The sequence below is a fragment of the Cupressus sempervirens genome, chromosome 5, assembly GCF_028749045.1.
Source record: "Cupressus sempervirens isolate cs-2001-9-10 chromosome 5, ASM2874904v1, whole genome shotgun sequence".
In the NCBI taxonomy this organism is placed as follows: Eukaryota; Viridiplantae; Streptophyta; class Pinopsida; order Cupressales; family Cupressaceae; genus Cupressus; species Cupressus sempervirens.
In genome coordinates this window covers 697,618,812-697,762,990 of record NC_143122.1, presented here as the reverse complement: position 1 = coordinate 697,762,990, position 144,179 = coordinate 697,618,812, and the positions used below count along the sequence as shown (strand labels likewise).

The window sequence follows — 144,179 nt, the reverse complement described above, 5'->3', positions numbered from 1 at the left end:
GGCATTCTGTCTTATCTCCTTCATCCATTGATGTGTAGTGCAAGAACTATTTTCCTCTCATTAGTGTATTGTGGGTATCTGCAATCTTGCATGAATGTATCTCTTTTGGCCTATGAATGATATATAAGTGAATCTCATTTTCCTTGCATCATTTATCTGGGTTTTTGATCTACATGTGGTTGTTAGATTAAAATAAATTTGGATGTGTATATCTTTTGGTGTCATGATTTTTCAATAGTGCATGTATAGGTAGAGATTGGTTTGAACACTTTATTTTGGTGCACCACTCCTTAGGTTAGAATAAGTAGATTTTCTTTGTTGTATCTCCTTCTCCCTTTTCCTCTCCAAGTGTAGTTAGGTGCATCCAAATAGCAAAGGAAATCAGCCTTCTCTAGAGATTCAACATTAGAGCACAAGTCCCAAACTTGGAGGCCATTTTCATGTTTCACAAGGTTGTCCTTAGGTAAAAACTTTGGACAAGGGTGCAAACTTTTGTGACAATAATTTTTGGCACACCCGGTGGGACAAAGATTTTAGCCTCATAAGTCCATTTGTTAGTCAATTGTAGTCTTCATGCATTGAGAATTTTGGTGTTATTCTCAGTGAAATCATCCTTTGGAGGCATTCAATAAAACACCATGGTGACTCTAGTGTGAATCTACTAGTTTCAAATAGACCTAGTGCTGGTATGTAAAGATCATTCTTGATCTTTTTGTGATTTTCAATTTTTTCTATGAAATTGAAGATTTTATGAAACTCTAACAATGGACCCATTGTATAGAAATAGCTACTATTCCCCCCCATATCATGGCAATACTATTCCTCAACCCTCATATTGCTAGTTTCAATCTCAACCCCAAATTGTTTATAGTCCTTTTGCTCAAAATTATTATTCTTCTCCTACCCCTGTTCCACCAGTCCCAACATCCTCGTATAAAGAGCTTTAAAAGAGGTGATGTTGGAGGCCTAAAGATAGATGGACTACCTACAATGGGAATTCCAGGAGAGGAGTGATAGGATGGATGCAAGGAGTGAGAAAATGGATGCATGTAATAAGAAAGTGGATGAAATCCATGAGCAAGTGTTAGACCTTGATAGGTGTCTTAATGATATTGCAAAGTAGCAGGAGATTGAAAGACAATAGGAGGAGATGGCATACTAGGCCTATCTCCAGAAAAAAAAAAAAAAGAGAGGAAGAAAAAGATACATTTTGAGGAGAATCTTGCAAGGCAAGTTGCTACAGTAAGAGAGGAGGAAGTGAGGCTACAGGTGGTTCATTTTCAAACCAAGGAAGTAGAGGCAACCCCTTCTCCAAAATATGTCATCCCTGTTAGATTGTGGCGACTAATCAAAAAAGTACTGTACATACTTCATATATTCTTTGGGGCTTAGGGCATCACCCAAAAAAAAATTGGGCCCTATTTTTTTGAGATTTTGGGCTGAAATGTAATTATTAATTATAACCCTAAAGTAGTTTAATACTTGTATAAAAGAGCTTAGGGTTAGGGATTATTTCATAAGGTGATGCAAAAATTGGTTCTTGTGGTGGTATTGAACTGTAAAGGATTATAGATTATAATCAGGTTTGGATCATAAAAATATTGGACTTGTTGTTTGGTGGGCATAGCCCAAGGATTGGGTGAACCACATTAAATCTTGGTGTCTTGTGTTTTTTTTTTGTGATCTATTATTTTCTAATATTGTTTATATTTGCATGTAATTTTTATTTTTGTCTATGATTTATTCCTAACAAGTGGTATCAGAGTGAGGTTTTTTTTATTAGTTATCCTCTATAGAAAAGTCTCATGGTTGAGTGGAGTCTCACGATTGAGTGGGAGAAATGGCAGATGAGGGTAAGCTGAGGATTGATAGGCTTAATGGGAAGAACTTTCAATTATGGAAGATGCAAATGGAAGACTATCTTTATCAGAAGAATTTATGGAATCTGTTGGAAGGCAAAGCCAAGAATCAGGGATGTATGTCAAATGACAAATGGGATCTTTTAGATAGAAAGGCACTTGGAAGCATTCAATTATGCTTGGCACCATCAGTGGCATTTAATATTACAAAAGTGATGACAACAAAAGAGTTGATGAAAACACTAGCGACACTGTATGAAAAGCCCTTCGCTTCGAACAAGGTATTTCTCATGAAGTATTTATTTAATATGAAAATGGCAGAAGGTGGATCTATTACAAATCACTTAAATGAGTTTAACACTATTAATAGTTAGTTATCTTCTATGGGTATCAGTTTTGATGAATAAATTAGGGCTCTCTTGATTTTTTGTTCTTTGCCTTAAAGTTGGAATGGCTTGGTAATGGCTATGAATAATTTTGTTTCTAGATCTAGTACCTTAAAATATGATGATGTGATCAGTGTTATTTTGAGTGAGTGTAAGAAACGATAAGCTAGAGCAAGGAAAGAAAACAATCAAAGTAAGTTAAGAGCAAGGAAAGAAAACAATCAAAGTAAGTTAAGTGTAAAATAATGTTACCATGAGATAAGAAAAATCTAAGAGCATACACCAATATAGTTCAACAATGGAGACAAGGATTTGAAAGGGGAAAGCAAAGAAAACCACTTGTGAGTATTATGAATGAAGAAAAATGCCTAGAGAAGAGAGAGAGAGAAAGTGGTGGAGCAAAATAGCTCAATACAATAACATCAAAATGATGTGTAGAGAAGAAAGAGAAAGGAGCATCTCTTTTAAAGAGATGAGAAGGAGTTGCGTGTGTTCGCATGTGTAACTCCCATTTCTATGAATGCCACATTCATAATAGGTGTGTGCAAAGTGTCAAGATCCTCTTAAGGAGGATAAACTAAATTCCTTAATAAAGGAATTATAAAAATGAGTTGTCCTCACATGTGGACTAAAGGACAAGTAAATGGCATGTCCTCTATATGTGTAGAATAGGACAAACTATATTTAGGGATCCTTGGGATATCCTAATTAAATACATCCAAGGGAAGATTAATATTTCTAACACCCCCGCTTAATCTTTACTTGGGGAGCTTACATCAAAGGGTTGTAAGCCAAAATTTTTACAATGTAATTAAAATATCTCTTTAAAAAGTGGTTTAGTCAAAATATCAACCACTTGATGTTCACCCTTACAATAAAGGAGGGTAACTTTCTTGTCTTCAACATGTTCTTGAATGAAGTGATGTTGAAGAGAAATATGTTTGGTCCTTGCATGAAAAACCAAATTCTTCATCGAGGCAATGGCACTTTGATTGTCACAATGTATAGGGGTAGGTGCTTGTTGAGGTAGACCCAAATCTGCAAGAAGTCTTCTAATCCATAAGGCTTCCTTAGCTGCATTAGTACAATCTTTGTATTCAGCTTCAGTTGAGCAAAGAGAAATAGAGTGTTCTTTTTTACTTTTCCAAGAAATTGCACCTGAACCAACAAAGAAATAATAGCCACAAGTGGATTTCCCATTATTGGGATCTCCACCTAGATCAGAATCAGTATAGCCTTGTAAAAAAAATGCAAAATTGGCATCATAAAATAATGCCATATTAATAGTTCCTTTAATGTACCTTAAGATTCTTTTAGCAACTTTAAAATGATTTTGTTAAGGTTTAGACATAAATCTAGAAACTAAACCAACATTATAAGCAATATCAGGTCTAGTAAGAGTTAAATAATTTAAACTTCCTACCAGTTGCCTATACAAAGTTTCATCAACAAAAGGAGTATTCATATCAACCATTAATTTAGTTCCTAATTCACATGGAACTGAAACATGGTTAGAATCATTCATCTTAAATTTTTCTAAAAGGTCATGAGCATACTTTCTTTGAGAAAGAAATATACCCTTAGAAGTTTGCCAAATTTTCATACCTAAGAAGTAATGTAAAATACCTAAATCAGTCATCTGGAATTTCTATTTAAGTTGAAACTTAATATCAGAAATCAAAGCATCTGAACTCAAAGTGAGAATTAGATCATCCACATAAATAATATTAATGATAATATCATCTTGATTGTGTTTAATATATAAGTTAGGATCATTCTTACTTCTAGAAAAACCTTGAGAAATAAAGAATGAATCAATTTTAGAATACCATTCTCTAGGTGATTGTTTGAGACCATAAATAGATTTTTTTAATTTGCAAACCAGATTTTCATTACCTTTCTTAACAAATCCAGGGGGTTGAGCCATATTTATTTCTTCATGTAAATCACCATTTAAGAAGGCACTTTTAACATCCATTTGGTGAATGGGCCAATTCATTTTAGAGGCTAAAGCAAAAACTAATTTGATTATAGGCATTTTAGCAACAGGGGCAAAAGTTTCATTATAATCTAATCCTTCAATTTGAGAAAAACCTCTAGCAACTAATCTAGCTTTAAATTTACTAATTTCATTATTGGCATTCAATTTCATTTTGTATAACCATTTACATGAAACTATATTCTTACCATGAGATAAATTGACTAAGTCCAAGTTTGATTAGCAATTAAAGAGTCATATTCCTCTTTCATGGCCTTTTGCCAATGAGGTTGAGAGTTAGCTTGATCAAAAGACTTAGGATCATTAGAATTCATAATAGTAGTCATCAAAGCATAATTGAAATAATTAATCCTTCTAGCTTTAATTCCAGTGAATCTAGTAATGTAGTCATCACTTTCATTAATTAAGCATTGAGCCCATTTAGTCTTACATTTAGAAGTAATAGAATCATCACTAGGGGAAGAATCATTATCAATAAAAGCATCATTAGTAGCTATTTGAATATCATTACTAGTAGAAGCAAAAATAATAGGTGGAGCTTGAGTTGTAGGGTTAAGAGGAGGAGTAGGGTTAAGAGAAGGAGGTTGGTCCTCCACTAGCACAATTTTAGTGCCACTAAATTCTACATCATGTGTAGTAGAATAGTCATGGACACCATTTTTTGCAATGCAAACATCTCTTGCAACTTGAACTTTGTTAGTAGTAGAATCATAAACACAATAACCCTTAGTGTTTTCATCATAATCAACAAAAATATAAGGAGAAGACTTAGCATCTAATTTATGCCTTTTCTGTTTAGGAGTATGAACATAAGCAACAGATCCAAAAATCCACAAATGATGTAAATCAGGTTTCCTACCAAACCAAGCCTCTTTTGGAGTAATATCCTTGAGAGCTTTGGTATGAGTCCTATTAAGAAGATAAATTGCACAAAACATGGCTTCAGCCCAAAATTTATAATACAAATCCTTAGCATGTAACATGCACCTAGCCATTTCAACAATGGTCTGATGTTTTCTTTTGGCCACAACATTTTGTTGTGGTGTATAAGGAATAGTAATCTCGTGTTTAATTCCACATGATTTCAAATAAGAGTGAAAAGCATTATTCATATATTCCTTGCCATTATCAGTTCTGAGAATTTTAAGTTTAAAACCAGATTTTCTTTCAACATATAATTGAAATTCAATGAATATATCATGAACTTGATCTTTGCTATGCAAAAAATAGATCCAAGTTCATCTAGAAAAATCATCAACAAAGGTAAGTGCATACCGAGAACCTTGGATGGAGTTATTCTCCATGGGGCCCAAAAGGTCACTATGGACAAGATACAACTTATGAGTTGCCCACCATGATTTACCACTTGGAAAGGGCTCCCTATGCATCTTACCACTCATACAACCAGTGCAATAAATCTTAGAAGGAATAATGTGAGGCAAACCATCAACCATATTTCTCTTTTGCATTAAAGTAATATAATCCGAATTTAAATGGCCAAGTCTTTCATGCCATATATTGAAATCAATAGAAGTATGTAAAGAATATCATTAACTAGAAAATTCATGGAATTTAAATAAATTTTCATTATCCATTTTAGCATGAGCAATCACTTGTTTAGTTTCAGGATCAATCACATAACACATATCTTTATAGAATTCAACTTTATAGCCTTGACATAACTTTGCAACAAAAAGTAGATTAGTTTTCAGGTCAAGTACATATAGAACATCATGCAGTTTACCATTAGGAATAGTTACATCAGCTAAACCTTCAACTTTACAAGTCTAATTATTAGCTAATTAAATAGGAATATTAGCAATATCAGTTTGAAGAGAATCAAAAATTTCCTTATGAGAAGTGACATGCTGCGATGCACCACTATCAACAATCCATTCTAAAGGTCTACAAACATTATAGCTACAAGTAAAAGCATGATGAGAATTAGAACCATTAGAGTTACCTTTTTAATGATTTTATTTTTGATGATGGTTGCTGTTGTTCATAGGTTTTTTATCATTTTTCTTTTTAAAATAGTTATTGACAACATGACCATCTTTGCCACAATAAGAACAATGAGGTTTGGAATTTGAATGATTCCTTTGATTATTATTATTATTATTATTACGATTGTGATTATGATGATTGTTATGGTTATTATTATTATTGTTATATTTGGCATTAGATTTATTATTAGAATTATTATTATAGTGATTGTGATTATTATGATGATTATTATTATTATTTGAACAAAAGTTATTACTATTTGAATTCTAAGACATAAATGCATGTTCAGTTGATTTAAGAGTACCAAACTGAATTAGCTTAGCTTCTTCCTCTCGTAATAGATTTTGAAAAATAACATAAGTTAATTGAGCAGTTAAAATAGGAATAGCAAGTTGTGCATGAATATTAGTTATAAACTATTGAAAATGTCTAGGAAGACACTTTTTAAGAATAATATGAATTAAACAAATGTCATCTAACTGAACACCTAAACCAACAAGATGACTTTTGATAGAATCATATTTTAATAAAAATTCATCCATGGTCTTAAAATATGTATACCTAAGATATTCAAGTTGATCTTGCAACTGTATTTTGCAAGATTCATCTGCACTGTCATACTGGGTTTGCTAAATTATCCAAGCTTCATGAGCTTTGGAACAATTTACAATTAAAACATATAAATTTGGAATAATAGAAATACCAATTAAACCTAAAGCTTCTTCATTTTTAAGTTTCCAAGTATCTTTTTCATCTTGGGTAGCTATTGAACCAGGTCCAACAGAAGGATCAGTGGCTATCTCTAACATGTGTTTAAAACAAAAAATGAACGAAATATGTGTTTTCCAGGAGTGATAATTAGAACTATTAAGTTTTATTTCTGGGATTAAGGTTGACATCTTTATGGAAAAAAAAAATTCCCCCCCTAATAGAAATATGACTTAAAAGTTAATGTAAATTAAAGAAACTTGCTAAGGAAACCATGAATAAGTTTCTAAAAGATGAAACTTGACAGAAAAGAAATTCGATAGAGGAAAAAAAATGACAAATAGAGTGGAACAGATGAAAACAAAATGATACAACCCTACAAGAAAATGTTAGAATAATGATTAATTTGTAATGAAAAAGGAATAATGCAGAGGCATTTTAGAATGATTAAATGATGATTGTGTTAAAAAGGAATTAATGACAGACGAATCCTACTAGCTATAATTATGATTCCTAATGATTCGGAATGATTAAAAACAATTTATAAGGGGTCAAGATTTGAAGTTCTAAATTAATTTTATAACTATATATATGACCACAATAATAAATGATAAATGATAAAAGACAATCCAAAAAACAATTAATAAAGCTTTATAACTATAACTTTTTAAAAAATGTATAAGATATAAAATAAACCTAAAAGTTAGAATAGATGATATGAGGCATGATGAAATGAAAAAACAAACCAAAAAAAAAAATTGGCAACAAGCCGCAAGCAAGGGCACGGCTCATAGAAAAATGAGTGAATGAGGGTTGAGCATAGACATTAGGAGGAAGAGGTCAATAAAGGGCATGCCTCAACTCAGTAGAAGCAAGCTGATCAAATATGTATATATTGGAAGCGAAGGAGGTGGATTGAGAAGGTTTAGAGTAGCAACGAAGGAGGAGGCAGGCAATGAAAGAAGGTTAGGTTGCAGCTTAAAAGAAAGCAATTTTGGCTACAGGTTAAAACTGGAGCTCACATGCGAGTTAGAGCAGCCCTGAACTAAATCAAGGAGCGCAAAGGCCAGCAAAGAATGATCTGAAATCAATGTAAAAAAAATAATGCATGGCAAGGAAGAGCATGACTCGAGCAACAGCAGAAAGAAGAAAGAGCAGACACACAGAGATAATGATCAAAGAAATCTGAGAACAACAATTAAAAGAAAATAGAGTAAAATAGAAGGCTTGGAAATCAAGAATGGGTTTTAGAAAGCCGAGTTGGGAAAAGGAAAAAAATAAGAATGAATAAGGAAATGACTATAAAAAAGGACAAGAAATTAATGGGAAAGATTAGTTTAGGTTTAGAAAGGATAAAAAATACAAAGAGATACTAAAAATGAATATTATTAAATATTTTTGAATATTATTAAAATTGAATATTTAATATATCCAAAAGAGTTATACATTAGAAAATGTTTTAAATTTCAAAAAAAAATATAAATAGGTTTTAACTAATCTAGTGTATGTAGGATTAAAAAAATCACACTTAGGGTTATAGAAGTGTTGTAACAATAATATTAGCGAAATATTTTTTTTTGATTTTAAATATTTAATAATAATAAAATGCTATTGAAATAAGTGATAATAAATGCTACTTGTTTTGGTGGCATGCCTTCCAAAACAAGAGCAAAATTATAAATTAAAAAAATTGTAATTTTTGATAGGAAAACCCTTTGGCAACAAGCCTTCCAAAGAGGGTTAGAAAATAATGGTTAAAAGATAATAAATTAAAAAACAAACACCTACACACACAAGATGTTAAGATGAGCTAAAAACCACAACACAAACTTCTTCTCTCAATAATGTCTCCAAATAAGGTGTGCTCCAATGAATGGCGACCTTCAATACAAAAACTTAAAATGATGATTCGTGACAAAGCTTTGATACCATGTAAGAAATGATAAGATAGAGCAAGGAAAGAAAAAAATCCAAGTTAAGTGTGAAATAATGTTACCATGAGATAAGAAAAATCCAAGAGCATACACCAAGATAGTTCAACAATGGAGACAAGGATTTGAAAGGGAAAAGCAAAGAAAACCCCTTGTGAATATTATGAATGAAGGCAAATGCATAGAGAGAGAGAGAGAGAGGTGGAGAAAAATAGTTGAATACAATAACATCAAAATGATGTGTAGAGAAGAAAGAGAAAGGAGCATCTCTTTTAAAGAGATGAGAAAGGAGTTGCATGTGTTCGCATGTGTAACTCTCATTTCTATGAATGCCACATTCATAATAGGTGTGTACAAAGTGTCAAGATCCTCTTAAGGAGGATAAACTAAATTTCTTAATAAATAAATTATAAAAATGAGTTGTCCTCACATGTGGAGTAAATGACAAGTAAAAGGCATGTCCTCTACATGTGTACAATAGGAAAAAATATATTTAGGGATCCTTGGAATATCCCAATTAAATACATCCAAGTGAAGATTAATATTTCTAAAAGTGAGAAAACTCGTAGGAAAACCCCAAGTGGATCTACATCAGGAAGTGCTTTGAATGTACAAAGTTGAGGTAGAACAACTAAAAGAGGAAATAATTCTAGAAATCATGGAAAATCAAGAGGAAAGTCAAAGGGGAGGAGGTCTCAATTGAGAGGACCAAACGACTGCTAGTATTTTGGGAAACTAGGGCATAAAAAGAAAGATTATTGGAATCGAAAGAAAAATGAAGGAGATAAACCAAATGGAGACAAGGAGGCAAATGTGGTAAGTAACAAATCTAAAGAGGATGATTTTCTCCTATCTTTAGAAAGTGTTGATGATTCATGTGTTTTAGATTTTGGTGCTTCATTTCATGCCACACCTCATAGAGGATATTTCATTGATTATGTCCAAGGTGATTTTGGGCTTGTTTATTTGGGGGATAATGAACCCTATCAGATTGTTAGAAAAGAAAAAATTAAGATTAAGTTGCAAAATGGGAATCATTGACTACTACATGAGGTAAGACATGTTTCAAGGCTGAGTAGGAATTTAATTTCAGCAAGGCAATTTTGTGATGAGGGTTGTGTAGTCACTTTTAATGATAAAAATTGGAAGGTTTCAAAAGGTCCCCTTGTAGTAGAAAAAGGTGTGAAAGTAGGCACCCTATATCTTTGTATAGGTCATATTGTTCCTTCTACTTTAATTATTTCAGAGAAAAATGAATGTTCAAGAATAGTTGTTGCTGTTGAGCACGGAGAACAATTAGCTGCTATAAATTTTGATACAGCATTGTGGTACAATAGACTTGGGCACATGAGTGAGAAAGGTATGAAAGTATTTCATTCAAAAAAAAATTTACTAGGTCTAAAATGTGTTAATATGAATTTTTTTGAAAGTTGTGTGTATAAAAAATAAAAGAGAGTGAGTTTTGTAAAAACTGGGAAGGAAAGCAAAAAGGAGAAATTAGAGCTTGTGCATACCGATGTATGGGGACCAGCTCAGGTATCTTCCCTTGGAGGCTCTCATTATTATGTTACATTTATTGATGATACAACTAGAAATGTATGGATTTATTTCTTTAGACAAAAATCTGATGTATTTTCAAATTTTAAAAAAATGGAAATGCTTGGTTGAAAATGAGACTCGTAAAAAATTAAAATGTCTCAGATCTGATAATGGTTGTGAGTATTGCAATCATGAATTCGAAGTTTATTGCTCCACTAATGGTATTCATAGAGAGAAAATTGTTCCAAGGACTCCATAGGAAAATGGAGTGGTTGAATGCATGAACAAGACTATAATGGAGTGTTCAAGGAGCATGAGGTTGCATGATGGGTTAACCTTATACATGTGGGTAGAGGCTGTCAATACTTTTATATATTTGATTAATAGAGGTCCCTCTACTCTTTTGGGTCGCAGTACTCTAGAGGAAGCATGGACTAGTAAGAAGGTGAGTTATTCTTTTCTCAAAACATTTGGTTGTGAAGCATTTGCTCACATAGATTCTGAAACTAGAACCAAGCTAGAAGCTAAGTCAAAGAAATGTGTATTTGTTGGATATGGCATTAATGAATTTGATTATAGGCTTTGGGATTTTGAAAATCATAAAATTGTAAGAAGTAGGGATGTCATATTCAATGAAAAAGTGTTGTACAAAGATCTGTTGCAGCAACATGAGAAGAAGAAAAATGATTATGTAGTGCTAGATGATACTCCAAAATATGATGTTCCAGCCATTTCTCATGATGTGCAACAACAGCAACAACAAATACCACACACACCAATGAATGTTAGATGGTAAACAAGAAAAATTAGACCTCCAAAAAGATTTTCTCTCTTTCTATTCTATTTTATTAACAAATATTGGTGAACCTAAATATTATGATGAAGTTGTGCAGGTGGATACTAAGATTCGGTGGGAGTCTGCAATGAAAGAACAAATGGACTCTTTGTTGAAAAATAAGACTTGGGATCTATGCAAAAAAAATTCCAGTAAAAAGGTTTTACATAATAAGTGGGTTTACAGGTTGAAAGAAGAGGAAGGAGGTAAGAAAAGATTTAAAACTAGGTTAGTAGTAAAAGGATTTACACAGAAAAAAAAAATCAATTTTGATGAGATATTTTCTCCTGTTGTTAAGATGACTTCTATCCATACTATTTTAAGTATTGTGGCTACTAAAGATTTGCATTTAGAGTAGCTTGATGTTAAAATAATCTTTTTTCATGGTGATTTGGATATAGAGATATATATGGCTCAGCCATAGGGATTTGAGGTCAAAGGTAAGGAGAACTTAGTGTGCAAATTGAAGAACAGTTTATATGGCTTGAAGCAAGCACCTCAGCAATGGTATCTAAAATTTGATAGTTTTATGCATGAGCATGGATACAATAGGTGTCATTCATATCATTTTTTTTACTTTAAAAGGTTGGATGATGATAGCTACATTATTTTATGTTTGTATGTTGATGATATGCTTGTAAATGGGTCTAACATGGATCATATTAAGGGGCTAAAACACTAGTTAGCACATGCATTTGCTATGAAGGATTTGGGGGCAGAAAAAAAAACTTTGGTATGAAGATTTTTAGAGATAGGAAGAATAAAAAAATTTGTGCTATCTCAGACTAATTATGTTGAGAAGGTGTTGTAACATTTCTCTATGGAGAATGTTAAAGCTGTCAACACACCTTTACCTAGTCATTTGAAGTTGACTAAGGAGATGTGTCCCAAGACACAAGAAGAGGAGGATAAGATGTCCAAGGTACCCTATTCTTTAGCTGTAAGAAGTTTGATGTATGCTATGGTATATACTAGGCCAGATATTGCACATACAGTGAGAGTCATTAGCAGGTATATGAGTCATCCAAGAATTGAGCATTGGAATGCAATCAAATGGATTCTCAAATATTTGAGAGGAACATCCAATAAGTGCTTACACTTTGGAGGCTCTACAAATGATTTACAGGGCTATGTTGACTCAAATTTGGCAGGGGATATTGATACTAGGCAAAGTACTACAAGTTATTTCTTTACTGGTTATGGGGTAACCGTGAGCGAGGTTTCTAGGTTACAAAAGGTTAATGCTTTATCCACTACAGAGGCAAAGTATGTACCTACTACAAAGGCAGCCAAGGAGATGATGTGGCTTCAGTTGTTCTTGGAAGAATTGGAACATCCTTAGTAGGATAATTATTTGTTTATAGATAGTCACAGTGTCATTCATCTTGCAAAGAATTCAGCTCTACATTCAAAGACCAAACACATACAATTGCAATACCATTTCATTCGGTCAATTTTGGAGGATGGACAGTTAGAGTTGGACAAGATACATACAGATGAAAATCCAGCAAATATGTTTACAAAGGTAGTAACAAGAGAGAAGTTGAACTCCTCTTCAGCTTCGGTTGGTCTTATAGACTAAACATGAATAAAAGAATAGCAAAGTCTAGGGTGGTTTGATCCAATGGGAGCCTCATGGAGTAGCAGCATAGCTATAGGATCAGTCTCCAAGTGGGAGATTTTTGTCTAGTGTGTAGTCTGATCAGTCCCTAAGTGGGAGATTGTTAGATTGTGGTGATTAATCAAAAAAGTATAAAAGAGCTTAGGGTTAGGGATTATTTCATAAGGTGATGCAAAAATTGGTTCTGATGGCGGTATTGAGTTGTAAGGGATTACAAATTATAATCAGGTTGTAATGGACTTGTTGTTTAGTGGATGTAGCCTAGGGATTGGGTGAACCATGTTAAATCTTGGTGTCTTGTGTTCTTTTTTGTGTAATCTATTATTTATTGATATTGTTTATATTTGCATGTAATTTTTATTTATGTCTATGGTTTATTCCTAACAATCCCAAGCTTTAAGAAGCCCCCCCCCCCCCCCCCCCCCGCCATCACAAGAGCCTCCTATTGTAACCTCTCCACCCCTTGTAAGAGAGAATTGGACTAGTCATGAACCCCCTGGACCTATCATTGTTTCCCTATTTTCGAGTGGACCAGTTCCATGGACTCTTGATGGCCCAAACATGGAGTTTTGGGAAGTGAAACAAAGCCCACGAAACCACCAGGGGAGGAGTTACAACCTACTGAGGAGGCAAAGGAGGAAGTTGTTGAGAAAAAGGAAGAGGATCCAGTCATCTTATTTGATGAGCTTCCCTCTTTTGTTGAGGAAGAAGAAGAAGAAAAAAGTATTCCTTCTTTTGAGGAACAAGTCATGGTTTTTGAGCCTTTACCAGAAGATGAGGATCTACTGCTGGAGGAGGAGGAAGATCATTTGTTGTAGCAAACAGTCCTCCATGATGTGGAGGATGGAGAAGAGAGCCTCAAGGATAGCTTTATCCTTGAGGAGGAACATGTTGATATGCATGAGGTTGCCCCTCAACATATGCATTTAATTGCAACAAAGCAAGAGGATTCTAATGAAGAGACTTTTTGGGATGAGCTGGAGATGTTTTGTTCATCCTTAGACATGGAACAGTCTACTCCTTTATCAGATAATCATGAGTTACAATAGTAGCAAGTGGAGAGTCACACCATACCAGTAGCTCCAAAGGAAGTGGTTCATGAGCAGCATGAACAAGAGGTGGAGATTTTTTATTCATAGGAAGAGGAGGTGCCACTTCCAAACCAACAAGATACCATCATTGCAGAGCATAATGATGAGGTCAAGGCTGATTGCCCAAACCCTAAGCCATCAAGAGGATGCCATATCAGGCATCTAGCTTTGCAACAAATCAGCATGTTGCCCTCAGTCATGCTCATTCTAGAGTACAAGGAAGAAGATCACAAAGAGGAGAAAGTATGTTTCTCTCCACAAGGTAATACCCCAATGTTGCAGAGGTTCATTGTTTTCAACATTGGGAGGAAGGTATTCCATACAGTAGTATATTTTTTATGCTTGCTACTATCTTCAACTGCACACATGCATGGAAGGGAGAATCAACTTGTGAGGAAGGGCAGCTACTTTAACAAGCCAGTCAATGGCTATGTTTAAATTTTGTATTGTGAATTCTCGTACATAGTAGAGTTGTTTTTGTTTTCAATTATTTCCTATTTTCCAAGAAGTGCATGAGCACATTTGCTCCTTTTTCCATTGTTGTTTTGAGCTTTCTGAAGCTCCCTAGAGTTTTTGTTCCTTGCTAGTTGTAGATTTTTTTTGTTGGTCATAGGTGGGATAACGTCTCATTTCTTTTGGTGACTCTATGCCCAATGGATTGCTTAAGGCCAATGGTCTATGCTTAGCAGGAATGTATCCCCTCTGATTTGCCAAGAATGTTGGCCATTTTTTCACCCTATTCAGCCCATTATTGATAAACAATTTGAGAGATCTTCAATGGGTTGGATTCTTTTGATGTACATTAACACACTTCTCAGTCGAGTTAACATCTCATGTTAATGTGGTTCGTTCATATGCTGAGCTAGCACAATTCCTTCATGTGTCGAGTTGTGGGTTAACATCGTGTGTTAATATGATTTCTTCATGTGTCAAGTTGGCTCACTTTTCCTTCATGAGTTGAGTTGCAGTTTAACATGCATTTTCACGTCGAGTTAACATTCTGCGTAAACCATTTTTGGATTGAACGGTGGTCATATTTTCACATTGCTTCCCTTTGCTCTTGCAAAGATATGATGGCCATTGGATCTGGAAGCATCTTTTTTATATTATGAGTGCATCTCAGTCGTCTATGGTTATGAAGGAAGATCGTGATCTATGGTTGTCGCTATGTCACTATGCAAAGTTGCAAGGTGATTATTTCATGCAACATAGCGAGCATTTTCCATGTGACAGGTGGGTTCAATATCTTTGTCTTGTTGGGACACTTTTGATCTAATGGTTCTCAAGTTTTTACATCCTTCCTTGGCCCTCTTATGAAAATGTGATGGCTGTCAAATTTAGATGCAATTTTTGGAGATTCCTTGCTTCATCTTAGTCATCTGTGTGGTTAGGTAAAGAATTTTGATTGAGGGCTATGTTTTGATCAGCGTTGAAGATATTTTTTGCAGCATCTAAGCCATCCATATTTATATGAAGATCCACTTCAACAGTTCACATCATTTTTTGGGCAATTCAATTCATTCCACGCAAGTCAACTCTATATTTTCGCAGCAAGTTAATGTGTGTGTTATACCATCCTGCATTTTCTTTGACAACATTGTAGATTTATTTGTAGCAGTCATGGAAAATTGAAAGGATTGTTTCTCCAATGTAAACTAGCATTTTGGGGATTGTTCCATGTCATAAATGCATCTCCATGCTTCTTTATTGCTTTTAATGGTCAAATCTTTTGGATTTGATTTTCTTACAGTTGGATGCATTGATTTTGGTTTCCTCTTGCCACTATTGCATCTGGAGTTGTTCCATGATCAGATTTCTTTCAGATTTGTAGGATTGTCCTCCACAATCTTAATTGAAAGTGGTTGAATTCAGTTTAGGGTAGAAAACATCTTAGTTATGCTTGATCTATAAAGGCAGATTTTGAAAATTTTAAAAAGGTCGACTTTTCTCTATTTTCTCTAGCATTGCTCTGGCTTGCTACTGTAAATTCCCTTTGCCTCTAAATTGTATCTCATTTTTCCTTATCTCCTTCAGCTATTGATGTGTAGTGCAAGAACTATTTGCCTCTCATTGGTGTATTGTGGATATCTACAATCTTGCATGATTGTATCTCTTTTGGCCTATGAATGATATATAAGTGAATCTCATTTTCCTTACATAATTTATCTAGGTTTCTGATTTGCATGTGGTTGTTAGATTAAAACAAGTCTGGATGTATATATCTTTTGGTGTCATGATGGTTCAATAGTGCATGTATGGGCAGAGATTTGTTTGAACACTCTATTTTGGTGCACCATCTCTTAGGTTAGAATAGGTAGATTTTCTTTCTTGCATCTCCTTCTCCCTTTTCCTCTCCAAGTGTAGTTAGGTGCATCCAAATAGTAAAGGAAACCGGCCTTCTCTAGAGATTCAACCTTAGAGTGCAAGTCCCACACTTGGAGATTGTTTCCATGTTTCACAAGGTTGTCCTTAGGAAAAAACTTTGGACAAGGGTGTGAACTTTTGTGACAATATATACCAGGACCAAAAAGGAAGAAATGAGAAAAATAAAGGAGGATACTATAGGGAGAGATGAAAAAAGATAAGGGGAGACAAAAAAAAAAGGTGGAGAATGGAACCCAGGTGAGATGCCCTATTGGAATTAAATGCAACAAAATAGAGAAGAATGGTAAAGGATATGAGAAGGCACAAAATTGTATTTTTAACTAAGTTCAAACATCGTTGAGGATTCTACTGGTATCATTGAAGGAGTGTCAAAGCAAGAATGAAGAATAAATCAAGAATTATCATAATTTTTATGGTCACCTCCAAAGTGGGAGATTCTTGGTCCCACAAGTCTCAATGGAAACTAGTGATACTAACGCTTAGCACACCAAATTATTTTCATTGATTGGAAATCGGTAAAGAAGAAGAAGGTATACTATTTTACAACCACCAGTAGACATGTACACCAGTCAGATAAAGTATGTAGATGAGGATAAGGCAAGGCAGAAAGTCATAGTTAGCATGATGAGACGCCATCAATGTGATATGATAGAAAAGACATAAACATGATTAAATTTTAGACAAAATGTTAGAAGGAAGGAAGGAAAGAGAAGTTATATCTAGGCCTAGCATGAGACTGGAAGGGCTCCTAGGGTAAGCCCTATGAAATACATGTCATGAGTTTCCCATGGATAGCTCATACATGCAATTCAAATTTTGAATGCACTATATTTAGGTGGGATGTATTAGGTTTTCAACACCCAAAGTAGAGAAGATACATATATAGCCTGAAAACATTAACATTTAGGAGGGAGTGAACATAAGATATATATGAGAGAAGTAGAAAGAGATTGCATTGAAAGAAGTGTTGTGAAGAAATAGAATGAAAGGGTACACAAAGCCAATATAGATTGGTGCACTATTGATAGGACAAAGTAGAAAAGGAAAGAGGTGAGAGGTGATACAATGATATCAATGTAAGTGCCAACATAGTGAGAGGAGATCAAGTTATCCTCATGATATACACTATAGATCTACAAGGAAAGGCATGTCATATATTTTAGCTCGGCCTTTGATTTCTCTCTCACCATTTTAATCATTTTCAAGATCATAGTTGGGCATGCTTTGGTAATCCTCTAAAAAGGTACCTCCTAGAAGGAGTGTTTAAATCCTATAATAGTGTATCTTTGACAAGCTCACATTATCATAATAGGTTGAAAACTTCATAGTGGGATGTGTTCTCAGAAGGAACAGTTGTATCCTTTAATTGGAAAACCTTTTATCTACAGTAAAAGGCTACTTGGTATATTTTCTACACCATGGTTTTCATCCTCTCATCGAGGGTTTCCATGTAAAAATATGTGTCACTTCATGTATGATTTTTTGTGTGATATTATATGCTTTGACCTAGTTTTATTTATCATTTCAATATCGATCAAGTGGTTATTGTGTAGTTGTGTTGCAAGAATAGTATTTTTATTAATCCACCCCCACCCTCCAACCCTCCCCCCACCTCTTAGTATCATTTCAGACCAACAATTAGTTGGGAGTTAGAAAATTTCAAATTATGTGGAGACAAAGTATGTGTTCCCTCCAAATGTCTTGTAGGCAGGCGATGGGATTGAAGCATATAAGGAAAATGAGAAGACAAGGTATTCTATTACTACTTCTTTATCTAAATCAAAAAACAAAACAAAAATCTTGAAGACTTCTTATAAGATATAGGAAAATATGAAAGAGGTCTATGTAGGAAATGAAAAATTAAAATTATCGAGGAAGTTGAATGCTAAGAGACATTATGAGAATCTTAAAATGGAACAAGGTGAAGTTTTCAAGAGTTAATTCTAGAGGGTTGAGTATGTATTTAATGAAATCAAGGATCAAAGTGGCAATATAATTGATGGAGATGTTATGCATGAGATCTCGATGGTGTTATCTATTAGCTACATTGATAAGGTTTTTGCTTTTGAAGAAGTGTATGATGTGTAGATATTTACCAAAGAATAGTTTTTGGTATTTTTTTAGCTTTTGAGCTAAGAAAAATTGGCACTAACAATATAAAGTATGAGACACTAGTCAAAGAAACAAAGTTGGAAGATTTATCGGATGATGATGAAGATGAAGAAGAACTTTAAGCTAATTTTATTATAAGATTGAGGAAAGGTACCAAAAAATAGAAAGATATTTTACAACCAAAATTCTTTAGGTGTGGTAGGGTTTGACATTTGGCTACTAGATGTCTGGAGAAGGGTCCTTGATAAAAATTTAAAATAGTGAATAAAAAGGATTATTATGTGAATGAGATTGATAGTATTTTAGATGATGAGTGAGATAGTGCAAAATTTCTAATTTGTGCTGGAGAAGATGAGGAAGACACTAAATGTGGGATCAATATTTTTTATATTTTTTCAAAGGTTGATTGTGTGAAAACTGTTTTATATGTTAGGAGGAATAAGAATGAATTATTTATTGATGGTGGTTTCTCTCATAATATTACTATATATGGAAGAAAAATTATTACATTTGAAAATATAATGGTGGTCTGCTAGATTTTATGATGATAAAGAAACTTTTATTATTGGCACAAGCTCAAATAATTTTGATGGAAATAATTTCACTGACAATGTTTACTTTGTAAAGGGTTTGTGTTATAATATATTGAGAATTGGAAAGATGTGTGAGAATGCTCATTATGTTATTTTCATGAATGAAGGGTGTGGGATCGAGAAGAGATCTAGTGAGTTGATTTCATTTAGTAGGTGGAAACGAAAAATAATGTAGCAGTTAGAAGGAGCTACTAAAGGATTGTTGATATCCTAGATGTATGATAGTTGTCTTTGGCATAGAAGGGTCTATCATATTAACTTTGATAATTTGATGAGGATCAATTCTTCATAAGTTGTTGGAGATATATTGTGACTATGTAACTAGACAATACTATTTTCAAATTATGCGAAGAAGGAAATAAGAGGAAAGAAACTCTCAAGCAAAAATATAATTCATCTACCACAAATGGGAATCACCTAGTAGATAATTCATGAAGTATAGTAAAAATAGGAAACACCTGGTATCCAATATACTTTTAATAAATACTGTCACAATTTCCACCTTTATGGTCATGTAGTACAAGAGGGTGGATCTCATCTCAATGAGAAAATATTTGATGGGCATTGTTACATTTGTAAAAAGTATGGACACAAGGATAAATACTATAAAACCAAGGCGAGATCAAAATAGTCATACCCAAAGTTAGTAATTCCGACTAGGAGGGATATATTTACTACATAGGTATGCTCAACCTATGGAAATAATGGACATTATACAACATATTACAAGTTAATAATGGATCAGAGAAACAAAAATTGTCCCTAGAGAGGTATAGGTATGACTTATTACAAATGTAAATGTAATGAGATTGGTCATCTTAACAGAGGTAGCAAAATGAGAAATTAGTCCAATAACCAATACCATGATAGAAAATGGAAGAGAAATATTGTGAACATAGAATAAGACAAAAAGAACTTCTACAATATTTGGATGAATAAAATTTATGAGGTAGTAGAGGCCAAGCCCATTGAGGATGTGAGGTCATCTCTCAGTGGTGAGACTCCTAAGTCAAACTAAAATATTTTAGCTTAAGGGGTTGTGTGTGAAAGGAAAATCCTAAATTGGTCCCCTAATCTAAACTAGTAAGTCACATTATGTGATGTATTTGTTCGCAAAGTGAAAGGTAACCAAAAAAATGTGTTGCACTTGTAGTGAGGATAGAGTATAGTAAGAATGTGATTATTGATTAATGGGTCATAAACATTAATTATAGGTAAAGTGGTAGGTAAATATTAGCTTGCCATTGAAATGTTAATTTTTCCCTAATATTACTTCTTTTAAATTATAAATATGTTATCAAATAAGCATTTACCACTTCGCTATTTCAGAATCTTAAGCCTTCAAACTTGCAAAAACCTAGATTAATGTGTGAGAACTATTTATCAGTTTTGTGAGAACTAAATATTGTGTTGAATGAGAAAAAAAGGTTGTCTTGAATAGTGAATTTATAACTAAAGTCAAACAAAGTGAAATTTATCCACCACCAACTAAAAAAATTCCACTGATCTTATGCTTGGATATTATTGAGATCTTTGTGGTCGTTCTTTATTTTCTTACATGACTAGTTTTTCTTCATCTTGTGTTTCTTCAATTCTATGGACTTGGCTCATTTTTATACACTTGTGTCCTTGTTCCCATGGTTCATTTCATCTAAAACATATGACTTTCTTCATTTTTTTATCTGTCCCTTGACATCAATGTCTTGTATGTCATTATTCTTTGGAAAAATAACATTTTCTTCCCTTATCATCCCTCCTTGATTCCTCACAGATGTTGTGTCTTATTCAAAATATTATTTTCCTTTAGGTAATTTAATTCAAACTTCTTGGCCTTTCTAATGGTTTCCTCCAAGTTTTAGGGCTCAATTTGTTTTACTGAGCTCTTAGTGAAGTCTGTTAGTCCCTCTATAAATATAGAAGTGAGCATTTTATGAGAAAGATCAAGAATCATAACTAATAATGATAGGAACTTGTGGGAAAATTCATCCATGGATCTCATTTTTTTGAGGTGTATTAACTCTTGGAAATATCGTTCAAAATATTTATCATCAAATATATAAATAATCCTTTGTGTGAATTCTTTATAAGTGGTGATAATTTTATGGCCTTGATTTTTGTGACCATAATGCCACCACTCATGGGTTGTCCCTATGAAATGGAGTTTAGAAAAATTGATGGCACTTTCTTCAATCATGGGGCTAAAATATAGGTATATTCCCAATGTTTGAACTCATGACTAGATAGTTTCTTTCCCTAATCCATCAAAGCATAGTAGCATTAACTTTATAATCAATGTTTTGAGATATTTATTTACATATCTTGCTTTTCACTTTCCAATAGTTGTTTTCATAGTATTATTTAAAGGGAATAAAATTTCTAATTTCTAGGTCTATCCTTATCTACATTTGTGTAATTTCTTCCATATTGTTCATGGTTGGTTCTCCTTCCTCTATACTTGGTTCTTATCTTGGAAGGAATGGAGGAAAGGTGTCTCAGTGAAAGGATTCCTATGTTGAATGTTCATTTTCATAATGAACATCCCTCTCTATATTTAGATTGGTTCTTTTTTTATGACTATTTTCATGTACCGTGTCATGTGTGCTCTCGAACATTTTATTAGTTTTCTCCATGAAGCTGTTTAATTCTTGTAGTAGTTATTTTGTCATAGTTCTCTGATCTATTGATGGGTTTGGGTGAGCCAAAATTCATAATATGGCATGATTATGCTCTGATACCACTATAACTACCTTTGATAAGGTGACTTAAATTACTAGGGAAATAACTATAATTTCTCCCACTTACTATGTTTAAAACCTACACTTTAACTAAATATTGGATATTAGCCTCTTACTAAGATTCAATCCACAATATCTATGGAATCTTATATGGCTAAAAGATTAATATTTTGATATGACTATATTGTCCCTTTTTGAGATCACCTTATGGTAAAGGATTTATTGTTTCACTTTCTTTCTTATACTCTATAATAACACTATGTGATTTCCATCCTTTATATTTCTCTATTATGAGGAATACCAAGGTGCCTTATATTCTCTCATGAATGTTCTCTATCATATAAATATATCCTAGGTTTCCTTAATATTTCATACCTTTTTTTAATCACTTTAAATGTATCTTTCAAATATTAATTATGTGGTCTCACATACCATAAATATTAATGGTACAAATCACCTTATTATATAAATTACCTTCTTTTATAATTTACATTGCATATTCCTCATACTTCACTCCTTACATGTTTCTCTCCTTATATGACCTTCTCTTGTTATTTAGAGAGAGAGAGAGAGAGAGAGAGAGAGATAATATGTTTAACTATTTCTAAAGCATATATTATTGATTATATACTAAATAATATTATAATTATGATGAAGGGTTCTTCCCTTAATCACACAATCACATAATAGAAATAGAGAAATAGCGGAGAGTTGCAAGAATAGAAAGTTGGACTCTTATTATCTCCAAACATATACAATTCCAAATTTTAGAATTAGAACATGTGAAGCTACATAGGTGTTTTTATTATAATATTTTGTAATCAAGAGTCACCACCAACAACCCATAACTACTTTAGATAACCCTATGAGCCTTTTTTATTTAGAAAATTTTACGTCACCTAAGAAGGGTCTAGAAATTTATCCCTAACCCTTGAGGTCAACTAACCCTAAATTATTTTAATTTCAATGTTTTATTACATTAGAGTAAGCCCAAATGATTTCATTTTTATATTTTCAAATACCCTAACTTCTAGAAACCATAACTTTTAATTGTAGTTTTGATTATGATGATCACTTTTCAGAGACAACACCTCCTGAAATACAACACGCTTACCACATAAGCATTGTCAATTGGGGTTTGACCCTTTTTGAAGCCTATATGGCCTTCAAAATTGAGATCAAAGGTTTGTACCAAAAATTCTTAATAACTTTACCAATATAGATGGTATTGCAAAGAAACTCAAATTGAAGGCTGATATATCTAAGATGAACCTCCACCGGTGAAACCATAATGTTTTGAGCTCAAATAGCCAACTTACTAAAAATAGTAAGTATCAAAAAATAGAAAATAAACACTAAAATAACCTTATTGAAAAAGGAAAAAAATAGAAATATTTTTGGGTGATGCAAGATTGCCCTTACACTCAGGATGCTCCTACATCAAACACCCAGGGTAATTAATAAATGACCTTGTCACGTCTTAGGTGCTCAAAGGAAAAAAAAAAAAATTTTAAAATAAAAAAAAGTTAACCTCCTCATTTTTCGACCATGATGAATCCTCAATAGTTCATCCTTTCCATATGACCAAATATTCTTCATATTTCATGTTTCATGTGCTTCTAAGAACATGACTATCAAGTATATCTTTAATCTCCATTGTAGCTAAAGAGTTTCTTGAATACTCCATTGTGTTTTTGTGACCTCATATTTAACACTTCCTTCATGATACTCTATTAGATCTAAAATGTTAAATACTAGTGATATATTAAGTTTACTATGAAACTCTACTTCATAGGCATTTCCTAAATCGTGCTTCTTTAGTATTTTGCATGGTTTGAACTTCTTCATCTTCAACTTATTATATGTTCCTATTGGAAATTGATCCTTTCTCAAATGAACCATTACTTCATCTTCAATCCAAAAGTTTGTATGCCTCATTTTCTCATCTATCTTAACCTTGTATTGTGTTTTCATTTTAGTGATATTCTTCCTCACCTCATTGTGAATGTTCTTCAAATGCTTTGTAAAATCTTCACTTTCAACACTACTTGTCTCCTCTTTGTCCAAATTCCTTAATTCAAAAGAATTTCTTTGACTACTTCCATATACTATCTAGAATAGTGATTTATCAGTGATCCTATTTATAGAATTATTATATAAAATTAAGCATGTGGTAAAATAAAGTCTCATCCCTTTGGTCTATCTCCAACCAAGTATCTCAGAAAAAATTTCAAACTATTACTCACTAATTTTCTGTGTCCGTCATTTTTTGGATGATGCGATGAACCAAACTTCAAATATGTCTTTAACTTCTTCCATAATGTACACCAAAAGTACCCTACAAACTTGATCTCTCAATCTAAAAGTATGCTCTTTGGTAGACCATGTAGTCTCACCACTTCTCTAAAAAATAAATCTTCCACATGAAAAACATCATTAGACTTCTTGCATGGAATGAAATGTGTCATCTTTTAAAATTGATCAACCACCACCAAAATTGAATCATGCCCTCGTTGAGTCCTTAGTATGCCAAGAACAAAGTCCATACTGATATCCACCAATGACTTCTCTAGTACAGGTAATGGCTGATATAACCTTATATTTTGTGTTTTTCCCTTTTCAAGCTAACATGCTCAACAAATATATGACATCTCACTACAACTGTGGCTAGTAATATTTTTCACTAACTTGAGAAGAGATTTTATCTCGACAAAAATGTCTCGTCAAACCTTCACTATGCTTCTCCTTGATGAGATTATCCCTCGTAGAACTCCTTGGAATGTATAATTTATTTCCTCTTAATATCATATCATCCTAGATGATGAAATTTGACCACTTGGTTTTATCTAGAATAACAATTTTTGTACAAGCTCTCCAAGCTTTACCAAAATCAATATCCTTTAGGTATAAACTCTTGAATTCCTTGAACCCAACTACCTCAATCTACATCTATGTCAGAAAAAATTGTCTCTTCCTAAGATTGTTAGATTTCCCACTTATGTGTTTTAAAAAAAAATTATAACTATGCAAAAAATCAACCTATTTCAAATGTCTCTGATTTAACTTTCCTTGACTATTCAAATATTGCAAAGCCTAATTATCAATATATAAAAAACACTCCTTAAGAAGAAGATAACTTCTCCACTTCTTCAATGTCTAAATTATAATATAAAATTATTTATCGTAAAAAGAATATTTTCTGTTGGCATCATTTAAATTCTCATTAAAGCAAGAAATAATTCTACCTTCTTGGAAAAATAGCTCATAAAGAATTTCCACTAGTATCATCATCTAATTGAAACACCTTGTTAAAATGTGGATGTGCTAAAATAGGTTTTATATTAAAAAAATTGTTTCAACAATTCAAAACTTGTATCCACTCTTGTAGTCCACTTAAACTCCTTATCACCTCTCATTGTTTCAGTTAAGGGTCTATGTACACTACTAAAACTCTTTAAAAAAATTGTAAAATCTATCCAAACCATGAAAAGACCTTAGCTCAGTAACACTTATTGGAGTATGTCATTCAAAGATAGCCTTCACCTTCTCTAGGTACATTTTTAGACCTTCAACTAAAACTAAAAATCCCACATATACTAACTCCTTCATAAAACTACACTTTTTCAAATTAATCAGCAATTTCTCTTCCCTTAACTTCTCAAAAAACCTACAAATATGTATTATATTATCCTTCTTGTTGAAGATCAAAATATCATTTAGGTAAATAATGATAAACTTGTGCATGTTGGAATTCTTTAGAATAACTGAGGTGGGCGGGGGTGAATCAGTTATCCAAGGTCCAGATGTATAAATAAAAATTTTCATAGCTTAGTAAACCTATAAAACATTTATCATCATGCATGCATCCATAAGATTATGCAATCACTTAAAAAATTGTAGGCTACTATCAAATCAATTTGCAGAAATGTAAACATGAAACATAATAGATTCAGCAACATAGTTGAGACAATGATTTACGTGGAAACCCAATTTGGAAAAAACCACCAGTAACATGCTACTCTTTTTCACTCTTCTGAAGTGATGCCCTTTGAAAGGCCAACCCTATTAAAGGTTACAATAAATATTGTTAAATGTGACCCTGATAAAGGATTTCAATCACCCTATTAGGAGTGAGCCTTGATATAGGACTTTAGACCATTCAATTGGAATGTCACTTGGTTAAAGGATTTACAAATGACTATCAGGTCAAACTTAATTCAAAGGATTTACCCTAGACTATTAAAATTATTAGCAAGTAACAATAAGGCTTGACCTAATAACAAATTATAACTCCATTTGCAAATTACAAATCATTTTTTCAGTCCTCCATTATGCTTGGCTTTCACACATTTTAGTTCTGATAGCTTGTTCACCCTTCAAGCATTCATACCCTTAAGCCTTCTTGCTTAACATGCCAGTGTAGATTCTTCACTTAGGTCACTTGATGAAGCAATACCCCTTGGTTCCTTGTCTTCCTTAGGTTCTTGCACATGACAACCCTTGCTTCAGACTAGCCACCCCTATAAATAGAGAAATAAGATCTTTTTTCGTTCATTCTCCATCATCCAATTTAGGGTTAGGATAGATAACATAAGATTCAATTAATATACCCCTAATTCCATATCACTTCTAGAAACTTCTCCTTCAATCGTCTTTGAATTCAGCTCAAAATGGTTTACCATGAATTCTGTGTTACCAGCTTATCAATCTTATCTTCCACTTGGTTCACTTAATTCAAGAAAATAAACTTGTCACCTTAGATCCATCGAATTCACAATCTTTCTAATAATGTTGGCACTCGGCATTAACATGCTTATTATGCTCAGCACATACTGTGTTGCTCAGCATCCACTAACAAACTAAAGCTTACTGGTGCTCGGCACCAACTAAACTTTACTTAGCATCCACTATTTTGCTCGACATCCACCAAAAAGAACTTTTAGTTGGCTCCAACTAATTTTCTACTTGGCTTGCACTGAATTTTCTTGATACCTACTATCCATTTAGTCAAGCTTGGCAGAGACACTTACTTTAACTTGTTCTTCTGAACTTGATTAGTGTAGCCAACCTTTGCAACCTTAAGTAGAATATCAATGCACTATGATATCACTATCTTAGTTGATTCTTATACTACTTTGTATATCATAACTCAACATTTCCTCTAGGTGCTTTTGTTAAATCTTTTTGATCAAATCCTCTTCATCAATCAAACAAGTGATAGTACTCAAATCATATAAGTAGTTGTCTTACCAACAAAAAAAAAGTTTGACATCAGTGATAAAACAATGATTGAAACACATTTATCATACTTGTATCAATATGTTTTCAATAATCTCCCTCTTTTAATAGTGCAAAATTTCTTTGAGTACCCCATTCATGAGTTTCATGAATGTGCTTGGTGTGTTGATTAGCCAAAAAAGCATGACTAAACACTCATACAAATCTTCCTTGGTCTTGAAGGAAGTCTTCCACTCATTTCCTTCTCTAATATAGATCTGGAAATATCCACTCTTCATATTCATCTTTTCAGAATATGTAACTCCACTCAAATAGTCCATAATATCATCCATCCTTGGTAAGGGAAAACTATACTTGGTTTTAATTTTGTTGATGGTTTTTCTCCATTCTTCTTTGGAGATAATACTAGTACAATAGATTGACTTAGACTTTCTCAAATCAATCCTTTATGTAACAACTCTTGTACTTGTTTCTTCAACTCTTCACTTTCTACTAGTGTCATTTTTTGTGCTACCTTATTTGACAAACTAGCTCCTAGACTCAAATTCATCTAATGACTGATCTTTCTCATTGGTAGTAATTCATCATGTACATTATCAAATAGGATATCCTGAAACTAATCCAAAAAATATACAACATTGGTAGGTACATCTTCTACTTCTTTTTTGGAATTAAATCAAAACACTTATATTCATGTATCATACCCTCTAGAAAAAAATTCCATCAACTAAACATATTCTGGAATTGCCACATACATTTTCTTCTATGTCCTTCAATGGCCTTTTCTTATGTCTCACTTTGCCCTTTGTCAGGGAATAGGTATTTGCACAATCATCATGTATAACATGCCTACCAAACTTTCACAACCTTCCTAGCAACATATGAAATACATTCATGGGCATGATGTCACATAGTACCTCATCATAGTAGCTCTCAATCTTGAACTTTACCAGGTACTTCTCATTCACCATGACCTTGTGGTCATCCTGCACCCATAGAATTTGGTATGGATGTGAGTGTGTCTCTCTTTATCTTTAATTTTGTGATTGTCTCCCCTAATACAAAAAATTAAATGCTCACAATATTGATAATCACATCACAACACTTATCTTGACTTTTGCGCGTGGTATGGAATAAGCTCCTCCTTTGTTTAAGTTCATCCTCATTGCTCAACAAGACTCTTCTATTAACTAAGAATTCTCCTCTTTTAGAATCTTCAAAATGTGATGACTTGGCATCTTCATCTACATGTCCAACTCTTGGTTGGCCTTCAATTTTCCTATGTATCCTTCCTTGATGTTTAGAACACTTAGAAGCTCTGTGACCTTCTTCTCTGGAGTGAAAAAATCATCCACAAAAGCCTCATCTTCTTGGTATTTTTCCTCTTCCTCTTCCTCTCGGATCCTTATTATTATAATCATGGAAATTATTGAGATTATTTTTCCTTTGATTCTAACTATTGTTGACCTCATCCTTCTTTTTCTAAGCTTCATTTCCACTGAATATTTCACCACAACCTCTTCTACTTTGCCTCTTTAAAACTTCTTGTTTAACTTTTCCTCTACTCTTAGGGAAAATAGGTATGACTCTTGAATACTAATCATTCTAACCAAACTCAACTCCTCCTGAATACTCGGCCTTTACCCATTAAGGTAATGGGAAACTATAACCGTGTTAGCTTTTGTGTGGCATGTTTTGATGAGGACTTGATAAAAATCTTTTGTATACTCTTGAATAGGTCTTCCTCCTTGCTTCAACCCTTGCATTTTCTTCAACAAATCAAGCACATAAGTGATGGGAATGAATTGTCACTTCAATTTATCCAACATCTGATCCCATCTTGTAATTTTCTCCTTTTCTCTTCTATTTCTCTCCAATTAAATCTCCTACCGCCAAATTTTTGCATGACCCTTTTTTCTAGCCTTCATAAACTTGGCCTATTAGGATCTTCAATATCTTCATACTTAAAATATTATTCTAATTCATGGATCTAGTTGACCAATTCCTTTAGTGTTTTGGTGTTTGGGTAAACTTTAGAAGTAAGAAATCTCAAGTTCCAACCCACCCACCCCCATCGTAGTGTTTCTCGATTGAGGGACCACCATGTTCGTGCTCATGGCACCATGTGTGGGGATCATCCTCTGCTAATAAAGTGCACAAAACATCTAAAGCTCATACATGCCCAAGAATACAAGCCCAATGAAACTAAGGTCCATCACCAACATTGGCCTCTGGTGTTTTTGGTGTTTGGCTAAACTTTAGAAGTAAGAAGTATCGAGTTCCAACCCCCCCCCCCCCCATCATGGTGTTTCTAAGTTGAGGGATCGCCAGGTTCCTACCCATGGCCCCATGTGTGGTGGTCATCCTTCATTAATAAAGTGCACAAAACATCTAAAGCTCATACATGCCTGGGAATACAAACCCAACGAAACTAAGATCCATCACCAACACCGGCCTCTGGTGTTTTGGTGTTTGGCTAAACTTTAGAAGTAAGAATTCTTGAGTTCCAACCCTCCCCCCCCCCAATCGTGGTGTTTCCCAGTTGAGGGACCACTAAGTTTGTGCCTGTGGCCTCATGTGTGGGGGTCATCCTCTATTGATAAAGTGCGCAAAACATCTAAAGCTCATACATGCCTAGGAATACAAGCCCAATGAAACTAAGGTCCATCACCAACACTAGCCTCTAGTGTTTTGGTGTTTGGCTAAACTTTAGATGTAAGAAATCTTGAGTTCAAGTTCAAGTTCCAAGTTAATATTTCCCAAAAATATGAGGACTTCAATATTAGGTCTCTTCCCAATCTTGGAAATGGCCCTAAAAAACCTTTCTTCCTCACGTTTCTTCATTGCTTCTACTCCTTCCCATTCAAAAAAATCTCTTCTTAAAATTCATCCTTGCTTTCATCTCTTACCTTAATATTCATTCATCCTTGCATCTCCTCTTGAAATGATTGCACTTTTTCTGGAGGAATTTAAAACCCTTAGGTGTAAAACCTCCATTTCTTCTTCCATGTTCCCTCTGTGGAGGCATTGTTTTTCTTATCTCTCAAACCAACAACCATGATCCTAGTGAAAACTACCTCACAGTCATTGATCTCTCTACACACTCAAGAAATCTTGCTCTGATAACACTTGATGAAGGGTTCTCCCCTTAATCACACAAACACATAACAAAAACAAATAAATTAACAACAAGTTACAAGAATAGAAAGTTGTCTTCATATTATCTCCAAAAGTATAGAATTACAAATTTCAAAATTAAAACATATGAAGTTCCATGGGCATTTTTCTTACAATATTTTGTAATCCAAATCCACCACCAATAACCTACAACTGTCATAGACAACCCTATGGGTCTTCTTTGTATAGGTAATTTTCCACTGCCCAAGAAGGTTCTAGAAATTTAGCCATAACCTTTGAGTTCAACCAACCACATTATTTTATTTTTCATGTTTTATTACATTAGAGTTGTCTCGAATAATTTCATTTTTAAATATTTTTAGGTACCCCAACTTCTAAAGCCATAACTTTTTAACCATAGGTCTCATTCACTATGATAACCACTTTTAGCAAAATGACAACTCATGAACTACAATGCCTTAACTGCATAAGCATCATCACTCAGGATTCAACCTCATTTATGAGCCTCTAAAGACTTCAAAATTGAGTTCAAATATTTTCTACCAAAAATTCTTAATAACTTCACCAATATATAGGGCATTGCAATGAAACTCAACTAGGAAGTTCGTATATCTAAGATGAAGCTCCACCTATGAAACTATAACATTCTGAGTTCAAATGACCAAGTGAATAAAAATAGTAAGTTTCCACAAATAGAAAATCAACACTCAAACACCCTTATTAAAAAAGACAAAAGAAAATAATTTTGGGTGATGCAAGATTGTCCCAACACCATGCTCCTGCATCAAATTATATTTAATTCAATTACTAATGGATTTGTTTTTCATAGTGCTAAATACTAGTGTGTTTATTAATTAGTATATACTATTGATTATATTATAATTATATTTGATTCAATTACTAATTAATTAATTTATCACTAGTATTTTATTATTGTTGTTTATAATATCATTATTATTATTATTTTATTGTTAATTTTTCTTTTTAGAAGAGGGAGATTACCAGTATTATCCCATGTTTGTATTGTGCTCTATGGTTATTTTGACCTGATGCATGCTTTGATTGATTTTACATGTTTATTTGTGTATTGGGATGCTTTGATGACAATAAACTATTTTGATTACCAATATCATAGCTACTAGATGTTAGATGTTGTTACTATTTAGTTTGATCATATTTGCATGATAATGCTAGTGATGTGACATGATGCTTTATGATGATACATGGTTTCTTTTTTATTTGGACATGGAATATTATTTGTGTTATTAGATGGATGTTTTTAGATTTATTTCTAATATACTTTTATGTCGTGGATATTCATCTTATACCTTCAGTACATATATTCTCAAATGATGAAATGATTTTTTAAATGATTTAATTTAATTATCTATCATGTGATTATATGTTGTAATGTACCAATGCTATGAATGGATTTCACATTGGTGCTAGTACGAAGTGGGAGCATAGTCATAGTCACTTCCTTATAAGGTCTACACAATGTATCATTCTCCTTCATGTGAATATGTCTCTTTATGTGCTTCGACTATTTATATATTGAACATCTTAACTTGATGTTTGATGTTCAATGAATAAGTACCAAGTCCATTCAATCCAAGATCTGAGTGTGTACCTATATTTCTAGCATTGGCACTAGAAGATAGTGGCCTTGACCATTCATATTGAGCCAATGTCTTCTATGTGTTAGTGACATATCTATATAATTGTTTTGATTAAGTAAAAACAAGTTTTAAAGGACCCAAAACCTTTACATCAACAGAGTTCTAGAGATAAACATGAGAGAAGAACAAAAAAGAAAAGTATCCAAAAACAACATGAGATAGACCTAAAAAAATAAACAAGTGTTCATACAAGACAGAGCTAGAAAAGACAGCAAAAGAACAACAAAGGAACAGCAACTAACCAACTAAGAAGTATTTATCAGGTCAACAACCTGATCCACCAGAGTGTGCATGGTTTCAGTAGCAGCCTTCATCTTGTCTTTGTTACTAGTTTCCTCAATCTTCTTCGAGTGGGCCCAGGTATGTTTACTTGGTCCCTAAGTATCAACCCTCGGAGGGGAATCCTGGCCCTTAACAGCCTCATTTTTCTTCAAGAAATTACTCACATTGTCCACCAATTGTTTAACCTATTTATCCATATTACCCATCCTAGTTTCAAGTTTGGACACCTTCCCCTGAATGCTGCTAATATCCTTATCCATGATCCTTTGTTTAGCTTCCATCACTGGAATCTTATGCATGAGATTTTTCACTTCTTCAGCATTCCCTATGATCTCTAAAAGCTTATCAATGTGTTGTCCTAAAGTTCTTTCCCCTCTGGACGTTTTACTAAGTTGTTCCATTTCCTTACTCAGCAACAAAATTTTATGCTTGAGGATACCCATCTCCTCCTGAATAGAGCCAGGGTTTCCGAATATGCCCTTAGAAGACCCTTGCCCACCTTCAGCTTTATCACCCAAATCTGACATGGACCCCTATTCACTGTCATCTCCATAGTCAAATTCCCCACTCTTCTTAGTATCATACTTATCCTTCTATCACTGCAGGGAATTTATTTTCCTCTCCAACCGTTGAGCCAGAGGCTCATCATCAGAAGGAGGAGAGACTTTCTCATCTTGACATCCTTTACCCTTTCCTTTGCTTCCACTCCTCTTTTTGTAATGATCTTTGACAATTTCCTCCACAAAATCACTTTCTCAGTCCCGATCAGAATCTTCCTCCTCAACATTCTTTTTCTTCTTTTTTGAGCTGCCACCTGAGCCTTTTTTTGAACTAACCAGACCCCCATCAGCTTCATCTTGCATCTCAAAGTCATAGCCCTTATCTTGAATACTCACTTTCGTATCCTAATCAGCCCCTTTCAAGGTTCTGGGTTTTGAAAAAAAATTGGATTTCAGCAAGTTCATAATCAAAACCATGAGACCCTCATGGCAGACATGCTCACCAATCGGGTCTTTCTGGATGGCCTGGGTAGATATAGTAAGAGATTGCAAAAGATAGAAAGGAAAATTTACCCTAACATCATGTCAGAAATGGTTTTCCAACATAAAGTGGTATCCATACAATTTTGTAAATCTTCCATCCAGAGTCAAGTATTCCATAATCACAAAGAGCACAAAACGCCAAGGATGAGAAACAGAGGTCGGGTTATAATATGAGTTACCTATTTTAACTAGATAATTTCTCTCATGTTCTGTCTCCACAAAGTCATCAATCGCCTTATCCGAGAGCTTCCTCTCTCTATAAAAATTTATCCCGTCCATATCCAGCCCTATAACCTCTGCAATGACCTCTTTCGTGACATCCATCTACTGGTTCCCGACCAACATCGAGCCATCCTTCCACGATTTAACAAACTAGTGTGTAATTGCAGGGTTATTTCCTCTGAGTCTCTCCATATAACCAGTAAAATTGTCGTGCCTAAAAAGTCCCACACCTTTGACTTATTCTTCCACTCCACGTAGCTAGGTTGTTCCACATGTTTCCTCTTTCCCCCCATAATCTCTGTGTCTAATACACTGGTTTGCTTGCTATGAAAACCCCAGATCACTCTGTGAACACCACTACCAAAATGAGGAGAGGAAGAAATAACCCAGAATCTGTGCAAACTGCCCACATTCCTAAAAATTGTAACCCACCTCACTCCAAAGGAGTTAATCTCATAATTCACTGACAATATCATATTAAAGGATTTTTGCTAAGATCTCCATTTATCATGCTTAACATGATTGTAGCCATCTGGAGGTAATGTATCATATGACTCCCATATGATTTTATGATCATTACAACATGCCACCTTCAAAGCCCAATCGGCTAAACCATTGGCTTCCCTATAGTTATGGGATATTATGCAATTTTGGAATGAATTAATAATGTTAAAAACCTTAGATATAATATTGCTAATAGTCCATGAAGGTGGATTGATTTTATTTAAATAATTAATGATGTTGAGGGAATCACCTTCAATCCATATATTCTTCAAATTCAAACATTTGGCGTAAATAAGACCATGAAGAGTAGCAGAGGCTTCAACAACATGATTAGTTTGGCTCCCTAATGGTATGGTCATACCACCAAAAAAGTCACCATTAGAATTTTGAATCACAACTCCACATCCAGCAGTGCTTGGGTTCCCTTTCAAGGCCCCATCAAAGTTAATCTTAAACCAATTTACCAGAGGACAATCCCATCTTGCATTATCCCTTGGGTTAGGATCCTTTGTATTCATATTCAAACTCCTTATATTCCAAGTATTAAGCACCCCAACTTCCCACTCATTACAAGCTTTTTGTCCAGTACCACAAATTTTAATGTTTTCAATCAAAAGGACCTTGACTTTATGGAAAATTTGAGCAGGATTGGATTCTACCCCTCTAAAGATCTTTTCATTACGTTCCTTCCATATGCCCCAGCATAGTTAAGGAAGAATAAAATCCCACAATTTGATAATCAAAGAATTCTTGGAAGGAGCCTTCCAACTAGAAAAGAATAGTTGGATGGTAGCATGGGAAACCCAATCCACATTCATTAAACTCCAAATTTTATCCCAAACCTTCTTTGTAAAGGGGTAATGTAGCATAATATGATCCATCGATTCCCCGTCATTCTTGCAGAGAACACATCGATTAACAATGATGAAACCACTCTTCTTAAGATTGTCAAGAGTTAATATTTTATTTTGCAGAAGAATCCAAAAGAAGATATTGACTTTGGGAGTCATACCTTTCACCCAAGCCTTAGCCCAGCAAGGTTCATCATGATCCTCAAAAGAATTAGTGAAGGCTAAAGCAATAGAGTACATACCACTGGGATTGGTTGTTTAAATCAAAGCATCCTCTTCATGGTTCAAACAGCAAGCATTCAAGCATTTAACAAGCTCTACCAAATTTAGGTCCACCCTAAGAAGATTCACCCACAAATCATCCTTCCAATAATCACTAACCAAAGTACCAAACTAATTCTTGCACTGCTCCATATACCCATTCCACCTTGGGTCATCACAAATGGGGTGATCCAAGATCCATATATCTTCCCAAAAAAGGACTCTCGTTCCATTTCCGACCTTCCATTTTACCCCTCTCCTTAAGATATGTTTAAATTTTTGAGCATTCTTCCAGATCACTAGGGAACCCCCTTGATCAACATCAAAATAAAGGAAATGTTGAAAATCAAAGTGATCTCTATTATATTTATCAGCCTAGATATTCCTCCATTCCCCCTCTTCCTTGTGCCATCTCCAAAGTAGTTTAGCTAGTAAGAGTTCATTCGTAGTAGAAATCCTTCGCAGACCAAGCCCACCCTTCCCCCTGGGAATACATACATTCTCCCAAGCAATAAGAGGAAGTCTCTTTTTAGTCTCCATACCAGTCCACAAGAAATTCTTCTGTATTTTCTCAATAGCAAGTGCAAACTTTCTTAGAATTTTAAAAACACTCAAAGCATAAAGCGGGACACTTTGAAGGATATATTTCAAAACAATAACCTTCCCAGCCTAACTGAGGAGAGATCCCTTCCAACCAACAAGTTTCAAGTGTATTTTATCTATCAAAGAAATCCAAAAGCTGTTAGGAGGGGTTAATCCCAGTGGTAACCCCAAATAGGTTCCTGGAAAAGAGCCACTCTCACAACCAATAACCCTTTTAATCTTTAACATTGATAAAGTAAATCACACTTTTACTCCAATTAATGGTTTGACCAGTGGCTTCACCATAATCAATCAATGCCTTCTTAATGTTCCTAACATTTCTCACCAAAGCCTCCCCCATGACAATAGAGTCATCCATAAATTGTTGGTGCAAGCACACGAGAGCATAGGAAGAAGGGTTGAGACCCACAAAATCTCTTGTCATCACCATATTATTCACAAATCTTCCCAAGCATTCAACCAAGATAATAAAAAGAATCAGAGAGATTGGGTCTCCCTGTCTTAGGCCCCTTGAAGCCTTAAAGACAGAGGTAGGGGAACCATTAACAAGCACCAAGAAAGAAGCTGAAGAAATTAACATAAATATAAGGTCCTTGAATCTTTTATCAAAGCCAAACACTTCCAACCCCCTTAGAAGGAAGTTCCAATCCACTCTGTCATAGGCTTTAGAAAGATCAAGCTTGAGAAGAAACCCTTCCTTCTTAGACACCACAACAGAATGAATATTTTCATGAACAAATATGATGGAGTCCAAGATCTGTCTACCTAGAACAAAACCATTTTGCTACCTACAAATAATAGTTGAAAGAAGGGAAAGAATTCTAAGAGTAAGAACTTTAGAAATGATCTTATAAAAAGAATTACACAAACTGATAGGCCTAAATTGATCCATGCTATCAGGGCCCGGCTTCTTAGGAATAAGGGAAATAAAGGTCCCATTTAATTCTTTGAGAAGGTTTCTAGTACCAAAAAATTCCTTCACACCATTACAAACATCAGCCCCAATGATATTCCAATATTTATGAAAGAACAGAAGAGGAAACCCATCAGGACCAGGGGCTTTATCACCCTCGCAAGAGAAAACAACCTTAGAAATATCATCCACAGAAGGAATGGAGGTAAGGGATAAATTTTGGGCCTCAAAGATGCAAGGAGGAATGCCCTCCAAGAACATTTGTTTCTTGTCTAAATTCAAATCTGGGTCACGTTGCAGCAAGCTACCAAAGAACACCACAGCCTCCCTTTTAAAAATCTCTTGATTATCAATCAAACCTTCCTCCATGTTGAGTTTGGAAATTCTGTTAGCCACCCTATGTTTCATGGTAGTCAGATGAGAGAACTTGGTGTTCCTATCTCCTTCATTTAGAAAGACCTTCTGGGAGCATTGTCTCCAAAACATTTCCTCCTTAGTAATAAGATCATGAAGTTCAACCAGTTTGTTACTCTCCTCTTCCCTAGAGACCATCTCATAACCATCAACCTAAATCCTGTCTTGAATGTCTTTAAGCTCCTCCACAATCTTGTTTTTGTTCTCAAAAATGTTGCCAAAGGTATTTTTATTCCAAATTTTTATATTCTTCTTGACATTTTTCAGTTTAGCAGCCACTCTAAACATAGCTATACCCCCAACTCTGATGTTCCACCACTCCTTTATGAGACTTTCCAAATTTGGATGAAGAGTCCACATTTTTTCAAATCTGAAAGGAAAATTCTTATGAAAGTTAATTTTGTCAGCAGCAAAGAAGATAGGGTAGTGATCCGATCCCACTCAAACTTGAGAATTGAGTGAACATTTATAATTCAAAATCCACTCATTACTAATAAGAGCATGGTCCAACCTTACTTGAATAAGATCCTTACCAGCTCTTCTATTTGTCCAAGTATACTCAATCCCATTTAAATCAAGATCATGGAGAAGATGAATATCAATAAAGTTCATAAGATCTAATTTATTATCCAAGTTGGTCAGATTGCCTCCCCATTTTTCAGATTCCTCCAGAGGGGTATTGAAGTCCCCTATAACTGACCAATTATCCTCAACAAAAGCCTTCCTCTGATTTGAAATTTCCTCCCACCAGGGATAACTTTAAGGAACCCCCCCCCCCCCCCCCCCAAAAAAATAATAATAATAATAAAATTGTGGTGAATCACATGTCATTTGAGTGAAAAAAATTAATAGTGTTGGCAAATTATGCGTCAATCGATGGATATTTGGTGGCAAATTTTTTAATAGTTTAGACAATTTTTATAAAATAATGGCAATTATAATTTTTGTTTTTAATAAAATTATTAATATTGATGGCGAATTATGTTTTGAAATGTAATTATGTTAAATGTATTATTTGAGAACTCAGACCGTCTGATGATCCAAGATCAATGGCTAAGGTTTAATTTTGGCCAACGTTTCTTGAAGGAAGAAGAATTGTTGAGGTAGTCACTAGAATGTTGACATGTATCAAGGTAAGTTGTACTTGTCTTTGGAGTACAGTGTCACTCATAAATAAAAAAATTCACATAGAAAAATGGGAATTTGGCGAATGATGATCGTTGAAAGAGACACTCAATTAATTTCGTGGCGAATAAGAGTAAACATTAAAGAGAAATATGGGCAAACAACCCGACTACCAAACTGAAATTATGTAATAATAGTGGCGAACGTTCCGACCACTATATGAGTATTTTATAAAATCTGCGTGAACCGGTCAACTAGTATATGATGTTTTTTTAGCCAATTTCTATAGCCCAATCGGGACATATTAGCCAATTGGCGAATAATAGCCACTAAACAAATCCCTACCTCCCACAAAGCCTTCCTCCCCCATTTGGTATTGGGGGCATAAATATTAGTAAAGACCGAACTAAAATTGTCTTTTGTATTAACAAAATGAACATTCATCATATTTCTGCTCTGATACAAAAGTTCCCCCTGAATCCATTTGTTAGTCCAAAAAACTGCCATACCACCTAAAGCTCCTTCAAGATCACTACCAATAATCTTTCCTCCCTTAAAAATAGAAAGGCATTCCACCTTATCCTTTAACATCTTAGTTTCTTGAATAACAAAAATGTTTGTCCTATTATCCTTAATCATATTTTTCAAAATATCATGTTTATGAGGGTTATTTAACCCTCAAATATTCCATGAAATAATCTTCATAAGTTAATGAAATGTTTAGATTCAAGGATGGTCCTCTAACTACCATTAGCAATGCCTAGTTAGCCTCAATTGTTCTTTTGTGCACATTGGAGGGTCTTCCAACTGAAGATGGAGGAGATCTAAAAGAAGCTCGACCATTCTTGGACAAAGAACCATGATTACCCTTAACAGGTTTAGAAACCCCATTTTTGGAATCAACTTTGGATCCCTTCTTGTTATTTTTCAAAGGAGCAGAGCCCTCATCTTTTTTATTACCTTTCCTCCTACCTTTAGACTATTTCCCAGCTATAGTTTAGTTAGCCTTAGTACTTTCCTCTGCCCAAACTGCTTCCTCAACATGAGATAGAGTGAGAATGTCATCAACCACACCACTCACAAAGCTACCTTCCTTTGACATGGGAATGGATTTTGGAACCAAAGGCAAAGGCAAATCCATCACCTTTTGAGGTTCAGCTTCACTAGAAGCCCTTCCCTCCTTTGATATGGTCATTGTATCTTCCTAATTGCTCTGCACGCTGTCAACGACAAGATTCTCCAAAAGGACTTGTGTAGGGGTGGGTTCACCATACTCCCTCACCAATGGTGAAACAACAGAGGTGGGAACACTAGTCTCCTTCTCCAAATGTGAAACTACACCAAGATCAGAAGCACTAGAATCCACCACCCGGATGCTACTCACCATATTACCTTCAGAGCACTTAGAATGGTCCTTTGGGGGAGCAGACACAACTGCATCCGCCCCCACCCCCTTAGAGGGATCTTTCTTCACCCATACTTTCTTAGTCTTCTTAGTCTTTCCTTTCAAAGAAGGACATTTATTAGCCCAATGACCAACTTTCTTGTAATGAAAGCATGCGAAAGGGATAGATTCAAACTCAATCCTTTGGTCCCAAACACCAAGTTTAGATTTCAAAGAGATAGATTTAGGAAGATCCACACCATGGCAAACCCCAACACAAAATCTAGCATAGTTCAGTCTCCTCCTAGAAACAGTCACAGGATCTAAAGAGAGAAGTTCCCTAAAAGTATTAGCAATGCCTTTGAACACATCTTCCACTCAAAACTCAAGAGGGAGGCCATGCAGGTTCACCCAAACAGGGGCTTGAATAGTAGTTTCATCCAAAGAGTAAAGGTTGGGTGTCCATTTATGCAGCAATAGGGTATGTCTCCCCATAACCCAAGGGCTGCTACAAAGGATATCCCATTTATCCTCCTCACAAGAGAAACAGAGGGAAATACAACCCTTTGCCATAGCTGAAATGTCAACTTGTCCCTTCAAACCCCAATTTTTTCGGACAAAAGCTCGCACATCTTCAATATTGGGTCTGGCTCCAATAAAACGCCCAACCAAAGTAGTGTCCATACATGAAATATTTTATCAATGATCTGATCAGGGATTTCGATTGAGAACTTACCTCTATCCTTCGTCGAGATATCTTTAACCGGCGAGAAAGCAAACTTTCCAGTTGGTCGTACCCCAAACAGATTGGACCATTTTTTAATTTGCTTGGGCCCCCCTCCCAAGTCCTCCAAAAACTTGCCATCATCAGCATCCCCAGATTTGACATGGGAATCCCCAAAGCTCTCGCTAGGTACAGAGGAATTTGAATTCTGAATCCCGCCCGAACTCTCCCTACTCCCACTCCATTATTAACCATAATAGGTAAATCAAGATTAATAATCCATTATGTGATTAGACCAATGAGTGTGTTTGTGCATGTAGAATTTTGCAGTTGTCACAGAAAATGTTAATTGAAATATTGATTTAATTGATTTGAGGAAAAGTTTCCATTTGGTTTAATTTATCTTAATTATCAACTAATTTATCTTAGTTGAATTTATATTTCCTAGAATTGTCTAATTTATTTCGGTAAAGGGGCCAATTAAATTATTAAGTGATTTATTTATCAAATTTATAAGTCACTTTAATAAAAGTGTTTATATTGGCAAAAGTGATTTTTATTACTCACTTCTCACTTTTCATTTCATGATTTTGGAGAATTCTCTCTAAACCCCTCTTTGGTCTTTTGAGATATTTGTTCACTGTCAAAATTTGGCTCAGCAGATCATCACGAGGAAATGCCCATTGGATTCATAGCGGGAGTTCTTGGTTGCATTTCTTGATTGTGATAAAATTGTGAGGTAGGGATTTCTCGTTTATTTCAAATTAGTGCATTTAATTTCTTTTTTTATTGTCAAATGGTTGGAGGTTAATAAGTTGTGTTCCTCTTTGTTTACATGCTTTAATTCTATCATATTAATCAGGTATGAGTATTTTATGGTTTGTTCTAATTTAATTTGAAATTTTTGATATAGTTGTGAAGTTGTATTTTGTGTGTGATCTTGTATCTTAAATTTTATTTCAATTTTATAATTTTGACCTCCTACTAGAAGTGGATTTTTATTTCATCAAATTTTGATATGTTTGGTTTTTTGGTGTTTTTTCTCTTTGCCTCATTTTGTGTGTCACCCATATTTTGTTGGGATTTTGTGCCATATATTTGGGTTATGAAATTGGATTATAATCCATATTTCCAATCCTTCCATAATTGTACTTTGTGGACTTTGAGATTCATGTCAAATTTGTACTTTCGCCTAAATGATTGGGTGAGTGAATTATTTGTACTTGATTCTTTATTGCATTTCTCAAATCCAACCCTTGCATTTCTTTTATCTTGATTATTTCATGAATTTGGTTATTCCCACCCATGATGATTTATATGGGTATGAAGGGAACTTGCAAGACCCAAACTCCCAAATTTAGGTCAGATGAGTATTTCTTAAGTTGGGGGTTGGGTTGGGAACTTGCATTGCCTTCGAGCACTCGTCATGTGATGAGCATGTTAATGTAGGATAGAGATGTGGAATGGATTCTCATGATTCTTGACCCAAATGTAGATGAAAAGGTAATGTGGTAGATTCTAAACAAGTGATAAATGTTGGACATACTAGTCTCATTCCAATGAAGTTCAATGGCTGGTGATGCTAACACTTAGCACACCAATATATTGTCACTGATTGGAAACCAGTGAAAAAAGAAAGTGGGGATATCATGTCTAATGACCACTAACAAACTCTTACACTGGTCATATCAAGAAAGCATTAAGGTCGGGTCGTTACAAGAAAACTAGTGAAGTGGATAATCATACAGAATGAGAACGATGAGTCACCATTGATGTGACATAGAAGAGGAATGCAAATGTTGCATCTTGATATTGATAGTGTAGGTAGTTTTGAGCTTACATAGAAGGTCAAAGGACTAATGATACATAGGGTGAATGGAAGACCTCACAATCTAGACACTTACTCATAGGTGGCATGGGTATTCTTGGACTAGCTTTGGTATGTGATTCAAAATTTGAATGCATTGACTTTGAAATACTTCATTTTGATAGTTTTTTCTCAAGAGAAAAGAGAAAGAAAGCGGAGTAGAACATGTTTGTAGAGAAAAGAGCCAAAGTGCAACAAACTAGTAACTATAGACAAAGTTGAGCAGGAGAGAGGGAAATGTGATACCACAATGATCACAAAGCAAGCCAAGATGGAGAGGGAAATGTGATACCACAATGATCACAAAGAAAGCCAAGATGGAGAGGGAAGAACAAGGTATCTCCGCGATATACTTAGGATATCTACAAGGAAAAGTGTGCCACTTATTTAGATCAACAATTTTGATTTCTCTCTTACCATTGAAACCATTTTGTAAGCTCTTGACTGGGCATGCTTCACTAGTAGGAATATTCCAATTCTTCCAACCAAGTACCTCCTAGGAGTTGTAAATTCATTAAAAAGGTATCTTTGAAAATAATTTTGTAATCCTAATAGGTAACTACCATTCGTAACTGGGTGTGTTCCTAGAAAGAATAATTGTAGCCTCTAACTAGGAAACCTATTATACACAATAAAAAGCAAGTGGGTATATTACTCCCACCATGGTTTACATCCTCTCATTAAGAGTTTCCACATACAAAAATCCATGTGTCATTGATGTATGCATTTTTATGTGAGATTTTATGCTTTAATCTTACTACTTTTATTAATGTTATATTGGTAAAGCAACCGGTATTTAGAATATCTAGTGTGATATCTCAATAGACCGGTTGGAAAGTTTGTACAATACCCCTTGTCCAAGCAAGATCCGTCTACATAGGTAGATGAAGCACTAGTAGATAACACTCCCATTGGAGGTGACACAAATAAAGAATTAGAATAGGTGGTTACTTAAGATGAGGGATCTTGATAGGTTGTAACCCAACAAATGGGTAGTCAAATACTAGTAGCAAATACAACCCCAACAACAAAGAAAATAAAAATAGAAAATGACAATGTACTAGATATCCTGACCTCTCATGGAGATAATGTCTTTACAAATGAAAAAAATCCAAGAAAAGGACATGACTCAAACAAAACACAATACACCTATACAAGAGGAAAGACAACAAGAGTTTAGCAATGACCCACAAGTAAAACAAGTCACACAGGATAAGTCTAAAATTAGTATAAGTTCAACTCAAGAACCCATGATCATAATGCAATCTAGATCCAAAAAAGAGGAAACTTGGATTGGATAAGGATGAAACATAAAAAGAGATGAAAAAAAGGAGGAAAGGGTGAATATTTCCATCCTCATCCTCATCATCTTCAAGCTTTGAGGATGAAGGAGCATTATTTGGGAAAGATGTAGAAGAAGTTGTAGACAGGGAACTTGACCACTACTATGAGTTGGTTAGCGTACTCACAATATTAAGGCAATCCAACAAGAGGCAAAATTGAGCTTGGACACTGATAAAATCAAGAGATGTAATCATGGGACTAACCATTGATGTGTGGTATGGCATACGCACATATCACATAAGCCAATTGGAATGATTAATTGAGATTGTAAATGTTGATAAGGGTACATGTGATAGCATAGCAGGAAAATAGAAGAAAAAGAACACAAACCTAATCAAGAAACGTGGAAAGGATCTTATAGAAGCAAATGACACTCAAGTGGAACTACTAAGAGGTATTTCATTCATTTTACAAAAAGTGTTGGATCCCCAAAGCTACATGGAAATTTTGAAGAACACATTGAATAAATATCATGAGCTAAAAGAGACACAAAAATCTTTTGATATTGTGACAAGTTCTACAACAAAGTACACTGGCTAGATATAGGAAAAGATGCATTTGATCAATAGGATTAAAGAAACAAGACAAATGCACTTCCATACTCTTAGAATTGCATTGGTCCCTATCCCTCTAGGTACAAATTATCCAAGAGCATGTAAAAGAAGCTGAGGTACTAATAACCACCATCCCCATGGATACATTAGATAGATGGAGACCAAACTTGCAAAGATAATGAGCATGACACTTGCTTTCAGAAAACTCCACATCTTACGGAAAGCACAACAAGATAGTGTTAAAGCCCAATACCCAAACATACTATGACCCTTTGTTATTGATGAAAAAAAATGGCGAGATAAAGATAGAGGTAAAGGGGGAGATAAAATGAAAAGAGATATGAAAAAATAAAGAAAAGGGGTGAGCAAGATAAAAAAGGGGGAAATGACTAGAACAGAGGAGCAAATTGCAAGGAGAGATGAAAAGAGACATGGTGAGATGAAAAAGAAAGGTGGAGAACACAACCCCAAGGGGAGATGCCACATGAGACTTAAAGTAAAAAAGATAGAGAAGAATGGATAATGAGATGAGAAGGCTCAAAATTACTTTTTCAATTAAGTTCGTACACTAGTGAAGATTCTATCGATATCATTGAAGGAGTGTCAAAGCAAGGATGGAGAATAAATCAAGGATTATCATAAGTTTTACCATCAATGTCAAAGGTGGAGATTTTTGCTCCCACAAGTCCCAATGTAATTAAGAAATGTAACAAGTGGTTCTAACACTTAGCATGCCAAAGTGTTTTCATCGATAAGAAATCGGTAAAGGAGAAGAAAGTATACCATCTCACATCAAATGGTAGGCATCTACATCAATCAGATCAAGTATGTAGATGATGATAAGGCAAAAGTCACATTCAACATGATGAGTAACCATTGATGTGACACGAGAGAGAAGACATGGTTTACAACACAATGTGATTGAAGTTCAGACAAAATGGCAGAAAGAAGGAAGGAAAGAGAGGTTATACCTAGGCCTAGTACAAGACTAGTAGGGTTGCTAGTTTTGGCCCTATGAGGTAGGTGTCACGGGTTTCCCATTGATAGCTCATACATGAAATTCAAGTTTTAAATGATTCATATTTGGGTGGGATGTTATAGGGTTTTGACACCTAGAGGAGTGAAGATGCATGTAAAGCTTGAAAACATTAACATTTAGGAGGGAGTGAACATAAGATATATCTAAGAGAAACAGAAAGATATTGGATTGATAAAAGTGTTGTGTAGAAATAGAATGAAAGGGTATAGCAAGCCAATATAGGTTGGTGCACTATAAACAGGACAAAGAAGAGAAGGAAAGAGGTGAGAGGTGATACATTGATATCAATGTAAATGCCAACATAGTGAGAGGAGATCAAATTATCCTCATGATATACACTAGAGATCTACAAGGCAAGGTGTGCCATATATTTTAGATCATCCTTTGATTTCTCTCTCGCCATTGTAATCATTTGTAAGCTCGTAATTAGGCATGCTTCACTAGCAAGTATATTGTAAATCCTCTAACAAGGTACCACCCAAAAGAAGTGTATAAATCCTCTATTTGGGTAGCTTTAATAAGCTCATGTTATCCTTATAGGTTGTAAAATTCGCAATGGGATGTGTTCTCACAAGAAATAGTTGTAGCTTTTAACTAGGCAACCTTTTATCTGCAGTAAAAGGCTAGTGGGTATATTATCTCGATTATTGTTTTCATCCTCTCATTGAGTGTTTCCTCATAAAAATTATGAGTCGCTTGATGTATTATTTGTGTGTGAGATTATATGTGTTTACCTTGCTCCATTTATCATTTCAATACCAATCCAAAGAAGGGTCCTCGACAAAAGTTTAAAAGATGGAATAAAAAAGATTATTATGTGAATGAGAATGCTAGTATTTTAGATGATGAGTTAGATTGTGCAGAAAATCTATTTTGTGTTGAAGAAGATGATGAAGACACTAAATTTGAGATTGACGTTTTATATATATTTGCTAAGGTTGATGATATGAAAACTATTTTATATGTTAGGAGGAATAAAAAATGAATTCTTCGTTGATAGTGCTTTCTCTCATCATATTACTGGAGATGGGAGAAAATCTATTACACTTGAAAAATATAATGGTGGTCTTGCTAGATTTGATTTTGATAAAGCAACTTCTATTGTTGGCACAGGATCAATTGCTTTTGATGAAAATAATTTCACTAATAGTGTTTGCTTTGTAAAGGGTTTGTATTATAATTAGTTGGGAATAGGATAGATGTGTGAGAATGGTTATGATGTTATTTTCATGAATGAAGGGTGTGAGTTCTAGTGAGTTGATTGCATTCAATAAGACGAAAGGAAAAAGCATGTAGCTGTTAGAAGGATATACTAAACTATTATTGATATCCTAAATTTATGATAGTTGTCTTTGGCATAGAAGGATCTATCATATTACCTTTGAAAATTCGGTGAGTATCAATTCTTCACAAGTTGTTGCTGATATATTGAGACTATGCAACTAGACAATACCATATTTGCAAATGATGTCAAGAGGGAAATAAGAAGAAACTTTCAAGGAAAAGGATAATTCATCTACCACAAATGGGCATCACCTCGTAGATAATTTATGATTTATAGCACAAATAGGCATCACCTAGTATCCAATATACTTGTAATGGATACTATCACAATTGCTACCATTATAGTAATGCAGCACAAGACTATGTATCTCATCTCAATGAGAAAAGATTTGATGGACATTTTTACTTTTGTAAAAAGCATGGACACAAGGTTGAAGACTATAGAACCAAGGCAAGATCAAAATAGAATAATATTGGATATTCTACAGCATATTGTAAGTTAAGAATGGGTCAGAGAAAGAACACTTGACCCTAGAGAGGTATAGGTATGACTTGTTACAAATGTAAATGTAACAAGATTGGCCATCTTGCCAGAGATTGCAGAATGAGAAATCGGTCCAATAACCAATACCTTGATAATAAAAAATGGAAGAGAAAAATTGTGAACACGGAAGAAGCCAAAAAGGACTTCTACAAGACTTGGATGAAGAAAAGTGATGAGGAAATAGAGGCCAAGCCCGTTGAGCCTATGAAATCATCAGTCAGTGGTGAGACTCCTAAGTCAGACTAGTCTATTTTAGCTTAAGGGGTTGTGTGTGAACGGAAAATCTTAAATTGGTCCCCTAGTCTAAATCTATAAGTCACGGTATGTGATGTGAATGTTGGCAAAGTGAATGTTAACTAGAAAATTGTGTTGCATCTATAGTGAGGAGTATAGTCAGCATGTGATCATTGTTTAAAGGGTCGTGAACATTAATTACAGGTAAAGTGGTAGGTAAATCTTTTTGTTTTTCATTGTAACATTAACATTGCCCTAACATTACTTCTTTTAAGTTATGACTAGGCTATCAAATAATCATCTACCACTTTGCGATTTCAAAGTCTTGAGCCTTCAAACTTGCAAAACCCTAGATTATTGTGTGAGGATTATTTGTGAATTTTTTGAGAAATGAATATTGTGTTAAGTGAGCAAAAAAGGTATCTTGAACAGTGAACTTGTAAGTAAAGCTTAACCAAGTGAAACTTTATCCACCACCAACCAAAAATTGAGATGGACAAAGAAATCAACAAGGTTGTGTTGGTCAATGTAAAAATAACTGAGCATCCATGGTATAAAATTCTTTCATTGAAGGCAGATGAAAGGGACATGGAAAGAGCATTATAATCATTGTCAGTTGATGTTCTCTTTATAGAAAAAGTAAGTGCATTTCTAGGAGTCAAAATTCAAGAACTTGGTGACAAGAGCATTTGTAAACAACATGAAACATTTTATGAGAATAGGGTTTTGAAAGAAGAGCATGGTCATTTGGAAAAGACTACATTGTTTCATGTTGGAGATATTCCCAACTTCTTCCATGATGATTGGGTTAGGTTTGTGCTAAGAACGGTGCATGACCAGTATATGTGGTTTGGCAAACCCTATAAAATCATGAAGGATATGATCTGAAGGGTGACAAGTTTCAGTGGCACTAGGGTGGAGCTTACCACCATAACAATCCTAGTTCCAAAGGCGACAAAGCTAACTGGAGGCCATGTTGATGAGCGTTCTATCACAGCTAATGTCATCTCCAATTCAAAGATGAAATTTACATCAATGGTGATCACTTACGGAATCTACTACTCAAGCAGAAAAATTAATGTACTGATTCGTGCAGCATATGGTTCTTACCAGATCATTCATGATCATGCCTCACTTGACCTAAGTGGATGGCTTCATAGTCAACTTGGACAAGATTTGGAGGAACTAAAGTAAGAACATTTTAATATTTGAAGCCATACTTGTAAGCATGTTCTTTTATTTTAGAAGAACATTTATAGGGTATCGACCCTTCAAACGGCAAAAAGGGACACCTATCACAGCTTAGATTGGCAAGTTGTATAGGAAACTGAGAGAACAAGGAAATGTCATCCTATGGTCATATTTTAAGAAATTCCAGTAAGATATGCACTAAAGGGAGAGAATTTTGTTTAGCCCAGTTGAAGAACACAAGAATGAATTGTACTATCTGGCTAGCATAGACTATTGTATGATACAAGTTGTTGAACCATGTACTCATTGGTTAATGGCATTTCAATTTGAGTTGATAGAGGAAGTGGCAAGGCAACAAATTGAAATACTATTGGTCATGCCAGTGGACCCCGAATTGCCTAAGTTTAGCACAAGCATGGTGATAAAGAGTGTGCTTCTCAAACAAAAGAAGGATACAGCATCAACCAAGAAAAAGATAAGAAAGACAAATAAGAAACAAACAACTGAAGCAGAAGAGATTGAAGAAATGGATATTGAGGAAGAACTGGAGCTCACCAGTGGAGCCCCATCAAGCCCTCAATCATAGATGGACATGGAAGCAAAACTTAATTATAATCAAGAAGCATCATGTGAGAGAGAAGAGACTACAAGGGGTACTAGAAAGGAGGAGGCAAGCACAGCCTAGTCAGTTAAGCTTGAAACTTACAAGAGGAAGAAGAGCGAAAAAGATAAGAGAAAGGAGAAATTACCATCAACGGTCCTCGAAGAAAAAGAGTCATCTGAGTTGGAAACAGATGTCAAAGTGGAAAAGATGGTGAAGAGAGGTAAGAAAAAATAAGAAAAAATCCAATCCTCTCTCATTTGATGACATTGTAGCCGATATTGTACATAATGGTAGTTACAAGACATGAGAAATAGATTCTCTAAGTTCAATGATACAAATAGGAATAAGGTTGTAAGTGTTGTACTGCTAAGTATGAGGACATTCAGTTGAAGGCCAGGAGACATAAAAGGCAAAGTGTCAAAGGAGTTGGGAGATGCAGTGACCAAGAAATAGCATGCTGGAATCCTTAGGTTTAAAGGGATACTAGACGATGGACTTGTGCAAGTAGGCCAAAATATGTGCCCTTAGAAAGAAAGGCATTAGTTGATGCCTATAAACAAGATTTTGAAAAGCAAGAAAATGTAGCACTAGTGACTACAAGAAGAGAGGAAGCAATTGAAAAGCCTATGAAGTATTTGAATATAGTCATTGAACACTTGGAACAATTTAGTATGAAGAAGAAACCAAGGCAAAAAAAATTTAATATACAAATTCAAAATGTAAAGATATAAAGGCAATTGGAAGCAAGGCCAAAGAAGACAAAGCCAATTGGATCTAGTAAAATTGAAGAAGAGGGATTGGTAAGAGATCTACCATAAATACATGTTAACCCTTCAACATCAATAAGAAGAGAAGCTCACACAAGTCCACAATGTGAGAGAATCCCTTAGAGAGAAGAGTCGCCAATGATGATCAATCCACCAGAGGGAGAAAACAAGGAAAAAATAATGGAAATGACTAAGGAAAAGTCACTTGTAAAGGTCACAACTCCAATTAAGGAATCTTCACTAGTTAGATCAATATCAGCAATAAGGGTAGACTCCCCAGGGAGAATAAGCTCACCCATCCAGGAGACTCAGCAAGAATAAGTGAACACTATTGAGAACGCAGAAGCAGTTAAGGAAAAGCTTTTGGAAGAGACAAAATAGGAGAAGGCACCCAAGGTATAAGAGGTGAAAACAGAGAAAGTATTTGAGCTTGGAAAGAAGAATGGAGCCTCTCAAAAATTGGTTGCACAAGAGAAAGAGATAGCTTAACAAGAAGTACCAGTTAGTGTTGCCACACCAGTCATAGAGGGTGCTCAAAGTCCAAATGCCCCCTTGCCACCAAAAAATAAAATTCCTAAGGCAAGAACAAAGGAGAAAGGAAATACTCCTGAAAAGCCTAAAACTAGGTCAAAACAAACATCACCAGAAAAGGAGAAGAGACCCAAAAATAAGGAAACACAAAAGAGAGATAGTACATCTAAAAGGGGAAAAATCTCTAATAAAGAGGAAACTCGCACAGAGGAGAAGGCACCAGAACATGAAGGGATAAAGAACAAGAAAAAGATCAGCCACCTGCAAGAGAAGAGACACCAAATAAGTCTTAAGGTGTCTGAAAGCATATCAAAATGACAAACAAGTATAAAGAAAACTAAGTCCTCAAAGAGGAATCTCAGTCTAGAGGAAGAAGAAGAAGAACATGGAAAGAAGAAGAAGGGTTGATACTCATCACCCTCATCATCGTCATCATCTTCTAGTTCAGAAGATGAAGAACTATTTGAGAATGATACTAAAACAAAAACAAAAAAGAAATCACTTGATGAAGTGATTGAAGAAATGAAGCCAAACTTAAGGACATAAGCCTTCTAGAAATAAAATAATATTCAAGGTCGACAGAGAAGCACGAGAAGCTTAAGGCAACTAGCAAAAGACAACAAAGAGCTATAACACTCAGTGAAAACTAGATTCTTGGTTGTGAATTTAGCTACAGATGTCTAGCATGACGCCAATACTAACTTGATAAGTCAATTAAATCAAATAGCTGACAACATTTTAGGAAAGGTGGATGACATTGAAAAGGTAGTGGTCTATAAACTGGAAGGAAAACAAATGGAGAAGATAGTGAACCTCCTTGAGTAGAGAAAGGTATCATTAGTGGAGGCCAAAAATGCAATGATAGAAGTTCTAAATGAAATCACACCATTGCGGCAAAAAGTGTCCAATCCATTTTCATTGATGCCTAACCTAGTTAAATAAGATATATTGGTTTGGATTGGTAACCCTCAAAAGATCTTGAGGTCAACTCACATCATATAGTTTTGTGTGAACAATGCCTTCCATCACTTCAAGACTAGTAGAACTTGCTTGATAGTGTTGCTCCCAAAATGCACAATGATCTAAACAACATGTGTACCATTGACTATCAAAATATGGGTGTTTTTGTGATTCATTCATAAGTTCATGTTTGAAAGAAGAGCAATTCATCTATAATCATCTTCTTTACTATGAAATCTCAATTAAAATAGCTTCTCTTCTAAACAAGCTAGATTTGTTTTAGTCCAACCCTAACAACTTGAATTTTGTCCATCCATACCAACTTGAATTAACAAGGGTACAACTAAACTAAAGCACTCCCTAGTTGGAGTCATATTTGAAATTTTTTGACAACCACCCACAATGGTGTGTTTGGCTCAAATGCAATCATTCAAAACGCATATGTAAAGTCACTCTTTAGGAAAAAAAGTTATTAAATTCATGACATCATTTGTTTCTTTCTAAAATCATCTCTTGATTGTAAAGGCTCTCACGATTCTCCTCTATGGCTTGATATTTTACAAATCTCAAAGCTTTCAACTCCTACCCTTGTAAATGGGGCAATCAAAAAGTTTTTTAAAGTATTGCTAAAGTTAATTAATTTTCATAGTATTGCTAAAGTTAATTGAGCATGGTTGATCCAAGGAATTCTAGCACACTCTCCTTCAAAATTGATGTTATATGGTCGACAATTCTAATAAGGGAAAAGCGATTAAGACAGTAAATGACATCTTCTTTGAGTTTACAAGAAGCACTAAAAGGTATCTCAATCGCTATTGTTGGTTTAGCTAAGGTTTATTTAAGCCATCTTCGGGAGAAGAAAATATAGCAATAAGAAAAACCCCTTTGCACAAGTGAAGAGCTAAATATTACCAAAAATTATGGATCGCCAAGAACAAGTTACCCAACAATGCAAATTTGGAATAGAGGGGAAAACACCTGCTAATCTATAGAGAAGCACATGATAATAGGTTGATCTTTCACCTTTGGAGGAATAATGATAGTCAATTTGGTAGCATTGGCAAAACTCTTTCTGTCAATAGGAACAGAGTTTGGTGGGGATAGGGACCGCATCCTTGAAAGCCCCAAGGACAGAGACACCTCTACCACCAGTTCCAAGCATGGAAGTATCAACCTCCAACCCAAATTGAGAAGTAGTAGAAGAGTTTTTTCTAGCCCACCAAGAAGAGTGGGAGCAAGAGGGGACCTAAGCCCAAGGGCATCACTCAAAACAGGGAGCTTTGGTACCCCATAAGGAGTAGAAATCTCCATAGCACCCATGGAAGAAAGTGTAACCCATGTACTACACACACTAGGTTAGATTCAAAGCAACCTAATACAATCTAACTCCAATGATGACCCTAGAACCAACAACAAAAGGAGTCATTGGGTGAGTGGAAGAGTCTCAAGCAAATGGCATTTTGAATGTTTCTCAAGATGAAGAATGTTTATATGGAGAAAATACAAAATATTCTCTAATTACTTATCAAAATAATGGACTCTAGTTGCGAAGGAAAATTAATTGATTCCAATGTTGGTACAAAAAAAGTGCACAATCAAATCCATAAACAAGATGGATTGTGGGAAAATGAGATCTTTTATCTCCATTGATTGATATAGTTACCTCCACACAACTTCTAAAGGATGTGGTGTTCATGGTTAGGAAGAGACCATGAACTCAAGTGTTCGATTATGAGGGCCTCCCCTTTTATGCTAATGTTGCTTCTCTATTGGGCATATGGTTACAAACTACTCTCTTCTATGCCAAAAAGGTGTTGCTACTTGGGGGAATGATGCTAATGAGAATCATTTGACCATTTGTGCTCTAATTTTCTCTTTGATTCTTCTTCTAGGGACTTTTCATGAGATAAGATGTTGATGAAGATAAACCCTACTAAAAATTTATGTGATACCCTATTGCGAATTGGGGTCAAATTTTTGATGTTACTCTGGGTCGCACTCCTACGACTACTCTAGGTGTTATCCCTACTACTACAAGCATAGCCCACTTTTTCCATGAGGACCAATCTTCTCTACTTTTGCTTCTAGTCTACTTCAAGATTGTGTTGCTAGTACTCAACTTCTGCAACACTTTTGTCATTGTTTTGTCAACTTCCCTAGCGGAGTTTCCTTTGCTGGGGATCCTAAGGATAGCATTGTTGTACAATTGCTCGACAATGTAAGAATAATTGTTCTTCAAACTCTCAATTCTCTTCTCTTACAATGAGTCCCTCCTTCTGAAGGCTTCTAGGCCTTGTGCTATGTTTTATGTCTTTTTTTCTTAGATAACATCTGTTGTGTTGTCTAAGCGTCATTGATGGCCTATAATTTCACCTTTGCGCCATAATTGCGTAAGAGTCAACCTCCTTGTTAGGTTTCTTTAATTATCAAAAATACTCTTCCTATCGTAAATGTGAGCACCACGGATTTTGCTACCCCATTACTTTTGTATAGTCATAGAAGTATGGGTTTAGGGAATACATTTAGTGGAAGAACTCACTTAATCGATATATCGTTCACACCTCGATGGGGCCAACCCACTTCAAACCATGGGAATTGGCGTTTAATGAGGCATTCCTTGTTGCTCGACCTTTCTCTTAGACGTCATCTTTGTAGTCAAAATAATGAATGACCTGTTTTTATTAGGATGCAAATTGACCTTCCACTATTCACCCTACTATAGGGTCATCTCACATTATCATTTGTACACTATATATGTGATCCCTAATGGAGCCACGTTGAAACTACTAAAAACAAATTTGGGTGTACATAATTTGAAAAATACGAGTCCCTCAAGCCAAAACTTCAATAATGGTTGATTTTATTAAGAGGTAGCAACCTAGATTTAGTAAGAACATAAGCGGACTCTGAAACTGCAATCCTCCAAGGATAAAGAATATTTATTTATGAGAGTTCAAGGAAGCATGCTTAAAGCAGATGTCCACGTCTAGGAGCAACATGATGAGGTGGTGGGTAGGGAGTTTCAGGTTCATCTCAATCAAGGACGAACATAAATACCCACTTATTATTAGTATTTGGCAATGTGGTGTATGTGTGTATTTTGTGTGTCAAGAGGGCATACTAAAAGCAAATGTACATGTCTGTGAGCAGCACGATGAGGGGGTGGGTCAGGGGTTTCAGGTTGATCTCTATCAAGCAAGTACATAAAACTAATGGATCATTGTAAGAATTTGGTGATAAACATACATAGATCACAACTCATCTTATATAATGGATGCCTGGAGATTTTGAATTTGTAATTATGGTGTTCCCTGTGCTAAACAATATTCTTCCTGAGCCAACAATCCAAGTGACTTCCACAGAGGGCGTGGCAGCGGTTCTAGGCTAGTCAAATAGTTGATTTAGGATTTTGCAAGCTGCCAATAGTTTTAATACATACTCTTTTTGCTGTGAGCAATTCTTAAAGCTCTTGTAGGTTTAGTTGGACTTTGTCATACCTTGCCAGCTTTTGTAGACCCTAGGCTTTCCTGCTCCTAGTGTATTTGCATTTAAGACATTAAAGGGTGGAGGCCCATATAGAACCCTCAATTTACCTATTAAAAAATCATAATCGTCACATTGGAAAGGAAGATTAAAATTTGAACCTCTTTGAGTTGGGAGAAAAAAAATTAAGGGGGTACCACTCTGCTGCCATTGACAAAATCACCAAATCAAGACGTGTGCCTCAAATAATTCCACCCATTCTCTGCTGCAAATTATGTAATCATTCATAATGATCAAACCACCACATTTGCAATACCAAAATGAATGATAATAATTTAATTGACATCAAAAATATATCTGGAGTGATTTGTTAATGGGTTTCACATGTACCACAATGTTCACTTAGTATATGCAGTCACGTGTACTTAGCAACATTGTCGGTTTGTCTTATCAGGCAGAAAATATTCCTTCCAAATCTTGCCCTTTGTTGTACAATTCTCAAGTAAGGGTTTCTACTGAAATATGATCGTGCTATGGAAATCCATATCTAGCACCATTTCCCTTCAAGCGGATGCTGGGATGTAAATATCTAGCCTCTTATCACGTCTCCATAAATACTGAACTTATGTCACAACTCTGCTCAACAAATATCTAGTCAATTGTTATAAATACAACTGCAGGTTTTTTCCCTCTCTCCTTTCTCAGTAGGTTAACTTGTGCACCAGCTACATGACTTCACGATCCAGACTATTTGTTTTCATTGTTCACTGTCAAACACACATTTAATTTAAACTATTACAGAGGTTTCAGTGTTTGTCACATCTAAATGTTATTTTCTAAATAATCTAAAATGCTTCCAGCATGACACAAGATATTGAGCAACCATGACAGCCAAGATTTCCCTGAAAGCGTAGAAATGCCTGGATGTAGAAACGCTTTTGCCATGTTACTGCATTCATTTCCATTTGTTAGAAACTTAGAACTAACAAAAAACAACATCTATGACATAACCATCCAATAGTTTCCACTGATAATATTCCTAGGATGAGTGTGCAATCAACTTTCAACATTGATATCTCCATTTTCCTCTTTATTTTGAATAGATCCATCTCTTTCATCAGTATCTTGAGGTAAGACTGGAATAGATTCAACAAAAGTTGATGCTGAACTATTTTTCTTTGTAGTGATGGAATAGTTTCCTTCAATTTGCCTTTGCCACATGTAGCTTGCTGCTTCAAGCCATTGCGGATGAACCAAATAACGTTTATTCTGCACTGCCCAACGTGCTTTATCAGTTCCTAGGTCTAGAGCAACAACATGTGTTACAGATTCATCTAATGTTGTAGTACATGTTGCTCCTAATTCTTCTGCCAAACGCCAAAGATGATGCTTCTCAGCAGGGTAAGCTGTTGGAAAGATCCGACTGAACACAATTTTACAACTTTCCAATATTTTCAAGCGTACAGCTCTCAAAACCTGCACAAAACCAAACAACAATCACGAAGGCATGTATAAAATTAAACTATGTCATTCACTAAATATTTATCACTATCAAATATTAATTTCATGGCAGTACCACCTATGTACCAATGTGATTTTGAGCAAATTAACATCAATATGATTATATCACAACTTTCAATAGCTGCATGTAATGGTAAATGTAATACATCTCTATACCTGCCTTACATCTCTGCCTTCAAATCCAGAATGAGCAGCAAGTCCATCATTAAGCTGGAGAAATAAAGCCCAATTAAAAGTGGAGGAAAAGAGAGAAAGCCAGAATAGAACTGCCATAAATAATCTCTGCTATATCTCAGAGTTTAAACCTTGTTAGAAATCTACTTTTTTATAGAGGGTGATTATCATCATTTCAGCCCCATATTAAAAAATGCCAAGGGGTGTTTTCTGTGCTTTGTGCATGCCCTTGCCTTGTGAGCATTATCAGCATACATAAGGGAAATGCCATTAGATGACTACTCATTGAAGCTGATCACCGTAGAACTGGCTTAAATTTACAACAGACAACTCCTAGTAAGTTTTCAGGGTCTTCCCTTACCAGGTTTATTTTAAAGGATATTCCTGCACAGTAAATATGCATATGAAATAAACTAATGAAAATCACCAACACATTATTTAAATGTGTCAGGAATGCTGTATCTGACCTTATTGAAAAACATTTGATGCACAGAACGGAGTACACGCAACATGCTTGCAAGAGCGCCCTCTGTCTGTGTCTCATCCCTCATTAAATGTGTCAAAGAGGGGCTCTGTAGGTTAAATTGCCGGCAACTTGAGCTGAAGAAATGGTATCTCTCCATCACTATAAGATTTGATCTATGCTTTGGCCATACCTGCAATTGTTTGGCCATAAACATTAATGTGCAAGGTATATAGTAATCATTCACATGTTAAAGCAGTTGGTGTCAAAATAATTCAAGGACTGGACCAAGAAGGCTAATAGTGATATTCATGAGTGAGTCTAGGATTGTCCAGATTCCTGTTCACATTTCCAGTAATTGAAAACTCACTTGCTCTGTGTCATCAAGAATCACAACTGCAGATTCTGCTCCCAGTACGACATCCAGGTCTTTCTGATGTCTACGTGTACTATCACCCTGTGAGATGACCCTAGTTCCAAAAAGTTTTCCTGTGGGATCAAGAAGCCTTGCCATTTTCAAAGCATAAGCTCGCTCTCCCATTGTATAGACATACATTTCATACATCTTACTTGCCTCCTCCAAAAACTCATGAACAAAGGGCCTAAGTTTTGTCCACATTTGCAATGAAATTAATCTGTACAAGCTCCTTCCAGATTCCCCAATTTCTATCCATTAGAAGGCAAAGGAATAATGAGATCAGTGTTCCAGAAAAGAAAATGCATAAATTGGAAATTGTTGAAAGTAAAGAATCTACATTGCTCTCCTTATTCACAAGAACTTTAAGTTTAAACAATTGAGAATAGAACAGAAAATTTTGAATAAACCTATGCCCTTACTGCCCCTGAACTTTGTTTCCAAAGAGATTGCAACCACAATGAGAGGTGATGAAAAAGACATTGTAGTGGTAGAGCATGAAGAAGATGTTGCAGCAGCTGAGATTACAGAGGTAATTCCTGTTTTTTTCTAAGTTTATAAACTAGTGAAGACTACAACTGGGCTAGTTGCAGATGTGCATTAGAAACAGGGCAAGTGGATATTCCAGGTTGGTGTCAAATGGTTGGGTGTTTGCCTATGAACGCAGTAGATAATACTGCCAGTGAGATTTGGTTGAGGTGGTCAGTTGATGGTTGGTTGTAACCCATGAAGTTGGAGAGGACTGAAGGGTGTCTTTGGCGGAAAAGGACAGTCTATGGTGTACAGAAATCCATGAGGGGGAAGAGAATAAGAGGATGCACTTGGTAGAGAAGGTCGGCAAGTGTCCCAGCTAAGTGCTGGAAGAGGCAGAGGAAAAAGCCTTCTGTCTACATTAGTGATGGAGTTCACTGCAGGTAGTTTACAACCTGGAAGGGTAGTTCAACTACCCATCTCCATTTTGTGAGTTCAACTCACTAAATATTTCCTACCTGGCATGTCTGATGCAGAAGCATCCCAGTTGCATGGGCAATTGGCATCAACCAAAAATAATTGTGTTCTTTGTCTTCTTGTTTTGACTTGCTTTGGTTCTATGATCTTGGCTTCTTTCATTCAGCTTGCTGAAGCTCCACTATGACAATTGAAGGTGTTAAAGGGAAAGTTCAAACTATGGATAAGAATTATAACAAATGTCTTGAGTTTTGTCATCTTATTGGGCAATTGCAAGGTGTAAAGCTAAATTCTGCAACTTTGCCAGCATTCCCACAGTCCAAGTACGAAATATGGACATCCATCAATCAGAAGAGATTGATCAACTTGTGCAAATGTGAAAGTATTGGACACATGGACTGTTTATGTCATCCCTTGGAATGTAATGACTGTAGCACAAAAGAGAATTTGTTTGAAATCCTTAGAAACTGCCCAGAAAATGCAACAGGCAGGTGTTAAAAGCCATCCAGCTTAGTGCTCCAAAAAAACACAGTGAATGAAAGAACAGGCATTTTCTTGGTTTTCCTAGAAACCGATTCCAGCGGTGACTAAAGAAAGGGGGCTAAGTAGGAGAAGCTGAGGGGATTGGGTAGAAATAGAAACAGGCAAAAAGAAGTTGCAGACTGCATATGGGAAGAAACAGAGGTGTAGGAGAAAGAGGGGAGTGCTAGAGGCCAGGAGTAGAATGAAGAAATGAGGTAGTCATTAGATTAGAAGAGAATACAGATGTAACTGCAAGAGGGATGCCATTGACAGACCAAGTCTGTAAACATGTGTTTGCAGATTTCGTAATGTCATGTCCCTTGATTGAAAATCTAATGGCAGTGATTCATATTTTCATTTATGACTAAGAATTTACATGTCATAAATCAATACTAATTATTGAAGGAGAAGCAAGTATTGACAGGGACAAAAGAATCAAATTCCTCGGCTGTAAAACCATAGTATGATTGGCGACAATGATATAAACTTACTAGTTGATATTTAGCAATATCAAAATCCATTAAATAGCTGCACATAAAGGATCAAACACAATCTCTCACACTGCTATTTTATAGAGAATAAAGGACAAGCCTCTCAGGTGTTAGTAATAGCAACCTGGATACTTATATATCAGAGCGAAATGTTTCAAGCATTCAACTGTTATGGAAGTAATCATCATCGACAAATAGCATTGAGTATCATAATAACACGAATACAGACCAATGAATATTGTAATAACATGAATACAAAGGATGTCGATGATATATCTGTCACTATGATACCTTACATCAAACCAAAGACTAGTGTATGATTAACAATGAGGATTGATGAGTAAGAATTCATATTAAACAAACAGCAATCTACAAGCATATTTATTAGGCGATCAGAGAGTGCCTAATAATAATTGATATTATGGACATCAATTAGGATTGAGATACGGCATGTGTTAAGAGATACCAAAGGCAAAGATCTGAATAGAGGAATAATAACTCTCACGGAGATTATTGGAATAACAATTTCCCAGGTCATCAACTATGATTTGCATTACTATCGACTTGACTAAATCAATAATTGGTGATGAATGATTAAACAATAGTTATGTGGTAGCACCTTCACAAGTAAACTAAAAGGCATTTGCGATTATAAGAGAACCAATTTGTATTAGTTACGAACAGGGTGCTTTTTAGTGGTGAATATTTGGTATTTTTGTGAATTTTAAAAATATTTTGCTAGTAATTTGGCTAATGATTTAAGATTTAATGCAACCTAAATCGCCACTTTTTTATTAAATTTAGTTCTAAAATATTTTAAATCGCTCAATAATTTATTTTATTAAAAAAATTGAACTCAAAGATTCGCTACAATATTCAATGCATGATTAGATTTGATTCACCTAAATATTATATATTATCAAAGAAATTAAAATTAATTCACCAATAATTATCATGATTATTAGTTGCCTTAGGGATATATCACCAATTTATTTAGTTTTCACTACTGACTTAAAATGTAATGCAACAATCCTCATAATTTCCATGAGATAAAACATGTTCAATTTCGAGTTGTAATATTCCATGATGATAAGTGAACTTTCTATTATTATTGAGATTCACCAATATTTTCTACTAAAAAATTATGATTCCAAAATAATCTCCAATATAAACAATATTTAAAATTAAAAAATTGAGAGATTCACCAAAAAAATAATTTGGTTTTTCAAAATAATGAAAAATTTACCAATAATTTATATCTTTTTTTAGAGGGGGGTTTCTTAAAGTTTACCCTGGTTACGAAAAGGAACAATTAGGATAGGACACATCTCTTGGATGCAACCGTTGAAGTTCTCCAAGGTATATATTGAGCATCGATATCCTTCCCTCAATCAATAAGGAAGATAGTAAAAGCATTGATAAGAGAAAGGCTTACTTCAATGCTGTCTTATATCCAGTAATCCACATTTATACATCTAGGTAAATATATTCAGACACATCTGGTATAAGGAATTCCTTATTTGGATAAAACACTGAGTTTATCCATGTCTCTAGGGATGCAGGTTAATTTGCAATAACTGCTCACATCTCATACAGCAATATGCTTCAAAGTTAAATATATCATTGGTTATAGTTATAGCACAAATGAATAAATTGATAGTTACATATGATTTAGTTAATGAGTGATTCAGATAAGTAGTATAACAAAATATTATATATTGTTTAATCTCTGTCATAACCCATGATGGGAGAAATGATGATTTCAATTAGGCAAAATAGTGATGAGGTCACTTCTTAAGCACCCCACTCCATGCAGTGACTGAGGACTCCCATGGGGCCACAGAGGACATGGTTGACTGCCTTTGGTTTAGGAAGGGTAGACTTTTGGGACAACCTATTGTGAAAACCCTCAAAAAGTGGACCTTCAATCAGTAAAGACAAGTTAAGGGTGGCTAGATGGAGGGAAATGACAATAGGACTCCACAATAGATAGCCTACCTCATATGCATGGCAAGGGCCAGATGAAGTCAAGGGGGGAAAATGTATCCACTCTTGGGCCTAGAGTAGGAGGTTTCTAGGACACCTCATTGAACCCTCTTAGGTTGAATCGCATTTAAGATAACTCTAGCATTCTTTTGATCCAATTTACATTTCTTTATATGATTATAAATCTTAGTTACCCGGGTTCGCTGTTTTGGCCCAAGAACCCTGCTTGGGTTCAAACTAGTTCGAAATACGGGTCCGGTTCGACCCAAGTTCTATCAAGGTTCGAATTCCCCTAGGCTGGTTTGAACCTGCAATCCAAAATTCGAACTAAGGCTGCCCAGATCGAATTTGGGACGAATTTGGGCGAATTTTATATTTTTTGAGTTCCGGTTACCCTAAAACGTGAATGCAAGTAGGTTATTTTGGCTTCTAACATCATTTGTGGTGTGCAAATAGGTGATTTTGTGAGCAAATAGTGATTGAGAAAAAGAAGTTTGTGCAAGGTGGAGTTTACATCATATGATTTTATGATACTCTATGCTTCTAAGCTTCATAAATATGTATATATAATTTTTTATAATTTTTACATGTTTTTGTACGAACAAACCCAAAACCCTTTCCAAAATTTTGTCGTACCGGCAAACCGGTTCTTTGAACCCATATTTCGAATCGAACTCGAACCGGTAACTAAGTTATAAATGAATACTAACAATATTACACAACTCAAATTATGGATTACACAATTCAAGGAAATCTATACATGGTAAACCCTAACCCTAATCTTGTGCAATTGTAGTTTTAGGGCAAAGTTCTAGCTCAAATTAGAAGGGGGACATTACACATAAGAATGCAATTTGATAATATTGGTTGAATGCAGAAAGTTTCTGCATGTGTTTTCTCTTTTTTTTGTTTTTAGTGTTTGCAAACAAGAGGTGAGTATGCTATGATTTGCATCACCTAGTCACCTATTCACCCAAAAGCACCATTGACAAAGCCCCTTCAAACCCTCCCACAACACAACAAGAAACTAATGCTAAAATTGATCAAATAAAATTTTTAACCTCAACATGTCCCAGAAAACGACATCTGCCAATTGCTGCAACTTTAGAACAAATTGTGAATCACATTCAAACTCTTAGTGACTAACATGATTCTTCCACCAATGGTGTAAGCCAAAAAAAAAGAGATAAAATGTTGATAGTATTTCATATGGTGACTCTAAAAAGTTGAATACTAGCCCAAAATTTTGTTCATCTTGTGAATAGGAAACCAATTGACCCACACAAATCCAAATTTTCCATCAAATGGTGTAGTAGCTTGGGAATTTTTCAAACTTTAGCGATCAGCAGTAGATTTTTTGCCAAACCACTGCAGAACAACCTCAATGATTGTATTTCTTATACAAACCATATACAAAGCACATGTTAACCACTATGCTTTCAGTTTCAGGGTATAGGTAGTACAATGCCTCAAAATGGACCTGGGGAACAACAATCTACGCAAGGCCCTTTCATTACTCCCCAATGCCTCTTTGCCCACACCCACCCACCCAATAACAGGGGCTCACCTCCAATGTGATATAGCAAAACCTATCAGTGATGGTGGACTCTTGCACAGCTGCAGATAACACAGCTCCTAGGTTGCAGAAAACTCAGTAACTTGGAACTAAAAATTAAAATCTATTAAACAAATTTGTTTTGTAAAATTCAATAACAAAATGTATTGAATTAAAATTGACATCCTGAAAGAGAAAATACATTATGGCAAAAATAACATGTGAAAAACACATTTAACTGGCATTTTACCTGCATGGACATTAATGCCCATGGTTTTTTGTGTCTATAAAAATGCAAGTTAAACTTGTGAGTACTCACCCAGCAAAAGAAATAGAGAGTACTCAGCAACTCGGGGAGTGCTCTAAGAATTTGTAAAATATGGTACTAACTATATGGTACAAAAAAAGTCTACACATTTGTTATTCTCCTTTATTTTATGTTCTTTATTCATTCTATGTGAATATCAATGCTAATTTTCCATACAAGAGATTCACAGCATTCCTGGACACATCCTTTTTCATCTTATTTCAGACAAAGACCTGATTCTCTCGTCTCATCAAACGATCGTGAGCCAAACAATTAACCATCAGTAATGATATGAGCCAATTGAATTGAATCTTCATCAGTTGATAGCAACAAGCATTGATTTATCTATATGGTTTTCATGTTCTAGAAATGTTTTTACATTGTTAACCCCGTAGATAATCATCTTAGGCCAAATCTACATCACAGGATTCTCAGCATCTAGAAGATGGCTCATACATGGTATATTTTATTCTATAGACGTTAAAATATATCTCTTTAGTAGTGTATATTGTTTACTTATCATTTTGATGATTTCAAGTATTGATAAAGCATACTGTTTGCACACCTTAAAAAGAACATTGATAAAGCATTCACCAGACATATCAAGTATACTTTATCTCTTTATGGTATATTTTATCACAAAGAACATTGATAAGAGATTTCAAGTATGCATATCATAACATCGATAAAGCATTCGCCAAACATTTTAAAGCTTACTACATAGCATTAGACTTGAACTGAGAATTCACATGTGAATCAATAAACAAATTTAAAAAATTCAAATGCTTCCATTGTCAATCTATGACATACATTTATCAAAAATGCCCAAAGGCTCCATGTTTCAAACATGAAATGACATAAAATGTAAATACTAATCTACTAAATAGTAGACATAGAGTCCAACTCCATGATCAATCATCCATAATAATCATAATGTCACAATAAAGCTAAATATATGGCTGTCCATAAACAACGCATGGTAGGCCTAGGAATCTAAATCAAAATTAGAACTAGAATCAAAGTCACTCCTAGGATGAGGGTCTTCCTAAGACCATGGAACCACCTCCAAAGCAACTTTAGAGTTGACATCCCAGCATAAGGCTTGAATCTAGCGATGCTTAGTAATTTGTCGATCATGTAGCTGCAATGCATTGTGAACAGCCATTAACTTCTCTGATCATCTGGAGATAAGGTTGTTGCACGACTGATTGGATAAAGCTATATGTGGACTAATTCCTCTTTGCAACAGAGGAAATGACAACCTACTATAGACGACAAACAGCAAGTTCTCTTACTTGCAGTGCATACTACCATGCTATCTCCACCATCCAGCAAGGTCCTTTTGAGCTCATGTAGCTCTATCCATCCCTGCCTTTGGTCTTCCAAAGATTGGACTACGAAGATCAGTAAAGGGCCTTAAAGAAGTCGTCTTTCACCTAAGTTGAACACAAAAAAAATATCTTCACCTCGGTTGAACACAAAAATAAATAAAAATAAATAAATAACTTTTCAAATAATGAAGAGATAAGAGACCTACTTTGCTCTTTAAATTTTTAATTAAAAACTTGAAAATCGCCACTTTATTACTAGAAGGGACCACTCTCCTGGGTCTCGATGCATAACATTTGGGATTGAAAGCATAGTTTGCCATATAGAGCGGGGTGTCCATAATATTCCATCGTCACGTCACAATGGGCCTAAATGCTCTTCATAAAATCTCAAAGTAGGGCCCTACTATGAATAGCTTTCTTGATCTACCCAAACATGCTATCTAAGGTCTCATAAATCTCTCCTAAGTAAGGAGAGTCAATATCAACATATCTAATCACCAGCACAATAGGCTCAATGAAGGAGTATTTGCAAGCGCAAACAAGTTACAATTTAGAAACATCTTAAATCTTAAATAATAAAATCAGCAAATGCTAAAATCAGATATAATTTTATAAAATTGGCAATACCGATTTTTCTTTGCTTCACACTTCTTCACTCTGATGTGTTTGCCTCATGCCATCTATCCCACTATGCATTGACAACCATGGATTGTGGATGCATCTAGACCTCAAGCATCCTCTCCAACAATATATATTATAAAGTAGTTAACAAATCTAGACTCCATGGGCTCGACGAATTGCTTATTCAAAAATGATGTAAACAATGCAAGAGAAATGTTATGGTCGCAAATAAACATTTGCACATCTCTAGCCTTTGAAACTTGCCTTCATCCAATCAATTTTTCCAATTTCCTTCAAGGTATGCACGTAACAAGGGGTCCAAAAAATGTGCTTATAAGCACACTCCACCATAAATCCAACTAACTTACACATGCGAGCTAAATCAATGACTATTTGCACAACATTAGAGGATCCAAACTCTTCTATAGCATCTCTCAAAATCTGAAATTTAAAGGTTGCATCATTCTTTTCCCCTCAACAATCTATTGCACTAACAAAGCAAAAGCATATTGTGCTAGTGACAATAAGATTGATGAGCAATTGATGTTTGATATTGGTCCACCCATTCATGATGATAAAGCAGACATCCCTCAACAATGTATGTCTCATATCCTCTATCAAAATACTCGCTTTGGAGTACTCTACCAAAGTGGTGTATAATTTGATTTCTCTAGGTGGAATAAATAAGGAACCAACAATGCAAATATCTTTGCAAATTTGTTTTAAATGGGATGAGCATTTAACATGGAATGTTATAGCATGACTAAAAAGAAATCTAGCAATACATGATTTAGCCACTTCTCGTGCTTGCAAATTATAATTTTCGGCAACATTACTTCATCTCTTAGTCTTATTTCCCTTTCCTTTACTAGAAGAGGGAGTGGCACTTTCTTCCCTTTAAGAATGACCATCCATGCATCTTGTAGTCATTGACATACTAACTTGCACATTCTCTATTGAAGTCCCTTTACTTAACGCCTCCCCCTCTATATACAATCTAGTTGCCTCAATTTTTTGCATTTTTGTTATTTTCTTGCAACCTTTCACCCCTTGACCACTTTCCCACAAAAGATCCCAAAATAGACTCTGGTATAGCTGCCCTTATATTGTTTGTTTCACAAATGCCACTCCCATACTCTACTACCCCCAGATTTTTCTCTTATCTTTATAAATTCTAGTAGCAAATTGTAGGAGAGGCCTCTTGGAGTTGAATAGACCTTTGCAATGACTTTAAGAGCTTTGAAAGAACACTCAAATGGTTAGAGGTTGATGCCCATCCTACATTCACATTACTTGAAGACACCCCAATGCCTGCTATACTACAAGACCTACTTCTATGAGATGTTTCTTGCACTTGAACTTCCATGCTATCACTACTCCCCTCACTCCCACTATTGCTCGTGATTTTATTCTTTTTAGAATGTCATATATAGAGATGCAAGTTGAAGAATAGAAATAATAAGCTTGCAATGTCCTGCCTAATACCAAGTGTTTAAGTCTTTAAAAAATCTAAAAACAAGTAGCTGAAAACAAATGAAATGAAAAATATACTTCTCATGAAGAAGATTGATGTCAAAACCTCCTCTTGCATATGTTGGTCAATCCATCACAAACTTCTCCTTCTTCACAAGCTGCTCTTCTTTTTCTTAGCAAATGCATGAAGTGAACTCTCATTTTAATGTCTTCAATTGTTTTATCTTCTAAAATTGGTTTTGAATTTTTTAATAACATCTATTAAGCACATAGGATCGACTAAAGCAAGCAAAGAATTAAAAAATTTATTTTTATTTTTCATGTCTCACTTTTATTGCTAAGTCATCGGGTATGGAAATTCATCCGAGGATGGTTGAGGAACAGCTAGATTGTCCCCAATATGGATTTTTGTACCTGCATGCCCAGCAAAACAAATGATTGTTTCGGGGACTGTTTCCAAAATTTTCTAGAATGTGCATCAGATGGGGGATGGAAAAATGAAGTCCTTACATCCACACACTGTACCGGGGTGAGAGTGGGGCAACAATGCCAAAGGACACATCCCCATGGAGCATCGAGTTTCATTACAGCAATTTCACAAATTACCAATAGTTTGCACATATATACAAATGGATAACTAATCTAACATACAAGAAATCGGCAATAACAATAATATATGAACACATTTAAAACTAAAACTGCCTTTTTCTATGACCTTATAAAATTATATATCACAAAAACTCATTTGTACATAGTGTAAAAACCAAAAGGCATTAAAAGTTTCTCTTAAATTTCTCCAAGTTTAACGCATTTTGGAAAAGTTTCCCCTATTATAAGCTTCCTTGTGTAACTGACTTGCAACTACCTAGTAACTACCTCAATTACCTTTCTAAAGTAAAATAAATAAAATTAATGAACCTTGTATGGTTATGTTTTGCATAATGTTTTTAGAAATAAGGTCTATTTCTAACCTTTCTTTAAATTAAGCCAAATAAGTCACTCACAAAAAGGTAACTAGCAACCTGTAAAACTTTTTTTAATTTTTAGTACAATATCACATTAAACTTAGCAATTTGCAAGGTATGAGATGTGTTGCAACTGTAACTTATATATGAAAATACTATTGTCAATAGCACTAATATACTAACAACGTTTAGTCATGTCTTATCACCAGAGTTATGAACACAACCATGTCTTGAACTAAGATTACTAATAACACTTGCCATAATGCTATTTTGCTATTACACCTTATACTTTCATTATAGGCTTTAGCAAATTCAGATCTTCTTTTTTCATCCCTTTGCTTAAGGCAGTATGAAGTGCAAGCAAGAATAATGGTACATTGGAGTCTGCACCATAATATGATCCATTCATAAATAGAGCCCTCACGTCAACATGTAGGTGGCTCGCCAGCACAACATTGCCCTTCAAGTTGTGGAGCAACATGAGCCCTTATGATTCTTTATTAGATCTAACTGAACTTGTAACTTAAGATCCATTCACTTGTCTTAATATTTTTCTTGATAAGGTAATTGTTTCAAGAATAAAATTCTTCTAGAAAAGTGTTGTGATTCTCAAGTTTCAAGATAGTTAGCACATTCACATTATGGTACACCACTAATCATCCAAAGCACATGCATAAAATTCTCAACACTATCACCAAATGTTTATCACTTGTACATATTGGTCTCTTGGTCTTGGCTCTTGTGATGCTTCATTACTACTAAATGCTTATGTTCCCACCAATATTCACTTAGGTGACATGTCACGCTCCCAAATTAGTAAAGCATAGTGTCTACATATTTTCCCTTCTATTTTAGTTTGACCATTGTCCACCATCCTCTTGATATTCCTCTTGTTGTATTGCCATTCAATCTCTCATGACATGCTTAACTATTACCCTTCGTGACATATCTACTACAAGTGAGGACTTCCTATTGGTTCACATGTGCACTTGAGATAACTAGGATATGATTGGCAATGCACATGGCCCAATTGTGTTATGTCACATGGCATCTATCTGACATTGGTAGTAAAACTTGTTGGGCTGCAATTGGTACTCTCGAATTTTGTTAAGAAACATTTGGAATGGCAATCTATTCACCCCCATCAAACATCACATCTCAACCTACTACTATCTTTTCATTGAGATGAGACATTGACCTTGTAATCCTTGGTGAATTCACTATATCCCAACCTTCAAGCTTAAGGCCTCAAGTTTGTCCTCTTCTTCTTTACACACAAACATAGACACTATGAAAACTTTCTCTAGTATCTTACCCTTTAACACCCTATAAAGACACCTATTTAGAGTGTATGCAACACATGGGTTAATCTAGGTTATGAATCATGGCCTTTGTTGCTTCTATGATGGATGTGTTCTTTGCAACCCAATTCTACTAACATTTCTAAAGACATGGTCAACTCCCTCCTAGTTCCCACATCTCTACAAGAATCGAAGGTCCTTAAAGGTACATTCATCCCCATTTTCAAACATCAAAACCTTAATAATCTTTTTAGGTTAGTTCCTCACAAGAGTTCTTTGGAGCTTTCCAAAGACCTCGCCTTTGGTCTTCTTACTCTCAATTTTGTGAACCCCCTTTCAATTATTCGATACCTTGTGATTGTTTTTGTAATTGAACAAGCTAAGTTGGAGGTTCTTCATCCTTTTTGAATGATTTGGAGCTTGATGAGCTCACATCAACTTCTTATCTATCTAGGGATTTTGATTCAGCTTTCCCAAGCATAGAAAGAAATTAAATAACATCTTCCTATTTAGGTTGATCTGACGGCAATGTAACAGAAGAAGGCAATGTTAACTAGCGTAAAAATGTCGCAATTCATAAACCATGAAAAAAAGACATAGTTATCCTTATCAGATTTTTGGAGCCAAATCAAAAAAAAACTCAACAACTGATGGAATGGTTCTCACAACCCTATTGGCATTGAAAAGGGTTGTCACAACTTTGTTGGCACCCAATATACCTTTCATCATAGTCCTAAAGTTCAATCAAATCAAAGACCGTGTGAAAAATATTAACTCATTAAAAGTGTTGTGAACATCAGCAATTAAAGTTGATTAAGTCATTGAAAGGCCAAAGACTCGAAAGCAAATTGCTATCACAAAGATGCTAATAAATAGGTATTAAAAAGCATCTTAGATGGTCATCACAACATTATTGATAGCTGATCTTGTTTCCAAAACTACATCAACAACCAACATGTTTTCAATTTGCAAATATTGATCAAAGGGCCAAACATAAAAAGATTCCTCTACTATAGTTCTTCATTTTGATATGAGATAGTTTCCGAAACCCTTAAAATTTTAAATGAGCTTAAATAAAAAATCTAATAGATATTCATAAAACCAATGGATATTTGGAGAAGTTCCCATGACTTCTACAAGTTTGATCTCACTATTCGCATTTCAAGCACCTTGAATCCACAAAACACAATCATCTTTCCCAAATTAAACATTACCACTATGTAATAAGTAATCTTTAATTCTCTTGTATCACTAATAACCCAAATTAGTTTTCCCAGAAAATTGAATTTCTAAAAAGTCCTAAATCTTTATGCACTTCACGATAATTCTACAACTACATTTTTTATACAAAACAAAACTTCACTTGAATTTAGTCAACTTGAACTCCAAGCTAAAAAAAATTTGAATCCTCCCAAATGAAATGTGAATATCAAGATTACATGTTTTCATAAGAGACAAATCTTTAACAAGTTAAAAATACCAAATAAAGTCATGGGAATCTAGATTACTTTTTGGGCAAAATGTGTCATGTCCCTTCTTAGTTGCATCAAACAAAACTTAAATTAATAAATGGCAATTTTTTTACGCCACATTAAATATACTAATTGTTAAATCTTTAAACATAAAATATAAATAAAATAATAGCACTAAATATAAAGTATAATTATAATTTAATTCCGCCATCTATGTATTGGCCCTATGAACCTAGCTTGCAAGATAATATAAAAAGTTGATGCATGTGTCATTTTTGGGGTATCTAGAGGTATTGAGATGATTTTGGAATTATTTTTCTAGGCATGATTGTTAGGATGCAAACCCTAGCATGAGATGAGTGACTGATTCATGAGAGGTTGTTATTTGTGCTTCAAATATCAGAAGTTGCTTGATGATGTTAATTCTGTAACTCCGGTAATCATGACTGATCTGAACTACAGATCGTACAGACTGTAATGCATGAATATCCTTAATAGGATTTGCCTCTTTGATAACCTTAGATGATTAACCTTAGCGGCGACTTCCTTAGGAGCATTTAATAGTGTTCTTTTGCATAGTTGTTGTTAGTATAATTACTAACTAATTTAAATTATGATTTCTAGGAGACGTCGATCTTGGAAAGTAATCAATAGTTTATACATCACGGCCGACCTAGAAAGAGTCATGTCCTTTGTAGGGACATGCCTCTGGGTGCAATATAAGTATGAGGTAAGAATGAGGTTAGAGAGCACACAAGATACAATTAAGTCTGCTCCTCTACATTACTTCCTTATGTGATTTATTTCAGGGATAAGAACGTTTCCAGAATAGTTATTATATTATAAGTAACACTTCCATAAAGGTCTGATATATTCAAGACCATCTTCAGCAGTCCAGAAAGGCATTATATCAGTTTAGTTGTTCTGAATTTTCAGAAACTTTATAGATGAAACTGTTGAGTGCACTACCACGAGGCCACCTACCGAACAACACACTTCATGGAGGAGCAATCCAGCCAATAAATCAACAAAAAGCTCTCCTTCTCAAGCATTCACAATAGTCCATTCAATGGGTACAAAGACAAGAACAACAAATAAGTAAACAAAGTATACCCAATAAAAACAACAAATTCAAAAGGCACTAGTGGTTGTGGCAATCTTGAACCATTAAAAAAATGGATACGCAAAGGCCAACAGCTTCAACCATGCAAAGCATTAAACTAGTGTCACCTTAACAGGTGTTTTTCATTTCATGAGAATTAACTTCTTTGTTACCCAAATTGGGTTTTCCAAATAAATCATGGAGTGGTTTGTATCAATTGATGACAATTAGCTCTAGCATGGGAGGATGTACCACATCAACTTTAACAATTTGGTTAGGATAAGTTCATCTCACATTGTTAGAGATTTACCAAGGCTGGTCAAACTAGACAATGTGATATGCAAAACATGTCAAGAAGGAAAACAGAGGAGAAACTTCCAAAGCAAAAGATCATTTGTCTACAAGTTTACTGGAACTTGTGCTCACTGACATTTGTGGTCCTACTAGAACAAGAGGTTTTCAAGGTGAGAGATTCTTTATACTATTTATTGATGATTATTCAATATATATTTGGGTTGCATTTCTAAGAACAAAATCAAAAGCAATTGAGAAATTCAAGACTTTCAAGGCTAGAGTACAAAATGAATGTGGTAAAAGGATTAAGTGTTTGAGATCTGATAGAGGTGGGGAGTTTACTTCTAATGAATTTGTATGATACAATGAGAATCTTGCAATCAGAAGACAATTGTCAACAACTAGAACACCACAACACAATGGTGTTGTGGAAAGAATGAATAGAACACTTTAGGAGGCATCAAGGACTATGATCAAGGAAGCAATTCTACTAGCAATTTACTAGAAAGAAGCTATGCACACTATGTACACACTGACAAAAGTTTTCTACCGAAAAGGTATTACAAAAATTCATACGACCTTTGGCATGGAAGAGCACCTATTGTGAAATACTTCAAAATATTTGGAAGCAAATGATATATTTGAAGAGATGAAGACAATTTGGTCGACTTTGATAATAGATGATTAAGGAATAATTCTGGGATGCTCTATCGGAAGCAAAACTTATTGGTGTTATAAAAAAGGCTAAATAAAGTTGTGGAAAGTGTGAATGTGAGGGATGATGAAGACTTTCATGAACACTAGGAAAGTCCGTTGATTATGAGATGGATACAGATAAAAAGAAAGAAGGTAGAAGAAGAAGAAGAATCAAAACCGACACCTACATCTACTAGCAAGACTCCAAGATATGTACAAAGAGATCACTCTAAGAATCAGTTTATTGATGAAAAGAACAGAGCAGTTATAACCAAGAGTGAAGTGGCACACAAAAAAAGCTTTATTATGTCTACTATCAGAAGTTGAAACTAAAACCACGACAGAAGGCTTGTCATGATTAAAGTTGGATTAAAGCAATGAGAGAAGAATTAAATCAGATTGAGAAGAACCAGACCTAGGAGCTTGTTCCCAGACCGAAAAGGAAAAATGTGATTGGTTAAAAAAGGATAAATAAAAACAAGTTGGATGATAATGGAAGGGTTGTAAGGAATAAGGCTAGATTAATATGCAAAAATTAAAGGAATTAAATTTGATGAAACATATGCACCCATTGCTCAGATGAAGGCCATTAGGATGTTCTTGGCATTTGCATCTTTCAAAGAAATCAAGGTTTATCAGATATATGTCAAGTCAAGAGTTTCTAAATGGAGAACAAAAGGAAGAAATATACATTGCGAAACCGGAGGGTTTCAGATCAAAGAGAAATCCCAATGCAATTTGCAGATTGAAGAAGGAACTTTATGGATTCAAACAGGCACCTAGAGCCTTATACGATAAGTTGAATAAATAATTTGATCAATCAAGGATTCATGAAAGGATGGACAAACAGTAATTTTTACTTCAACAAAAATTCTGACAAAAATCATTTTGTTGTGGTATATGTGGAATATGTTATCTTTGGAGGCAAAAGATTACATGTGCAAAAAAATTGTTCAAGCAATGTACAAGGAGTTTGAGATGTCAATGATCAGCGAGTCGAATTTCTTTCTTAGATTGCAGGTGAGTCGGAACAGTAAAGGCATTTTAATATCTCAATACAAGAATGTGAAGGAATTATTGAAAAAGTTTGGGTTAGAAAACTTCAAGTCAATAAGCACTCCCATTGTTACCAGTTGCAACTTGACTAAGGAGGATGATTCACCGAAAGTGGATGCAAGTAAATATAGATTAATGGTTGGAGGTATGTTGTACGTGCCACCCTCTAGACCTGATATTATGTATTCAGTATGTTTGGCAGCTAGATTTCGACAAGAACCAAAAGAATCACATGTTATGGATATGTAGAGGATTTTCACGTACTTGAAAGGAACAAAAGATTATGATTTATGGTATCCAAGAGGATCAGATTTCTCATTGACAGCATACACAGATGCTAATAGGGCAAGCTGCTTCGATAACCTAAGGAATACCAGTGAAGGAGCCTTCTTTCTTGGCTCTGGGTTAGTTGTTTGGTCAAAATAAAAGCAGGATTCTGTAACACTTTCGAATGTTAAACCAGAATATAATGCAGCATCCTCATGTTGTTCACAAATATTATAGATGAAGCTTTGAAGAATATAGGAATTAGTTTCTCTGAACAAGTTCCTATCTTATGTGATAATAATTATGCTATTAGAATGTCAAAGAATCTAGTAATGTATTGCAGAACAAAAACATATTGAAATCCAGTTTCACTTTGTCAGAGAGAGGGTTTAGGCACCTGACGTTAAACTGGAGTATGTACCCACAAGAGCAGATAGCAGACATATTCACAAAGCCTTTGTTGAAAGATACTTTTGAGTATCTCAAATGGAAGCTGGGCATTATGCATTCACTAAAATGCACTTGTGTGTACATTGGTAGAGTGGTTTACATATCTATATTTTTCTAGATTGGTGCTTGCAGGCTTCCTCTCAGAGGGAGCAGCGTTTGCTTCCAAGGCCTTTGTCGTTGTTATGAAAGAGGGAAGAGTTCTTAGAGCCGGTTTTCTATGCCTTGTTATTGATGAGTGTTGCCAACAAAAGGGGAGATTGTTAGAATATGAGGGTGATGGTTGTCATTGATGACATCTTTTCTCAGCATCAGTTGTTTCAGTAGCTGTGTACTGACAGGATTGGAGCATCGGTCGATTGCATATTGATTGTTGCACACTAATAACCTGTGTATCGGATGTTGTTAGTTGTATCTTGAATGCTACCATTTCATGCCTCAGTGGTAGACCTTCTTGGCACCGGTTGATCTACTTGGTGTGCAACATTTGAATGGATCATGGTTTTTGGGTCGATGTTTTTTGTAGTGTGTTTTTTTATGTTTCGGTCCTAGTAGCTCTTCAAAACATTTTCATCATAACCATTGGCACTGGAGCTTGTGATGTTGTAGTGCATTGGATTGCTAGAGGAGCATTGTATTGGACAAGGTGGTTCATGTCTCATTCTCATAGTAGAATGCTTTTGTGTGACCTATTTCAAATCTGTTCTAGCCAACAAGTTTGAGTACATCCAGTGTTAAAAAAAGTATTATCTCAACTGGATGGGTGTCTGTGAGAGTTATATGTGATCATGTGATTTGCTTGTATGCAAGCCATATGTGATGCAAGTGTGAACTTACTCAGATGGTTGATTGAGGAAGTGCAGACAATAGTAAACTGTGTTACAGAGGTTCGGTGACTATATTCTGTGGTGGTTCTACTTTCATTTTCATATATTGGCTATAAGCCCACTCAAAGTGAGCCTTTACTGTATTTATATGGCCTAGCCACCCTCATAATCAAACCTACCAGGAGTACACCTTGTTGTAGTGAGCATTTCCGGCAATTAGCTCTTGTTGTAAAAATTGCCTTAACAGGTGTTTTCAATTCATGAGAATTAGCTTCTCTATGGATTTCCCCAGATTTGGTTTTCCACGTAAATTCCAGTGTTGTTTGTATCAATGTTTTTGTGCTTTCATGCTTATCTTTGTTATGGTGATTAACTGAGCTTTAAATGACAAGTGAAAAAATTTAATAAGTGTGTGGAAATAACTCTGTTATTCAGCCTGTTCAACAGATAAAACTCTACAGCCCGTAGTTGCTCTTTCATATGGCTCCCGTAGTGCTACAATGGTTAACGTGAATAAGGACTTAGGAAACCATTAAGAAAATCAGCAAATATGAAGCATATAGCAGAGCAGCTGAATCATGAATAGAACAAATAACTTTGGATGGGGTGGAACTTACAGAAGAGGTCAGAAGCATGCTTGAGAAAGTTAAGAATGGAGAAGAAGAAATAGTTGTGAACATTTATTATTATCTCCAAACAGGTTTTGGCTAGTATTGAGAAGGCTCATCCTCAAACAAACAATAACAAAATTCAAAAGATCAAACAGAACTTGTGAACAAATAAAGTCTGTGATGCATAAAAACTTTTTAAGGCCATAAATTTCGATACTTTGAGAGAATATAGGTTATAGACATATATGTTGTCAAGAAAATTTTTTTTTACATTGTCATTAATGAGTTAGCTAATGAGCAAGTTGTGAGTTTAAAATCTATGAAGAAATTCAGGGGCATTTCTTCCTTGCTCACTAGCTATTTCAAAGAATGCCTAGTTCTTTTAAACAACTTGAAGTTGTTGTCGAGGGTTTCATTTCATAGAAAATTTGTTTGGTTAACACTGTTATATCAAGGAGCCAGCTCCATAGCCTTGGTGACCACACAAGTTAGACTGTACAAGGTGAATTCTTCTCCATGGCAATTCCAATCTTCAACATCACAGGGTTTCAAAGGAGCATATTTTAGGAGGAGACAGCTCTTTATCACAGCATAATGAAGTTGTTTTCCTCTCTCTTCACTCAATATGCTTTTTATTCATTACTACTTTTCCAGCTTTATAACTTAAGCTGTTTTTAATACTTTAAAAAGTAAAGTTTATTTTATAACTCAAAAAAGGTATAGTTTATTATTGTTTTAGTTAAATTAAGATAATTAAGAATAAGTAGTTAGTTGTTATAAGCAATGTTACCTGGGGATGCGTCCTCAGTATATTTTCAGCCATCCTCATCCTAGAAACGTCTTGAAGACTTGGGGACACCTAGGGGACTTTGGGACTTTGACTTTTAGCACAAATTAGACTTTGACTCTCAAAGTAACACAAATTTGGCATATGAATTCTGTAGATTCTTATATTTTAAGGTTCTATTATGCATAAGTACATGTTTTATCCATGCTTTCATATAAATATTTTATATTTCTCTATACATGTTAATTTTCCTGTTGATATATAGCTGTCCCCATTTGTTCCCCCCGTCCCCAAAATCGGCAAAAAAATTTGCCGTCCTAGAAACCCATCCCGCTGTCCCCTGTCATCCCCGTCCGGCAAAACTTAGGGGACCATAGGTTATAAGGGAAAAGTCTACAAATACAAGGCTAATTTGTAAAGAATTGGAGAGATTGCATAGAGGCTTAAGACACTATGAACTCATAGCATTATAGAACTTTCTCACTGGGGTTTCTTTATGTTCATTTTTCTTATGTTATATTTGCAGCATCTTTCAAATGTCATCTCACTTGCAGATATTGCTATCAAACTTAATTTCTTTATGCAATATTGGATGAGAGAAGTGGTTGCTTTTCAAACTTGAGTTAAAGATTTCTGCCCGGAACATTTATTTTCTCAAGCCAGGCAATATTCTTTCGTCTCTGCTTTAGTGCACACCTTTTTCTGGATCTATACAAACTCATTGTAATAGGTACAAAACGTTGTGTTTGTGGCCTCATTTAAAATTTACATCCCATCCCCTGAGAAACATGACTCAATCTTTCATAGTAGCCCAACTAGGATTTCTAACACTTTGGTTCAAGTCCTTTACCTTACATGCTTTTGTTCAAGTCATTTTACCTTACATGCTTTAAGTTTAAACTATGTTACCAAATTCTTCCCTCACAAACCCATCTGGTTCTTGCAAAAGGCTGGTCCTTGCCATATTCTTGCAAAAGTCTGTCCAAATTCTGTCAGATGAACCTGACACGAAGATTGTCATTTTTTTGGCCAATTTGCAAAATCTGCAGCAGGACCCAGGCCAAATTTGGCAAAAAAATGATTTTCTTACTTTATAAAAGCCCCTTTTGGTCTATTTTAGTCAATCCAACCCTCCAACCCTATTATAGACCACTAAAAAGTCCACAAAATTAAAACATAAGTCATCTGGACTAAATCATTAAATATATATGGTGGTGTATTTGGTATGCTGCTTTACTGTTAGCATAGGGGTATATGAACTTGCTGCTGCATATCATCTCTCTCTCTCTCTCTCTCTCTCTCTCTCTCTCTCTCTCTCTCTCTCTCTCTATATATATATATATATATATATATCACACACACACACACACATATTTTTAAAAAACATGTTTCTGTATGGGGGAACCCAAAACGAATTTGAACCCACCCCCAAAAAACTTTGAACGAATTTTGAACCCTGATCTCGAACCCGAATCCGAACCAGCAAGTTAGAGTTTAAAAGTACCTTCCCAAAATCCCATATAAGCATATCATAAGAGGGAGTCACCTCCAAATATTGAGGTGATTTTTTAAACGAATAAGATCTCAACTGTTATGATCTTTGTTACTAACCAAATATAGAGTCAGCATATAATATCCAAACACAACAACAACAAATCTGTTTGCTGCAGGTGTTCATGTAGTAAACCCAGTTTTTCCTTAACCAGTTAAACAATAATTCTAAAACTCAAACCACACTTCTGAGGAGAAAACTAAGAAGCAAGATAGACCCCAAATCTCATGGTTGGGGGTTCCTTTACTGGGGACAGCAAAATGAAGAAGAATGTGCACTCTATTGCTGAGGAAAGGAACAAGATAAAAAAGCTGGTGAGGGGGTTGATATGGACAAACTGGAGGGAAGATGCATTGTAATGTCCCTTGTCAGGACATTAATTTATTAATTTAAATTTCTCTATTCAGACTGTCTGCAAACTGATTTTATATATATATCTTCCATATTTCAAAATTGATATTATCTTGTGATTTTAATATTTTACATATAGTATTGTTCTCAAAAGCCATGTCCTTTCATAATTGATAATATCTTGTGAATAATTATATTATATTAATAACATTATATTAATAATATATATTAATAACATATATGATATTAATAATATATCAATTATATTTCTTGTTATTAATATTATCTTTTAATATTTATATTATTATACATAGGGCATAATATTTTCACTTATATATTATGACTATTGATTTAAATATTTAATCCTCAATATTTTGATATGTTATAATATATTATTAGTATTTTATTTAATTATTGATACCATAGTTGAAAAACTCGGTTCCGGCAATATCTCGGCTGCCCCTAAAAATTTGAAAATCTTGGAATCGGCAAAAACTTGGCGAAAAAATTGGCAATAAATTGGTACTTTTATCGAACATTCAAAAACATACAATTTTGTAGAATATTCTTAAAACGCACATATACTAACATATAATGATTTGAGATATCCACCATACATTAATCAAAGTGAAGAAATAGGTAGACTTTGAGGACCTAGCTGATAAACAACCAATTATAATTAGAAAGCGTCTAATAAGTAACAATTTAATATTTTATAAATTTGTTAAAATAATATTATAATTCTTCTAAGATCTATTATAAATCTATTAAAATCTATTATAAATGTATTAATATATATTATAAATCTATTACAGTATTACTATTAAATATATCAATTATAAATCTTTTTAAAAATACAGTCAATACTATTATTATTATATATATAATAATTAAAATTGTTAAATAAAACATGTTTTCAAATTCAGAATACACTCTAAATACTAAATAGTCAATTATTTACTACATTTTTATTTTTTTTTATCAAAATAAAATAATAAATTATTTAATACATTTTTGTTTTTATAGAATAAATTAAGTTTTAAACAATTTTTTTAAATCAAATTTATTACAATTATAAAAAAAATTACAAAATAAAATTTAAAAATACTTGAAAGTCGAGGGCACGATGCAGACAAGTTCAATGGCATGATGGAGGCAAGTCAGCTATGAATGCTCGCCGAATTCACGGAGAGGAAGACTGCTGGCACTGAATGCAAGAGGCCGAATGCCGTCACATCAAAAACTAAACCTCAAATCTAAAATTCTGACTTGTCAACGATTTTTTACAGCGTTTTTCTGATTTTCGTGCAATATTATTGGGAAAAATCGCTGCAGTTTTTAGGTTTAATTCGGAGCCGATTTTTTGCACATTTTTTTCAGCCTGCAAATTGTTCCACGAAATATCGCCATTTTTTTCAACTATGATTGATACCCTATTTTGATGGGGATATCACATGCATTCTGCATTTGAGAAGGGGACAAGAAAATCTCTCTTGGTGAGGGGCGGGAGAAAGGCAAATCAAAAGGCCACAAGAAAATTGGGGGTTCAGGGAAAAATCTCCATACAAATTTGGCTCATGAAGATCAGCATCCACCTCAACATCTTTCTCAGGACTTTAATTTCCTTAATTCCAACAGGGAGAAGATATAAAGTTTTTTGGGCCTTAGTAAAGAGGTGATTGTAGCTAAGATAAGATAATAATATTAATGCCCAACAAGAGATCAACAAAAGGGTCCAAGGGACTGGAAGTTCACAACAGGAAAAAAAACAATCCAGCAGGAAAACCAAATGTTATCCGGAAATGAGCGAACAAGAAAGCAAAGAAAGGGAACAACAACAGACGAGAGAAGGACTAGATATCTTTTCTCAGTGAAAAGAAATCCAGCACCAAAGGATAAGGCCCAGGACGACCAGGGGTTCGGGCACGTCTCTAAGTAACACTGGAGATAGGGTGCTGCTGTCTGGTGAATCCACAGCAAGGTCTAACAGATCTGGTGTACCTGGAGATTAAAAAGCTAAGCGATTTTTCTAGAAATTAACCAAATTAATGTGAAGCTGTACTCCCTTCAGAATAAGAGGGATGTGAATGAAGGTAATGAGGATTCTTCTCGGAATAGAGCAGAGAAAAAGATGTTGTCTACACTGGAAGACATGGCAAAGAATGTCAGCCTGATGGAGAATGATTATGAGGTTCTCATCAAGGGGCTGGCAGATAAAGTTTAGCATATTTATCAGAATCTAGTTAAGGTAGTGAAGATGGGCCAGAACACTCTACAAAATGGCGCAAAAGCGCTCTGCACTCTTACTGAGAAGATCAAGAATCTGAGAGAAGAGGATCCGGTGGGGGTGCCAAGATTGTTGATAATGCAGGTGAGGTTTTGGTTAGAGGTAATCCCTTCGGCTGAACAGGGCCCAAGTAATTACAGTCATAGGCATGCCAAGAAATCCTCTGAAGTTGACGAAAAAGAGCTACTGGAGATTGTCAAATTTCATTATTATTTCTATCAATACAAACTTGAAGCAGCAAGGACTATAAAGGACTTACAGTAGTTTGTTCTGTTTCTTTTCTGTTGCTTTGATTTATCTTGGTTCACTGATGGTTAGTTCCCAGTTGGTTGTGTTAATATTTTAGGAAGCATCTCAATGAAAGGGTTTCAGGTCCCTTCAAAACTTGTTTTACCTTTGATAAAAAACAATTAGTCATTTCTAGAACACACAAATATTGTCATTAGTTCAATCACTATTCATGGTTACAATGTTGAGATGACTTAAAACACACGAGTCAAATCTTACACAAATTAAACACCTAGTTAAAATATCTCGCCGTACCCTCCTAAGTCCTATTGGCCTATTATTTGTACAAGAGTTGATAGTGAACTCCACAAGGGCCAAAGTTCACCTGCAACGAAGATGACCTTCCAAACAAGAGAGAGCCAAATGAAAGAACAACTCTCTTCTATAGATGCTTAATATACAATAACATCTTTAATTATAGTGAGAAAGCCTCGTATAGATAGGCAAGGGTGAGGCATAGGAAATAAATAAGTTATGACATGTTTAATTTTGTGATTTGATACACAAAAAGTAAATGGCTTGAGTAAGCTTAAATAGTAAAGGGCCCATGTGCAAAATGATGTCTCTTAAAAGATGAGAAGAAAATACGTAGTCAATCAAAATTCCTCCCCGAGAGGGATGAAGAGATGATCTACATGATCCCCTTGAAAAAATGATAAGGATAAAACTGCATACAAGGAAAAAATCTCTCCCATTATAGAAAGAAGAAAGACCATGCAATCCCCCCTCAAGTAACCTCCGATGTCAGCAATAGATGCTCAACATTGAATATTGAAGATGGTTCATGATTGTTAGACAAAATTACTCCCCTTGGGAAGGATCAAGACCAAAGGTATGTGTAGAAGATCTTCTCATTCTTGAAATCAATATAAGAAAAGAGAGCCTAAATATATTTTATCTTTGAAAGTTGTTAAGGTTTTTCCATGTTGGTGCCAAAGGGTACCACAAACAAATCAAGATTCCTGAGCCTAACTGGAGAGTGTGATGAATCAAAACATTGTGGAAGCAATTGTAGAACATAATCCGAAGGTGTCAATGACTCCTCCGAATGCAACTCATGAATATCCAAACCAATGACAAGTAAATAGGTAGACAAAGAATGAGAGTCTGAATGTACCCCTCAAAAAAAACCAAAGCTACTCCATAGAAAGCTATGGATAAAGCAAGAATGGAAATGATGAAAGAAAGAGATGATGGAGAGGTGATCTCAATGCATGTCATCTAACTACATTGGTCGTTCCTAGATGATGTGTTCATAAAAGATGTCTAGGTAAGAAAAATTGCATCTATTGATGTTGGAATAGAAGAATTTGACAAACTAGTGTGACTTTCTTTGACTCATCAATTCGCTTCATAAAGAACTCATTTTCATCATGATTCTTCTTCCCATGATAACCACATTCGGCATTACATGATACATAGAATACTCAAATAGATAGAAGCAAGAGTGGAGACAAGATTAATATCTCCACAATTACTCAATCATAAAACCTATAAAGAAAATGCAAAATCACAAAATTATCACAAAATCACTCAATCCAGAAATATAATGTCCCTTTCTGAAATAGGATTTAATAATAGATAATAATTGAGAAAATTAAAATATAAATAAATTTTAATTAATATAATATACAAGTTGCTTACGTTTATGAAATGTCACGAGACATCAAAAGTTACGAGACATCAAAAGTTACGAGTCCCTAGAACATGGGATACAACAGGGAGGAGAGAACTTCATTTGAAAGAGAGGAGAAATGGAGAGAAAAGGAGAGTTGTGAATCAAGATAGAAAACAAAGTGAGAAGAAAATAAGGAAGAGACTCCTTCCAAGAGCAATTATGAAGGGTTGTGACTTTTTCAAAAGGTAGAAATGATGAAGTGTTGTGACCCTTTCGAGGGGTAGTAATTGTGAAACGTTGTGACTCTCTAAAAGGACAGAAATGATAAAGGGTTTCGACCTTTTAAAGGGTGGCATTTTTGAAAGGTTGTGACCATTATGAAGAGGTGTGGCCCTCCTTCACATGAAGATATAAAGGCAAGAGGACCACAATATAGGAAGCCATTAATCCAAGCAACATCAATAAGAGAACAGAACAGTCTTCAGCAATCAAATATCCAGATCGAACCAATCAGCATAAGCACTCATTGAAAGAGCAGAAATCAACAAGAGGAAAATGACAACAAATCAGATCCGTTTAACTTACAACAGCGGACTGAAAACATTGTCATAGCACCACCTCAATAAGAAACACTTATCATGAACGAAAAGGATTGCAAGTCATGTAGCGGCAAATAAGAATAAATAAGTCTAAGGAAGCAATCTTAAGTCAGCAATCAAGTTAAAATGAGCAGTGAACAGACTAATAATAAACAGCAATAACAAATAGCTAAGGTAATTAGAGTTGTTAACAGACATGGAAAGGTGCAATCAAGGAAAAGGAATAGGTAATTAAAGCACAAGTCCTTACAACTGCAAAAAAAATCATTTCAAAGACAAATGATATTTCAAAAATTATCCAGGTAACTGACTGACTAGCACACCTGATTCAGCATTTGATATGCCCTTTAAGTAAGTTGATGAGACATATGCCGCCTCTTCGTGGGGGACTTCGACAAAACGAGCAGAATTGAGCAATGTGTGATCTAGATCCAACACTAAATAGAGCTTCCTTTTTGGTAGTAACTTCTTCAGATCATTATCACGTAGCCGTGCAACTTCTCTATCTGTGAGCTCAAAATCCTAAAAAATATTTACATATGAAATGGTTTCAGTTACAAAAACATATAATTGAGTTTTATTTGCTGAAAGATCAATGCGGGGAATTATACAAGGAAAATATAAGATTAGTTGTATTGTCTACAGACAATCAGTTTGTAAAAACATTTAAGAAAAGGTTTTTTTTAATAATTGAGTCACAATTCAAAGAAATCGAATAAATAATTAAATCACGCAATTGGTTTTCATAAAATGGATACCTTATGAATATATTTAAGAGCAACTCCAGTTTGATCATCTGAATCTGAATTTGGTTTCATCACACCACATCGGATGCAAACTCCCCACATAAATCCTGGATGGGGAGGGCATGTTGGACTGCTGCTAGATGCTTCTATATTATCTGAAAAAGAGTGCCAGTGCATGAAATAACAGCAAATCATTTTCAATCAAATGTGCAACAACACCCAACAAATAGGCATAAAAAGCATTTCATGAAAGCTAGTTTTTAGATACCTTTAATGTCTTCAGGCACAGAAGCTTGCACCTCTCTGCTTCCCACAGGCGCCATTCCTCCATCACACAATCTCTGTCTTTTTGTTCTGATTATACCCAAAGAAAAAACATTGTAATGTAATATTTGGAAACTTTTAGAGGAGAAAAATACTTAACAGATACAACAACAATAATTAATACTTACTATCAATAACTCTACAGATGCCAAATTCTTAAGACAGTACACTTGAGCTTAGAGTTCCATAGCAATTTTGCTTGCAGGAGAGGTGATTTTCAATAAAATGCACAACTCTAGGTGCTTCATCTTGTAAAATTTGTGTGTGAACAATATAGCAAGTACTATCTTTGGATTTCTACTTTCCATCTATTCAATTTGTTTTGTAAAATTCCTAGTTGACAGTAAAATTTGCACCCAGCTGCCTCCATGAACAGATAGCTTGACAAAATAGCCTAAGATTTACTAAAATACATCTTGGAAATATTTTTGGCATCCCCCCATATCATAACACTTCCCAGCTGCTAATTCTTCAACCCTCTTTCACAAAAAACCTTTGAAATAAAGCAAGTTGCATTTTTATGTACTGAAAAGCAAATTTATCTCCACCTATTTTCCCTTTCTCAACATCTACAGAATCCTAGTTATATCATATTGCAGTATACACATGATAACAACAGCAGTTCTAACTTATGATAATATAAGTGAGGCATATCTCAGAGCTATCAGTGTCAGAAATGCATTTAACGCCACTCTGCTCCAATATGTGGTAGAAGCAGAATTGTTTTCCTTGTTTTTGGTTCCAAAGTCATCTTTATATTGAATCATACCAGGCCAAATCACAATCTTGCATCAACAAAATATTTGTCAATTTAATCTGTGTTCTTATTTAATCTGTCTTCCTTCAGGTTTTTCTTTATTTTATTTTCAGTTTTTTATTCTCTATTCTAAACTGAGGAGCTCACCATCTCATTTCCACAAAAAGGGTCTGCTAATGACCAAGGCTCAAAATGTCTCAGTCGAGCTTTGCATTTCAGTTTCCACATTTAAGATCGCATAGGCTGAAGATACAAACTAGATTTCAGGATCCAATGGCATTCAAAACTATATTTTATCAATAAAAATTAGCTCCATTAGGTTTTCAGAAGCAAAGCATCACTTATTCAACCTCTGGGATTCAAAGCATCCAAGACTCCCAAAAGTCAAGCTGGATATCCAGGTTTCAAATTTTTCAACCAAGTACGAAGTTCCAATATGAATTAGATTCTAAGGACATTAAGTCCACATCACTAGGATCGATTATGTTCTTAATCAGATTCCAAGTTTCTGGCGATACAAAGCTAAGTTGAATAGTATTATAACATTCATCAGATTGTCAAGATTCCAACTTTAAGTGTTTCAAGATTCCAAACACTCAAATAATGCCCATTTAAGTGTCTCAAGATTCCAATCACTCAAATGCTGTAATAAAGCTTGATTGAATAAACTGATTGCCTCCATCATCTCAAATTTTCAAATACCTAAAGCCTTCAATAAAGCAACCTAAACCAGGTAAAAAACATTGCTCAGATTCAGAAGCTGAAGATAGCAACCATTAGATTGTCTGCAGTTGGTTGATCAGCGCACAGAATCTCCAGAGGTGAAAGTACTGCTTGAAGACATCTCTACAAATAAATATTTAATCCTTGAGAAAGAAGAAGTATCACAACCTTTAAATGACATCAGTGAATGGACTTAAGGTAGGTTGAAGGGACTCAAAAGTACATCAGAATACAAAAGAAAATTCTAGGAAGAGAAAATTCTAGAGAAGCTCTGTTGTGAGGTTTTCACCGCATCTCCCCATTGTAAATGGGAACCTGTTCAGAGGCTTTCACGAATCACATCATTACTCCATTGTCAATGGGGACCACCCTCTTTAGTTTGTTTTGCTCTCTCGTTGGTTTAGTTTATAGTAGGGTTGGTAGTCTCTTTGTCAATAGGAAGGCTTTGATAAGTCAGAAAGGGAGAGAGAGCATGAAGTCAGTCAGGTCTTTGGGCCAGAAAGTGGAGTCTCCCCCAAGGAGTAGGCATCGAGTCAGTGGATTATGAATATGTCATGAGTGGGAAAAGATGTACAAGTGTGATATCAACATTCAGATCAGGGATTAGGCAATGTGAAATTGGAGACAAAACAATAAATAGCCTTTCATAACTCCATTCAATGAGGGGTGTAAGAATGATTAAATTTAGGACGGAAATAAAGTAGGATTCCAGGGACAGGGCAGAAACCACTTGCCCCTTGGAATTCATAATCCCAACACACCCTCAATCTTGGCCAAAGAATGGACAGTTAGCAATGCAAGATCCCAACTCTTCATGGTACATAGCAATCAAACTCTTAGGAGATGGTGAAAAATCAGATTGAGGAAGTGTAAACAAGACATGAGAAATCAGGCTTTGAAATGCACAATTCAGATTGAATTGAGTACAGAACCCACTTTGAAACTTGATCCAAGGGTTAAATGGAATTGGGAGGTTGTGAAATGATATAAGACAAAGCTAAGTTGAAAAGGAGAAAATCCTGAGGTAGGGGAGGAATCCACTCACTACTTGGGATTCCCATTCCTAAAATTGCCCCCTCAACCAAGCCATGAACAAGGACACTTGAGTGCATAGTTTAAGTTGATAGACGGGAAAAGTGGAATGAGCCCCTAACCCAAGGCATGATACGAGAAGTTCAAAGTCCAAAGCAAGCACAAGTGAACCAAATAGACAATGATGAATAACAAGGTAAGAATCCTAAGGAAGGGGTGGAATCTGCTCCCTTCTTGGGATTTCTAATCCCAACCGATGCCAGAATTCCAGCCCCTTGTAGAGCCACCAAAATGAGAGCCCATATGGACAAAGGCTAAGTTGTTGTTTATGACAACGACTCGCACCAAGAGATCAGATCCAAAGAGGACGAGGAACAATGGAATTGGAGATTCTAAGATATGCAAAATACAACCTCAAGGAGAGGGCAGAATCTACCTTCTACTTGAGATTCTCAATCCCAAGGCGTACTAAAATTCTGCTATGCATTACGGTGAAAAACATGAAGGCATGGGCGATGTAAAAGTCAGATCTATGCAAGATATGTGGGAATTGAAGATGAGTTGCAAATACAAAGTCTAATCAAAGCCACGAATGAAACAAATGGGAAAGTTTCAAGCCTAAACTCGATAGAATCAGATGATGAGAAGTAAAGCAGCAATCCCAAGGAGGGGCGGAAATGCAACCTCTAGTTGGGATTCTCAATCCCAAGAGAGGCTAAAATAACACCTCTATCAAAAAATGAACTCGCCCAACCTCAATCAAATCCAAGCTCATTAAAAACCAAATGAAGGAGAGGAAGGTGATAGGTGATCTTGATCACAGGGATTGCCTTAAGAACATGTAAAGTGATAATCTTAGGCGGGAGGCAGAATCCGCCTAAAATTCCTCTCCTTAGAAAAAATAAAATCCCAACAAATATATGATTTCCACCTTGAATTACTAGTGTCTGAAACATAAACTAAATCCCCAATTCACCCAAGGACTAATGGGAATGAAGGATTTTGAACAAGAGCAATGACATTATGCAGAAAAGAAGTGAAAAAATAAGAATAATTTGGCCTTCAAATGTCTTAAAATCACTAAATTTCATCTAACAGGCTAAGTAGGGAATCTACAAAACGAAATAAGGGTGTTTTAGGGGAGATAAGAATTCAATTGAAAATATCGATTGAGTCCCAACTAAGGAGTGGAAACTGCCCCCTAGCTGTGATTTCAAATCCTTAAAAAACACTTGAATTCTGCCCAGACTTGGACCAAACCAATGAATAGACAAGGGTGTGATTAAATGGACATTTGAAGATATTAAAAACAAAGAAACATGCCTGTCCCCTGACTTAATGAGGTCGGCTAGAACAGGAGCATAAGTACGTTAAGTTAAAATGATTTTATCGGCCAATAAAGGTGAAAGTCAGCCCAAATAGGGTCCTGCCTTTTCATGGTATGGATCGCATATACAAGGGGGTGGAATTAAATCATTTTCACGATAAACAAGAGCAGAGTTACATCCCTTATTAGCAGCGAATTCACTTACACAAAAGGTAGTGCCCCCCTTATTAGCAGTGATTTCAAGAGTAATAATTTGGAGACTTAAAGAGGAGGCAACAATATTTGAATTTTAAGACAACTTTCTTCAAAATCAGATGTGAAGTGTGGTAAGGAAAAGAAATCTGGGTTACTCTGACATACCAAAGTGCCCAGATTTTGAAGGAATCCATAAAGGCCATTTTGTCAACAAAATCTCAAGTCCATCAATTTCCAAACAGTAGGACATGCCTGTAATCATTGTAATTCTCATGAAAATGGATTAAAATCTAAAATCAATTGGGAAAGTAAAGAAAGTTCTAGTTGGCTTTAATAATAATAAGAATTGCTTTTACAGAGGATAAATTCAAAGTAAAATCTTGTTCCCTAATCCAAGTTTTAAAATTCAAAGCTAATTGTGGATTTTAATGGCAGGGGCAAGAATGTCAAGAGCTAAGGCTGCAAATTCAAGGAAAGAACAAAATGATCGGAGACACCAATCTAGGACCTCTCGTCAACATGTTGCAAGTAAGAGACAAGATGTTTAGAAAAAACCCTTCAAGGATAGTGAAAAGAATGATCAAGAATAGAAATGTGGAAGTAGCTGCCTTTCTTCCTACGGTGCAGTGCACTGAGTTTGTACTTGAGTGTGCCACGCACTACAACTCGCAAACAAAAGCAATCCACTATGAGAAGAATAAACAAGTGTTGACTCTCCTATCTGAGAAGGCAATTAGAGAAACTGTCAATATACCATACCCTAAGTTGGGAGTCTACATATAGAAGGAGCAAATCATGAACCACTATAGTGATCAAGTATATGCTTGTGCTATGAAGATGAATGAAGAATGACTAGTTAAACCGAGGAGTCAGCACTCCAAAATATTGAAGCTCTCCAAACTAAGTCAGATTTCAAAGAAGATTGAGGTGAGCTCATCATCATGCTAGGCAGGATCATGGGATAGCCACAAGGATCCATTTTTGAACGTTGGATGTTCTACTTCATGGACAAGATATCTACGGAGAGGTGATGTTTGAATGGGCTAAGATAGTCATTGACAACATGGGTCTCCAATTGAGAATGACAAAGAACATGGAGGCATTTTAAATGACATCCTACTTGGTCTACATGTTGACTAGGTATTCAAGTTTCCATGATTGACAAATTTGGGATGATGTCGAACTACAACAAAAGAGATTTTTGTACATGAAAGCTACACACAGTTGCACCTTCATAACAACAAGCACTTAAAGATTTTGAATGATGCATTTGCTATGAGAGATGTAAGAACCCTACAAGAGGCGCCACATATAAAATTATCAGAGGAAGCTAAGAAGCTAATCAAGAAGCATGGGTCATGGTACATCCCACATCCCAAGTTCACATATATTCAGGTGTTGAGGAGTATTGTCCTAGGAAGCTCCCAAGGTATGCAACAAACGAGATGGTGATCATGTATCTGGCAAGGCAACTACTAGAATATAATAAGATTCATAAGCACAAACAAAGTTAGGGGTTGGATTTCCTTTTAATCTTCAATGCGAGAATTGTCTATCTCAAACAGTAGCTGAGGCCACTGTAGAAGAGTTTGAATTCTATGGCTTAGGATACTATGAAGCAAGAGAGAGCTTGAATCTTGGAAAGAAAATTAGAAGTGCATATGGAAACAGATGCCTTTACATCCTACGCGTAGAAGATAATTGGGCTGACACAGAAGATGAATTGAAGATTAGAAAAAGGATGTTTTCAAGGCTCACAATGGACATGATTACAAAGTATAAGTGGATGCAAATTCAGGTTCTTGATCAATTGGAGGAAGATGATATCATCACAAAGGAGTGATTTCAAGACCATTACAAATCAAGGATTAGAGGTCATCGATTGGCACTATGACAAGGAGATCAACCTAGACGCCTTGATTATTCCAATTGCTAATTTCACTCGAGAATGGATAGATAGAAAGTTGGCAAGTTTGGTAAGGAGGGGAATCCCATTGACATACCAAAAGATGAGGGTATAGGGGAAATTGAAAAGGAATCATTTGAGCAGCCTCGAGCATCAAGTGAAAGACAACAAGGTGAAGTCAATAAAAAGAGGAAGAATGTTGGAAAGGTACTACAAAATAAAAATTTGAAAGATAAGGGGATAAGGATTGAGGAGGTACACAACAAGAAGCACAAACCAAATGCTCCTCCATCCAAGGAAAGTGTCACTTCAAAAAAAGAAGAGACTATACCATCAAAGGGAAAAGAAGTGAATCAAGAGACTGCCTTTGAATCAGAGGATAGTGTTAGCCAAAGCTCTTAAGGATACTCTCCTATAAGTCCAACTGAGGTAGTAGGAAACCTTTCTCCACAAAGGGAAAATGAAAATGAGATGATGTTGAGGATTCTCTTGAGGATGGTGAGATTCCACCTCCAAATGGAGGTTGGAGTTAAAATGTAGTCATCATACCAATTGAAGAACAAGGTAGAAATGAACTTAACATTGGATTGGGAGAATGTGCAACACTTGCATGGTCGAGACAAATATTGCATGGAAGGGAGATTGTAGATCCGAAACTAATTGAAGATATTGAACATATTGTGCAAAATCTTGAGAAGGTAAAGGAAAGTCAGCCTATGGGAAGATTAGCTAAATATATTAGAGATGATTCAAGAACTTGTAGGGTCCAATTGTCATTCCAAAAGTGGACAAAACAAGGGACAATATCCTCCCCTTAGATTATGAAATCATCAAGCATGACATGGGAGCTACTACAAAAAGGCGAGAATTTGAAGATGCTCATAGTACGAGAGCCAAAGATTCAGGGAGTACAATAGACAATGGGATCATACATTTGCGCCACCTCTCACCCTTGAGAGAGAAATAATATACAATTTGGAGAATTTGATGATGTCATTCTAGGAGTCGTAGGCTTCGATGGAAGAAGTACAATAAGTGATTGCCCTCCTCCCAAGATTCTTGGTACAATATCATGCACTCACATCACATAGAGCAAGATTTCAAGGCTTGGATACACGTTGGGGAGAATTCAAACCCATAAGGGAATGACAGAGTTTCTTGTGTAGGCAGTGGAAAAGAGAAAAGGTCGTAAAAGCAAGCGGAATGAAGGATGTTACATTGTATTTTGCTTTGATCTTTAGGCAAGATATTTTGGATAAAGTAAGGAATGATTATTACCACCTCAATCTTAACATCTAGGCAATGAGTGATGAGGCCAAGGAAGCAATGGCAATAACATTTTGATTTGATGAGAGAAGAGAAGAAAATATGAATTTGGAAATTTTCAAAGACAAGTTGAGGACTCTAAACCTTTGAGGATTGCAGTACCATTAAAAGAGAGTAGTTAAGGAAATTTGCAGCCTTCATGATTTTCATGGCTTCAGTACAAGGCAACGTGCTATATTGGGAGAAGACTATTTCTACAAGTAAAATTCAATTAGATACAGCTAAGTGGGAGTTGCAAAAGGCACATATGCCTCCATAAGGATGAGCTTAACAAATCTTGTCTAGGTTCATTTTATTAGCAAAGAAAGAGAAGAACAAAGGAGATTATCTTCTAAAAGAAGATTTGATATAAGCCAAGTGGCAATTTATTATTTCATTGGTTGATATTTTAGGGGATTATTTGTGATTGGCCAACATTTTAATGCCTTTTGATTAGTCGATAAGACTTTGTAATTTTGTTATTGGCCCATTTGAAGGTGCTTTAATTTCATTGGATGACAGGTTGGCAACCCCAATTAGGGTTTGTAGGGATTAATCCAAGGCATTGATTTTGTTTAATCTTGGCCATTATTGTAAGTGAGTCCCCAATATTAGGCTTGCGTTGCTCATTTCCAAAAGGAGAATTATTGGAGAATTATTGCTAAGATACTATCAAATTTGCTCTATTATTCATTGTTGTGTCTTGCATGGTGAATTATTGTGATCAAGTTGGACAAATATGTGTGACAATCTACATTCTTCACCTAGAATAGATTTGATTTCAAGTTGTTAAGTTAGAATTTACTTTTGAGCAACTTAATTGAATAAGAGTAATTGCGAATACATACGTGCTTGACTCAACCATAGACCTACTTAATGATTGTAGGTTGTCAAATGTGGTCAAATAGCATTTGAATGCACTTAACTTCAATTTATAGGGATTGAAGAAAGGGTATGGATTTGAAAATCATTTGGATACACCTTACACGCTTGCACTATGTGGGTGGAGTCATTGACAAGATTGCATCTAGTCGAGTCCAAGTGCATTTGCACTTTCTTGCATCTTTAGGTAGAAGTAGAAGTAATTTAAGTTACCAAGTTTACACTGAATTTCAAAAGTTATAAAATCAAAATATTTTTCCATTGCACACTGTAAAGCCAAATCAATCAAATCAAGTTGGCAAAGTCTTAGAATACAACATAAGTCCCCTTCATGATCCAATAAATCACATCATTTCAATTGAATAAGTGTCCATATTAAGAAGGAACCTTGAAATCATCTTATGATCTTTCATCAGACTCTTAGCATAAGAAGAATCTTTATTCAAGAGAGGACTAGATATTTGGTGCTTCATTGAAACATTGAGTGTTTTTTTTTAGATGTTGTAGTGGAACAAAGCTCACATCCATAGGTCCCCTTCTTTTTACTTTAACAGTAGGACTAGTCGTCTTAGGTGATCTTAGTTGGTAGAAATTTCAAGTCTCCAAGTCTAAGAGATAAGTTTGAGAAATTTTGGTTTGTTGGATAGTCAAGTTTGTCAAGCATATGGGTGAGAATTGGGCTAAGTTAGTGAAGAATATGGAGTTGAAATCAAGTGATTTGTGTTAAAATGAGTTAGAACCTTTTGAAAATTCTTGATCCTATTTCAATTTTATCTTAAAAAGTCAAGAAAGGTTGTTGGAGGTAACATTGTCAAAAGCATGTTCAATCCTGAAATGTGGTTGTCTGTATTTTTTAGAAACTCTCAAAATCTAAAAAACTTTAGTATCACTCCTATGACACTTAAACCCATCCTCAAACATCCTGATAGTATTTATATAAATATAACATAAATACAAGAAAGGAAACGTAACCTAAATGTTATATTTTATTAAAATCAATCTGCCCTCCAAGTTGAAGAAATTGACTTGAAGATTTGGGAATACTTGTAAATTTAAAAATCATGACACTAAGTTGAAATCCGACCATGTCTCGAGATTGACAATCTTGACAATCCAATTTCCGCTCCTAGTTTAGGCAAGTTTCAAGCATGAAATGATGAAAAAAGCAAGTCAAGAGCACAAAATGATAATTTTGAGAAGGGAAATTGCAAAGTAGAGTAAACTAGAGAGGACGTTGGAATCTAACCACCTCTTAGGATTCCCAATCTCAAGAGACATCATATTTCTGCCCGCTATCTTGTCAAAATCCAAAGGATCCTAAGAATTTCGCCCTAGTGTAGAGGTTGGGTAAGATGAAATTCTGACTCTAAAAGATGTGGGAAGATCAAACTCAAAAGAAAATGGGTAAAAACCAATCAAAACTTGAGCAAAGGACAAACTTTGGAAGCAAAACATAAGTGAAATCAGATTTCAATCACCCAATGCATGATTCAGATTGAGCGAAGTGTGCAACTGCCTTCAAAAATCAGACTGAAGTGCTAAATGGAGTCAGAAGGAAGTGAATTGGACCAAGGTGAAATTAAGATGAGATGGTTAAACTCCTACCTTAAGGGTGGGATTTGCCCCCGAATCAAAATTCCCAATAGTGACTTGTGAGATCACTGCCTCCTAGCTAAATTGAGGTTTCAAGGCAAATAATGATTTCAAATTCATCAGCAAATCAGATAAAAAACAAGCAAAGAATGTTGAAGTGGCACCCACTTGTCTTCAACCAAACAAAAAGTTCCAGTAACACATGTTCAAACACATTCAATCATATAATGCCAAGGGGATCACCTCCCAGTCATTTGGCATCATTTTAAAGCCATTAAAGAGCCCAAAACAAGGTGATTTGCGACCTGAATTTGCAGACCTTCATGACATGGGCAAATTTTTTTTAGAACTCATGGAAAATAATTTATAAGCTGAAACTGTCTAAACTTGTTTGTTGAGTCTTCTCCTGCCCATTGCTCATCATTTCCAACCATTATTGGTCAATGAAAGTCTAAGGCAAGGTTGCCATGAATAAAAGTCTAAGGACAAGGTCTGAAAATCTAGCTTTCTTTCAAAAAAAATCTGGGTTTGTTTATTGTTTGCAATCTGATCCTAACCTTGTTGTAGGCTTTTGGTAACATCTTAAGGTACATTCTAAGCCATCTGCAAGTCTGAAAACAAAAGTTACAGACCAAATATGAGGCATCCATGTACAGGGGCGATTTTGAAAAGAAAAAAATCCCCATAAGTGACCAACTTGAAAGATCATCCTAAGGATCATTACCAAGTGTTAGAGGCTTCTTCTTGTGCAGGGATCCCTAACTTCTAAGACAAAAAATGCCACAGTGGATGTATGTTGCAGGCATGTCTTCAGACTTACCTTGCCCTGTCGTCAGAAGAATTTCAGAATAGTGATGATGAATTTGCTGTTATGCTTGATCTCCAACTTGATACTTACTCCATAGTGAGACTTTGATTCATGATCTAAGATAAATTAGGACTGGTATGTGGGCATTTTCAGACTTTCCATGGATTGTCTTCAGATAATCAGAAGTTTGCTTAGGTCTGATTCTATTATTCTAAGTGATGGATTATTGTTCTAACTCACGGATAACCACAAACTCGGGTACCAAACCTTAATTACAATTATAGTGCATTTATTTTGGGCATGGTCTGGATCAGTTACAAATCATTTTGTCTTGTCCTCAGAAAAGTTTTGGTTAGTTTTGATCATGAACTTGGTTTTAGCACTTGATGATTTTGTCCGTTGTTCACCGATGAGATCATCATAAGAGAAATTAAAATGAAATTGCAGACTTGTCTTCAGAAGTTTTAGACGTTCCAAGTAACTAGTTCCTTGTCATGATTGGATTGTTGTTTGTTTCCAAGGTCTTGTATGAATCTTAGGTCATGATTTGGAGTTAATTCGATAAGTTAGGGGATTTATTTGAGGATGTTATCATGACTGATTGGAAAATCAGAAGTCATAAGTTTGTCCAAGTATTACGGATCTTTAGTCTTTTGATATTCTTGCTTGCATTTTGATTGTTGCTTTCCTTGGATTAGTTCATTAAAACTAAGTGTGAAATTAATTGTTTAATCCATGGATACATTCAAGCAATTTCATGATATAGACTGAATATTTTCATAAGCCTTTATTCCTTACTAACTTTGAGCTTTGTACCAGGAATCATGTTCGGACCAAGAGCAGGGATAGTCACAAAAAAGTGAACAAAAGAGGTTGGAAGACAAGTTCAAGCTCAAGGCCCAGGATAGCAATGGAAGAGGATAGCCTCAAAGTAATTAAGTTCAAAGGACAACACTTCAAGATGATGCACTCCGAAACTAGAACAAAGGAAAGAAACTTTAAGGATCAAGCTGAAGGAAGTATCCAAAGATCAAAACATCATCAAGCAAGAACATAAGGAAAGATCTGAGGTTGAGGGCAAGAAAGAATTCAAGAACAAGACTCTCATCACGAGAGTGATCTTGATGATGATCAAGCCACACAAGGAAATGGACTTAATATACCAAGGAAGATGTTAATGTGTTCAAGGGATTGCTCCAAGGATCAAATCCGAAGATGAAGAAGACAGAAGAATTCCAAACAATGAAGGTGAAAATACCAAGACTTCAAGCATTGTGAAAAAGAAGTCCAACAACGATGAAGAATCCATAGGGTAAGGTGGTGGAATTAAGACAAAGATTGCATTGAGAATTTAAGAGTTACGGAGTTATAACATGGAGGCCTTCCCAGTAGTGACATGGAGGAACTTAGTGAAATTTTGCTTAAGTTCCTTGATTTTGCTAGAAAGGAGAAGAGCAAGGAAGTCTTTATCTTGGGCGATGACTTGTACAATGACTTGGTGGCTTATATGTTTCTTATTGGTCCCCAAGCCTTTGAGTTTTTTCATTGGCTCATTTTGCGGTGCTTCTTTTCTATTATCTACTTTTGGGTGCCCTAATTAGGGTTTGTATTAGATTACTATGGGCCCTTGATTTTAAATCAATCTTGGCCGTTCATTGTAATTGGGGCCCCTATATAAACCCCACCCCTCTCATTTGTAAAGCAAGACTTGTTGGAAAATTGTTGCTAATATAATGCGAAATTTGCTCTACTTTTCATTGTTGTGTCTTGCATGGTGAATGGTTGTGATCAAGTTTGCATTATTGCATGGTGATCCATATTTCCTCACTTAGCTTAGGATTTCATTTCATTTTGTTTAGAAGTAGTTTAGTTGGATGAAAGAATTGTGGATGTTTACTTGTTTGACTCGAATATAAACTAGAACACTAGCCTCTTGCTGATGGTAGGAGTGCCTTGTGTGGTGAGCTAGTTGAGTTCTTGACTTCAATTGATATCCAATTTTAGTTTGCATCCATTGATGGGATTGAAGAGGGGTGGATATTGATTTGAAAACCATTCGAGTATAACCTTAGAAGCTTGCACTAGGTGGGTGGAGTCACACATCACCCTGTTGCAAATGGGGACCCCCTCTCTTTTTGTCCGGCCTCTTCAGTTCTGGATTTCTTGGTAGCTCTAATGTCAGTCTCCTTTGTTTCCTTCATTTGACTATTTGAGAAGTGAGTTGATCAAGTCTTAAGTCAGATCCTATTTCCCATCATTCAAGATTTCAAATTTGAGGTGCTCCTTGATTTAGAATTGTTTCGAACTTTGAATCTTTCTAAAAAAGTAAATTTTAAACAAGCCAAGTAAAGCAATTTCGGAGCTTGAGCGATGATGCAAAGTTAAGGAGAGTTGTACAACGAGCTGAAATGATTGTGGCTCAAGCCCAACACTAAAAAGCACAAGAAAAGATGAAGAGGGCCCTGGTTCAAGTTGAGAAAGGAATTTCGGAGTATTTCCTTGGGTGAAGCAGTATGTGCAAGATACTCCCTATGGTGCCATAATTTGGTGGACAACAAAAATTTCAAATAAGAGTCAGAAAGTATAATGCAAATATTTGATTTGAATCACATGCACCCAAACAGTAAATCCTCATAAAACACTATCCTTAGTACCATTCAAATGCAATACGGAAAGAAAGAAAAGAGGAAAGAAGTCTATTAGAACACCCATGATCATAACAGAGAAAGTGCAAGGATTGTTTAAGCGAGCATGGAGAAATGATAAAATTGGACAAGGTATAGATTACATGGAAGTAAGAATGATAAAAAGTGAGCAAGTTTTGTTGGATAAAGAAAAAACTTTCAAAAATAGAAATATCATCCAAATGGAGGAAAATCCTTTAAAACAAGACAACTATTGTCCACTTGGCTTCTAAAATGGACATATTGTTTGTTTGTTTGTGAATCAGGTCAAGTACAAATGAGAATTGATCTTTCCCAAAAAATGTCTATGAAATTTTGAATGTCTTGACTAGTGTAACGAGACTCACTGTGAGTCGGGTGAGTCTCCCGAGTCATCGAGTCACCAATGGTTTGCCGGATCAAAATGACTCGTGACCCGAGCTCGGCAGGTCAAGTGATGTGACTCGCCTAACTCACGAGTCACAACCCACTTGAGCCGGCCGCATCAGCTAGTTTCCGATTAAGTTAAAATAACACAAAAACAATATTTTTTTTGTTCTTTGTTATTCTTATAACCCTAAAAGTGCTTTCATACCACTCTATTGTGAGTAAAAGAAAGAGAGAGAGAGAGAGAGAGGAAGAAGAGAAATAGAGTGCCACTGTTTTGCAACCAGCTGAAAGGAAGAGGAAAAAAGCTTGCATTTGTGACATTGGAGCAACTATACACTTGCATTTAGATCATCAAAGAGTTTATATGAGCTCTTCTTAACACTTCCCAATGCATTTTAAAGAGGTAAGAGATGATTTTTTAGATTTTGATGATTTATTTCTCTATGCTTATGGGTTTTTTGGATGAATTTTTTTTGTATGTTTATGGGTTTTGTTTTATTTTAGATCTTCATAAAATATAATGCTTAAATGGTAATATTTGGTCTAAAATGTCTTATTGCAGCAACCTTTACATTTTTCTTTACTTCTAATGGCTCCTGGAGGTAAAAAAACCCCAACTCTCTAAAAGCAATAAAAAAGATGAGTGCTGGAAGTACACCATAGACTTTCTAGGTAGAGGTAGAACTCGAACAAAATGCCTATTTTGTAAGGTTATTAATAGTGGGGGGATAAATAAATTGAAATACCATATTGCTGGCATACATGGTCATGATGTTGAGCCTTGTAAAGTTGCAACTGTTGAGGCTCAACGTTTTTGTTATGTTGCCTTAGAAAAATATGAACAAGAAATGGAATTAAAACAAAAACAATTAGCAGAGTTAGCTCAAATTGGTTCCAATTCCCTTCCACGCTCATCTGGAAATGTTTTTGTATTAGTTTTACACCCAGGCTAGGTTCAATAGGTTGTGTTGAAGAAGGTTCAACCCTTCCCCCCTATCGTCCTAGTGCTTCTACTAGTTGTACTTCTACATCTATTCCTTGCACTACTAGGGGTGCTGCCCCCTTTAGTCGTATTGGCTTTACCTTTCGTCGTAGAGTCAAAAAATCTAGGTTGGACAATTTTTTTGTACCACATTCCACTCCTGGTGCACAACCTTCACTTGAGAGCTTGGGCTGGAATAAGGAGATCCATGAGGCTGGAATAAGAACAATTTGCAAGTTTCGATTTTTCTGCAACATTCAATTTATAGCAGTCAGGTACTTCAACTTCATTTATATTTGATTGTTTTACGTTTTAAACTTTTAAGTTTTAAGTTTTAAAATTTAAATTTCATTTTATAATTTTAACTTGATGCTGAAAATTTGAAATATGCTAATTAAAATGTTTTTATAAATGTAACAGGATTCCTTATTGGCAAGGGATGATTGATGCGGTTTCCATCTTTGGTGCAGGGTTTAAAGCCCCCACTGAAGATGAGTTGTGTGCCCCCCTCTTACTAGAAATGGTTGAGGAGATGAAACTTGAGTTGGAGGATCATAGAAAGATTTGGAGCCAAAAGGGGTGTACCATTATGACGGATGGATGGACAAATAAGACGAATAGGACCCTCCTAAATTTTCTTGTTTCTAACCGAGGTAATTCATTACCTTGTACTTCTTGAAATCTAAAATTTAATGTATTATTGAATAACTAAAATTTTGTTTTATTACCTATTGATTCTTGAATGATAATTATTTTGTTTAATTTTCACTTTTAGGATCCATCATGTTTTTGAAGTCTATAGATGTTTCCTCACATGTCAAAAATGCAAAATTCTTATGTGAGGCTATTGAGGAGGTCGAAGAGAATGTTGTCCAAGTGGTGATTGATAATGCAACTAATTATGCTGTTGCAGGTAAATTTTTAACTTCTAAGCTCTAAAAAAATTATTTTAGTTTTTCATTAAATTTTGAAAATTAAAATTTTTTTAATACATCAAAAATTTTCATTGTTTACTAACTAATTTGAAATTGCTGCAGGAAAACTTTTGATGGAGAGACACCCAAGAATCTTTTGGACTCCATGTGCGGCCCATTGCCTCAACCTCATGTTAGAGGATATTGGCAAGCTTGAATGGGTGAAATCACATGTTGCTAAGTCCAAAAATCTTTGCAAGTTCATCTATAGTCATGCCTTGGTCCTCAACATTATGAGGGAATACACAAAGGGAAAGGAGTTGGCTTGTCCCAGTATCAAAAGATTTGTCTCTAATTTTATCACACTTATATCCTTGTTGAGTTCAAGGTTAGCTTTGAGGTGCATATTTGTTGGTCCACAATAGAGTTCCTTCTCCTTTGCTACCACCCCTGTAGGGATAGATGCAACAAAATGCATTTATGATGAAGAAGGTTTTTGGGAACCATGTACGGAGATTGTGAAGGTAATTTAAATTTTACAAGCTTAAGTCTTAAAATCTTATAAATTAATTTATCTCATACATATTTTTGTTTTATTTTCATTATGCATACTATTGATGTGTTGGATATCATATACATTTTGATGAATTTCATGGATTTATCTTTTTATATATCTATGTTTTACTTTTATAATATTTCCTTTAGCTACTAATTAGTATTTAGCAATTTACCTTTGTAGTATTGTAATTTTGTAATCGATGTATGTTTAAGTATGTGCATTATGATCAAATTACCTTCTATTTAATGATGTTATTGTGTCTTTAAGCTTTATTCAATAATGGGTGCATGAAATGTTCTTTAATCCTAAAAAATCTCAAAATTTTGAGGTTTTTTCACTTTGCCAAGTCACTGGTGAGTCTGAGCCGGGTCACAAGTCAAGTTACCCTTGCCGAGTCCGAGCCAAGTCCAAGTAACATTACTTTGGTCTTGACATTTTTGCTATTTTTGGAAATTTCTATTTAAAAGTTTCCCACATCCTAGAATTGCCTTATTTTGAATTTGGAATAACTTATTATTTTTAGTAAGTTTATTTTTAGGCAATTTCATTGGCTCCCAAATCGGTTTTATCTTGACTTTGGAACAACTTACTATTTTCGAAAAGTCTATTTTTGGCAAAGTCTATTTTGGCAACACCTAAGCTTTGGTTGATGAAGAGACAAACAAGTATCTAATTCTATATCTAGAACAATAAGCGAGGCAGTCAACTGTTAAGTCTTGAAAAACCCTTGAAATATCTAAAAGTGTAAAGGCATGAAAACATCTGAAAAAATGGTTATGTTGGAAAATTTCTCCTTCATGAGAGAAAAATTTGGAAATCTTGACATTTTTTAAATCTTGGAAAATTTCGAAATCGTGAAAAAAATTGAAATCTTGGAAAATTTCAAAATCATGAAAATTTTGGAAATCTTGAAAAAATTGAAGTCTTGGAAAAATTTGGAAATCTTGAAAATTTTGGAAATCTTGGAAAAATTGGAAATCTTTAAGATTTTCAAAATCTTGGAAAAATTGGAAATCTTGGAAGAAAAATGGCAATGTGTAGGAAAATTTCTCCTTCATGGAAAAAAATTAAAGTGTTGAAAAATTCCTCCTTCATGGGAAGATGAAAAAATGGCTGAGTATTGGAAAATTTCCCCGTCATGGAAGAAATTACAAGGAATAGATAAAATTTGGCTAAGTACGAAAACTCCCTCCCCAGTTTAAAGTTTCACCCTCTTCATGTGTGTGCTCATGGGTTGAGAAATATTTGGCAAGGATAAACAAACAAGGGAATTCTCGGAAAATATAAGAAAAGGCATGAAAAAGTGAATTTAAAGCATTGGAGGAGGAAGGTGTGAAGTTTGAAGATAGAGAGAGAATTTTGGAGAACAAAAATGTTTTTTCTAGAGAGAGAGAGAGAGAATGTGTAAGACCTTTATATATTGCATTTTGAATTTCTTGCACAATTCTTATATCGGTTATTTCTATTTTGCAAGAGCAAAAGCTCAAATTCTAGAAATTCAACAAAGACACTCGAGTCCTAATATTCTAGTCCTAGTATCGAATAGATCCAAGTACCAAGTGATCCAGTCCAAGGCATTCAAAGTTCAAATATCGAAGTTCACATCCAAAAATCCAAGAACATGACCAAGGAGGTTCTATATGAGATAATTCTAAAGTGACATAATCATCAACAAAGAATTCCAATCCATTTCAAGAAGATAAATCTCAAGCTCGTACATGGGAAGATGGAAATATCCAAGGAAATAGTTTGCAAGGGAGCATTAATGGTTGGAATTGGGTTGCAAAATGATGCAATCTAGAAAAAACCCAAGCTTACATGACACCCAACATGCTAACATGATATCTAACCATCTTTACCAATTGATCAAGATTCTTAAAGTCAAAGCCAACATACTTAAGGAAGGGAATCAAGAACAATCCACTCAAGGCAACATATGCATTTAATGCATAGTGGGCATTCATTTCACCCCACTGTTTTGTTGGATGAACGTGCAAAAGTGGGCATTTATCACTCGCTAAGATGGTGGCACCATCATGATTGGTTATGTGGACTACCTTTCATTAATGTAAATTCCTTTTCTTGCCCTAACTCTAAGTATGAGGTGGAAAATTCTAGGCCATCTGATATTATTTTGATCCACGCCACTCGGTGTAACTAGGGACCTATATAAAGGCCTCACTTCTCATTGTAAGGCAGTGAATTTTGAGATTGTTGTTATGGGCTACCAGGATAATACTATTCTTATTGTTGGTTTCATGGTGATTACTTGATGTATCTTGGAGCTTGCATGGTTTGAATATTCACTCATTTAGAATAGAGATTAAGTGCTTTGATTTCAATGGAGAAATGTGATGGTGTTTGATGAATTTCCTTGGCTCATACCTTTGACAATTTGTTGATTGTAAATTGTAAAGTTAGCCTGCGACCCTTTATATGAATGCTTAACTTCCATTACTTCATTCATTGTTAAAAATGTTAGTGAATAAGTGTGATGTGAAAAAGATTTGCATAACCATTAGAAGATTGCACTAATTCTTGCGGAGTTGTAGTTGACCTTGGCGAAGCAGAGATTGGTTATTGGGAGTTTGTCCACTACAGCACTATCTACTGATATCATTGCCTTTAGTAGTAGATTTAGATCTTGCTAACCTCTTACCATTTAATTTCATTTCCTTTCAGTCACGTCATTCAAAGAAGTGCATCACAAGATTTTAATATCTGATGCAGGAGTTCCAATCAACATTGCAGAAGTAGTGAAGAACAATTTGAACAAGAGTCCCTTTGTGATACCAGCATTTCACATCAACCATTGAGCTTATCCACAAATCAAGACCTGACAGTAAAGAACCATGGAATCACCTGTATGACCTTTCGCAATCTTAGCATACACTGGATTTTGCTCCAGAGAAGATTAATTATCTTGATATTTTATTCTGTTGTTGGTGCAGTCATCAAACACACCTCAACACAACCCCAAAACTCCATCAGCAGCCTGGTAGAAACCTGGTTAGTAATCAGGGGGAAGAATAACCTATAAATAAGAATTGGATGGTACTTACATGGAATTTAAGTTCAAGTCAAAGTTTAATTCTAGTCAAGGAGATATAAGTGTGTTCACTTTTTCTAAAAATAGCGAGTTGTACAGAAGAGTTCAGATTCTCAGAACAGATCACAATGTGTCTGTATGTGTATATTAAATCCAAATTCCTTAATAAATGCACCATTTCTTGTTGTCTTCCACTTTGTTGTACAACCCTCGAGAAATTTTCTGCTCAGTTAGGCAGCCGTTCACTAAACTCTCCAACTCCACCCCCGACCAGCTTGAATCCTTAGCAAGTTTTGCTCCTAGCAATGTTTGTACAATTGATAGTTATTGCGAAGAGGAACCATCCTCCACCATTGGATATCAGGTAATATGGTATCTAAAATGCTTCCCAGCATTCAAAACAGAGTGCTGGTTAGAAGATGCATTCATTAACGCTATGTTCAGCTGGCTAAAGGTGTTACAGCAGAGAATGTGTCAATGAGAGTTCAGCATCTATAGGGTAGTAATAAGGGAGATTGTGCAAGTACATTTGACCGGCAAAATGTGTGAACATACCTCTTCAGAAGTGCATCATTGGATAATAAAGTTGGAATGTACTGCAAGTGTGTGAGAGCAAGCAACTGGACATCTTCCAATGGAGATTGTTGGGTAGAAGACTTAAGTGGACATCCTCCACTGAGTGAAAAGTCCCTAGAGGCTGTGGAAAGTATTTTGTTCTCCATCTTGTGCAATTGGGTAGAAAATAAGTAGTTGAAAGATTGATCTGACATCAAGAGATAGATTGTCCAAGAATTGCTGAATAAGTTTAGATAACTTACTCTGCAACAGGTCTGTAGCTGGAAGAGAATGGATGGGAGAATCCAGTGAAGATTAGTGAGGCTGTCTTTTACAGAAACCATATTAGCAACAAAGTTCAACGAAACTATTAGTTATTGAGGCCTGTGCAAGCGGGGCTTAATGTTGTTTGTGGACCAAGTAATGGTGAATGTAAAGGTAGTGAGCTTGAAACCAATACCTGAAGAATAATTAGATACCAGAAAAGACAAGAACGGAATATGCTTTGATAGTCAATGAGAGAAGTACATATCATGAGGAATGAGGTAAGATGTGCAACCAGAGAGGCCATGAAGAAAGATGATGTTAAATGTCCAAGCATATGTGAAATGCAACATCAGGTAGAAGAAAAATAAAATCATCTTTTACTTTTAGTTAAAGATGAGCTAAGAGGAAAGGAGGCTTTGGGATTCAATTAAGGGTGGCTGCGAACAGCTCTTGGAAGAATAAGTCCTCATGAATGTTGCCCCACTTTTCATTCTCTAACCGATTAGCAAAAGTGAATACTTGTGTTTTAATGAGAGGAGTGAGTTCTTAGTTGTGATTGAGTCTAGGTCTAAGCCCTCTTAGGCTGGACGAGTCTCCATCGGATTTTACCTTTTTCTCCCTCTCCTCATTCATAGCCGGGTGGTTCTTCATTTTGTGGAGTGATCTTATAGATAGGTTAGTGCCTAGTCCGATGGAGATTCATGTTACTCATTCAATGATCAATTACAAGTTATATCCGCTTATGGCCTACCACTATTTTAAAAAACAGAAGCTTGCGGAAAATTGGAAATCGTCTTCTCCTTGGCAGGTTTTCTACCCATGAAGATGATTTCCTGTGAACGGCACTAAATGATGCACATAGATCAAAAACACGAAGATAACAAGGCATCCTGTGGCAAATCAATACTCACTTTGAGATTATGACTTCAGAAAATGTTTCAGATTCGTTGTGGCTCTCATAATCGTCCCAGGCGAAAAACTCATAAACTAACTTCTCCTCGGCGGGTTTTCAACCCATGACGTTGATTTTCCGAAAAGGCAATTTAGGATGAAAAGGAACAATAAGTGGTCTTCGACAAGGTCTTTGCACCTCACTTATAGACATTTCCGATTCCAAGAGGGGCAATGGTCTAAAGTTCAACTAAGAAAGGAAAAGTTGGCGGAAAAACAAAAACTGTCTTCTCCTCAGCGAGTTTTTAACCCATGAAGATAGTTTCCCGAATTCGAAAGAAAATCAAGTCGGTGATCAGGTTAGATTCGCAATTTGTGCATAAAACATCTCAAAATGATGATAAAGAGAACCTAACCATTACGTAAAAGAGATAATGATCAGAATTTGACTTAGCGGACATTCTCCCATGGAGTATACTAATGGTAACTTCCCAAAAGTTAAAGGAAAACGGGAAAGTAAGTTATGGGGGTAGAGAAAGTTACCGTTGAACCCAACAGAACAGTGAAAAGACCCCTAAATGCCCGTTAAACCCTTGCATTTACTATTTCAACGGATATCTCCTTCAATTCATTTGTGTGGTGCGAATTCTAATGATCAACAAATGAATTGAGGCTCCAATATATATGGAAACATAAACAATTGAACAAACTACTACTCTTTCTTTGAACTGTTATTCTAGTAATGTGCATAACTTTTGAAAAGTTAGTAATTGTCGCATTAGCCATTCCTTTCACTTTTTCATTTCAAAACTCGCTCTCAAAGTCATGGCAACCAGGTTTGTGGGTTTTGACGGGTTGACTGGAATCAAATCCCAATTGCAGAATTTCACAAACACCTCTCTTCGTTTCTACATGGAGGATTTTCAAAAGAGAGTGAGGTCTGAACAAATTCACCCCATTATTGAGAAACTCCGAGGATGTGGGTTGGTCGAGGCGGTTGGTTTTCTGGTTGCAGTTCACGCCCCGGTGTTAATCCCCAATTGTATACATCATTACAACCCGCAGACAAGGTAGATTGTGCTACCGGATGACAAAGTGTTGATTTCAATCGACAGGAAAACTATGGTGAATTGCCTTTGAGTACCAAAACAGGAAGAATTCTCAGACTTGACCTTCGGAGGAGTCATTTCTGAGTTCTCTGCAAAGAAGATGATCTGGAGGAAAGAAATCGTGCAAACATGGTTCCAGAAACCACGGAGTGCTAAGAGTAAGGTTCCTAAGACCTTGTTGGACCAACCTCAAACCAGAGATTATTGATATCCTGTTTCTCCTACATAGGTTGAAAGGTGAGGTAGAAGATTTGAATTTCGTTGAGCAGTGTTTCTTTTTAGTACAAGTCATTTGCTCTGACACCCAATAGATTGATTGGGCCCATGAGGTAAGCAAAATTTCGTCTAATGCTCTCTGTGCTACAAAATTTTACAATACATTCTATATGTCCTCTTTCCTCATCTATTTGTTAGCCTCATTGCAACTCTGGCCAGGCCTCTCAAGAGTGGAGAATTTTCCTGATGATGTGAAGTCTTGTGAATTTTATGCATGCTTACAGTTGGAAAATAGCTATGCGGATTATGTGAAAGTTAATGATGTATTTACTATGAGGATATGCAAGGAGCTACAGGGATGTTCAAAAAGGAGATTAAGTCCCGAAGCCATGGCAGCCATCAGCCAAATTGGAAGTTATTTCATCCAATTCTCATCCTTTTCTTATTTGCATCTTGCAGCTTTCGATGGTTTCCCCTTGAAGCTACCAAGATATCCTAGTGACACGCTCATGCTGATCGAGCTCGTTCGGCAGGCCATTCAAGTGAACGTGTTGAGCGGGAGCTTGAAGGGGTAAGAATTCCCCATGAAGGTGGGGGCTTTCAGCTGTGACACCCGCTCTGATGCCAAGAACATTTTGAAGGTGTTTTAGATGAAGTATAAGTTGGACATGTGCGAAGTCCTGAGACCCATGTTCGACCCAAATGGGTATGCAAGGGATGTTTTGCAAAACGGAAGTGTAATTAAGCATATTACCGCCATTGAGGATTGTTGGGCCAATTGCAAGAATGAGTTCGAGAGTTGTGATCGAGCCTTTGCCAAATTAACAGTCGATCAAGTGAAAATGTACAAAGTCAACATTGATGTAGGAGTAGAGGATGATGACTAGAACATGTATAGCAATACTTACCTGACCAAGCTCAGAGGCACTCCAATAAGCTCGGAACCTTATGAAGACACCAAGGAAGAACTAGCTATAATGATGGCTCGAATCTACAAGAGGACCGAAAAATGAGTCGAATGGACCACAGCTAGGAGTCGAAGCAAAGGCACATCCACTCAAGCTTCCCCAAAAATCGAAACGGCTTCCTCTTCCCAAGGTGGTACATTAGGTGCAACCTTATCTATTACCCAAGGGTCAGCACAACCATCAGATGGAGGTGATCAACCTCCCAACAAAAGCATTCCCTGGCCAAAACTTGTTAGGACAGCTCTCTACCTATAATAGGAACTCCAACAGAAGTCAAGAAGGCGGAGGAATTAAAAGATGGTGCAGTCACACTTGCTCTCTCCCCCCATAGCAGTCTAATCCCATCTGTAAGTGTTGCACTACTCCGTCCAAGTAGTCCCCAAGCACAATTAGTGGATCTTGGAGATGGTGGAAGCAATGAGAGTGAGTCTATTGAGTCTGATGAGACAAGTACAGAAGCAGAGAAAGGCCCTGGATCTTCAAAGCTCATCTCACAGGCCTCAAAGAATCCTTTCTCTTTAGCCACAAAAACACTGACCCCGGTCAAGAGAAAGATGTTTAGTATAGACACCCTTGGGACTGCATCTAATGTGATTGGCACAGATTCATGGCTGGAGAACACCCTGGATAGAAAAAGGAAGAGGAAAGAGGAAGGAGTTCCTAACAAAGATACTTTATATTTGGCTATCCACTCTAGATCAGCACTAAGTAAAGTCAAAAAGCAAAAGACCTTGTCAATTCTGGGACAAGATCCTAACACAGGGCATCTAACATGGAAATTGCCAAACCGACTAAAGAGGGAAGATCGAAGATATGTCTGGGGATGATTTTGCCATGCATTCTGTAGATCTCGGGGAAGTTAGACATGACACCAAGGTTGGCCTATGGAAGTCAACAAATGATGTGATAGAGGGACAACTTGAAAGCCTTAAATTATCGAAAGTCAAAATGAGGGGGGAAATTCATGAACTCAATGGCTTTATTAGGCAGTTAGTCACCCTGTTGGCAAGCATCTTCGGGATGTCAATTACCTATGATCCTACTGCTACTGATGTTCAAGCACTCATCTCCCAGCTACAAGAAGACAAAGATTTCGGGCAGATTGGTAGAGAGTGGAGTGGGAAACTCAAGTTAGAAGGACTTGCAATTATAGAGCAGATCAGCAATGCAATACTGAGGCTTGAAACAGAGAAGGACAATATTTCAGCCAATCGAGCCACCCTAGCAGCAGAGAAACTTAAGAGTGAAGATTGTATTTCTTTACTGAAGATGATTATCCATATGAAGGCTAAGGAAGCTGTAGAAGTAAAGATTCTACCTAGGGGAGACGAGCCTCTATTTGAATGGCTCCAGAGCATGCAATTCAAATCTGAAATGATCTTGGCACCAGAGGAAGGACTTAAAGAAACAGAAGCCAAAGTACAAAAGGATCAAAGATAGAGACTATGAACTCTTAAGAGGTCTACATACAGATTCCCAAACTAGTGGACAAGGAAAGGGAATCATCGGAGTGGCCGTCATGCAAAAGAACTTTCATAATTATATAGATGTCTTGATGGAGATATCTTCCGATCATCGGAACAGAGTTTCCAAGCTCCAAAAACTTGGCAGGTGTGTACATGTCGCTACGGAGGAGATCCAGGAGCGGTTAAATGTCATCAAAGATTTAGCCAGAGAGCATTCCAAGTGGCTCTTGAGATACAATAATGTCCATGTTCATAGACATGAAGAATTGATTCCAATCATTGTCGCCGCCAAGGCTTATAAGGCAAAGTCATCAAAGGGAAAGAAGGTGAAGTGATTCATATCCCACCTTTTCATATTTTGATGTAATGATTGTAATAGACAAATTGGCTCCTTGCCATTTGACAAATTTGAGGAGATGAACTGATTTGAGTTCCATTTTGTAACGGTCATCTTGGAATCCTACATGTACTGAATCGAAAAATTAATAAAAGGTCGGCTAATTTTGGTGTGAAATACTTGGTGTTGCAAAGACAATTGAATGGTATTTTGTGTCAATTATTTTCTGTTCCATTCTGTTTATGTCTGTTTTATGTTTTCTCTTTCGTCTGACTTGAATCAAGGAATGAACAGAATTTTATTCCCCTGTTTCGAAACAGTAAACTGAAGATAATAGTATTGTTATCATAGGTTGAAGAGAAATCCCTTTTTGTGTTTTTTTCAAGTCAATCTTTCCATCTCTATAGTTAGTTTCTTGCTGATATCAGTTTAGTTTTAGTTAGCATAAATTGCTGAATCGTTAAGCTTTGCAGGTTCATAAGATGTGTGAATCCATAGACTTAACTAATCTTAAAATGCCAACTCTTGCCTAAGTCCCTGTTTAGGCCTAGCTTGGTTTACCTTTCCTGTTCTCGGGTTAAGAACACACCCTGTTTTAGATTTAGAAGCAAACGTAATTCATTGCAAATCACAATGCAATAGGGAGCTGTACCTAAGAATTCAGAGGGAAGTTAGTCATTTCATAACAACTTTCTAACTGTTGTAATCAGATGTTCACAAATTTGGGCATTTAAGAGTTAAATCGAAAGGACAAATCTGTTTACCAACAATGAAGAAGCAGATGGAAACATAATTGCTAATCTGGAAGCAGGTATGCTATTTGGAGGGTAAACATGACAAGATGAAATGTAAAAGGGTACACATGAGGAAGTAAGAAAAGAATAGGAGAATGCAAGAGAAGATACCTTGAAACAATGCCTAGTGTAGGAAGGAGTGGAGCTATTGTGGAGGAAAGTTGAAACAACATGTTGAGGGGCATATTAGACTGGGGTTAACAAATTGGGGGAGTAACCAATTAGCAACCTAGGTAGTAGCAGATTCAAAACTCAGATCCAGGTTCAATTCTAATCTATGTGATGAATTTGTGTTCATTTTGCTCAGAACAGTGAGTTGTAGAAAGGGGTTCACAACAGATTGCTGTGTTTCTTTATCTATGCTGTAAAATACAAATTCTTTTAATGAATCAAACATTTCTGTTGTCTTCTACTTACTTAATTGTGCAACTCTTGGAAATTTTGCTGCTGAGTTACAGAACCATCCTGTCTGAACCCAAATTGCATCACTTTTGATATGCTCCCATCCATACAAAAGAAAGTGAATTATAAAACTTTTATGTTGAAATACTCTGGTTTTTATGACATTCTTTCAAGAATGTTGTGGTGTTTACATGTTATCTGTGCTTAAAAATTTTGAAATTTTATATTCATCAGATTCTTGTGTGCTTTGAAGATGTTTTGGAACATTAATTTTGTCGGTTATATTTTCTGTTATCATTCTTCAATTCAAGAAGATGAAGTTGCACAAGCTAGTGTAAGATGATTTTCTCTCAAAACCAATTGACTACCCATTGTACTGAATGTTTAAAAAAGCAGATAAAATTTCACAATTAGTATGTGGTTTAATGCCAAAGGGTTGAGCTTCAATGCCAAAGGTATAAAATGTGTTCTACTTCGTTTGCCATGATGTAACTATTATGAGGTTTCACAACACCACTCCCATCATCAATGAGAACCCCCCTTAGTTTTTTCTGCTCGGACAGCTGTAGTAGTTCGGCTATGGAGATTTGGCATTGGGCTTAAGTGTGAAGAGATGGGTTTGCATTTAGATTGTAATGAGGATTTGGCTTGAGTTTGGCAAATGGAATAAAACTGGGAGTGATGCTAAAAGAAGAGCCAAATTCGGCTAAGTGTAAAAGGCATCTTCGGCTGAGACATATTTCACTACCCATGTAAATGTTGTCTCATCTTGGGCAGAGACATATTTCACTACCCATGTAAATGTTGTCCCATCTTGAGCTGAGACACATTTCACCACCTCTGCAAATTGTGTCTCATCTCAGGACCAGTGTGGGCGGTTCCATCTCATCTCATGCCTTGCAATTGTACCCAGATTCTAAATGGAGCAGCCTTTGTGCCCAAAATTCGAATCAGACCTGCAAAACACTAAAGAAGTAGATCAAAATAGCACTCAATCCCACTTTGTATATGATGACTTGCTTTGGAAATGGGGCCACGCTAAAACCACATCATTTTGATCCTCTCATAAGAGGTAACTGTAATGTATTGGTTAATGGAAACCAAATAGGCCCAAGTCATGTAACTTGTGGATCTGGGCACAATTTCAATGCAATCAGCCCACCCAAATATAGGAAATGTGTGGGCCTACATGGCCTTAACATGAAATTGATTCAAATTGTGACCCAAATATAGAAAACATGTGGCTTTTTTGGGGCCCATACTTGATAAGCTTTAGCACAGAATTCGAGAGAAGGATGCTATCAAATAATTAAGTGCAATATTGACACTAAATTTGAGGTTGTTGAAAAGATATTGGAGCATTATTAAGTGCAGATCTGGGCACTAAATTCAATGCAAAAGTTTTGTTTCTGGGCACTAAATTCAATGCAAAAGTTTTGTTTCTTGAAGTGAAAGAGAATTAAATGCTAAGCTATCTCAACTCAAAGCTCGAAGCAATTTATTTTAGCTATGATTTAATCAGCACAAACTCCGTTGCAATGACTTTAGCAATTAACATCTTGCCTCCAGTTTAACAATAGAGCCTTTGTATTTAATGACTATTTGTAATTGAGAAGAGCGATCAAATTAAATGGCATGGCTGCGAATTAAATGGCCAATGTAACTGCCATTTAATGGCAAATCTGCAAACCTTTTCTATATAAATTGAATTGCTCAATGATTTGGATAACACTTTCATTGCAAACAAAGGCAAGTTAGAAGCTAAATTTCGAATAGCAGCTGGTAATTAAAGGAAATTTTTGTGATCAACAACTACAGCAGGGGCTGATCCACTTTTTAGCACATTTGCAATAAGGAGCAACAGTCAAACATTTTTCAGCCTTTCAACATTCAGCTACAGGCAACCTTCATCGAGGAGACTTCATTTCAACTCATTCAAATTCTGATTTTGATCCCTGAGACTGTCAAACAGAAAATTCAACTCTGTTGCAGGTCTGACAACTGTTATAATATCATACAAATTGCATCCTAGTTCAGGCTTAGAAGCTCACACCACATCATTCTAATCATATCAGAGGTTTTTAATGTTCAGAAAGGGAGCTATTTGTACTTTTTTTCATTAATTTTATTATCTACAGTAGAGCTGATTTTATGCCTTTTATTACACCCTCTTGAGCAAGTTTAGGTGAGAATAAGGTTGAGTCACTAGTAGCAAGACTCTTGACATCAAAGCAAATCAATTTAGGAGTCCTAAGGAGTGTAATTAACTTAAAGTTTTTCATTTATCAAGTCTGATGTGCAGGATAAATTTTAGATTCTAATATTTTGGGTGGGAACTAACCTCTAATTTTGAAGCTGAGATTGATCAAGGATAAAGTGGCTCTAGTTTTGTCCTTTGTTGCAGGATTGAGCATGGAGAAGGGAGCTAGAAATGATCAAAAATCGAAGTACATGCCAAGTGGGTGGGAAATATGGCAGCTTGTGACAACTTGGAGGATGAACAAGCACATAGAGGGAAAGGAACCAAAACAACAGAAACCAGCAAGGCACGAAGAGCAGCTCAATTCAAATCCGACATACAACCCACAGTTCCCGAATCAAGCTTCACTCCAGCATGGACCAATGTAGGAGATAACAACCTCGGACTGTTCAATATGGGGATGATAAAAGACAGATTATATGGAAGCAGTCAATCTAAGGATATCTAGAGGATGTTCAAAAATGGTATCATACAAGCTGCTATCTTTCCACCCACACATCAATGGGCTGAGTTAGTGTTAGAGATGACAATGAATTACAACCCGGCAACAAGGGAGGTTGTCACCCCAAAAGGGCATATAGCTGTTACTCTTGCAGTCGATGCAATTAAGGAGGCCTTCAACATTCCAGAACACATTGTTGATGTTTGGAAGACAAAGAAGGATGCCATGAAGGAATACAAAGACAGGAAAAGCTACTATGTGGGCCTCATCAATAACGAATGGTCAGTAGGAGCTAAAAGAACACGAGCTCAGCTATCCAAGTTAACAAGGCCTGAGTTTACAGAGGATGTTGGGGACTTGATACTGATGTTGAACTGAGTTATGGGCAGCCCTTAGGCGGTATTCTTTGAGACTTTGATGTGTTACTTCATTGATGTGATGCTGAGTGGCGGTAAGTTGGATGATTGGGCTTGGATGATCAGCAATAACATTGATGAGCAGTAAAGGACCATGACATACACCAAATCCTTTTACATGACTTCCTATTTGGTCTGTATGATGGCTTGGATACACAAGTATCCTGGATTGCAGTACTTGGGAATGATTGGGAACAAGGAGGGGGTACTTATGGTCCGCAATAGCCACCCCCAACTCCATCTCCACAATAGAGAGGGCTTTTAGATTGCCAACAATGCAATGGCCATGCACAATGTAAGGGTGCTACAATGGAACTCACTTACAAGAATGTCAAAAGAGACGGAAGACCTAGTGAAGAAATATGGGTCATGGTTCATTCAATTCCCCAAGTTCACAAACTTCCAGGTACTAGGAAGTGCAGTCTGCCCAAAGAAGCTTCCCAGATTTCCAACTGATAAGATAGTGTTGATGGAAGTGGTCTAAGAACTGTTAGCATATGATAGGCTCCTGAAATGCAAGCATAAACCAGGGATTGTATTTCCACTCAGCATTCAGAGTGAGAATTGTTTGACTTTTGAGGCAGCTAGGGCGGCAGAAGGAAAGCTAGAGTTTTATGCTCTAGGATTGTATATTGGAAGGACACACTTTGATCCCCTCCGTAAGATTAAAAGAGCATCCAGAGCCCAGTATAGGCATATAGCCCATGTTGAAGATCATTAGGCCAATGCAAGTGACGATTCTGAAATAAGAAGGCAAGCATTCTCTAGGATGTCAGTTGAATTGATAAGAGCAACCAAGTGGATACAGTTTACAGACCAAGTTGAAGACAATATGCAATATCTCCATCCAGATTATGAGAAAGCAAGAAAGGAGGGTGCCCCGCCCATCAATTGGAACAATAAGAATGAAGAAAGCCTAGATGTGCTAATGATAATAGTTAGGACTTTCACAATGGAATGGTTGCAAGAACAAGAGGCTTACCTACAAGCATTAAGGCTCCCATTAACCTATGAGTTTATGAAGGATGCAACTGAACTTGAGGATGAGTCATCTGGACCCCTGCCACAAAGGAGTCCTAGTTTTCAAAAACAATGGAGTGAGAAGGGTGATGGTAGACCCTCACAAGCTAAGGAGAAGAGAAAGGAAAAAGTTAATCAAGGGGCACAACACAAGAAATAAAGGCAACCAATTGAAAGCAAAATTTCAAAAAAAAAGTAGTAGAAGAAGCACCAATTCCTACCACCAATGAATCAGAGGCAAGCAAGAGTTCTAGTTATGTACTGTTGGATCCTAATGATCATGAAGTTGACTTGCCTCCTCCGTATGATATGGGACAACAACACTAAGAGAATGAGATCATTGAAGATAAAGGTAGTGAAATCACAGATATTGAATCACTCTCCCAGGATGGTGAGGATCAGCCACAAGGGGTTGTAGCAGATGAAGAAAGGGTTGAAGATGAGCTTGGAACAATCGCAGCACTTGCTTGGTTATGGAATAGAATAGCAAAACCAAATACGGCTGAGCAACCCATGGAAAGTGCAAAGGAGCTAATTAGAAGGAATGACAAAGACAAGAGCAAAGCACCAGCAAGAAAATTCTACCAAGTCACAAAGGATGCCTCAGGAAACCACATCGCACAGGTTGTAGACCCAAAAGTAGACAAGGTGAGAGCAAATATTGAGCTAGAAGACTATGGCATAGAAGAGTATGTGTTGGGACAAGCCACTAAGAAACGGGAACTTAAGGAGGCACATGGTACTATCCAAGCTCTCGATGAGAGAATACAAAAGGAGGTGGCAAAGTTTAGGTATAGGAAAGATTACTGAGAGGGGGAGGGTGGGTAAATCAGTAATCACCAACTTAAGCAAAAAAAATCTTGCTTTACAGATTTACTAATTATAGCTTTAGTTTACCTGTAGCATCATTATCGGTTACTGAAACATAAAATATTCATGCAACACAATAAAACAATCACACAAACATAGCGCCAGTATTTATCTTGTGGAAACTCGATTAGGGTGAAAACCACAATGTGAGATCAGTGCCCAGAAATGTTGTGTTCTTCTAGTATATGCTCTATTAGGAGTTTCCCTAGTTAAGGGTTACAAAAGCACGGTTAAATGCTACTCGGTTAAGGGGTTTTCCTAGAGACATTGTTAAAGTCTTCACTCTGTTAGGAGTGACCTGATTAGAGGATTTAGACACTCTACTCTAAGAATGTCACCTTGTTAAAGGATTTACAATAGACCTATTAGGGTCACCCGATTAGGGATTTTAATGCCACAATTGCTAGAGGGTAACAACAAAAATGATCCGCAGTACGCACTAACTTTGCTATATCAAATCCATTAAAGTTCCTTAACACAATAATATACCATTTCAATCCTCTATTCAAATTTGTATCCACTTTTGTGATCGCAACAATCCTCCAACGATTAGTTCCTTTGTTCCACCAATAGTCTTTCACACTAAGCTTCGACGTTATCTCCTTCTTCGTCTTTGTCATTATAACAAACTTCTTCTTTCTTTTTCTTTTATGGAGCAGTACTTAAATCATAAACCCTAAACCTAGATCTAACGATTACAATTTCATCATCAATTTGTTCTTGTGTTTTCATCCTTTCCATGAGTCGTTTTTGACATTGTAGAAACTTCTTGAGCAATTTTTTTTCCTTCATTACCTCGATCTTCATGTTGTCACCACATGATATGAATTATGATTCTGGATTACAACACCAAGTGTGATACCTACAGTATTGTTAATTCTAATGTGAATAGAACAATTTCAGTACAACAAATTATGCAAGCCAAAAGTGGTTTATTTCATTCAAAACTCAAGTTTATACAATGTTTGATGAATCTGAAGCGCCACCAACATCCCTTCGAAAAGAAATAAATAGTTCACATAATGTTTATTACATAATAAAATAGTAAAACTGTGAAAACTATTTAAAAACTATTTCAAATTTTATGTCCACTTGTAGAAGTCATAACTTTCAACACAACTTGAAAATGGACGTTGCTTACACCGTGGAAAGGTAACCAAATTGTCTATCTTCAAATTTCAAAAGACACAACTCTTGAAAGCTTTCAGGGCCCAAAAATGCTCTTAAGGCCTTCAAAAATGCAAAACACTAAAGTATAGAAAATACTGGAAAAATAGATTTCGATATTTTTCGATTTTTGCTTTTGTCGGCCTCCTTTGGATCATCATGGACCATGTTCTAATCATTCCTCCATTCTTGAGAGGCAATGGGCCCCATTACACCCACATTCTGCAGTAGGTGTGGAAAATGAATCTAAATTTGTTCACATGTAAGCCACTTCCATTGATGAGCAAACTGACCTGCATTCACCACACGATACAAGTAAATAGTTTGGTTCTTCAAGCTCTTCATAGACTTCTCCACAACTTGATCAATTTGGAGTGGATTAGCCACTTATGGATTTAATTTTATATGGTTGATCTCCTCAGCAACACTTGCCTCAGCAACACTTGCAATGTCTAGTAATGGAGCAAAATAAGGCGTCAACATTGAGAACTGGGTGAATACCCAAGAATGGTGGCAAATTAAGTTCAAATGCATTTTCACCAACTTGTTTGATAATCTTGTATGGACCATAACGATGGGGACAAAACTTTCTATGAGGTACTTGCAATCTCTCCTCCTGAAAATGCAACCATACCTTAGTCCCAATCTAAAAATTATGAGGAGTTTGATGCTCATCATGCCTTTGTTTATACTTCTTAGTAGTATGCTCCAAAATCTCATTAACCTATTGTTGCAAATGGTGAATTCTATCAATGAACTTGATTGCTTTTTCCTTCTCTTTATCCAAGCATGGGGTCCAATCAAGCTGCATAGTTGGGATAGAAATATTTATTGGTGCCAATGGCTGATATCCAAGACAAACTTCAAAGGGGCTATGACCAGTTGAACTATGATTTGCCCTATTGTAGCTATGTTGTACATAGGGAAAACTTCCATCCCATGTATGCAGATGTTTTGAGTGATACATACGCAATATTTGAATGATCATGCGATTGGCAACCTCAGTTCGACCATTTGTCTGAGGATGGAATGCAGTGGAATTTGTTACTTTTGTGTCCATCATTGCCCATAATGAAGACCAAAATCTACTTAGAAACAGACCATCCCTATCTAAAATAATACTGCTTGGTAGCCCAAAATGAACCCAAACATGCTCAAAGAAGAGCTTTGCAGTGTCTTCTCCAGAAATTGCCTTTCTACAGGCTACCAAGATTGCCATTTTTGAAAATCTATCTACAACAACATATACACAATCATGCCCGTGTCTAGTGGTAGGAAGGCCAAACATGAAATCCGTAGAAATTGAATGTCAAGGCTTCTCTGGAATGAAAAGTGATATCTATAAACCATACTTATGATTTGCAGGTTTTGCAATGGCATATGTTGTACATGCTTGAATGTATGCAATAACATCATATTTCATTTTTGGCCAACAAAAATATCTTTGAAGTATAGCAATAGTTTTACCTATTCCAAAATGTCTAGCAACCTTGTTGTAGTGAGCTTCCCATATGAGTTTCTTGTGTTCTACCTCAGGTACACAAATTTGGCCAATGTGGCAAAGCATTCCATCTTGCAAATAAAAGTTATTCAGATAGGTCCTAGGATAACCAGGTCATTTGAACCCCTTCATCCTTTACAAGGTTGGGTCCAACCACCAGGATAGATAGGAGCATGCTTAGTGTATGTGGCAGGTAATGTGTGGATACAAGGACTGGGAAAATGTCACAACCTCAAGGCAAAGCCGAGCAGAATTTGATGGCACCAAGCTCAAATTCAATCTCATAGTCTATTGGAGAGCTCCAATCAATTATGCACAAGACTAGACCCAAGGATCCCACAAGAGAAGAGGTAGGAGCGAGGCCAGGGAAACGCCAAATTGTTCTCTACAATGAGTAGAGCTAGAGCGAGGAAGAAGGTGGTGACTAGCTACAAGAACCTAAAGTGTCAACGCACAAGAAGGAACAATAAGTTCGCAGAAAATTAGGCACAGAGGTGGGTGATATGAAGCCTAGACCTTCAACGCGCAAGGTGTAGATACTAGAGATGGTGTTGTGCTTTGGGTAGGCAATCTAACCAGGTGCTCGTGAATGTATTGTATTTTGTTAATGTACATGTTTTCTTGTGTCTTGTCGACTGCTAGGCAATGTGACAACAAGGATAACTATTTGCAGTCAAAGGGGCAATGAATGTGCACAATAGTGTTGATGCAGAGGGAAGGGGAAGTGGATCTTTTTGCTTTGAACAATCTGATGTGGCAATCTAAGCGGAATGAATAAATATGTGAGTGGGAAGAGGTACTCTGGAAATATGATGTAAGATGTCCTTTTCATAAATATGAATATAAAAACAAACTTTACCGGTCAAAGAAAAAAGATAATTTTTGTCTATCCTCTCTAGTGAAATTCTTTGGTTGCTTTGTGAATCTAGGAATAATGATTTCTTTAATGGTCATATTAGAGTACTTACTCTCTCGGGAGACTCATAATTCATGATATTGATTGGCAAGTTTCTATTACAATGCGGCTCTCGAAAGAAAAGTTTGAAAGGTTACTACAAGATGGAACTGTGAGAGTGTTCACATGAGAGACTTCTCATGGGCATGTCTGCTCAAGGCGGTCAGAGGACCCTTTGAGATTTGTTTTGAAAACTTTATGGCACATATGGAAGAGCGAAGCAGGAGGCAAAGAGCAGAAAGGTCCTGCTGAAGTTGAGGCAGCAATTCCACTTGCAGTGGCAATATCAGGTCCAAACCCACTAACAGGAGATTGCAGTGTTCAAATGGTTGGATGGACCATGGTTCAAGGAAATAAGGTGCAACCTTCCTTGAGGGCTATGGCCTTCTAGGATGTGCTAGTGATGTTTGTGCTGTATTTTGTCTATCATGAACTGTTGTGTAGCAGCGGATATACTGTATATGATGTATTCATGTGGGCAGCAGGGGGTAATATTACTTGATTTCATAGATAATGAGTCACTTTTGTTATATGCACTGATGGCAATATCTGTTCTGTTATAGGCAGTGGGGGGGATTTTTCGCTAGTAATCTGAAAATCATGAATCTGAAATGTATTTTTTTAATGAGCTACTCTTATATTTAATAGGAGAAAAAAGATATATTGTTGTTTCCTTATCAATTGCTGCTATGCAAGCTAGTTAATCTGCCCTCTTTAGTTTATAACTTTATATTGATTGTAACAGATCAGATTTATCATTTAAGTATACTTTGAAAATCTAGGGGTGTCTTTGAGCACTAACAGTAAACCCAACAAATTGAAGATTTGTGGTGACATCCCCAGCCAGTTCTTGCTTAAATCAACTTTTATTTTCAGATCAATTTGCACTTACATTTTTCATTTACTTTTCCAAATGAGATACAACAATTACAAAATCAGAGTACTACATGTTACTTAACTGGGAACATTACAGCTTGGAAGTTAAAAAGGAATCTATTAATTTTAATAGATCCCATCCAATTATCAGCAATGTTTTCCTGTTTTTGTCTTCAGATGCTCCTGATTCAGTTCTGGACTCAATGGTATTGAACTGGATTGCAGAATTTGGTAACATCCAATCAAAATCAGCAAAAATCTCTTCCATTAGCCCATGTTTGACTCTAATTGAATCTTGAATTAAATAAACTTACAAGAAGATCACGTGTGGGTGTAAATCAGTAACGTTTTTATATTTTCTCAGCATTTAATGCTGATTTCAATCTACCAATAAACCCAAGAAGCTGAAATTAAACATTGCTTAAGTCAATTTCTGAGCCAAGTTAGGTTTGTCAAAGAGGGATTGTATAATTTAGTTGCATTTAGATTCAATATTGCAGCTAAAATCAATCTTTCCTATATTTTGCTGCTGATCTACTGATCAATCAGGATAGATCCTATAGAGAGCATAATTGAAGTATAATAGAGATATTTTATATTGGGCCCAGACAGATGATTGAAGGTACTTAGTATTGGAAACAAAGGTATTGGAAACAAAGGGGATTCCGTTAATGCCTTTGATGCAATTCATGGTAATTTAAACTAACTTTATTTTCTAACCCAAGTTTAATCACAAGGGTTATTTCTTGGATCATTATGTATAAAAAAGAGTTTCTTAAATAACAAAATTTATTTCAACCTAATTTAAATCACGGGTTATAACAGGGAGCAAACTGGCCTCAAACTCCAAACTTTCCTTCCAACCACCCAAAGATGCAAAATGCCAACACACTGTCAACTCCATGCAGCAAAGTGATTCAAGATGACAACACAAGGCACAAGAAGTCAAAACATTGGGTGTTGTGATAGGCTAATATATTGCATGTGGGACCTTTAAAATAAGGTCTCTTGGAAGACAAAATACTGGCAGATAAAATCAGGGAATGGAAGACCTGCAAGAAAACCAAAATTCATCAGGAGAGACATGGATAAAAAATCAGATTTACAACCAAATACACATCTGGGAGGATAACAGATTAGGATGTAAGAAATTTATTAAATGGACACAATTTTAATGCAGGATTTTCTGGTGGTTTTCATAAAGGACCAAAGGAGTATTCAGAAATTAACCAATACCTCTGTAAAAGGAATTATGAGCAATCTTACTGTTTTAATATATGCTTTCATAATTTTGCTATGTTCCATTTGAATGGCGATGGCAAGGGAGAGCAGAGTAAAAATTATGTGTGTGTTTCGAGAGGCAGGAGGGGGTGGGAAGAAAGGGGGTGGATACTCATTTTTATATGTTTAAGTTTTAACTATAATTTATATCAATATTTAAGTTTAAAATTACTCATGATATATCATATCCCAATGCAAGAGTTGCAGATTCATTGCAAAGCAGTAGTTGTAGATTCATTGCTGATCTGTAACTTGTGCTAAGGATACGAATAAATAACAAAACACTAGGTATGTGATAAAAACACTCCCATTGTTGAAAGAATCACGACAATCTCTGTTGAATCCTTCTGCTGATGAAAAGAGCCCCGCAATTGTCAAGCATGAACAGCCAAATAAGACCAATTTGTGTGGTCTTTGAAATGATATTTCCAAGGAGGGGTCAGGTGCATTTAATTACTGCAAACAGATGTCTGGCAGTTGCAAATGACAACAATTGTATAAAAATGTATTGATTATCATATTTGCAAATAAAAACAAGATTTTCTAAATGCACGTATTTGTCAGGTCTATGTCAAGCACAATTTGTGGGCAAGTGTTTGCAACTGTCATGTAGAAGACTATTGCTGTCGAGGGCACTCCTGGACACCTGAAGTCTGTAGCAAATGTTTCATGTCACTGAACACCTGGAGTCTGTAGCAAATGTTTCATGCCATTGGGACAGATGGAATCTCTAGCAAATGTTTGATGCCATTGGGGACACAAGGACATCTGACTTCCTTAATCAATCCTGTGAGAGCCAGACGTCCCAATGGCATTCCCCTTATATGGATGACATTCCAGAGATGTTCCAGAAATTTCATTAAAATTGAGGATGGCAAGAAACATCCAAGCTGTGGGGGCAAGAGCAGGAAGTTAAACGCAGGAATGTATCCCCATGCAAAATAGTAACTTTGCAAATGTCTTGAGTTTGTCTTGAATCTTGTGGTTTTGAACACTTGGTTCCATTTGAACTTAAGATGATCACATCAGCACCAATTTAAACAATTCTGAACAAAATCTATTGATATTTAAAACTGGTTTTTATTCTGCAGCAACTGTGGTTGACATCATATTTATGTCAAATGTACATATAAGAAATTTATCCAGTTTCCTGAAAAAGTGCCACAGTTTCAAATTTTCAATAGATAAAATAACACAAATCAAGCTGCAATCAGTGGGATGAAATAAAAATTTTAAATACTGTCAGCAGTACAAATCAAAATAAGGCATATAAAATTTGCAAAGTGAAATTCAATACAAAAAGACAGAAAACATTTCCCCGCTAGTTTTATTCAAATACCCAATCTTGCCACTTTGCTATGGCCTCCATATGATCACCGTGCCTATTTATTTAGTTCTGAAAAACAGAGTTTGAAAATATCTTAGACAGATCAATTTCAACCTATTCTGCCATATGGCGACACAGCAGCCTTAACACAATCATTATGCTCATTTATTTAGCTCTGCCAAGCACAAGCTCTAATGTAATTCAATACACATGGCTTTCAATCAGAATGCTCAACGTCTAAAATTTTATACTATTTTTTCAAATATTATGCTGTATGTGGCAAAGTGTGGTCAGTGCAATAGTCATCAACAGGTTGCAGACCTAGCACTGCTATTTACCTGTGACTGCACTGCAACCATAATATCTGGCCAATTGCTGACATAGTAAAACATGATCAAGATACCAGCATATTCCTAGCATGGATGGCTTTGAGAAAGTAAGCCAACCCTGTGATAGAAATTATGATGGCAATGACATGTTCCAGTCATTAAAGGCACAAGAACACCCAGTACTTCTCATAAACTTTGATGTGTCAAATGATTTCAGTGGGAGCCACTGTACCTTAAAATTAGATACAGTGAAGAGATTTGGCTTAGATAAAAAAATTGTACAAGGATTGGTCAAGGCATTTTTGCTGTGGCTTTATCTGTACTAATAAATATAGGATTGGCTCAAGGCAAGGAGATTATTTGCTGCCATATTTATTTATTACAATGGCGAAAGGGTTAAACTGAAAACTAAAGAAAGTAATTGGGAAACAACTAAGAAGAATCCAACCTATTCCTACACTAAACAACAGTCTGCAAGTAACAAGACCAATGACCGTAGTACATGAACACACTTAAGTTAGAGCCAGAAAGAAAAATATATCGAGCACAGGATGAGTGAGTATCAACACTAAGCCATATTTACAAAAGCCCGTTAACATTCGTCTACCAAAGGCATCCCTAGTGTTGGACTACACCTAAAATTATATCCCACACAACCAAATCAAATATCAAAATGCTGAAGCAGTAATTGACAAAAAAAGGTCATATGTCCATTCCTCTACTCCAGTAATCATTTGATTTATTCAAATTTGGCTTCCCATGAGTTTGATAAGAGAACAGTTATTCCAAAAATCAGGCCACAACCCCTTGTCACGGTCTCACTTCACACTTAAGATACACCCAATGGCCTCACTGAAAACACGAATTACGCCAATAGCAGCCTTACTCAAGGGACTCACAAAACGGGCTCACATGCCAACAGCAAGTCACGCCCAATAGTACCATGGTCCATATTAAATCAATGGTCATACACAGAAGAGATGACAATTTACAACAGGCAATACAGGCTCTATCCACTTGGATCTCCAAATAGTCTTATTCCAAGAGTAGGTTACACCAAGACACTGATGCATTACCCCAATGAATCTGAAAGAACACCTGATAGCCAAAGATAGTTTAGCAATGGTCACCATTCATACCAGGCCTAATGTCCGTAGTCAACTATCTTGCCCCTCCAAACGTTGGCTCTCACTTGCAATATGGTGAAAAATATGTATTTGTAATATGAGTGGCTCCAAATAAAAATTGCACATTGTAATGACACAGCCTATAACTAGAGGTGCATGTCATGAAGATTCTGGAATACTGAAAATATAAAAGGCAGAACTTCGAGAATTAATAACAAGGTAGATTATAAGTGTAATGCAGGGAAAGATTTTAATGATGTAGTTATTTTAGAAATATAGAATAGTGTAAAAATCTTTCTGTTTCAAAACTATATTATTCATAGGCGGATGAATAAAAATAGCTCTACTCTAAGAACCCAATATGACGTTCTACAGGCTACGCGCCCAACCCCAAGGAAGAGGAGAAACAGGGAAAGAAAATTCTACTTCTCGCACTTACGAACATCACAATAAATTTGCAGTAGCCTAATTTCAAGTTTCTTTCAAAAAAGGTGAGTCGAGTAGTCCAAACAATGCGCCGGAAAGAATGGCGTCCAATGCTAAAGGCACCGAATATGTCGGATTGCAAACTCATTCGGTAAAAAGATCAGGGAGAGTGCATCCCTGACGATAACGTGACCTCTCCTACCAGAGGAGGCAGTGGCGTTTCACTGCACCTGTATAAAACATGTAAACGCAATGTTTAAATCTACAAAAGACATGATAACTGTTGCTTAGTTCAACAAAAATACATATCCAACTTTTTGGGTGGGGTGAAGACCAGATTAAAGAACCGTACCCTGGTTGCGCGTCTAAATAATATCCAACGAGAGAAATGTGATGCATATAATTGCAGGGGCAAATTTAAAATTTCTTGGAACAATTAGTTGGAATGTGGTCTAATGGTCGAGACTAGGCTTCAATGGGTGACTTGCCTGTGTATGTGCCAGCAGTGAATTCGCTACTTCGATCATTAGAAGAGAACCATAATTTCAAGAAACAAGTGAAATGGAAAAATTAAATTGAAAAAAATAGACCTACCTTTGGGCTTCCATTAGATCGTACTCCAAAAATTCTTCTTCTTTCTCCTTTTCTTCCTCTGCATTTCCGTGCTGCACAATTTCAGACTGGGTTTCTTCTTCGGACTGTTCATCATTGCTGGATTGCAGTTCCACATCCAACAACCTCGCAAAATCATCATTGCTCGAAGAAGGAGACGGCGACTCCGCTGCCACACTCATTATGATTGCAGCATTACAACATAACAAGAAGCTGCTTTTTTCTGTACTTAATTCATACCTGTAAACTGTAAGCTCAATTCTTTTGGGGTTTTTATCTTTTAAAAGAAAGCCGCGCAAATTTTAACTTGGGTTTGCAGAAAGATTAGAATAAATTATGTAAGAAAACAGTGTTTGTAAGGACTTAGCCGGACAAAGCGTAGGGCGTGGCAGTGGCAGAACGAAAGCAAAACTTGAAAGACTAGAAAACACGCCAATTTATGGCTTTAAATGACTCTGAGTTTGACAGTGTTAAGACACGGGAGGGTTCATACTATATGTGTCAGTTCTTGGCATAACTTATTCAAGGAAGAGTACATTGAGCAATTGGGTGGACTCATCGTCATCCTCCACCAGGAGAAGCGAACAGTGCTAGTTAAGTCTGTTTGAGTTGTCTTGCTGTCCCATAGGTTATTTTTAGCCTTGTAGACATTAAAATTTTATCTATCTATGAATTTCCTCACAAAAGTTTCTCCTGCTCAAATTCAAATACAAGTACTTTGGGCATTTTGTTAAGATGAAAGCACGAAAACTTTAATTAACATGAGTGAATGAATGAACAAGGCCAATCGGTGTACTCAGATAATTGTTTTGTGTGGTTTGGCTTTCACAAAAAACAATGCAGGTGGCCCTCCTTCAAATTGTCCTCAAACTTCATGGATATTCTAGTAGGCAGTGGACTCAAAAATAAAGTGTCATCATGTTCAAGATGCACCCCTTCTTTCTTCTCAAACCTCTTTGGGTGTCGTCTATCTACCTAACTCACACCATAAATGATGGAATCTTATTCTTATTTGTGCCACTAGTATCCTATTTTTACCTTTCATGTCTACTTGTAGGTAATCGTTAATCTCATGGCACCATGTGGGGTTGAACTCTTTCACATAATGGATCTTTTTCCTCCTCATTTGTTTTGTCCACATGGCAGTTTTAAACTTTTTTAGCACAAATCTTTTTATCTCTTCATTTGTGTTGGGGTGTTTTAGAATGTTAATGTCCCACTTAGTTAACCTCTTTTCATTAGGCAACGTCTATACAGCCACGAAAATGCACTTCCATACGAAGGAGAGGACTTAGTCAATTTTTTAAAAAGTTAGAAAAAGCAATGTAAAAAAAGTGCATTTTCGTGGCTGTATAGCCACGGGCTTTTCATTATGCTTCATCCACATTTCTTTCTCCAGTCTAAGTCCTCTTCAACCACAAACTTGGGCTAGTGTTGCATGTCCATGTTTTCAACCTTATCTAAATAACTCAACAAATGAATAAGCACAAAGGCTTCCATCAGAAACACCTAGTTGAGTTTGTTGTTAAAGTTTATGTCTAGGTGAATATATTCTTCCACAATCTCAAGAATATTTCCTTCAAAGTGGAAGTCAAACTGTTGTTGTTTCTTTTTTAGAGAGAATATCATAATTTTAATCTTGCTAGTGTTCACCTACATTCCAACTTCTTGACAAAAATGATCCAAAGTTCTCAAGTGCATTCTTAAATCCTTGGTTGTTTGTGCTATTAGAATAAGATCATTAGCATAAAGAAGTAACGTTCCCATGTATTTAGCAAGTTGGACCTCCCCCCCACCACCTTTTTTTTAACCAATCTTCCAACTTGTCAATATATAAGCCAAATAAAGTGGGTGAGAGAGGGCAACCCTGTTTTACACCAATATCACTACCAAACCAATTAGACATGTCATCTTTTGTTCTAATTCTAGTTCTAAGTTGTTTTTCGAACCTATGATTAGTCGCTCTAAGTTGCTCATAGAGCCTATGAACAGTCACTTTAAGCTCATTTGGAACTTTGAGTTCCTCCATACATTTCCAAAGTTTATTTCTAGGAAGTGTGTCTAAAGCTTTTTTTGAAATCAACAAAATAGCAGAAAGCCTCTTTGCCCTAGATATCTCATACTTTACAATAAGGTGTCTGAGAGTGATACAATAGTTGATGGTGGAGTATTTTGGTCTAAAATCAGCCTACCCTTTTGCTCTCTTTTCTTCTTTTTTTGCCCATGTATTGATTCTATGTTCTATCATGCCCCCAAATAATTTGCCAAGTAGTGGATTCATCGTGATTGTGCGGTTGTTAGAAGGATTATTGAGATCCCCACTCTTGTGAAGAGGTATAACTACACTAGTTGTCCAACTTGTCAGAAACTCACTCTGATTTACTTTGTTGAAAATACCTTGAATGTGTGGAGCAAGGAGTTCCATGCCCCATTTCAAAATCTCAACTTGCACTCCATCAATATCTTTTGCTTTATTACTTGCTAGATTTTTAGTTCCTTGTTTAATATCCTCCACTGAAAAAAGTTCAGTGGAGGTGCTAATTCTAGGAGGAGTTTTTTTTCTTGAAAAGAGTTTTGCATACTCTAGCCATTGATTGTCTGTAATATTGTTTTCTATTTTTTACTTCTTTTGTTGGAGTTCTCTCCAAAATCTCTTACGATTGTGTCTCCCCAAAGAGATAAGCTCTTCTCTCCTTGTGGTAACAAAACTGTCCTTTTTTTAATTTTATCAAGTTCGCATATAATATTTTATGTTTCCCTATCTGATTCATTTTCTTTAATCATTTTCTTTGTTGCCTTGCACTCCTCGTCATACCATGGATTGGATGGAAAAGTGTTTCTACCTAACACAAATGCAATCCTCTGACTATACAACCTATTACTTGCAAAAAATAATGGCTTCATCAGCAACCTTACTGTTTTCATAATTTCCTTCCTCTGACTACCTCAACCTATTCCAATCTTGCTTGCCAATAACAAAAATAACGTTATTGTCTCCAAGGCTATGTCCCTGTCTTCTTCATAAATTGATATATTTTCTACCTCTTTTACTGATTCTATCTTTAAGTGATCTTCCTCTATACTATTGTCATCAACATTTTTAGTTATAATGTTGATTATCTGCTCCATTTTTCCTTCATACTGCAGGGAGTTTGCTACCACATTATGTTCCAACTCCTCTTATATGTCTTCTTTACTCTTGTTGTCCTCTATCTCAAACAATAGTTCTCCCCTTGGCTCTGTGATTTGGCCTAATCCAATGACCATTTCTTTTCCATCTGCTTGATCCTCTGCCTTCAAATTTTCCTCCATAATATGCTTGACCTCATCATTGCCAAATTTATGCTCCTCTTCTTCATCTACCTGTTATTTTAGCAAAACCTCTAGTCTTTTTCCTCTTTCTTCATTCCTTGCTAGTGCCTCCTTCAAATTTCTTATTTCTTCTAATATGCTCTTCTCCTCTTCTTTTTGTCTTCTCTTTCTCCTTTCTTCTTCCCTTTTTCTTCTCAAGGTATCTCTATAACCTACCCATGCCTTCCATATTTCTTCCTAATGCGTTGCCATCCTTATCAAAAGCAACTACAAAACTCTCTCAAGTTGCCACAAATTACCAACCCAAACAAAGAAACGCAAACTGTCTTTTCTCTTGCACTAATCAAAATCTTGCCCACTTCTATCAAATTTCTACAACCAACAATCAAAACTTCTGCCCACAACAATCAAACTTCTGCAATTAGCATAGCTATGCTCTCCAATATGGTGTAATCCTCTCTAATACCAAATACGATGCAAGGATGGTGGTGGTAACTATGTTTTGACTTACTAACTCTTTAACTAGGGCTTCTTCCAAGCTAACCAGGCATAATATATGCTACCCCTTTGAATTCTCTAAGGTTAGAGACAAGGTGAATGACCTATTCCTTGTGCCACTCTCACCTATTCCAATTATCTCTACCTAACCCTTCACAATACCCAAACAACAAACTCACACAATACCCAACACCTCCACCACCTTACACCCTCCAGGATCTTTATCAACACCGTAGTTCAAATTATTTCCACGAGGCTTAATTCATTGCCAAATAAGAAATTCTTACATGCAATAGTTCTACACATCTTGATGGGCTTCCAAACACCAATACAAACTACTCTACCTTGTAGCCTACCTTGAAATGTAGGTTAATTACTCAACTTCTTTAAAATACTTCTCAAACTAAAAATAGATTCTAATACCCTTTATTGCACTTATCCATTTCCAAAATATGAGATTCTAACTATTCAATCAATAAATAATCTACAGGCTCGAGTCTAAATAGAGAAGCCTAACAACACATCTATTCTCACTTAATTTCCAAAAACAACAACACATAAGCTTCCTACAACATTACCTTATCAAAGCCAATGTCAAACTTCTAACTTTCAGGCTTCCACTCATTGGTAGATGGTCAAATCTCCAAACCTTGTTATAATGTGAATTCCCTTGTTGCATATGGTGATTACTTCCCAACCTTTTGTATCACGGTCACTCCATTATTTGGAAATGTTTCTTAACACACCAAGGATGTAGACCAACCTTTGAGCATCTACTCACATCTGCCACGGAATTATAGACTGCTAATTCACTATATTTTTTGTTTGTTTGCAACAACAGATAATATGTTGACTCACGACATCTTCTAATACAAGGAACCAACATAAAGATATTCAATTGATAGTAATAGGCAAACTAAAACATCCATAACACTTTTAAGTTCTCCCAATCTTTATGCAATGTTAATGAGTAGGTGTCGTGGTTAGTGAACCTGAGATGGCAAGTATTTTTCTGTTCTAACTGTGAATATAGAACATAACTCGTACAATCAGTGATGATAGAAATAAGTGTTGCATTAGTATTGAGTCTAAGCCTTCATTACTATTCATAAGATAGTGTAATAATTACCATAACCACGAGATATCAAAGAAGAACATGAGTCTGTCATCAACCACCAAATTATGCAAAGTTTCATAAAGACAAAACAGAGTTGTCTTGTACCAAGATATACAACATAACTTGCATGTTTCTACTCCACATCCCCTCTCTACTTTCAACTCTCTATCTACTATATGAGATTACAATGTTTTATAACTAAAAACAAGACCTTTCACCTCCCCTAAGAAGTTCGAACAATATGAATGATTGTTCACCTACTTTGTCAATTTTTGCAAAGAATTGTTGACAACATTTATTGTCAACTTTTACATTTTTTTTCATATTTTGCATTTTAATTTCTGATATACTTTCTTGGGTACCCTAAATAGATTAAACATCGCATTATAACATCTTAACACTATAATATATTCCATTTATGCACTTGCATGGTATTTTCCCACTTTTGACTTATTTTGACCCCTAACACTTAAAACAAGAAATTGGTCAACATGACCTTAATTTGAACACCTAATAACATGATATGAAATAACTAAATCCCCAATCTAACATGACATAAAAACCTAGTAATCATGACCCAAAATTCCATGGGAGATGGTCAGGGTGCCCTACACCACTACCCCTTTTCTTAAACTGAGATTTTTGATATGCCTCTAGAGCTTTGTCAGTTAAGGGAACAAGTTGGTTATTGCAAGTATGCTCTTCATTTTCCCTTGTTCGCTTAAGCAATGGATCATATATTTTGCAAATTGGAGATGGTTCATCAAGGAAGCAACAAATAACTCTTGATTCTCTTGATTCATGGTAATTTTCCTTTTATAATGATTGTTCTTGTGCAAATATGTCATAATTTGTTGGTTGTGATTTATAGTCATGTGTATCTAGTTTTGTGAAAAGTAGCACGTGATCATATTTCAACTACAATGGACATGTCCCAATATTAAAATCCAACAATCTAGATGTAGAAGCTTTCAAACAAAGGGCATAGTCCACCATGTTGTGAACGTTGAATGTGTTGCACATAATACCTCATCACCCCAACCATTTTTCCATACCATTACATATGATCAAACCATGCAAAATGTGAACACCCAATAATTCAACCCCAAAGTGAGATACATTTCCATGTCCATCCTATGAGATCCTTTTCCAGACATGATCTCTATCTTCTTCCAACCAAATAGGATTAACCTCTCCTCCCTCCTTAGATTAACACATTGACACCAATACAACCATTTTTTGGGTGTTTTCAAAATAAGTTACCTAGCTCATCTTAACTAGCAAAAACTCACTCCTACAATACAGTGGGGAGAGAAGCCAAAATGTACATATTATAATATTGAGGATTTAGGGCCAATATATGGACTCAAAAACTCTTTTAATACTTTACCCACTTAGTTGGCCTAGTTTACAATCTGAAATCAAATATTTAGTCCATTTGGAAAAGCCTAGCTATGTGTCATGACATTAGTGGTGCAAGATAAGAAAAACTTGTCATTTTGAACCATTGACTAGGTTGTGCATGACCATCAAGGTGATCGTATCTATTTAGTCTTGAGTGTGGATTATGGTGGACATGTGGTGTGTTGTCATTGCACCACCCTATCCACCACCCTGATCACCAATAATTCTCGCAACCACCTTATGCTTCAACATGTAGTTGTATTTACTGTGCATCAAGTCACCTTAATTTCTCTTAATGGAACTATATTTCTCATTGCAGTTTTATTCAATATGCCTTCCTCTTCGCGGATCAAGACATCTAACATTCCTTATATTCCTACTAGTTATAGAGTCTTACATCAATTGGGAATCAAAATGTGCTCAATAGAGAACCGTGTAAATATATAATGTTGTCATTATCTGCTTGCTCATGGACCACCTTCTGCTTCGACTTCATAGGTGATTGCATGGTTTTTTTTGTTTTTATAGTTTCTTGTTTCTTGTTTTTCTATTTTTCTTTGACTAAAAGTTGCTTTCTTCCATTTTCATTGATTGCTTTTATGGTTGCACGACAAATCTTCATGTTTCTTTGTGATGCTCGAGATTTTTAGGTGAAAGAGGAAGACAATGATGACAAGTTATGGGAGGAGATATGAGAGCATGTAAATTGTCTAGTCTTTGACAGAGGTGAGGATAAATCTCCTTACTAAGGCCTCCTCTTGCCATTGGACCCATTTAAATTTGTGTCGTTCTAATTTCTTTGTTTTTTTTGCTAACATGTACCTCCACTATCTGTATTTTTGCATGTCTTTGGTTTCAAATGACATATGCATTTTGCTTTGCATTTTTAAACATGATTTACTTTATTCAAATACGAGGGATTAACATCAAGGGAACTGAACTCTTTTGTTCTAGTGTATCTAACATATTTAAAAGGAAAAAAAAAATTAAAAAATTTGGGTCCTCATACATCCATGTTCATTTTTGGTAGGTCGCACTATACTATCCTTGTTTTTATATTCATATTTTACAATTCTCATTGGTTTTGATAACTAAAATGATGGGGTTTAAGGGTTTACTAATCTTCCTTGTAGACAAGTTGGCCATGACCATAATGGGTTGCATAAATGTTAGGGTTTAAGAGTTTAATAAGTTATTTTCGATATGTTTAACAAGATTTGAAAAAAAGTGCAGTTTGATTTAATTTTATATATTATAGGTGTTCATTTTTACTACTTGTGGATTAAGTTATGGCTTTCGAGTTATTTTTGTGTCATTTTTTGTTTACGACAAAGTCATTTTATGTTAGTTGGAATATTAGGAAATTTAGGATGTTGAGAAGGGAGGGGGGTTAATCAGTATCCTCTAAAACTTTCTAAAACAAATTTAGTATTTCCCTTTCTCTTATGCAACCTAGTAATCACTTAACATTCACCACAAATCCATCACTATTGCAGTAAGAGGATTCCTTATTAGGGCTATAATGTTTTTGTCACTTCTTGTGACTTACTCTGTTAAGAGTATACAATCAGATCTACTAAGATCTACCTTCTTCAAGGATTTTACAACACTATTCTAAGTGTGAACTTGTTTAAGATATTTACATAAAAAGATTGTTAGGTATGCCTTCTTCGAGGATTTAACCTACTAGTAGTAGCAAATTATCTATATGATAGCAACTTGCTTTGGTCTCAACTATTTATCACCTCCTATGACTAATATTCAATTCCTCTTTACACTACTTGAATCTCTGACCTTTGATAGACTCAATACTTCCCTTTGTCATAAAATTTTATTTCTTGATCTAAAACTCCTCTTAATAGCAACACAACTATGTTCTAGTTAGGTCTTCTATAGTTCCATTTTGCCTCTTTGATCCATGACCTAATTAGTGTTTAGGAATCCTTTAGAATACATCCATGATCAAAATCAATAATCAAGAATATTCCATTGTTCTATACTTTTCTTTTTTATATTTTTATTGGCATTTTCTGCCTTGAAATCGTAAAATAATCAAATCAAATTCTTCAATAAATATTTTCCTTGAACTACATGAATTAGGTTTCCCACTCAGTGTGATCATTTCACATTAGATATTGTGCCAAATCAAATTTGTATGTAGCCTCTATTCCACTCAGTAAATACTTCATTTTGTACAATGTCACTTAATAATGTCTTTGTTTAGTGATCTCTATCTAGCTCAGTCAAGTCTTTTGCTAAGCAAGTATATAATAGCTCGGTGAATACTAAGCTTGGTAATAATTATACACGTGTCCTTATCCTCCTTCATTAATCAAGCAATATAGTGACTTGGTTATTACGTTCACCAACTATCATTTTCACTTCTCTTCTATCTTTTTGACACTAATAGACAACATAATTATTTATGGGAGCAACATTCTCTTCCTTTGGCATTAGTGCCAAAAACATTATGCTTCAAACTTGAAAATGTATATAACTCCCCCTATAGATATGGTTCCTCAGTATGACATGTTTTTCAAAAGCTTTTTCAAAACTATTTTTGTTTGTTGTATTAACTCCTTATAACTCCTTTCAAGGTTGTAATACATACAAACATATAAAAACACATCATTTCTTTTCCCCCTTTTTTGACACTGGTGTCAAAACAATTTCACAAAAATGAAAGTACTTACTTTGGATGTAATCCAAAGTGATCAAGAAACTTCTCATGATTCTTCAACATCAATGTCATTGTGTGTTCCTATTTGGTCCTTATCATTTCAATTTCCTGCTTCACAATCATCGACTTGGCTGCTAGATCTCTCATGTGGTCATCAATAGATAAGCTCGACACAATGACAAGCTCTTTGGCAATCTTAACATGATTTTGCATAACCTTAAGACGAGGTAATAGAAAAGCTTGAATATTATTAATTTCTACTCAAAGTTTCTTCCTCCATTAATTCATGTTGAAATCCCATTAGAAATCTTACTTGAGAATAATGTAGTGATGTAGCACTTGGATCAATAGTTAGTGCATCAAAATTTACCTTCATATCCTCATTCACCTTTTGAAGTTTGTCCTTTACATCATGCATAAGAGATGGAATATCACATAATTTATGAAACAAAGTAATAACATTTTGTACAATCAGATCCAACTCGGTAATGTAAATGGATAATGCCACTTGTTGGATTGCAATTTTAGTTGAAACTTTCTCTAACACCTTTTTTAAAAACTCATTATCAACTCTCTGTAGCAACTTTAATTGAGAATCAATATCTAGGTCATTGATCTTATTAAAAATATGTACAAGTTGATCCAATATAGATGCATTTTCATTCAAAGTGATGTCTGGCACAATTTCTAGTAAGATATCTTTCAAACCATACAATACTTGTTTCTACTTGTGCTCCTTCCTTAACCTTGTTTGCTTAGCTTTCCTTGCACATAACTTGGTATATATATTCATTTTCTTTTCATCCAGAGTATTTGGATGCCATGTAGGTATAAAAATCACTTAATCTAATGTTACAAGATCATACCTAATTGCTTGTGACTCCTTATTTTTCTTCATCTTCTTGCCTTGTGTTTCAATATGACTTGTACTCGAGGATACTTATGTTGGCACTAGAGATTTTGACTCCTAATCAGTCTTTGGAGATCCTTTATCTTGCTCTGTTTCCTCTTTATTATCATCTTGATCAATTCTAGGGGCTATGTTACAATTTGAAGTAGTGGCACTTGAGGCATCTCCTCATATTGTTTCAATGTAGCAACACTTGTATCATTTCCCTTCTTGTTATTCTCTTGTGATATCTCTCCCTAATGCTCGATATCTAGTGGTGTAATGACTGTGGGTTGATATACAGTCTATTTGTTAACCTTAGATAATGATAAATCTTATGACTTCTTTATACTTATAGAATTTATTTGACTTTGCCCAATAATCCCCTTACTTGGAGGTCCATGGGTTGATGCTTCTTCACCTGTAGTAGACTTATCTACATTACCCTCGGTTGAGTTTCCTCGTATCTGTGCATTAAAATCAACTTCACTTTCATCCTTCTTCTCTGTATCTAAAATTATCTTGCTTTTCTCCTATGTTGTTTCCCCCTTGTGTTGTTTGAGCCTGTTGCTCAGTATCAATACCTTTTTTTTCTTCATATGCGATCATAGGAATATTATCATCTAGTGTATGTTATGAACCAATAGAGATTCCATTATCATTTTTTTATTCCTTGTGTGTCTTAGATGTAGGATATGGTTTGATTTCTTCAATTATAGGTGCATATCCCTATATATGAGCAAATGTGGGCTTGGTGGATACAAGACCTTCATCCTCATGCTCAATTTCAGGGCAACATCCTCATCTTTCTTCAAGCTTTAAACTGTCTCTTCATTTGGTGTATCTTCTATAGTTATTTTTTCTTCTTTGTCAATTACACTAGTCACCATGGGGTGTACTTCAAATGCAATTTTGCAACCATAATCTTCTTGATTATCCAATTATATATGTTCAAAGTTCTCTTCTTTAGTTTCCTCCTTGACGTCTTTGATATTATCAATTTTCTTTCAAACCATATGTTCATTTATATCAACAAGTTGTAATTTTCTTGAGAAAACATATAAATGTAATGTTTTGACCATAATATTCTTCTCGATTATCCAATTCTACATGCTCAGGTTTTCTTCTTTAGTTTCCTCCTTGGTATCTTTGATGCTATAAATTTGTTTCCAAATCATTTGTCCATTTATATCAGCAAGTTGTAATATTATCAACAAAACATATAGGGCTCTTGTCTTTTGAATAAATCTTTGAATATACTTTTTTATTGCTTCACTAATTTCACTTACATCAAACTTAGGCATTAATTTAGCTAGTGACCTTTCTCTCATTTACTTCTCGGTGTCCAAACCATACTTTCACATGTTATCAATCTTCTCAGATAGCTCATTAGGTATCAAATTTCCTATTTCTAGGGTTGTCAATTTGAAATTTATAATCATTGTAATCAATGCTTCCTCAATCTTAAATTTGTCTACATCATTCATCTTATCATACTTAATGAATTTGAAAGTAGATAGATCTGCATGGTCTTTAATCATTTCAGCCATTTCATCAACAATTTGAGGTCTTTTGTCCACAACAACTATAATGTGATACACTTCATCCAATTTGGTCTTTCATTATCCTCAACGTCTTCATCATCATCTTTGAGAATTAACCTTTTTCTTCTATGTATAGGTTTGTTTGTTGGTTCGCTTGATGACTTGGGTACTTTCTTTCTCTTTTGATAGGTTTTAACTTGTGGTTGAGTTAGCTTTGAGATTCTGATTATACCCTTCTTCAATGGTGGTGTTATTGTTTGAGTTTCTCAGGTCCTTGATCTCGTAGTCTATGGACTAGTGGGGGTAGCCAAAGGTATTTTCTTACCTTTCTTTATCTATTATTTTGCAACAACAATTATTTTTCCTTTGGCTTCTTCTCGAGTTGCATCTTCACCCTTACCTTCAGTAATAATCAAGGGTTGATTATCTTCACTTGCATCGAGTGCACTTTTCAAAGTGTCAATCATCTTTTGTATTTTCCTCTTAATCTTAGGAGCAACAATGTCCATTTTTATCTTCTCCTTAGCTTGTTCATATGTCCCAAATGGTTGGGTTGTCTTATCAATTGACTCATTTAGTAGAGCTTTTATAGCCTTGGTGGCCTGATCTACGTTTATCTCTTAATCCATGGGTTCAATCCATGCAACCCTGGGACTCACCACTTTCACAAGTGTATTTTCGATATCAACCAAAAAGAAAATATCATCATGATATTTATCAACTAGCTATGGAGGTATTCAATGCCTTCGCTTCATTCTTTCTTTGAAATTTTTAAAGTATTCAGTCATTACACTATCAAAGTTGTTACTTAGTGTTTGGATAAACTCATTGATCTAATATATAACAAGGGTATCTATCTTGCAATTAACTTGTCCAATTGAGGGAAAATAATTTTGCAAGCAAAAGAAAATGCATGGTCAGTAATATGCCAAATTTTCAAGTGTTAGACCTTGTAACCCTAATTTTCTTCATGTTCTTTGCAAGTTGCCTCAACTATAACTCAGCTAAGTCATATTTGTCAGCCTTCTTCACAATTTTGTAGCCTAGGTCAACTAGTATGCATGACACACTATTGGATTTGATTAGTTGAAATGTTTTATTGGACACAACATACACTCTAAATTTTATTTTTAGGTCTTCAATTGGTACAACTATTGATCCTCATTTATCCCATTGTTCTTTTATGTTATTTTCATTTTCATTCTTGGAATTCATACTGATTGATTTAACCTTCTCTATTATGGGATAGTTTATGACCATGTGAGTTACATCTCATATAATCTTAATTGGTTCATCCAACCACATTTTCATATCATAGACTTGGCTCAATACTATATGATTCTAGTATGCTTTAATTTCCTTTGGGAAATGAAGGACACGAGTGAGACCCTTAATCTCCAAACGTTTGTATTCATCTTTCAAATTCTCTTCAATACATAATTTTTCATACACTTCCCATAACTCAATATCATAAAATTTGCCAATTTTATAGTAATAAAATGAATGGATGTCATTAACTATTAAAATGCTAGATGGAATAGAAGATAATGCACCCATCTTGTCATTTTTCGTTACAACTTCAAGATACAATCTGTACTTAGCTCTTCACATACTTCATTTTAAATCAATTTCACTGAATTTACCTTTGTCTTTATCATCATGGTTACATAACTTGAAGCCGTTAACATAGGTTAGGGTTTCAGTTATCAAACACTCACACTATGCTTAATCCACACCAAATTCACCTTTGCACTTTGATTCTTCAACAAATTTGCATGCACAATCTTCTACAAATAGTTGTTCACACAAATCACTTAAGTTCACTCTTTGCTCTCGAAAATGTAGGATAACCTAATGAGTTTCTTTTTCTTATTCAATAAGCAAAAAAGTTGCTCCTAATGTTTATTAGGGCATATTAAATATTTTTCACCTCGTACTCAATTACCACATATAACTCAGTCAAAACATCATTTCCATCACACACTCGGTTAGCACAATAGAGTTGTCTCAAGCTAGGGTAACACACCATCTCTACTTATAACATTACTTAGTCAATACTTTATCTTTAGTTACCAACAATCTCAGTGTGTCTTGCCAACTTTTCTGACTTCCAATATACATGAGTTGTGCTTGTGCATCATACAATATGTAGATATGGACTTCATCCCATTATATTCTAGGAATGATGTAGGATATATCAATAGTAATGCAGTTCCATACCTTATTCTAAGGTATAGTTGGAAGTAGATATTTCACCTAATCCATTGGACGAGTTGCCACCATTAATTACATTTGATGTATCATTCTCTTTTGTCTTCCTTATCTGCTTGTTCATTTCTTTACAAACTTCATCAATAATGACTTTTCCTTTTCCTTTTGGATCTTCCTCTTTAGGTGTTGACACTCGGTACCTATAATTCTTGCTTAAGTGACTGACCCTGCAGAAATGATAACATGTCATTCCAGAATTCCTCCATTTTATAGGTCTACCTCCAAAGTGAAATCTCATGTAATCAACAACATTATGACCATACTTGCACATGTTGTGCAAGAATGTTAATGTATTAATCACTAGAGTTATAGAGTTAGGTTATACATTTAAGTTTTGATAGTTATAAAATAGTAGTCGATTAAAGGAGGATGCTAACTTATTAATCATTAGGGTTATAGAGTTAGGTTATACATTTCAGTTTTGGTAGTTATTAAATAGCAACTCAACTACTATATGACTACTTTATTTATGTACTAAAACTTGTTGAACATGTGACAATAAAGTTTTGATTATGTTTTAATTATTTTGTATTATATTAGTTTTCTGGGTCTAACAATGGTATTAGAGAAGACAATTTTTGGGTGTGTGAAAATTAAGGGTCCAACATTTGTAGACATGATGTAGATTCATTACCCTCATTACCTGCTTTGCAATATTTTTATTTTTTTGAAATGATAGCAAGACATGACTTTACATGTGCCACATCTATTTGGCTTTACTTTTATGTTGTAGGCTATGCTATTTTGTTTCAATGGAGAATGTGGATTGAGTCAAATATTTTTTGTTACTTTAAGTTTCTATTTGTTTCAAAATTTAGTTCAACAGATTAGTCTCCTTTTATTAGATGAAAGTCGATTCATGGTTCTTTTGGTTATCATCTTTTAGTGTTGCAAGTTGAAATTAATTCCCAAAAAGCATATGTGGCATTATTTGAATGAAATCAAGAATAAGTTATGAGCAATTTTTGGGCTATTATTTTTGGTATCAAACATTATTCCTCATTAATAATGTTTTGGAATTAATGGGATATTGAGTTTCAAACTTCGAGCATCCAAATTTGTCCCAAATTAAGATATCCTTATTTATAATAAATCATCCATGAATCAGTAGAAAACAATTTATTATTGATTAGTTTTGGTTTCAATTAGATTTTAAAAGGTTTCAAAATCAATTACTTGTGGTTGGCATCAGTTTGAGTCAATGACTGCAAGAATTAAATCTAGGTTGGAAATCCCAATCTAAGAAAATGTCATGAAGTTAGTTTGAATTATTATGAACTAGTTTACATTCTTCTCGAATATGAAACAATTTGATTTTATAAGAATGTGAATTGGTCTTCTTGGAAGCACAAAGTTTAGTGGAATTTTCTAATGAGATTCATTTTATTTTCTATAATGGTATCAAACTCCTTTATGACTATAATTTTGTTGTTGAGAAAGGAATGCCATTGTTTTCGTTGATGCTAGTTCAGTTTTGGAGAACATTACATGTTGAGGAATGATATAATTTGTCTCTATCCTCTCATTTTGATGATAGTAGATGACATTTGATATGAAGATTTTAGAAATTCTCTCTTATGCTCTACAACAAATTTCTTATCAATGTTTAATTCATCATAGCTATGTCTATGTAATCAAAAGCTTGAAATTGGTCATATAGACAAAGTACATTTTGTAGTAGAAGTACTATTCACAGAGAGTTTGAATTCTTATTAAAGCTTATGCTCAATCAAAATTGAAATTTTGATTTTAAGAAGGGAAAGATTTAAAGATTGGATTTCTTTTTAGTTGGTAGTATATTTTTCTTCGTGTAGACTTGCTTCAATCAATAAAACTAATAGGTTGTTATCAAGATATTTAGTGCTTTGTTTTACAATATTACAAGGTAGAAAAGGCAACGAGAATCAATGAAGAAAAATAAATTCAAATAGAAGCTCCAAATAAGGTGAATGTTGATGACAATAATCGTGGCAATTAAATTTTATTGGTGAAAATTATTTTGGAGATAAAATTTGTGATTATTATGATGATAAAGTTGTGGCCTCTTATACAATAATTCCATATTGAAATCATTTTGTTGATATTATTTCCTCTCATCTGTCAAGGGAAGGAATATTATGTGTTTGTTAGATTCAAGTTCAAGTAAGTGGTAATTTCAAATTCAAGTCCAATCAATATCAGATTCAAACTCAATGCAAGTGAGTGGTAATTTCAAATTAAGTTCAAGTGAGTGACATTATAGTACTTCATTTCAGATTCAATTTCAAGTAAGTGGAAATTTTAGATTCAAACTCAATGTAATCATTTTCAAACAAATGGACGAAACAAGTTCATTGCACATGTAATGTGTGCTATTATCAAATTTTCATATGGATAGAACAAGTTCACAACATCAATGTGTGTTATTCTTTTGCACCCAATGTGTTTCTCTTATCAAATTGTAACATGAACAATACAAGTTCATTGCACCTAATGTGTGTTATTTACAATGATTAGGCACCCAAAGTGTCCTAATTCAAAAGGGAAAAAATAAGCCTCAAACTGAGACATATCAAAACAATAGGCTTATTATATAAATTTAAAGTCCAACAATGGGCAACATGTTGAAGTATAAAAGTTTTAACCTTGTAAGTTCAAACGTTGATCATATCACAGTAACAAGCTTTCAAAAGATGATTGAGGTCAACCAATAAATGTGGCTAGTTGAGCTCAAAGTTTGAGGAGTTAAAAATACTCCCTAATTTCATGTATCCCTTTATGATTAAGGGGGGGATGTTAATGTATTAATCATTAGGGTCATAGAGTTAGGTTATACATTTTAGTTTTGGTAGTGATTAAATAGTAGTCAGTGAGGGGGGAGGGGATGTTAACATATTAATCATTAGGGTTATAGAGTAAGGTTATACATTTCAATTTTGGTAGTTGTTAAATAGCAATTCAACTGCTATATGACTACTTTATTTATGTAATGAATCTTGCTGAACATGTCACAATAAAGTTTTGATTATGCTTTAATTATTTTGTATTATATTAGATTTCTGGGTCTAACACAGGAATACCATGTATTGTAATCCCAATTGATTATATTACCTTTCTTTCTTAGTGTCCAGTTAGACTTCATTTGTGATCTATAATCTTGTGACTTGTGTCCAAATTTATTGCAAGTATAGCAATATCCATTGAACCAATACTTCTTAGGGACTGATTGAACTTAGATCTATATTCATATGCTTGGTGACCATAATTGTTGTAATTATAACAATATCCATCAAACTTGGGAGTACCACTGGACTTGCCAATTTTTCTCCTGTAGACATTTGTTGTGTGTCCAAGATTTCTACAATGATAGCATGTAGGTTTCTTTGGATTCAGATTGGTGTACACATTCCTTTGTTTAACTTGCTTGGATGATTCTCCTTCCTTGGTAGTGGAATTCTTGTTATAGCCCAGTCCAGATGTGTCTCTCAGTCACCTTTTTCCTCTAAGTTGTTCATCCAATATCTTAATACTTTCCTCTTATCTCTTCAGTCTCTCATTTGTTTCTTTTTCATATTTTTGTTTACTCTTCATCTTTTCATTTTTTTTTCTCAATTCAACAATCTCTTCAATATTCCTACCAATATAATGATTTTCATCAAGTAGTTGGTTCACCAAATCATAGTGATTGTAGGTCAACCTTGTGATTTCTTCATCCTTAGCATCTAGTCTTGTAGTGTTTTGTCTCTTTTCTTCTTCCATCATTCTTTTCTTGTCCTCAACTTTTCCTTTTTGCTTTATTACTTCACACATCCTAGTAGATTGCAATTCTTGTTATGTTTTCAATAATTTTATCTGCTTGGCGAGGTTGTGCTTTTTACTCAACTTTTTATTGCATCTTATGACTAATCTTCAATTCCTCCTTATATTGCTAGAATCTTCAACCTTTGATAGGCTTAACACTTTCCTATGTCATAAACTTGTCTTTATCGCTTCAAAAATCCTCTCAACAACAATATAACTATGTTCTAGCTAGATATTTTATAGTTTATTTTGCCTCTCTGATCTCTGACCTATTTAGGTTTTAGAAATCCTCTAGACTTCATCCTTGATCGAAATCAATAATTGATAATAATCTATCATTCCATACTTTTCTTTTCTATATTTTCATTGGCATTTTCTTCCTTGAACTCCATGAATTAAGTTTCTTGCTCGATGTGATCATTTCGCATTAGATTTTGTGTCAAATCAAACTTGTATGTAGCTTTTTTCCACTCGGTAAATACTTTGTTTTGTATGTTGTCCCTCGATAATGTCTCTTCTAGGTGATCTTTATTTGGCACGGTGAGGTCTTCTACTTAGTAAATATAGAATATCTCAGTGAATACTGAGCTCAATAGTAGCTATACACTTGTCAATCTCTTCCTTCACTACTTGGTGAGTATAGTTACTTTGTTCATCGACTATCATTTGCACTTCTTCTCTTCTGTATTTTTTACACTAATAGATAACACAATTCTTTATGGAAGTAACAATATCTTGTAGGTATGAAGCTTTTATGGTCTATTGGATTTTGTAGGATTTTATGTTTTTACATGTAGCAGGTTTTTTGGGGGCTTGTTTTTGCCTCCATTCTTGTTTAATTTATTGTTAAGGGTTTAAAATTCCAATTCCACTATTGGGGGTTTCAATGTGATTGTCCTTGCATTTTGACTTCATTTCATTTGGTTAGCTTTATTCTCAAATACTACTTTCAAGAATTTGCATTTTTATTTCCATGCATCAATTATTTTCAATATCAATGAGTTGGTCATAGGGTTTTAAATATACTGGAAATAGTTTAAGAGCCCCAACATATAATGTAATAGGTAATGCTATGAGTGCATGTAAAAGAAACATATTAATTGTTATATTATCATTGATGTCAAAGTCTTAGTTAGCTAGACATTATGCTAACTCAATAGAGTGGCATATCATTTGATTGATAAAGAGGACTTGAAGAAAGTATGATGAAGACAAAATTGATAAGTATGGTATTCAATAGGTACTTGAATGAGTTGGGCAGTGATAGTAATATTGGTTTGATTATTTTATAATCACATATTGTTGCAATGTATTGAAGAACACAAGCTTAACATGGTAATAAGGTTAATGAAGGGAGATTGTATTCACTGAGTGACCACAATATTGCCTGAGCAAGTCTAGTAATAACTGAGTTATATATTACCCGAGTAAATGTTATGTTTACTGAGTAATAACTAGATGAAAAAGTTTTGATAATTGGATTATAAGGCTAACTTTTGATGGAAATTTGGAAAGTTGAAGATGGTCTAAGGCATGAGTCAAAGTTTTTTACAAGATCAATGACTGGAAAATTTTGACAAGGATCTGATGATGAAAATTGAAAAAGGATAAGGATGTGTACAAAGTTCTATGCAATTTATATTTTTTGAGTGTCTAAATTCATTCTATGGAATTTTGAATTTGGAAATTTGGTATGACCCTAAGATCAAGGATTGTGATTAAGCAACAAAAGATGGAAGAATTTGGAAGCTTGGAGGTGATTATTTAAGTAGGAGATCAAGATATTTAGGTTGTTGGTTTGAAGTTGATTTCTTTATATTATTGTTTTGAGGCTGATTTGGTTGTTGGTTTGTTATGATCTGGATGTTGCTGATAGAATACAAAGAGGATATGAAAATGTTATTTGAAGAAGGTGAAAGAAGATAGCTAAGTCAAGTAAATTGAGTAGAGGAAGGAGAAAGAGGAGTGAATTAACTAGTCAAAAGTACAAAGTGAAAGGAGAAC

At 35.4% G+C, this 144,179-nt stretch overlaps 1 protein-coding gene across 1 annotated transcript; it reads right to left on the bottom strand.

The window, feature by feature from the left end:
* Nucleotides 1–54,890: 54,890 nt before the first annotated feature.
* Nucleotides 54,891–125,361, bottom strand: CPL4 (C-terminal domain phosphatase-like 4). Its single transcript, XM_089832363.1, has 8 exons — nt 124,663–125,361; nt 83,926–84,011; nt 83,670–83,812; nt 83,235–83,433; nt 57,113–57,408; nt 56,747–56,935; nt 56,262–56,315; nt 54,891–56,060 (listed from the first exon to the last, which is right to left on the bottom strand). The coding sequence occupies exons 1-8, from the start codon at nt 124,860–124,862 to the stop codon at nt 55,641–55,643; spliced, it is 1,587 nt and encodes a 528-aa protein (XP_089688489.1). The 5' UTR covers nt 124,863–125,361; the 3' UTR covers nt 54,891–55,640.
* Nucleotides 125,362–144,179: the final 18,818 nt, after the last annotated feature.

What these genes read in the sequence shown, in the direction of transcription:
- CPL4 (XM_089832363.1), bottom strand. Translation starts at nt 124,862, where the DNA reads ATGAGTGTGGCAGCGGAGTCGCCGTCTCCTTCTTCGAGCAATGATGAT. An exon ending in TGTGCCTGAAGACATTAAAG is followed by an intron (nt 83,813 to 83,925) that starts GTATCTAAAAAC and finishes ACTCTTTTTCAG; the next exon opens with ATAATATAGAAGCATCTAGC. An exon ending in CTCTTAAATATATTCATAAG is followed by an intron (nt 83,434 to 83,669) that starts GTATCCATTTTA and finishes AATATTTTTTAG; the next exon opens with GATTTTGAGCTCACAGATAG.